The sequence below is a fragment of the Thamnophis elegans genome, chromosome 11 (assembly GCF_009769535.1).
Source record: "Thamnophis elegans isolate rThaEle1 chromosome 11, rThaEle1.pri, whole genome shotgun sequence".
NCBI lineage: Eukaryota > Metazoa > Chordata > Lepidosauria > Squamata > Colubridae > Thamnophis > Thamnophis elegans.
The window spans coordinates 71,094,964-71,235,617 of record NC_045551.1 but is presented as its reverse complement, the minus strand read 5'-3'; the positions used below and the strand labels follow the sequence as shown (position 1 = coordinate 71,235,617).

Here is a 140,654-nt window from a genome sequence, read left to right as displayed (position 1 = left end):
TAATATGACTGCATTCTAAGATGGATGCTTTTTAATCACTAAACATTCTGGATTTAAACTAAATCACTAAACATTCTGGATCGGTGGTGAGACCCCTCCTGAAGAAACCATCTCTGGACCCAGCCATTTTGAGCAACTATCGTCCAGTCTCCAACCTGCCCTTTGTTGGGAAGGTTGTTGAGAAAGTGGTGGCCTCTCAACTCCGACGGTCCTTGGATGAAACTGATTATCTGGATCCCTTTCAGTCGGGTTTCAGGCCTGGTTACAGCACGGAAACTGCTTTGGTCGCGCTGATCGATGATCTCTGGCGAGCCAGGGATAGGGGTCACCCCTCTATCCTAGTGCTCCTTGACCTCTCAGCGGCCTTCGATACCATCGACCATGGTATCCTTCTGCGACGGTTGCGAGAGGTGGGAGTGGGAGGCACCGTTCTCCGGTGGTTCTCCTCCTACCTCTCGGACAGGTCGCAGTCGGTGTTGGTTGGAAGGCAGAGGTCGACCCCTAGGCCCCTCAATTATGGGGTGCTGCAGGGTTCGGTCCTGTCCCCCCTCCTATTTAACATCTACATGAAGCCGCTGGGTGAGATCATACGCCGGCACGGGATTAAGTACCACCAATATGCGGACGATACGCAGTTGTATCTGTCCGCCCCGTGCCAGCGAAGCAGTAGAAGTGATGTGCCAGTGCCTGGAGGCTGTTAGGGTCTGGATGGGAGTAAACAAGTTGGCACTCAATCCCGACAAGACCGAGTGGCTACTGATGTTCCCTCCCAAAGATTGGCCAAGTATTCCATCTCTCAGGCTGGGGGATGAAATTATACGCCCTTCAGAGAGGGTTCGCAATTTGGGAGTCCTCCTGGATCCCCAGCTGACTTTAGAACACCATTTGTCGGCTGTGACCAGGGTTTTTTTTGCCCAGGTTCGCCTGGTGCACCAATTGCGACCCTACTTGGATCCGGAGGCCCTTCAGACAGTCACTCACGCCCTTGTGACCTCAAGACTGGATTACTGTAACGCGCTCTACATGGGGCTGCCCTTGAAGAGTGTTCGAAGACTCCAGCTGGTCCAGAACGCAGCCGCACGAGCGATCGTGGGTGCACCCAGGTACACCCACGTTACACCTATCCTCCACGAGCTGCACTGGTTACCCATTAGTCTACGGATCCGCTTCAAGGCGCTGGTCGTTACCTATAAAGCCCTTCATGGCATCGGACCTGGGTACCCGAGAGACCGCCTCCTGCCGATCACCTCCCATAGACCGATTAGATCACACAGGTTAGGTCTCCTCCGGATTCCATCTGCCAGCCAATGTCGACTGGCGACTCCCCGGGGGAGAGCCTTCTCTGTTGCAGCTCCAGCCCTCTGGAACGAGCTCCCCGTGGAGATCCGGACCCTTACTACCCTCCCGGCCTTCCGCAAAGCCACTAAGATCTGGCTGCTCCGGCAGGCTGGGGGGCTGTTGAAATAGCCAGCCCCACTGTAACTATGAATGTTGTGTATTTTAAATTGTTGTTTGTCTATTTATCCCCTTCCTTTGTTTATTGTAAGCCGCCCAGAGTCCTTCGGGAGTGGGCGGCATGCAAGACCAATAAAATACAAATTTAATGGTGACTCTGTTGTGAAAAAAACACATTTCATCTGTCTTCCGTATTAAAAAATGTTTAAGAATTCTACTGTTGGTGCAGTCCCCAGAAGGAGGAGGTGGTGCATAGCCAACCAGAGGTGCTCTTGGAAAAGCTAAGCATTTGGATGAGGGGGTCGGGGAACATTGGGGCTCTGCCCTAAAGGCTACTTAGGAAACTATCAGATAGGATTTGCAGGAGGCTCCAGTGGGTTAACGGTCAAAGGGAGAAGCTGAGGAAGGGCCCACCCAGATGGATCAAGCCAACTGGAAATGATGGCAGGAAGGCTGAACTTTCAGGCTGGCAAGATTCTGTTAGGGTCCCCTTAGAATAAAGTAGAACGAGTTCGTCTCATCCTGTTTTCTGTCTGGTTTATCTGGGAAGGCTAACCCAGGACTTGAACTCCTCCACAGAAGGAAAAGACTTTACTTTTTTGCGTAACTTCCATCAGTTAGCGCAAACGTGTTGAATTTATTTCCTGGAGAGTAGGAAAGGACTACTGCGTAGAATCGCTTTGGAAGCGGTTCCATGACTAATCCCTGTTCCTTATTAAATGAAAAATGCAAAAGGTGTTATATCTCGTCCTGGAAGGGCCAATGCCCTTCATGCAAATTTCAGAGCTGTGTATTTTCCCTCCCAAGTGTTGAAACAGATGTAATAACTTGCACAAGTTATTAAAGAAGAGTACATTTTGTGCGATTTTCACAGAGATGCTGCCAAACGCGGTTGTAGTTGTTGAGCTGATTTTTTTTTTTTTGTACTCTGCTTTTGACATTTCTTGAAGGAGATCTTCTATTTCACATCTTATTATCTCTTCAAAGGATTTAAAACCTAGCAATATTGTGGTGAAAGCTGACTGCACGCTGAAGATTCTAGATTTTGGGCTGGCCAGAACAGCCGGGACCAGCTTCATGATGACCCCTTACGTCGTGACGCGCTACTACCGAGCACCGGAAGTCATCCTTGGAATGGGATACAAAGAAAACGGTTAGGAGTCTCAGGTTTCGGTCCCCAGACAGCATCTTTTAAAATTCCATTCCTTGGGTTTCTCTCTCATCTTTTCACGTGCCTCATTTTATCTTTTATTCAGCTGTTAAAACCTAATCCATTATCAGAATGTGCCTTGTGTTTAGTCTCTGTTTCATGTTGGAAGCACCTTAGGAAATGTTACATTGATGGTGTTGGGACAACAGTGCTTATTTTCTTAATTTCTATGCTCTTCAAATGTGAAAAATAACTTCTAGTTCTATAAAGTGGCTGAAATTAAGCTTAACTATGCGCAAGAAGTCCTTGCTTAATGACAGCAGCTGGGCCTGCCGTGTCGGGGGCTAAGTGACGCGGTCTTAAAGTGCATGGTCACGTGATGGTGCCGCTTAGTGACTGTTGTGGTGCCATTGTTCGTTGCCATGGTGAAGCAGATCCTCTGACGGGCCGTCCCCGTGGCTCCTGCAGGCAGACGAGCAGCTCAGCTGCTGGCCCTGCCTGCCCACGTTGGGCAGCTGGAGAGGGTTTGGTCAGCACTACCGTTGACGCTGCCCATTTCGAAAGAAGGATGGAAGAAGAAGAAGAAGAGAACTCCTCTGTCCGTTGCTTTATCGGCCCATTACACGGGACAGGCGCACAGGATGAGGGGCCTTTTTATTTCGCCTGCTGCCTCTGAGCTTCCCCTGCTTTCGTAGCTAGAAAAAAATTACTTTTGACCCAGTGCCATTGCTGAAGGGTTGAAGGAACGAGGGGAAGATGTGTCTGTTTCTACTAGGGCTGATAAAAGGATATATATATATATTCATGGTGAAGTTATTAAAAACTTTGCTATTAGGGAGGTTTGCTTTGCTTCAAACTCTGAAGTGAATAATATTGTCAAGCCAGCCTCCCTCAAGAAAGAAACCACTTAACTCCATTTTGCAGAATTAAGAGTACTTTTACTGGTTATGAAAAGATGGCAGCTAAGGAAAGGAAGATCTGAGGCAAAAGCGCGCGAAATCATACATGTCAATATGCGAACCAACCCTCTTCCCCTGGTGACCCCATCCCACAGTCCAATCTGCAAATCCCTCAGGTGTCACGTGAGTTCCATCTTCAAAAAGCATCATCAGGTTGGTATGCAGGACAGCTGGCCTTGGCCACCTCGGTCACTATCTCCAGCATGCGCAGGTGATGGTGAGAACAAAACGCCCTTTTCACAATCTCTCCTGTACTTAAAACTTCCTTTCCCAAATACCAGCCCCTCCCCCCCCCCCGTTTCAATGGCAGCCGAAAATGGCAAATAGCGAAACAGAGGCTGACAAATACTTTAATGCTCCATCTATCCCATTCAAGTTGATATTTACACATATGTTTACTCATACAAATAATGTAAAAATTTAAATATACATTTTAGAAGAAGAACAAATTATAAATTATAATAATTTATAAATGTTGTTGTAATATCTGTGCAAATATATTTTATTTTAAATAAACCTACCTTACTCTGAGGTGTCCTCGGTGCTCTCTGAGCTCCTGTCGTTAAGAGTAATGAAACGTCTGCAAGAAAACCAGCCATCTCAGAGAGCACCAAGGACTCTTCATTTCAACCCTGAGCTCCAAATATTCTCCTTTATTGCTACCTTCCTTTCAAGATGGCTTCTAGAAGAGATTTAAACGCTACACGTGCAGAGGGGGAAAAGGCAGAGCATGGCTGAGGTATCAGTGCCAGGAGGCTCCTTACAGATGTTCCATCTGGCAGATACACATACACACAGGCGTTGGACTATGGAGTCTTGGCTGTTGCTTAACGATGAGAATAGCAGAGGCGGGCTGCTCCCAGTTCGGACGAGCCGGGAGTGGTGGCGGCAGCGGGAGGGTCCGCCCACCCTCCCGGACGCTCCTGCGCATGTGTAGAAGCGTTGTGAGCGCACATGCTCAAGCAAACTGGTAGTAAACCAGTTAGCAACCCACCCCTGGACAATAGTCAAATAGGTTGACTTATTGCCACTCTAGGTATCCAGCGGAGCCCTTTTGAATACTTCTGAGGGCTAGTAGGATAATTACTTTGCTAACCGTGCTTTCATAAACCATGGAGGAGACGTGCAGAAATATATTTGAAAAATACTTTGAAGTCCAAGTTGGTCACCTTCTCCATGACTAAGCGCTACCATTTTTACAGCCATTGCTTGATCTCTTGGCTGATTTTAATAACGCAGACTGCAGTGTTTTCCTTGATGAGCTCCATGAATTGGGGACCGAGTGCCCTTTGCCGGAGGGGAATTACAAAAGGTGGTATTGGAAGGGTTAAGGTCTCTCTGGCATTCTCTAATTGTTTGCTTTCATCTTGTTTGTCTGCAATTTTGTTCTTTTTACTCTACTGAAATGAATTTTGTTTTGATGAAATACAGTGTAGGAATACTTCTAATATAGGTAAGTAGGTTATAATATATTAGAACACTTTCCTGGTCCCCAAAGGATTTCTGCCCAAGGAATTGTATAGGTGCCGAGGGGGGTCTCGGTGGATTGCCCTATCCGTGCTCGAGCCCCCCCTGCTCCCTCGGCCGAAAGCCGAATAGTTTTCCTGTAGATGAACCTGGATCTCCCTGGCTCATCCCCAGAGGGCTAAGCCCAAAGGGCTAAGCAGGGAGGGATCTGGCTAGTGCTTGAAAGGGGGACGCCAGGGATTCCCAGGGATGGATTCTAGATTATAAAATGTTGGAGAAGGAATGGCAAACCCTCTTGGTTTTGTTGCCGAGAAAACTCTGTGACCCAGGAAGCTGCGCTTGACTGTGGCGCAATTGCTCACAGTCTTTCCACACACACAGAGACTGTTTGTGTGTAAACCAAGAGCGTTTCTGAACAGCCTTCTGACTGGGCCACCTGTATCACCACAGCCTGGGTAACGGTTGCTTAACCTCAGTGCAAGGAAAATAAAAGCAACATTTCCTTCCCTCCAGTTTCTAGGCCCATGGTGGCAGTGGCGCATGATGGCCTCCTCCCAGGAGGCTTTCTCACTTCCCGTTCCAGCTCTGGAGGTGGGGGGGGGCAGGGTCCCCTTGAGGTGCCAGCCTGACCCGGCCCAGCTTAGCTTCTGAGCCCAGACCCAGCCAGGTGTGCCACTGAGGGAGCCACCACCCTCGGCTTCCATAGCAAGGTTGGACCCCCAAAATACAGGACACTGATAGCGCAGAGCCTTCGAGGAGAGAGGGGCCAGCCTCTCTTTAAAAAACGATCACCTTTCCACACAAAACCTCAATTTTTGACCCTAATTTTAGTTTATTAATTTTTAAGTAGCTAATTATTGATTCTCATTGCTAATAAAATTTGTGCTTCTTCTCTATTAGCTTTCTTAAATAATTCAGTTTCTTAACTATCTTTTATTTGAGGTAGATTATAATGCAAGAATTCTGAAAGTTAGAATAATCTAAAAGAGACATGAAAGATGCAAAATGGGGCCAGCGCAAGAAGATGCCATCCCCCCCGCAGTCTCCCTCCCTCCCTCCCTCCCTCCCTTCCTGTTTTTGTCTTGGGACGGAAGGTGTGTTTGCTGTGGGAGTCCTACGTGTGTCCTAGAAATACATTCCCGCCATGATTCTCATGATTCCTTGTTCCCTTCCGTTGATGCTTTCTTTGCCGTAAGATGCAGTCATCTCCTGCTGCTTCTTTTGATTTCCAGTGACAGTTTGCTTTGCTTCTTCTTTTTGTGCTACAAACATAGTGGATTTATGGTCTGTTGGGTGCATTATGGGAGAAATGGTTTGCCACAAAATCCTCTTCCCAGGAAGGGACTGTATCCTTGTGCTTCTGCAGCGGGATGAATTTTTGGTCATTAATTTCTTCTGGTAGCTGTCTTCTCTCCTCCCTCTTTTATTTTTTCAATGTTACTTCTTGGGACGCAAGTCTGACACCGTGTTTGTTTCTTAAAGCCTTAATATGTATTTCTGATAAATATAAAAATGAGAAATTGCTTCTGTTAAGGCTGCATTTAGCAGTAGGAAATAGTCTCCACTGGGATAGTGGCACATTTTCATCCATTTACATTCCTCCTGCCTCCTCCCTCTCCGTTGTCCCTGGCCGTTTTGTTTGTGTGTTTCCTTCTCAAACTCCCCTTTTTCGTTGTTTCCTTCCACTCAGTTAATGTCATTGCGTTTTGATTTCAGTTGACATTTGGTCAGTGGGGTGCATCATGGGAGAAATGATCAAAGGTGGTGTTTTATTTCCTGGCACAGACCGTATCCTTCCTGCGGCCTTGAACAGAAATCTGAGCAGACAAATCTTCTCACACACCCAAGAGCATTAGATATTTTAATGGCCTGATAAGTTTTATTGGCAAATATTTTTCCATGCAATTTGGCATAGAAGAAAAATGGTCTTTTATTAAGAGTTCAGTCAGCCAAGAATACCTCGTTTGAGTGTGATCTTAAACTATATTTGGACTTACAAAGAAATCTGTTTTTGTCCCTCAACATAATTTTCATCTTCACTTCTTTGCATTCTAGCCAAACTTTCAAGTGTTTGGCTTTTTTTTTCTAATAATGTTGCTACCCAACATTTTGCTAATATTGTGTGTGAAAACAGTTTTGATTGTTCCTCTTACTAGTGGGGGGGAAGGGGGGGCGCAGATTCCTCCAAGTGTAGGTGCCTCAGATGTTCCCCCTGGATTTTATTCTTCTAGCAGCTATTTTAATCGTCATTTTTAATAGATTAATGTATTTTAATATTCACCTCTGAATGACGGTGTCACAAGTTAAATTATTACATCTCTAAGAGACTCTTCAGCTGAAACTGACATGTCCAAAAGTTAATACAGTTTGAAAGGACAGCATCAGATACACCATTTTACGAATTAGGATAGAGGCCACTAATCTTGGCCATAGGTGTGGTGGGAAGCGTATATGCTTCTTTCTCATTCAGCAAAGACCTTTGGCACAACGCACACACTTTGTACCACAAATCTTATGTCCCACTGTGGTGCAGCATATAGTGCAGTAAGGGACATATTCTTTCCTAAAACAATTCTTGGCTAAGGGAAAAGGACAAATTTTATAGAGAGATATTATAGATTAACGTCAGTAGAAATATCTTCCTGATAATTATTAAATGTTTTAAATGACAACTTTATAAAAAACATAGTTAAGTTGCATAAGGTATGGCAGGCAAATGGGGGGGGGAGGGGACCCCCCCCCCATCTTCAGTTGTTAGGTGGAGTTCCCCTGTACCAGGCATGAGCCACCCCAGCCCTCCCAGCCCTTCGTGAGGAACCGCCATGCTGCAAAAGCACTGTTGATTCACATGGATTCCCTCCTGCTTGGGTGAGGCAGAACATTTGTGTTGAAATCTTCCAAGTTCTCCAGCTGGCCCAAACCTCATCCCCAATTCTGGACCCCTTGTTTTAACTATTTAGTTAAACGAACCAGAAATGCGTGTCCTGAGTCTGCCGGCTCAGAATTTGCCAACATCATTAGGGTTATTATTATTATTATTTTTTAAAATGGCACACTTTCGATAAAGACACAACTTCTCATCACATATTTTCTGTTTGTTGTATTTAAAATTGGGAAGCCACTTTACAGTTGATATGTGTGAGAAATGGATGAGTTTCTTATTTTCCAATTGCAAATGCTTATTTTTGAGTTGCTCATATATGACTCTTCTACATTTCTGCATCCCAGACAAGAATTTACTCAGCTTTTGTCCGTGGGGGTCTGTTCTTGTAGACCAGCAAAACCAAAGAGTGGAATTGCTGTGGAACTCTCAAATTCTTTTTTCTTGTTCTTCTCAACACTTTTTTTTTTTGAGCAAATGGTAGTTTTAACGTAACCTTTGTTTGAACACCAAATACATAGATTTTCTTAGCTTCGTGATTTCAGATATCGATCAGTGGAATAAAGTTATTGAACAGCTAGGGACTCCCTGTCCCGAATTCATGAAGAAGCTGCAGCCAACAGTGAGGACGTATGTGGAGAACAGGCCTAAATATGCTGGCTATAGTTTTGAAAAACTCTTCCCAGATGTTCTCTTCCCAGTGGATTCTGACCACAATAAACTGAAAGGTAAGAGACCGTTAAATTTTTCTCCTGCAAATGTTGAACTGTCATCTTGGGAATAATAATAAAAGTAAAAGAAACACATTGGATTGCAGGCTCCTAGAGGTGGAATTTTTAGCATTGGGATCACATCTACCTGGTGAAATGTTCCCATTCTCCTATAAATAACTAGCTTCACCTGAAAATCTTTTATATGTGTTTTATATGACTATTCCAAGTCTTACCTTTGTTGTAGAATAGCAAAAGTTCTAAAGAAGGCAGATGAGTTTCTGGTTTATAAAAAAGAAAATTCTACTTTCCTCACATTCACACTATTTGACCAATATACCAGAAGGAAGGAAGTAAAACTGGTGGCCTGTGGCCCTTCGTTGAAGGAGATTTCTCTATTTTGTTGATGACATGGATGCCAAAATCTTTCCTGGCCCATCAAGTATTTTGCCTTTGGCCACCAACAGCCGCTGGGCACAGACTAGCCAGACAGCCAGACCCGCGTTTTCCCTTCCCCAAGACTTGTGAAGCGATTAGTGGCCTTCAGCTTTTCCATGCTGCTCCAGGCCATTCCAGGTTACTCCCACTTTCTCTTTGTGGAGCTAAATCTGCTCGGCCAAGAACCGGGCCTTGAGCTGGGCAGCGAAATGCCTCCGAGGGAGCCAGTGCAACCAAAGGCCTGAGGGGTGGGGTGGGGGGGTGGAGAGAAGGAGGGAGAGGTTGACCCACTTCCCTGCAAAGAGAATCGCCAGCACCACCGTGCCTTTTCTCTGCATGCCAACAACAAGGCCCGGCTTTTGGCAAGAAGGTGACTTCTCCTCCTGGGTAGAAGGAGCCCACTTGTGGCCAGGTCCTTTCTGGCCCTTGAGCGGTTTAAGGGAACTAGCAAATCCAATACCAAGCCTAAAGTGCCCCCCCCCCAGGGGGGGGGCAGAGAGTAGTTGTGAGGTTGAAGGGGGGGGGGGGAAATGTTACCTCCTGCTTGCCCTGAGCCCTGCCGTGTTATGTGTGCCTTGAACATGGCGTTTGACCCGTCAGAAGCGGCCCCTGATATATCCTGTGGCAGAGCTTGTGTAAATAGGTCCTCAAATCATACTTAATAGAAACTAGGCAGTGAAAATGTTTGTGGAATATCATTTATGGACAGTTCGTAGGTTGAATTCAGTCACAGAAAGAGAGTTACATTTTCTCTCCCTTCTCCTTTGAGTTCGAGAAACTAGTGCGATCCAGAATTAGATGTTCCGCGAGGTCTCTTGACCGCTCTGGGCTTTTCATGCTTCAGTTGATGTAGGGGTTGCGGCCACCAATAGCTGCTTCTTGGTCAGTGGAGGTAGAAGTTGACAGGACAAGAGAGGATGGTCTTATTTTGCCCAAGGAGGCAGAGCCAACAATCTACCATGTTAGAAAAAGGAGAAGCACCCCCCCTCCTCCCCCTCCTCCTCCTCCTCCTCCTCCTCCTGCCAGGGGTGTGAAGAGGGCAGTTTCTTGGGAATGGCTGCCACACAGGTAGCCCCACCCCAACCTCCAGTGCGCAGGCCGTCCCTGAGTGAAGGGGCATTTCTTGTTATTCCTTAGCAAGGAAAGAAGGAAGGGAGGGGCCCTCCGGCTCCCTTCTCGGCCTCTGAGTTCAGATGGACCAGCCTCCTTGGGGGGCCAGCAGGGAGAAGGCCGAGGCGAGGGAGGGAGAGTGGAGAGACAGGTCACCCTCTGGGTTCTCCAAAGGTCTCTTCCCTCAGGCCCAGAGGCCTCTGAATGCCACTGTGCCAACCCCTGCCAGGTAGGAGAGGAGGCCGGGGAGCCACTGGAGAGCGGAGGGCAGGCATGCTCCGTAGACCCTTATGGTTGGCCCCACACAGCCAGCCAGGGGTTCGGCCGACTGGGGTTGAAGTTTGCCTTCCCCCACTGAGTCCTGGGATGGAGAGAGGTGCGAAAGGGATTGGTGCAGGGTGCGAGTTCTTCCATCTCAAGCTGCCTTTTGCCAGAGGAGGCCCAGGTGGGGGTTCCAGATGTTTTGGGGTTGCCCCTGTGACTGTCAGGGCTCCCTTTGCTTCCTTTCCCCACTTCCAGGGCTTTGGTGCTTTGTGATTCTCCCCGGTTCCTTCTCCTCTCTTCTGCTGCCTCCTGGCCGACTTCTTTGGTCTCCCTACTGACACACATTTGGGGTGTTACGCGGCAGGTGCTTGTCCGCCTGAGCTCCACAGGAGAACCAGAGAGAACTTCCGCTCCTTCACTTTCTATTACTTTCTCTATTTTGTGGCCCCTCCGGGTCCTGCTCCCAAGGAAACCGTATTTCCTGCAGCTGCTCCAGTGCAGCCCTCTTGCTCCTTTGTGCCGCTGCCGTTGTTTGCAGTCAGCCTGTGCGAGGTCTTCCTGCGGCAGCTAAGCAGGGGGGCCCTGTGTTTCTTCAGCTCCTCCTTTGCAGATGCCGCTCTCCTCAATTTCCTCTTAAGGTCTTTGCCTCTCTGGCTCTTTCCTCAGCCCTTCCTCCTCCTCCTCCTCTTAGCCACTGCCCGGTCTTGCTGTGATCCCTTTGCCCGTTATTCCTTCTTCTTCTTCTTCTTCTTCGTGCCCTGGCTTTCTCTTCCTGAGCCTCTGTCCCAATCTCCCACGTTTGGTTTCCTTGTAGGCCATACGGTCTTTCCGGTACTCGGTCCACGTGGGTAGATGGCAAAGGGGGCCCCTCCGTGAAGCAGGTCGCCTGTTCAGCTGTCCAAGTGGCCTTAACTACCACAAACGTCTCTTCAGATTGTATCTTGAGTCTGTTATTTCCCCATGTTCCCCCCCCCCCCCCCACTGCCTCTTTTTTCGGCTAAATGCTTAATCCCTTTAACTGCTCCACCTAGGAGTTAATGTCCAGTCCCGCTTGGAACGTAGAAAAAGAGGGTTGAAGGGAACCTTGGGGGTCTTCTAGTACGACCCCCTTGCCCATGGCAGAGGACCCTAAAAAGCCATTCCTGACAAATGGCTGTCCGGGCTCTTCTGGAAAACCTCCGGGGCCCACAACCTCCAGCGTAGGTCTCTCCAATTTGTTCCAGTTTGCTGATAAGGTTTTTTCCAATTGCAAAACTGGACACAGTATTCCAAATGGGACCTGACCAAAGCAGAGTGGGGTAATTGCCCGAATAGGATGTTAATACATCCTAAAATTGCCTTTTTTAAAAGCAAAAAATCTTTTTTTTTTAGCAAAAAAAAAAAAGCATGTTTGCAACTAATTCATGCTTTCATCAAAATTAGAAAGACTGGAAAAATAAAACGATTTTTTTTATCAGTTGCCTATTCTAGTCTTACTGTTCAATTTTTAGAAGGTTAAAAAAAATGAACGATAAGTTCATAATGATAAATAAGTGTAAAGATAGTTAGACTGAAGAGAGCTCGAGCTCTTTCTACTTCTGCTACGGCAGCTTAGAAGTACGTTTGTCTCCCAGGTTCTCTCAAAAAGAAGAGAGAGGCTTCTTTTTAGAGTTTCCTGAAAGCCTTTTCCTTTTCCAATGAAGGCACTTTTTGCATCCACGTCCTCTTACGCCTAATGGCTTCTCCCTTGCCCATGATCCAGTTCTTGGGATCCACCTCCTGGAAGTCAGGACGGATCCATGAACCACAGCAGCTGCTTCCGGAAGCCTTGACTCCCCTTGGTCCTGCTTCCCTCCCTCCTCTGCCCAAGGCCTTCCCCCTGAGGCTCCCCTCCTTTTCGGCCTCCCCGACTTCCTCTAGCCGGGAGCCCAGCGCACACCTCCGGCTTTTTTTCACCCCGGAGAACCCCAGCTTCACAACACGGCCCCTCATTGAAAGGTCCCAGCAGAAAAGGCCGGGCTCCTGGCAAGAGCCTCGGAGAAGGAATTGGGCTTGGCCGGCTGCTGTTTGCGGGGGGGGAAACGTTTTGAAACCTCTTTCCTATCAGCTCCCTTTCTCCACTGATCAAGAAAGAGGACATGGGGTTCATGATGAGCAGACCCACAAAACCCTCCCCCTCCCCCTTTTGGGTGAGGGGCGTTTGGTTTCCCCCAGTGTCTTTGTGTGTGTGTGTGTGTGTGTAGGTTCTCTTGAAGCTAGCCAGCCGTAGGTCCTCTCAGCCTGAGCTTTGGTTTTGAGGACATAGTGTGATGGCCTATTATAGCTGAAATCCCGTCCTTTGGCCGAGGAGTTTCCTCCTCCTCCTCCTCCTCCTCCTCCTCCTCCTCCTCCTCCTCCCAGGGTGGAGCTGAGCTGTGTTGCTGCTGTTGGCCCTGCTTTCTTGAGGAGGAGAGGACTTAATTCTTTCCTGTCCTATCAGGTCCCCCCTTTGCTGACCAGAAGGATTCCTCCTGGTAAGTTCACATTTCAGTTTCCCCTTTTAATTTCATCAGCTCCAGGGTTCTGCTAAGAGATTACGGAGCTGAGAGGTAAATACTGTGGCTCTTGCGTCTTCAATAATGTCATTTTTTATTATTTTACAGTCTCATTATCAGAAGTTTGCAATCAATTTAGGACTATCTTCCCCCTTGACCTGGTCTTGGCCTTGTTCACCCCTGGAACCTCAGGGAGAGGTCCAGCTATGTGTGTGTGTGTGGGGGGGGAGATTCTGCCTGAACCTAATTGGGGGGTGGGGGGGGGGAGGGCGCTTACTTTGGTCCTCCTGGCCACGAGGCCGAAGGAAGAAGCAGCAGCAGCAGCTCCGCTTGTCCAGCTGCTTTGCCTCCAGCTGAGAGGAAGCCAGGCAGGGGGCTACTTCTGAGGCTGGGCACCCAGCAGGAGCAGAGTCTGTAGTTGCCAGGGGTCCCCCCCCCCAACCAACTTTGAAGAGGAAGGGGATTCCTCTTACCCCCCCCCCCCCTCTTCCCCTGGGCATCTCCAGGAGCTGAGGAAAGTCGCACTCCTTCTGTTCTCTCTGAAGGCCGCCTGGCCTCTTCTCTGTCTACCTCAGCCTTTAATCAGCCCCTCCTGAGAAATTGGACTGCAGCTCCTCCTGGCCAGCGTCATATGAGTTTGGGCTTTTTCCTATTTCATATATATTACTTTCTAAAATGTTTCCCTGTGTTCTGTATTAAACCTTGCAGCTAGTCAGGCAAGAGATTTACTGTCCAAAATGCTGGTGATCGATGCCTCAAAAAGAATTTCGGTGGATGAAGCCCTGCAGCACCCTTACATCAACGTCTGGTATGACCCCTCGGAAGCTGAAGCCGTAAGTCCGGCCCTTCGGACTCTGGGCCCTTCGGACTCTGGGGTGGAAGGGGGAGGCGGGGCGGGGGTGGGGGGCAGAGCTGCTCTTCAGGGCGGAAACTGGACCTTTGCTGCATAACGGGTGGGGGGGGTGGGGCTTAAAAGAGCCAAATGGTGTGTGTTTGCTTGCTAACCCCCACACCCACCCCACCCCCCCAAATCTTGGTCTTTTTAAAGGATTGCTGATTGAATGGCATAGAATTGCCCTGTGGGGCCCCTCACTTGAGGCTATTGAGCTGGGCTTACTGCATGCCTGTTCTTAAACTGGCTGCATCTGTTGTTTCGTTCAACTTCAGCTAAGTTGTTGTGCCTTTCTTCCGTTCCCAGCCTCCTCCAAAGATACCAGACAAGCAATTAGACGAAAGAGAGCACACAATAGAAGAATGGAAAGGTGAGATATAAATGTTTTCGCTGTTCAGCATTAGCCGAGTCAGATGCCAGTAGAGATGCAAGGAAGGAGGGTTAGGAGGAGTGCTGAATTGTGGCATTTCAAACATCCACCAACCAGGGACCTAGGCAGAGGCAGCAATGACCACTCTGTGTGTGTGTGTGTGTGTGTGTGTGTTTCACAGGTCTACTACCAGGTTGGGGAAAGGGGGGGGTAGCGCAATGGAGGTGGACAACCTGCTACCTGTCCTGTAACCTCATGGCTTTCAGTGGGAGGCCTTTCCACTCTGCGGCCGTCCACACCAGAAGGAACCCAGGTCTTGTTTCCCTGCTTTCTGGGTTGAGTGTCAGTTGAAAGAAAGACCGATAAGTCAGTCGTAATAATTTTTTCATGAATAGCCATAATAACCAGCCCCTTTTGAAAGTGACATGAAACCAGATCAGCTCCCCGTGTGGCGCATAGTGTCCCAAAGACTGGAGAATTGGGAGAACTGGGGGCAAACTCCAGGGCGGTTGGGTGGGGGATGAGAAATCGTGTGTTTGTGGACGGGAGGCCCCGAGGCGTTGGCTGCGTGGGCTTGGCCACGGCCTTTCTCAGTGAACGGGTTGGCCTCCTGAAAGGAAATTCCGTAACTACTCCATGGATTATCTGGGACTGAAACATTCATCTATACAATTGCAAAAGGCCTGCAAAAATATTAGCGTGTTCTGCATGTGCCAGCAAGCTTTGGTTCCCTATGTGCTGTTAGTCCCATTCATTTAAGTGGTTCCATGGTTCTTAAAGGAGAATGGAATGGCCTTGCTTGGCCTGTCTGATCCGTTCCTTTGTGGAGTTTCACCTTGCAGAAGGTGGCTCTCTTTTTTTACAGGTGAAATTGCTTCTCTAGATTGCTTGAGATACTTTACAGATAACACTACAACTGCTCATTTACAGAACTGATTTACAAAGAAGTTGTGGAGCTGGAGGAGAGGACCAAGAACGGAGTCATACGTGGGCAGCCATCTCCTTTAGGTTAGTTGCTACGGGTCTTCTTCGGTTAATGCCACCTGTGAGGAAAAAGGGTCGTTTTTATCCAGCCTTGGTTCACAAAGACCCTGTCTTGTCTGAATGTTGCGATTAGGCCTGCTTCTTATCCACGTAGGCAGTTAAATAGCGTTCTGCATGTGTGAATATCCATGTTTACCTTGGACATCAGAGTAATTGTATGCAATGGGAATGCAGACCATTTCTCTGCAAGAAGGTTGGCCATAATGTCTACATGTGGGAGAAAAAGCAACTCGGTGCAACTCTTTAGCTGGTAGGATCTGCTTGCATTTATTGGTCGTCAGAAACACTCCAGCTCTCTTTCCGTTTCCCAGGCTGGAAATGTTATTTTCGCTGAATTGTCAACAAGCTGGGAAATGTCCTAGTCTCTGGTCGTTACTGCCCATCTGGTGCGATTAGGCCAGGGCTGAGAGTCGCCCAAGTCACCCGGCTGGCTTTGTGGCTCAGGCAGAACTAGAACTCGTGCCCTGCTGGTCTCTCAGCTGGCACCGTTCAGCAGAACCTCAAACAAGCTCTCGGAGCTCTCAAGCTCCCTTTAGGGCAGGGCTGAACCGAAGTACGCAGTTGTCCTCCCTGGCCGTAGGAAGAAGGTTGCGGGTACCCAGGAAGCGGCCAGCGGAAGAGGAGCTGACCGGAGGAGCGGGGGATCTCTCTGCAACTGAAGTGGTGCTTTCTTTCTCATAGCACAGGTGTAGCAACCGCCAATGGCCCTCGGCATCCATCTTCATCCCCATCAGTCTGTGATGCATCTTCACTGTCCACTGACCGGACTCTGGCCTCCGACACGGACAGCAGCCTGGAAGCCTCCGCCAGTCCCTTAAGTTGCTGTAGATGACGACGAATGGATGTAGGAGGGAGGTGGCTACCAACAAAAATCAGTGGTATTATTTTGGGGTGTTTTTAAAAGTAATTGTGGGATTAATTTTCAGAGTGCTAATTTTAAAGTAAAATAGTAAATCACGATGCTATTCTGTAATTAATTGTACAGTATGGAACTTAATTTTTATTGTTTTAAAATTGCATGCTTTACTACTGTGATTTTTGACTTTATTTTTTCAGGATGCATTTATAAGATAGGTTTATTAAATGTAATATTGCTATTCAGTTTGTATCACAGCTTCTTTCAAGGTCTTTCAGATTTGTTTTTTTAGAGAATCTCTATCAGCAGAGCCATTTTTCAATCTTTTATTTCCAATTGTTGTTACTTGTGGGATTATAGGTTATGGAATAATGCCTGGATAAGATCTTTGAACAAAAATGGGTTTATCCAGGGAACGCTGCTGCCTAAGCCAGCTGTCTCCAAGGGAGGCTGTGTATCCATTTGCCCAAAGGGAGGTTACGGGGGTGGGGGGTGGGGTGAGGAGTGGGCACGCCAGCGATCCCAGGGGGTGAGGTGGGCTGAATGTTGCCATCGGCCTGCCTCTCACCTCCTTTGCACGAGGCCTTTTAAGATAATCCCCCGTTTACACCTGCAGTGTCTTCACTTCTCCACTCATCTGTTGCATTAAGATTAGTAGCACTTCTACAAACCAAAATGCCCCCCCCCCCCCCCAATGACAGCTTTCCTCTTGACCTGCAGCTGATACTTCTGGATCTGTGGTAAAAGTATTCAATAAGTGTACTGTGTACGCTCCGGAGGTGTGTGTCAGCCTGTGCAATACTTTGTGATGTTGGGTATTGGAACAGCCCAACAGGAGCCACAAAAGAAATGAGGACTGCACTAAGATCATGTTTTGGTTAATTTCCTTCCAAGAAAAAAAAAGTGTAGAAATGCTGACTATAATTAAAAATGGTTTTGCTTTCTGCTGAAATGAGTTTCAATACATATCTTTGAATATGTATTTAATTTTATTCCTCTGATTCAAATTCTGAGTTCATTGTGAATTTAAAATTGTGAATTTTAAAAAAATGCAGATTTTTGAGAATTAAGCTTGTACTTTCTGCATTGTGTAGATAGAAGTCATATCTGTTTGCTTTTATTTATTAAATTTGTATGCTGCCAGTTCCGCCCGACTCTTGGCTCAGGTTACAGTAACTTAAATGTCCACGATTTGCATAATTCTACAAACAGCAAAACATACTCAGCAAATGTGACACTGAAGGAGCCATGACAAACAATGACATTAAAACAGACACGCAGCGCAGGAAGGCAGGCCGAAAACAGCCTCTGTTCCTCAGCCCAGGGACAGTTGCTCTACATCCACAGAGCTCGGGGACAAGAGAGGCAAAACGGCGCTTGGCCTCCGAGGGCCGTGGGAATAATTCAGATTTTAATGTTTTCTGGGAACCTGTCCGCTCTGGGAGAGCAGCATAAGTGAGAGGCTGCATCCTTTGTTTGGGCCTTCTGGTGGTGGAAATGTTTTTTCCTGGCTCCAGCCGCCTTCCTTCCATTATCGTGGAAAGGTGTGGAGTCTCCCATTATATTTTTTTTTGCGGGGGGGGGGGGGGACGACTCAGTAAGAGAGAAATGGATCAGGTACCCAGAGCATAAATGGAATAATTCACATGCCTAATTTATCAGCCCCAGATACCACAATTCAAGAGGGATTCAGCCAAAGAGAGAAGAGTTCAGAAAAGGTTTATCTTCATTTCTGATTTTGCAGTGTTCACTAGGGACATGGTTTTAATCCTGAAAAACCAGTTTTCACTGTGTCTTTTGACCCCACAACTATTAGAAGATGGAGCAGGTAAGGGATTTTGAGTTTTCTTTTAAAATATTGCTATTCTTTTTCTACCTTTTCTGGAAGCCTGGCACCCTGATAAATTAGCTATCAATAGACACTTAGATATAAACAACATCTACATATTGTTTTCATTTTTCATTTTCATTTTCCCTTTATTTGTATGCCGCCCTTTTCCCTGGGGGGACTCAGGGCGGCTCACAGTTCAAAAAAAGGGGGGGGGGAAGACAAACAATTGTGCGCAATAGAAGTAGCCCTTAGACTCATATACCGCTTCACGGTGCTTTACAGCCTCCCTAAACAGTTTACAGCATCCGCATATTGCCCCCAACAATCTGGGTCCTCATTTTGCCGACCACGGAAGGATGGAAGGCAGGTAGCCTGCAGTACTGAACTCTAACCACTGTGCCACCACAGCTCCCATCCAGACCACGAGACAATCAACCAGCTAAACAGGGAACAAAAGGACAAAAACACCCCACCCCCCCACAACACTCCCCCCCCCACACACACAAACACCAGCAATCAGCACCCAGAGAGCATAGATTAACTCCAAGATTAACATTAGATCAGACCGGTGGTGGGTTCCGGATCCCGTTGCAACCGGAATGGGGCATGGCATCCACCACATGAACGCACACAGCACATGCATGTGTCCTTGCCTCTTGCGATGCCTCCGCAAGGCTCCAGCTGCTCACCGGAGCATTGCGCAGGCGCTAGGCGCTTCGTGCACAGAAGCGCTGAAGAGCTCAAATACAGGTAAGGGGCTCGGGTGGGCCCTCTGGAGCACCGTACGGTATCAGGTGCTCCGCGCAGGCACTGGTACGCCCGTACTGGGGTGTACCGCCTGCAACCCACCACTGGATCAGACCAACAATCAAGTAAACAATACTCCAATCAAGGGACTGCCCCCCCCCACAAAAGTCAACAGTACCAAGAACATCAATCAGAATAGAGCTGGAAGGGACCTTGGAGGTCTTCTAGTCCAACCCCCTGCTCAAACAGGAGACCCTGCACTCTTTCAGGCAGGTGGCTGTCCAGCCTTTTCTTAAAAACCTCCACTGATGAAGCTCCTACATCATCTGAAGGGAAGCTGTTCCTCCGGTTGATGATTCTCACTGTTACGAAGTTTCTCCTTAATTCCAGGCTGCTTCTTTCTTGATTAGTTTCCATCCATTGTTCCTTATCTCGCCTTCTGGTGCTTTGGAGAATAGGTTGACCCCCTCCTCCTCTTTGTGGCCGTCCCTCAAATACTGGAAGGCTGCTATCACGTCACCCCTATGCGATTTCTCCGCGGGTGGTTCATGAAGCCAATGAGGAAAGAAGACTCGGACACGAATTTCCTTCGGGACGAAACCGACCCAGAACGAAGTCTGGGGGCTTCTTTTATTGATCATACACAAGGGAGGGGTGGATTCACATAGCCAATGCGGACCAATCATGATTGTGCAAGCTTACAGTATATGGTAACTCATTTACTCTCATGTAGACTCGAAGAACACTCATAGTCAATAAACCTTTTATCATCATGCAAACATCCAATGCTTAATTAATGTTTGAGAGTTACAGTTGTAACCCCTGATTTAATCAACGCTTAGTTACAAGTCTGTGGTTGCTGATCTGCTTAGTGTTAAGGGTACTGATTTAATCAACGCTTGGAGTTGGACAGTTTGTCTTACTGATCTAATCATATGGCCAATTATTGCTTTTAGTTTACTGATTTAATCATATGGTTAATTATTGCTTCTGTTCTATACGTGTTACAGTATGGCAGATGCATACCTGCACGTATATCGCAACACCCCTAGTCCTCCTTTTCTCTGCACCGGCCACACCTATTTCCTGAAACCATTCTTCCTCTGAGATGGCCCCAGGGCAAGTCACTAGATCATCAATTGAGAGCAAACCCCTCCTCTTACTAACACTGATGGCGTTACCTAGTTTGTGTCATGAAACACCTGCAAGAAAACAGCCAAGAGCACCAAGGACCTCACAGATGTGTATCTGTTACACAATGCAAGACGAGCCTTGGAGAAGGTGACACCTTGGAGAACATCTGTCTGGTGGAAGGTAAGACCCAGTCGTCAGTATATGGAATGGCCACTCTGGCTAGGGAGAAGCCATCTAACTCACCTACACAGCACCATATGAGGTAAAGGTTTGTATGGTTCTACACTTGTTTTATTGCCACGTTGTTTCACTCTTTTAATCTTCTCCCACCCTGGGACACAGCTTGGGAGGATCTCATAATACCCTCTTCCCCTGAAAATAAGACCTCTTCGGATAATAAGCCCAATCGGGCTTTTTAGCGCATGCGCTAAAATAAGCCCTACCCTGAAAATAAGCCCCACCCCAAAATACTGCAACACAGCAGGAGCCGTGAGGTGACCGCGCTCTCCACCTCCTGCACCTCAAAAATAATAAGACCTCCCCAAAAATAAGGCCAAGCTCTTATTTTGTTAGGCAAAATAAGACCCTGTCTTATTTTGGGGGAAACGCGGTATCCCTTAAGCCAGGGGTCGGGATCCATTTCCCACAGAAAACACCGGGAGCTACAGAAACCTTCCCCTGCCTGCCTATTTCTTGAGCGGCCACAAAACTAGCATATGTACTTGAATTAAGCCTTCTGTTTTCTTCTGAAACTTTTCTTGGATTTAATCGTGGTTGGCCTAATGAGGGTTGAAAAGCTCAAATACACATGCCAGCAGGTGTTGCACATTGGCGGTTGTGGCTCGTATTTTGAGCAACAGGGAGCCGCAGCAGAGGGATGAAAGAGCCACGTGTGGCTCCAGAGCCGCGGGTTGCTAAGCAAACGAAGGAGCCATCCTGCAGTCCCCAGCAGGGCAGAGCCAGTCCCTGGACTGGCGAGGGCCTTGCGGCTCCCTCAGTGGTTCCTTGGGAAGCGACCCGTCTATCTGTCAAACCGGGGCTTCTTCCCACCGTCAAAGGAGTCCTGGAGGTCCTTGACCAGATTGGCCTGGCCAGGGAGGCGGAACAGCCCCTCCTCGGTCAGGCCACGCGCCCGGATGAAGTCCACACCTTGTTCCACCAGAAGGGGCACCAGGTGCTGCCCAAACCGTACCGGACTGCGTCTTCCAAGCACTGACCAAAAGCACCTGCCAAACAGGAAGCCATCATCATCATCACAGCCGCAGCTCTACCCATGGGAGGAGATCTGGGGACCGGGAGGGCCCTGAGTGCGAAACGCAGGAGAAACTGGGAGGCAGATGCATTTTGTACCTGAGTCCGTCTGCACCCGGCTCCTCTAGAGGCAGCTGAAGGCTCAGCCTTTCCCTGAGATTTGGGAAAGGACGAGCAGAGAAAGTTCCGGGTTCCAATTGCCGTTTATAGTTGTTTCATTTTGTTTCAGTAAATGTACGTCTCATTGTGTTTAGTGATTTTTGTATACAACCCAGAGTTGTCTGACCATATAAATGTTCTCATTAAACAATAAGCCAGTAAATATTATGTACTCATTACACGTCCTGCTTAGGACATACACAACCACCAAATAGGTGGAAAATAGGTGGAGAGGGCTGTTGTGATTATGGAATCACCATGATCGAGTTTGGAAACACGGTTTGCGTATCCCAGCATGGTTAAAGTGAGGAGGAGGAGGAGGAGGAGGCGGGGAATCCTGGACATTGTAGTAGGCCAGGATGAGGAAAGGGAGGCTCATTCGGACACAGGTCAAGGACTTTGGAGAGAGAGAGAGGGAAGGAATAAACGTCAGCTGTGCCACCCTCCCTGGGCTGGGTATCCCTCCCTGCTCAGACCAAGACCAGCCGGGTCTCGTATCTGCCTTCCCCACAAGCCCCCTCTGGACTCTCCCTCCCGCCCCCCACGCCCAATGTTCGGGGCGGAGGGAAAGAGCCCCCCCGGCCTGCTCTGACAAACTCTCCCAGGACACACACAAAAAAAAATCTCCCCTCCGGGAGGGCTCAATTCCCGACGCCTTTAGCAGAGCAGAAAGCAGGCCGGAGCCCGTCCAGGGCCGGTTGGAGGGCTCGGAAACCCTCGAACTCAGCACCTGCCTGGGTGGCCGTGGCGGGAGGGAGGGAGCCCGCCTCCCCTTAGCAGCGTCCGCTTGCAACCCCGGCCGCCCCTCAAGGAAGGGGAGGGGAACCCAACGCCGCCCACGACCTTTGAGGCCGCCCCAAGCCCCCCCCCCCCCACCGGTGCCGGGGGAGCTGGCCGCCTGAAGGAGAGCCGCCTTCAGCCCCCCCGAGAAGCCGGTTCTCGCGCATTTCCCCGCCCTGGTTTCTCCACAGGAGAGCCGCCGCCGCGGTGTGTGTGGGCATGGGGGGAACCTCCTGGCCGATGAAAGGAGCCCCCAAGGACCCCTGGGAGCAGAGGGCCGGCCGGGCCAACCAAGCGCCCCCTTCCCCCGGGACCAAAGGCGCGACGGCCGCGCCCAGAGGACACCCCCCACCCCCCCATTGGCCCGGGTCGGAGTCCAAGGCGCCCCGGAGAGAGCCGGCGGGCAAGCAGGAGCGGACCGGCCGCGTTGGGGAGAGCGGAGCGGGACCAGCCCTGCCCGGAAACCGCGGCGCCCCTCGCTCGGCCTCTGCGGGCGGGGCAGCAGCCGGAGTCGGGGCCGGGACAGGCGGCCAGGAGGCAGCAGCGGCCGAGCGGGAAGCCGGGCACGGGGCGCGCGGGGGCGGCGGCCGGAGCGGAAAAGCAGCAGCGGCCGCCTCCCTGGCTGCGGAGGCCGCCGGCCGCCCATCCCTCCTCGGCCCCGCTCGGCGCCCATTAGGAGCTGTAGCAGCTCAAGCAGCGGAAGCCTCTGGCGAGGCCCGCGGCGCGTCTCTCCCGGCCGCCACCTGCTCCTCCTGGCTGGCGGCGCAGGAGGCCCCTCTGGCTTCCAGGTCCCGGGCGTCGCTTTCGAGGCTTCGGCCTTGCCGGGGTTCCGCGCCCAGTTTCTTCCCGGGCCCCGCCGCCCGTCAGATGCCGGGTGCGGCGCAGAGGACGGAGCCTGTGCCGCCAGCGGGGCCCCGCGGAGCTCAGGACTGAAGTCCCGGGAGTTTCTTCGGCTGCAGGAGGAGGAGGAGGAGGAGGAGGAGGAGGCGCAGCGGAGCTTTTCCCCAGCAAATCTTCCCGGGGCTCTTCCGCAGCCGGCGCAGGGCGGGCGGCACCAACGGCAGCTGCGGACAGACTCGCAGAGGCCCCAGCCGAGAGGAGCCGAGCGGCGCCCTTCGGGCAACGGGACCACCGGCCGCGCCTTCAGTCCGGAGTCCGGATGAAAAGCCCGCAGCAGATTCAGGGATGCGCCGCCTCCCCACCGCGCGAGGCGGGAGAGCGAGGCCCCGAGCGGGCCAAGGCTCAACGGCAGCGGCTCAGAGGTGGGCAGGAGGGGCGCCACCAAGCAGCTGGCCCTGGGCACGGGAACCCCTGGCCCTCCCTGCCGCTTTCCTGAATGGCTTCCTGCAGCCCCCCCCCCCCCGGCCTGATCTGGCTCAGTTTCCCTTTGCCCAGCTTCTGGCTCTGTTCTGTTTTCTTCCTCTGCCTCCCAAGGGATGGAGGGACCGTCCTGCCTCTCCAACTTTCCAACCTTGGGGTAGAAATGAGGGGGAAGAAGAAGGGGCCTGTGCTAGCAGGGATTCTGATAAGTGAGGCTGCTTGGGGATTTCCAAAGGATGCAACTCTTAATTGTGGCTCATGCCGGGGTTTGCAAGCTAATTCCAGAAGTCAAGTGTATTCACCAATGCAGTTAATTAACCCTCTGCACACATTAGCTGGTTGCTGTAGCATTTAATGGCAAATCTACAACAGCCCTTCGTTACTGCAGCCGGCGGTCTTTCTCGTGTGCCCAAGGAAGGGCTGCTCGCCTCCCAATTATCCTTGTTGATGCTCCAGGTCTTAAGCTGTCAAGGAAGCAGCTGCTCACTGGAGTCCGTTAAGCTCAGGCAGGAGAATCATAGCAGCCAATGGCCGGCCAGCCAGAGGGTGAAGCTCTTTCCTTAATGGGAGTGAGAGCAGGAGGCTCTCGCAGAAGAAGCCACGGGCTTTCACAGCCCTTGCCAGAGTTAGGACAATAATCCTTCCGCCATTAGAGCAGGAAGGAGAAAGTCAATCGTTCTGGGGATTCCTTCACGTGAGGGGAACCAGCTCCGAGCACAGGCTCTGACCAGTGACACTCCACACCAGCCCAGCACTGTCTCTCGAGGACTCTGGTCCAAGGTCTGCTCATCCAGGCCCTGCCGTCTTCTTAGAGAAGCTGACATCAGGCCATGGTGCTCAGCATCCCACAGAAGCCGGGCAGTGGAGAGTTGTACCAGGAGTTGCCAGTCTGGGCGCAGAGGCCTACGGCGTTAATATTTTTGTACATTCTTGGAAAACTAAAATTATCCCCCTCTTTAAGCTAATTATAAATGTATAAGTTTATAAGTTTAATAACATTTATATGCCGCCCATAACATAATTATCCCCCTCTATAATTTACCCTGTAAATTACTATCCAGGGACACGTTTTGACCTGATGGATACATACACAGATGTCCTTTTATCCAGTTTGATGTACGCAGCATTACACAAGGCTCAGAAAAGGAGTAACAAATAGTCAGGTAAAGAAATAAAAGAAGGAGATTATAACAGGAAGCATTATAGGACTAAGTGAACAAAAGGCCATTTATCCACAGCTGTCTTCATTTCTTCCAAACAAACTTTTAATTTCCCAGAAAAGACCATATACTGCTCTGAGCTTCCTCCCTGAAGTGGGAGGCCTTAAAATTCCTCCACCCGTTATTTTCTTTAGTAAACATTAAGCAATACTTCCCTTACTTTAGCAGCTTCCAGCTCTCTGGACTTCAACTGCCAGAATTCTCATCAATGGCTCTGCTGGCTGTGGAATTCTGGGATTCAAAGTTCATTTAGCTAGAAATGGTTGGGATACTTCCACCATTGCACCAAGGCAACTACAGTTGCATTAAGGTCACAGGAGTTTATTTTTTCTCATTGCAATTTATCAATAACCTGCATTTCTTATCCATTTTCTCTGCCAAAATAGTTTTCTTTTTTGGTCTTTGATAGATTAATCTCAGATCCATGCTGCCTCTCGTGTCATATAACCTAACATTTGCTGAAGATGGTTTGGGTTCTTAGCAGATGCACGCACAAATACAGAGAAATCCGCACTCTCAACCAACATGCCCCTATCACACAGTCGGTAAAGATTCTTTGTCCCTTTATCTATAAATGCATGAAACAACCAACCAATGCCTGCTTTAGTGCTGAATTACATATTCCATTTATTCTTTGGTGTATTTTGTATCCCTCATCTATCAATGTTTCTGAGTTGAACAAGCGATATCCAGTTCCAAAACTACAAAACCCAACTGAGGCCCACTCGGTCCCTTTATTGAACATTTCTTCTACATCAACAAACTGACATTTGCTTCTCCTTACAGGGGAATTTTTCTTACCAACCCCACAAAACTTTCATCTTCATATCCTGCCCAGCCTGAAGCTCCACAGCTACTCACTCTGCTTTACTGTGATAATTTTAAAAGTAACTGACTCACAGAAATGTGATAAGAAACAAAATAAGAAAGTGGGGGGGGAAATGGATTAATTGAAAATATAAAAAACATTGCCTCTGGGGATTTTTCTTAAATGGTTGCTTTTCAATAAAAGTTTATTTGAAAGGGAGCATTTTGCTAAGAGGGGATGTTTAATGTCCCTACAGAGAAGGCCTTGCCCAGGCTCTCCATTTACTCTGAGCCTAACGGAGGTTAGGACTTCTGAGATTTCATTCGGAGGCTTCGTAGTTCCACCTTCTGCTCCCCCCCTAGAGCGGCCCTGTGGACTCTGAGGGCTGGCCAAGGATTCGAGGGGGAAATTTAAAGGTTAAGCTGAACCTTTTGGCAGAAGGATGAAATGGAAACTTGGTATTAAAGTTAAGCAATCCTTCTTGAAAGGTGGCTGAAATCAGGCTCCTTCCGAAATCTCCGTTCTGTATTACATTTCCCCATGCAGTCTTTTTTTTTTTTAAATGCAGAATAGCCAAGAGGCTCAATTGTTAGAAAATGTTTGTTGTAATGAGCCTGCCTGGCCACAAGATGTCAGGATTGTCAAACTGAAAACGTGCTTCATCAATAGCAATAGCAATAGCAATAGCAGTAGACTTATATACCGCTTCATAGGCCTTTCAGGCCTCTCTAAGCGGTTTACAGAGAGTCAGCATATTGCCCCCAACAATCTGGGTCCTCATTTTACCCACCTCAGAAGGATGGAAGGCTGAGTCAACCCTGAGCCGGTGAGATTTGAACCGCTGACCTGCTGATCTAGCAGTAGCCTGCAGTGCTGCATTTAACCACTGCGCCACCTTGGCTCATCAAGTGTGAGTTAAATTGTTGCAAGAAGTTAGTCGGTTGTTCTCTGCCCTGGCCAGAATGTTCTGCTTTTAGGGGGGGAAATGTAGTCGTGGAGCGCATTCACACGCTTCTTCCACGGTTCAGTAAACAAACCTTATAATCCCATCCTATTTTCACTTCTACAAAAAATCTGCCCACTCACATATTTGTGCAATGCAGGTAATATAAATGAGGAAGGGAATGGAGGACTTTCCCCCCCCCCCAGGAAGGCCCGATAGTCATTCAGCTGCCATTGTCAAAGGTACAAACAATTCAGTGTTACTTTTGCTCACCAACATCCTTTTCTTTCTTCCGTTCAATTGAGCCCAATATTTGGAGACTGACAGAAATGATCACCCTTGCCCCCTTCCTAGGGCTGAAAGAAAGTGACTGGCCCAAAGTCACCCAGCCGTCTTCATGTCCAACCCGAGAACAGAACCGAGGAGTCTCCCAGTTCCTAGCCCGATGCCTTAACCACTACACCAGGCGTGTCAAGGCCTGCGGGCCAGATCCGGCCCATGGGGTGCTTAGAGCTGGCCTGTGAGGCCACTCTGGAAGCAGCGAAGGGCCGGCCCTCCGCGGTGCCTCTGCCAGCAAAAACAGAGTCCCGCTTTCACTGGCAGAGATTTGCAGGAGCCCAAAACAGAGCTTGGAGGCTCGTTTTCACCGGCAGAGCAATCAGGCCACCACAGCCACGCCTGGCTCTGAGTGATGTCAAACTGGCTCACCCCAGCCTCCCCAGGTCAAACGCAACTCTGATGCGGCCCTCAATGAAGTCAGGTTTGACAGCCTGCACTGCACCAAACTACCTCTCAAAGTACTTTTAAAAAACCATAAAAATTGACAGCACCATAAATAGGGGCAACTTTATTTTGTTGGATTGAGTTTTGAAAAGGTTTTATGCGTATGCAGTAACATCCTTCATGGGAATCTTACATTTCTTGCAGGCCTAAAGTGACTTCAAAGGTCACCCAGCAATTGAGCCGGTTCTTCTTCCCTAGCCTATTCATGCCTAGCTGGGGATCTTGGGCAAGATACAGTTAATGCTGCCGATGAGAGCTTTGTAAAGCCGGTAGCCGAATCGGCCTGGCCTTTCCTTGCCTAGCAGAGTCTGCAAAACCTGGGCATAATCCTTCAAAGCACTTCATTACACCGGCCTTCAACTTGATGGCGCCACGAATCTCTTCCTTGAAATAGTTAGAAGCATCTGGGAAATTACCCATCTGATCGCCAAGGAAGGCAGGAGGTCTTCAGGACAAGCAGATGCCCGTGACTTGGGAAACCCAGGGTGAGTCACCGAGCCCCGGCCACACACCCACACGCCGACCGAGTGGAAGCCTGGAACGGAGTGACTCATGGTGAGCTGAGAGCCTCCGTGCCTGAATTAAATGGGGAAGACATTTTCCTAGGTCAACAGAGGAGAACTTTTCAATGGTGAAACTGGGGCCCCTTGAAGGCTTGAATGCCAGCAGCGGAATGGGAGCAAAGCTTGGAGGGATCTTTCAATATAACTGTCTCATCCTCCAGTTGCACCACAATTAGCGTCTTGCTCAAAATTTGGGCATTCCCACTATTGTTTACATTGATTCACACTCAGCTCACCATGGTCCTCAGCTCTTGAACATCGCTGTGGACTTCTTTCTTTTGCTCATGGGCCTGGCTTGCTAAAACTGCACAGCTGAAATATTGTGTAATGGCCACACTGTAAACATAACCTCCCATTTACCTGTAAGTCTTAGCAGGACTCTGTTGCACGAAGAGTGGCTCTTTTGCATCACATCCTCTCCTGCATGGCTCAGTCAGCTCCACCATCCAGGTGGAATTCATATCATCCAATTATTTTGAATCACCTGGTGCTGCTGCCGGAGGCTGCTTTTCCTGTGGAAGGGAATTGCCCTTGAGAAGGTGGGGAACTGGACTGCAGCCTCTCAGTGCCCCAAAATTCACACCCAAAGGGTGGCATTGGAAGACTGAATGGTGGCACAGTGCTTAGAATGCAGCATTGTAGGCAAACTCTGCCCACTGCCAGGAGTTCAATCCCAAAGGGACTCAAGGTTGACTCATCCTTCGAGGTTGCTAAAGTAAGGACCCAGATTGTTGGGGAAAACATGCTGACCTTGGTAAACCTCTCAGAGAATGCCGTGGAGCGCTATAGGGTGGCATATAAGTCTTAAGTGCTATTGCTATATTCTGAATATCCCACCCCAGGCCGTTCTGTAGGAAGGGCTGCAATTGGGAAGGATGTAACCATACACCATAATTTAGATTTCAATATATTTGTTCTCCCAGCATTTTAACAAACAGCTTAAAAAGGGATCAGATGGGGAAAGAGAGCAAACTAGAACAGGTGAAGGAAGTTAGAGCAGCTGATTGAAAACTACATATTAGTTTCTCAGCAAAGTAATCTTTTAGTGAGAAGGTGACGATAAAAGTCTATGGACAGAAGTGACCCCTCCTGGAGTTAGCAACTAACAGATTTGCTATTTGGGCGGCCTCCCCTTTCCTTTTCTTCTCCTTCTGCCTTTCCTTCAATGGGTAAGAAGAGTTATTTGCTTGACTCAGCTGGCGGCCCCATGATTGTTGCACGGACGGGTAAATAATTATTTAGATAAACATTCAGGCAGTGAATCCTTGCTATTGTGAATTTTAAGGCGATGGGCGGGTAGGAAACATGGCTGTGAAAAGCTCTGGTGCATTTCAAAAACGGAGAAGCTCTAAGAAACTCCCTGCCACAGTAAACAGACGGAGGAGCCACTTCTCAGTGAAAGAAAGAAAATCCCAGTCAGAAAGAGAGGACGGCTTCCTCCGAGAAAGCATCCCACCCATTCCATGGCCACGGGGCTCGGCTCCGGCATTCGTTTCGTGGGGAGGCCAGTTCCGCAGAGCCTGGCCAGATAACCCCCTCTCCTCCTCCTCCTCCTCGCCTTTTCTACCTCCAACCCAGCTCCGATCTATTTGTGCTTCTGAACTTCTGCTTTCGCAAGGAAATATGCTCGGCTGGCTAGTCAAATGAGTAAGAGAGGAAAGTTGTCAAAAACTGCTTTCCTTTTCTTGCTTGCTTGGAAATGCAACCAGCTCGGGACGAAACTTGCACAGGTAGGTCCAAATTTGCCATTTTTTCAGAAACTGCTTTCTCCGTAACGCTTGAAGAGTTGCTTCCAAATGAAACGTCTGGAAAGAAGCTGCCGTTGCTGTGTAGAACAAGATGGGTGGTTGTGTGCAGTTTTCTGGGAGGAGTTGAACTTGCTAGTTGTGTGGAATTGGAGAGGCCACAGGCGCTGTGTTTAGGTCGGTCTCCCTTCTGCTTGGTTAAAGCCTCTAAAGGGGGTGGGGGGAGTGTGTGGTTGTGCTGTGGGGAACATTTCTCTGAGGCGGGGGGCCATTAGTGAGAGAGTGTGGGGATGCAAGAGCCCTACTTCCAGATCCGGCCCCAGAGCTCTCTCCTGCACCCATGACTGTGCACATTTCTGGTCACCACAATCCAGAAAAGATGCCCTAGGAAGAGTGCGGAGAAGAGCGAGCAACAAAGCCAATAAGAAGTCTGGAGGCTAAACTGTATGGATAAATGGTTGTGGGAACTGGGTACGTCGAGTCTAATGAAGGGAAGGATTGGGGGGGGGGGGGGACGTGATAGCAGTCTTCCAGTACTTGAGGGCTGTAACAGAGAAGTCGGGGAGGGAGCGCAGTTTCAATTATTTTCCAAAGCAGCAGAAGTCAAAACAAGAAGCAATGGAGGGTAATTCATCAAGGAGAGACCCAGCCTAGAACTAAGGAGAAATTTCCTGACAACGAGAACAATTAACCAAGGGAATGACTTGCCTCCAGAAGTTGTAGGTGCAGATATTTAAATTTTAAGTTTATCTTGGCATCATCTTGGATTACGCAGTCTCCTTTAAAGCCTTGTTTGCTCCCCATTAAAATAGAAATATTAGAGGTTCCAAATGGCTCTTCATTTTGGAATTCTAGCATCCTCAGGCATGTTCCTAAAATGTTGTGGTGATTCAGCGTTACTTGCAGAAGATAACAAAAGTCAAACAGTCAAGTTACAAAGACAGAACAATTTGCCAGGGCAAATCAGGGTGCTGGAGTTTTAGCCTGTAGGAACTTGTGTGCATGGCAGAAAGTCTTGTACAGAGCACAGAGCCTGTCCTTAAAATGGGGTTTTGTTTCTTGGTTCTTGAGGTTTCCTTGCCCTCTATGGTGATGTTCATGGGATGTTGTTGTTACTGTTGTTACTGTTTTTTAACCGTCTTCTTGTTTTCACCTTAGTTAATGTTAATTTGACTTTGCACAGATTGGCTTGAGCAATTGCTGCCATGTCTGTAGTTCATTTTTATGCCCAAATTCCAAAGGTAAATCGGAGGCCATGTTTAGCCATTTATACCGACAATCTTTTCTTGCTGAGGCCAGAGTGGATCCGGTGATAATACATGAGGCAAGGGAGGGATGCAGCAAACGGTAGCAGCAGGAGGTCAGTTTGCAAGACCTTTAGAACATGCCTGCGATTAAAATATTAGACTTCAGCTGTGCTGATCTGCTATTCTGCTTCTTAGTTGTACTAAAATGTGTTAGGTGGAAACCATGATTTATCAAGCCATGATGGTATTCGTGGCCCATCTGATGATGTGTCTGGCACATGAAAGACCAGGTCTTGACTTGGAAAAAGAATATCTGGTGGAGAAGAAGCGAGGTCTTGTGTGTTTATGAAAACTCTGAGAAAGGGGAAGGGCCTACAGGACCCGCTCAGAAGGAAACTAGTCTCATCAAGTGGGTGGGTGCAGATACTCATGGAAACCAAGCAATTTGTTAGACATTAAGTTTTATATATCTCAAGGTTTTTCAGAAGTGCTTGGCCACTGGCTCCTTCCTAGAGCCAAGAGAAAGTGACTGGCCCAGATGGGACCAGAACACAAGGTCCTCTGGTTTCTAGTCTGATGCCTTAACACTTGCACCAAATAGGCTCTCGGTTGTTATACTGTATTTGGTTATTATCTTTATATCCCAGGCAAAGGAATGTTGTGGGAAACCATAACTGAAATTTTGGCCTTTGGAAGATGGCCACGGTGCAGCTGCTTCCCTACCCTGAGATGTCTATTTCCCATTCAGAAACTTTCAAACTTTAATGGTATTTGTATGCCGCCCACTCCCTAGGGACTCAATCCATTGCCAAATTTAGATAGCACCAAAGTGTGCTTTAATTATGAATGAAAGCACTATAATGTCTTAGCTATATGAAGACCATGTCAAGTGTTGATACTGCTTTATACTGAACTGGTGGTGGAGTGGTGAAGACACACTTGGAATGCTGCATCCAGTTTTGGTCACAATGATTTGAAAAAATGGTTGAGATTCTAGAAAGAGTGCAGAAAACAGCAGTATAGATGATGGGGCTTCCGGAGGCTAAACTGTACGATGAACAGTTGTGGAAATGAGGCATAGCTGACCCGTTGAAGAGAAGGATTAGGGGCGTCATGAGAGCTGCCTTCCAGGGCTTGAGGGGCCGTCCCAGGGAAGAGAGGTTGTTGGCCTGTTCTGCAAACTACCTGCTGGAAGCAAGCTGGAAGATCTTGAAAGGGAGGTGGAAACTTATCAAGGAGAGACCCAACCTAGAACTAAGGAGAAATTTTCTGATAATGAGAAGAATTAATCAGTGGAGCAGAAGTTGCCTCGGAAGATTGTGTGTGCTCCATGACTGGAGGTCTTCAAGGAGAGACTGATGGCCATTTATGCAGGATAGGATAGGGCAAGGGGCTGGACTAGAAGACCTCCAAGGTCCCCTCCAATTCTGTTATTCTATGCTTTTGCTCTATTTTCTTCCAGATCATTTTGACCAAAGCATGGAGCCTGTGCTAGAGCTACCAAAAGCATTGGCAGAGAAAGCGGACTCCCCAGATGAGCATGGAAGCCAGGATCCCACCCTTCCCAAAGGAGGCCATGGGGCAGCGGTCAGAGAGCGTAGCACAGAGCCTCCGTGCCAGCAGCTCTCCTTCCGAAGGGAGACCCTGGACCGGCATGTCTCGGAGTACATGGAGGTGGCTCTTTTCCTGAGTCCAGAAGAACAGCAGAGGCGATGGCTTCCCATCCTGGCCGCTTTTCTGAAGGTTAGTTGGATTTCACATTATTGGGTGTTTTCAACAGAAGGAGGCCCAGCTGATACCCATAGCAAAGAAGGAAAAAGAGGAGAGAAAGGAAGAGAGGAAAGGAAATGGCCTCGCTGAAAAGGTACCAGGGAAGGTGGGAAAGCCTTCTGCTTCCATTTGGAAAGAGCGGCTGCTTTTGTGAGGAAGCCTCCTTCTGTGGGGGGCTTAAGAGCAGCTGGAAGGGACCGGGGCCCTCAGGGGCAGCCCTGGAAGTCTTGGAGGCGTTTATCAGAGAGAGGAAACTGAAGCTGCTTGAAATGGTGGTGCAGAGTTTCTTTAATTCCACTCCACCCTCTTGTGATCTCTCATGCCATTATTTTTACTTCATTTATTTTAACAAAAGGCAACATTCAGGCTTCTTAAACAGAATATGCCTACGTGTAAAGGAACATAGATTTACTTCACCCGCGATTTGTGTCATGGAAGTGTCAACCTTTTGCTGAGGTGAAGCTGAAAACCACAGATTTTTAAGTCTGCTACATTTGATTATAAACTTTTTAAAATAGCAATAGCAATAGCAGTTAGACTTATCTACCTCTTCATAGGGCTTCCAGCCCTCTCTAAGCGGTTTACAGAGTCAGCATATATTGCCCCCACAGTCTGGGTCCTCATTTCACCCACCTCGGAAGGATGGAAGGCTGAGTCAACCTTGAGCCGGTGAGATTTGAACCGCTGAACTGCAGATAACAGTCAGCTGAAGTGGCCTGCAGTACTGCACCCTAACCACTGCGCCACCTCTATCTAAAAACCAATTGTTCCTGTTAGATTTATTTGGGGATAACGGTATGATTATGGCAACTGAGTTGTCGAGGAGCGTGCACACTCCGCTCCATAACACCACAGAGGCGTTTTTGGCATAAATGATCAGATGGAGCTGAACAGGGGTTATTCTTAGGGGTTCATTACAGAGCGCAGCAATGTTGCTTGGCTTTTAAATAGCAATGAAGGAGCCATTGGCCCCCCCATCTGCCTAAACCCTCCTTTGCTAGCAATCGCTGACTCACTTCCAGATTCTTCTTTCTACCAGCGCATTAAGCAAAGTTCCTTAAATTCAGCATGGACCCAAGAGAAGACTGCGCCTAAATGAACAGCACGCAAGTTCTTCATACTGCTATCATTTCAGAATATTCTCCTTTTGCCTGTTCTGATTTGTGACGATTTAGCTTTGGTGTTTTTCTCTTGCAGTCTGTTGCATTTTTAAACCGATGGCTCGTAACCCCAAAAACAACCTGTAAAAGTACAACTGACCAGAACAGCAATTGCACTGGGAGTCCGTGGCCTAGAAATTAACGAACTAAATAAGTGTTATTAGGGCATATTTGAATTAACACCCGGTGTACGTGGAGGAATGGGGCTGCGTGTCTCTCTTCTCCTCATGGTCCACCCGTCCAAAGCTCTTCGATGGACACGCTCCTTGTGAGCTGCAGATCCTCAAAGGTTGTCCTGATGGGTTGGGCCTCCTCTGCCTCCAAGTTAAGGAGGAGGCCCTGAGAGGTGGAAAGCAGCCACCGGGAGGATCCAGGTGCTGAGCCTGTCCTGAGTAGGGATGTCCAGTTCAAGAGGGCGGTTCGGATGACCCAGTTGGCTTCTATGGCTCCAGGAGAACCCACTCTGCTGGGAATGCAGGAGTTGTTAGAAAGCCATGGTAGTTTATCCTACATTCCTCAAAGAAGGACAAACGTGAATGTGAGAAGCTTCCAGCTAAGAACAAAAGTCAGGGGAAATTATCATTCTGGTAGGGAAAATTACCAAGTCAATGCATTGAATGTGCATTTTCTTCTTTACATGGAAAAAAAAAACATCTTTTTTTAGGCCTGGGAGCAGTCAGATGGCAGCATCTATTTTCCAAATATCCAGCTTTTAGCAAGCGAAACTTCCAGTTTTCTGGTGAAAGAAATCAAGACGAAAATGAATGGAAATCCAGCAGGTGAATCTCTTTATGTATCTAGCCTGCAGCCCGCTCCCTGCTTTCTGCTTTATCTTGTTGTTGAGAAGATCTGTGCCAACCACGTCCAGCAGACATTGAAAAGTCTTTATAGCTGTGTTTGGTTCAGGCCAGGTCAGGACACCAGTTCATTCCTTTACGGGGGGAACGTGAGGATACGGAATGGGAGAATTCTATAAAAATTGTAAGTAGCCACAGACTAATAGCTAAAACAGGGCAGGAAGATTAATCTTGTACTAGGTAAGACTGCAGGGAAAATTCCCAGAGTCAGCAAGGACCCAGGAAATTATGCTACTTTCCTAGAACGGCTGTAATTTAGAGGCTGCTTTATGCGGCAGCTATTTCGAGTGGGCTGAATGGATTTCTGAATGGCTTTGTGTTGTGAGCACACGGGCAGAGTAATGATGTTCTGCAGCCGTGTTGTTCTTCACGCTTGTCTGGCTTCCGTCCCCACTGGCACCTCTGCCATCCACTGACCCTCTTGCTCCTTTCTTGCACGGTGTGAATATCGGCTGCCACAAGAACAGAAGACGCTCGGCTGCTTGTGTGGCAATTTCTGCAGTGGAAGGGAGAGCTGGATTCTGCCGGTTACCTGCTGCTAAAGTCAATCTACTCACTTTCACTCTACACCTCGGTAAGAGAAAGGCCTCCCCTCTTCTTCATGCAGCTGGAAGCGCTGGCCCCAAGGCCGCCTGAACGCTCCATTCACTCCTCTGACTCAATCAAACTGAAGCCTTGATTGTGGTTATAGGTCAGCATAGGACGGGTGGTCAATGGAAAAGCACAGAATCTACATCACAGTCTAAAAGAGTTATGAAAAGTGGAACATATACCTGTATCTGTATCTGTATCTATATAATCCTTAGTATCTCTTTTTTTCCTTCAAAACTCACTTTTTCACTTCTCATCCAAGAAGCCTCTTCACCTCTGAAGAAGGGAACTATTGGCTTGGCATTGAATAATTTGAGCCCTGCAGATACCTGGGGGGGGGCACCTTTTGTCCTAAAGTAATTTAAGGATGTGTATTTTCAACCACACGGTCCCCGGGGGCTTTCCTCCTGCTGACAAAATAGAGGACTAACTCCACAGGTGCTTGAAAATCTTACCAAGGGAGACTCCTGGTCTTGGGGCAGCAGCCGTGGTTTCAGTTGTGCGGCAGCTGAGTGCCAGGTCTCCTTCCGTCCATTCCTGAGGTCTCCCTCAAGGCCAAGAGGTTCTCTGGAAGGACGGCTGCCGTGACGGATGCGTAGAGTAGGACACGGTTGAGTCTTCTGGATTATTGCTGGAGCGTTGAGGGGGGAGGCAATGCACAGGCTAGCAGGCGTCTCCACACCGGGAAGAAGTAGGCAGACACCAAACTTTAGAAAAAGTACCAAAGGGAAAATTGCAAGAGGAGGTCAATTAAAAAAAAACTCTGAACAATTATCTGTACCCCTTTTCCCACCAGTCTCATTTTCCCCCCCATGTTCTCTGGGCGGATTCTGAAACGAGCATCAAACATCGCATGTCTTTTCTTTGGGGCAGGAACAGGAACTCCGGTGGAATATAATCAAGTCTGGGCTGCCTGTGACGCTGCTGCAGTGCCTGCACCTCTTCTTCGTCTCTGCCGGTCTGGAAGCGGCTCCTTGGGGCAGGCGAGAGGAGGAGGAGGAGGAGGAGGAGGAGGAGGAGCAGGCCCTGCGGGAGACCCAGGAAATGCTGGTGCAGGTGGGTAGCGGCCCAGTCTAAAAACAGGCTGATTATTTGAATCAAATGGTGGTCTTATTGTTCTTGTTTACTTTCAGACAATGGTCAATATTTATGAAGAAAAGCAAGGAGTGGAGATGCTTCTCATGTCTAGTCATCTTAAATCTTTGATCATAGCAAGATCCTCCCGCTGGGATCAAGGCAGCCCCGCTTGGAAGCAGCCTGCAAGCCGAGTGCTACGGGCGATTTCAGAGGCCCTTTCCGAGACCACCATTTCATACCTGCAAGGTAACTGGCCCTGATTTGCCCTGGCCTCAATTCATGGGCCTCAGTCCCTCATCCTTGCTCATTTAAGGAGGGGTGTGTGTGTGTGTGTGTGTGTGTGTGTGTGTGTCTTGCCAGGACATCCCCGTTCTGGTTTTTCATAATTACAAAAGATTCTTTGTCTTCTAATGGAGCAGAATTGCATCCCCCTGTGGTGTTTTGCACAATGTGCTTTTCTTTCCTTAAATGCACAGATCCTGTTTTACCTGCAAAAGCCTGATAATTATTTCTAAATTTTCTGGGCAAAACATTTTCTGCGTCTCTTGCTTTGCAGCTGTTACTTTCATCCATGGAGGCAGCTCCTTGGCTGGGCTGCATTCCCTTGGAAGTTGCTTCAGTAATCTGCCGATCTTGTTCTCTGCTCTTTGAACTAATAACCCCCCCTTTTAAAACAAATTGTTTCATCAGCTGAAATGTGGCCATTTTGGGTGGTCGTTTTCTTTAAGGAAAGCCACAATGGCAGGTTCCCGGCCTCTCTTGCTGGCCTTTCATGCTGTGTGACCGGGAGGAGTTTCTTGAACCAGCTGCCACCGCAGGCGCTGGAACGGTTGAGATTATTTGGCATTGTTTCTCCTTTAGCCTCGGGCTGCTGTCCAACTTTTCATAGGGTTTCGATTAGATTAATCCAATTTGAGTAATCCATCAGGTTGCTGACCCTTTGACTAGATCCAGTAAGGCTCTAATTATATTCTTACACTTATCCTTTCTTGATTTAAACATTATTTTTTTCAAATTCAAAGGTTACATGTTATATTTTTGTATGCATGAAGCATAATGTAAATTAATCTTATGGTGCCAGAAGAATAAGTAGAAATTTCTGTAAAACAGGGTGAGGATGACTATAATCTTACATGTGGCGGCTACTTATTACATGCAATACTTTTCTATCTACAGATTGCATCAAAACCTCCATTCACAATTTGTCAGAGCTTGATGATTCCTCGCCTACTTGGGAAGTATGTGAATCCATCAATATTATCCTGCATTTTGTGAGGAATTCCTACCCGATTTCCCCAGCCTTGCTTTTGGAGTTTGAGAACAATGGTGGGCACCAGCTGCTGTTGAAATTTTTTTTAAGGCAAGTCAATTGATAGCATAGGGGCTGCCAAGATGTGGCGCTGACAGATTTCTCACCTTACAGTTTTATTTAGGGGGGAAATACTTTCAAGTACTTTTTAACATTCATGTATCCTTGTAAATGCACATTTCTTTCCAGTGATGGAATTGAGGTGTTAAACCATTCTGGAGAAAGACTACAATAACATGTGGCATCTAAAATGCCGATTATTCTGTTTTCTTGTATGGACTTTTTCCCTTTAAACTCTGGCCAATTGTTCTTCAGGGATAGGTTTTAATAACTTTATCTCACACTTCTTGCAAACATCAATCAAAGCTTGTGGCATTTTCTAGGCAGGTTTGTCATGTTCAGGACAGAACAAAAGAGCACATGACTTGCAGCATCAATAGATCAGCAACTGTAGGCTCATCCTTGCTAAAGCTGAGCATCCCATGGGGCTTCCCCGCCCCCTCCCAGTGAACTGCCCTGAGGCAGCACCAGGACTCCCTTCCCCATCAGTGGCCCCGGGAAACCAGAGGATGCCAGCAGAATCCCTTGGAGAGGGAAACCCTTCGCCCCTCCCAAAAACCCCTTCAGGAGGACACCAACCCTTTCGCAAAGCCCAGCAGCCGCCTGACCAACCACGCTCTAAGGAGAAAGAGGTATTCCTTCTTCTAGGGCTTCACAGATGACAAGAAGTGATAGTATCGCTTTGCACCACACTAGTGAGGTCACACTTGAATACAGTTGTGTCCAGTTCTGGTCCCCATGATTGGATGATCAGAAAGAGTGCAGAGAACAGCAACAAAGAGGATTAGGGGCAGAGGGGGTATTCAGTCGGTTCAGACCGGTTCAGGCGAACTGGTAGCGGAAATTTTAACTAGTTCAGAGAACTGGGAAATACCACCTCTGGCCCCGCCCCTGCCCACCTGGTCTCCCGGTCGCTGCTTGCCCCACCCGCTCACCCCACCCGCTCACCCCACCCTACCCACCTGCCCTACCCTGCCACTCTTCATCTTGCCTACTCGCCCACCGTTGCTGCCTGCCTTCCACTGTGGCACTGTCAACTCCTGGGCAGGCCTAGGCCGCCTCAAGTCCTGGTTGACTCGACTTCCGGCCTGGTATACCTGCCTCCACCGCTGCCACTGCAAGCCCCAGTCAGTGCTGGCTCCTGGGCCGGCCTAGGCTGCCACCTCAGGGTGGACACAGTGAGGCTCAGCTGCCTTTCAGACCCGGCTCTGGCCATCCTTCCACCCGGATGTCACCCACCTGCTCTCTCTCCACCTCGAGTTACAGGACGCACAAGTCGCTGGCTCAGGCCTTCCCGGGGCCTCTGCCCGCATGCCGCCCGCTCGCCCTCTGCCTCGGGTCGGGGAATGTGCCAAGCCCTGGCTCTGTCCTTCCCGGGGCCTTCGCCCGCATGCCACCTGCTCGCCCTCCGCCTCGCTCACCTTCCGAAGGACAGCCTTGGTGGGGAGGGAGATGGCGAGGCTCAGCCGCCTTTCTTGAGAAGCCTCCAGCCGCTCGTCATTTGTGGCATGAGAAGCCTGTAGCCCTTGGTCGTTTTCAGCACAAGAAGCCTCCAGCCTCCACGGCCACCTTGGTTCTCGCTGGCGAAGAGGTGGCAGCTGGAGGCTTCTTGTGCTGAAAAAGAAGCAGTGGCTGCTCCAGAGGCTTCAGGGAACCACCCGAAGCCTCCGGAGGGCCTCCATGGGGGGAGCGGGAGGGGGGCTCCTATAAAGCCTCTGGAGCCTGGGGAGGGCAAAAAAATGGCTTTTAAAAAAGGCTGAACTCAGAGCTGAACCCAGCTGACAGGGCAACGGCTCGCGTGCCCTGACAAATGGCTTCACGTGCCACCTGTGTCACGCGTGCCATAGGTTCGCCATCCCGGCTATAGGGCCTCCTGCCCTGAGCAGAGGGTTGGACTAGAAGACCTCTGAGGTCCTGACCAATTTGGTCATTGTATGATTTTTATGTTCCATGATTGCGTGTAAAATGATTCCTCCGCCAATTAAGTCTTCCAGTTGTGTTTCCAGATACGAAGGGCCACTGGGCAAAAAAGAAAATGCCAGCATCAAAGAAACACTGGACTTAGTGACACAATTGGCACTTTGTGGGGAAACTGAGCTGCGTGTTTCATGCAATATAGTGTATCCACAACTGCCACAGTTTAATGACAAACTTCCACAACTTAATGAGAAACTGCCCCTTTCTTCTGGTAAGTAACTCAGGTACGAGTGAGTTAGGATAAATGGCATACAAATATAATAAATTATGTCATATAGAAGATTTTAATATAGCCTAATAAATGGAAGGGAAGTGGGAAACTGCCAATAATGTGAAATGCCACGTATTGTTATGCTTACTGACCATACACATGACTGTTCAAGAATTGCGACATAATTTTGTTTCAAGAGAATTAATATTTTATATTGCGTTTACATTTTCTGGTTTCATTGTTCCTTATAAAATGGATAGTAAAAGCTGAATCCTTAGCGATAGACTTGAGCAGAGATCTTTTTATTATTAAAAAGTAATAATAAATAAAAATGATTACTCTGCCGAGTGTTTATAAAAGTAAAAAATGGGACATAAATTAGATAAAACAATAAATATCCTTTATCTCTGTCACCAGTACTATCACATACAAACATACTTCTAACTAAAGATTTCCAAATTCAATTGGATTCTTCTTTTTAAAAAAAATCACACAATTAAATAACAGCTGTTAGAATATGTTGTATTTATTGAAGTTGTAAGAGCTGTGGTGGTGCAGTGGTGAGAATCCAGCATTGCAGGGTAAGTCTGCCCACTGCCAGCAGTTTGATCATGAACAAGTCAAGGTTGACCCAGACTTCCAATCTTCCGAGGGGGGTTAAATGAGGACCCATATTGTTGGGGGCAACAGACTGACTCTGTAAACCATTGAGAGAGAGCTGTAAAGCACGATGGGACAGTGTGTGTGTGTCTTTATTGCTCTTGCTCATAGTAAAGTGCAAAAGTACTTTCCTTCATGCTGCGTTTAAAGAGAATATGGGTGGAAGGGAAAATGGCCGGACGGTGTCCAAGAGACGCACCGTGAGGCCCCCTTGGAAAAGAGACGCAGGATTCACCTGAGGAAGATTAAGAATGGCCATCAGGAGGGCCTCAAGGAAAGCAGACAATCCCTTCTTTCTGCTCTAGAGACCTAAGACCAACAGCTGCAATATAATGCATTTTCCTAGACTTAGCAGAAGGGAGGGAGCAACAATACTTTGAAAACTGTCACATAAATTGTTGATAGGATTATTGTTTCCACAGGAAAAAGAATAAGGAACCTGAAGGCTTTCCAAGTACTAGAACTGCTTTTCCAGAAATCCAGCAACCCGAATCTCTGCCAGTACATTCTGCTTGCCCTGAAATCCCTCTGGACGTGGGACCCCATGAATTTCTTCCTACTGGAGTGGTCTCTGCAGCCCATCTGCCAGTTTGTGGGGGTCATCCCCCTCAAGCCCTTCCGGGTCCAGGCCCAGTTCTTCCAGCTGGTGGAGTCCGTGGTGAAGGACCTGTCTTATCTCCCCCACGAGATCCTGAAGAAGATCCAGTGCCTGATCAATGAAAACGCCCGTCCCTCGTGCACCTCGCTTGCCTTGGGCTGCCTCCACAGCATCACGCAGAGGGAGCCCCTCTTGACAGACATCTTCAGGGATTCCGGACTTTTGGGAATGCTGCTTGTTCAGTTGCGCAAAGAAGCCAAAAGACTGATAAAGAAAGGTACCCTCTATATTCAATAAGTACACTAAATCTTTTCCAAACTGCGAATGGATTGCCAGCAGTTCCACCCCTTTCTCTGGTTGCCTGTCAGAGCCCCGTCTGAAATTTACCTTTGTGTTGATCCGAAATTTGGCTGCCACTCACACCTAGACAATCCGTCCTGTAGGATGCGCTGCTGCTTCCTCCTGCTGGACCTTCTTTTATTGCCAGCAGAGGTTGGACACCCTTCCCGCTTTCTAGGGGAATGAAACATTTGCTCAGAGAAACGCTTGCTTCCTCCGCCTTTCCCTCCATCATTCGTGATACGTCAGCAGCTTTCTCCCAGGGGCTAATCTGAGACGTTACTCGCCCAGGGCTTCATTGGACCCTTCTCCCCCCCCCCACCGCTTTCCCCCTATTTTTCTTGTTTTCCCTCAACCTCCCCTCCTCCCTCCTTTACAGGTTCCATTTTAACTTCAACACAACACACCCCAATCTCCTTAACCAAATCCCGACGTTTCTTCTTTCTCGTACTGCTTGTCTTCCAAATCTGTTGCGCCTCCTCACCTCCTGAGGCGGCAGGAGGTCCAAGTGAGCGCTGTCCTTCTGAGACTGTATTTTCCTGTTTGTGGAAAGGACAGCCATCCATGCCCAACGCTACTCACGAGGAAGTCGGTCTGGTTTCTTGTCATGCAGGAAGCACTCAAGCGAGCCCTCAGGTGTCGGAAGGGGAGGATCTCCTCAAATGGACTCTGAAGATGGCAGCCGCTCTGGTGGAGGGATCCGTCAGGAACACAGGTAAAGGAGAGGAGAACCCAGTTTCACTGGCCACAACTTCATCCGTCGCTTCTTCTGTCGAGCCTGAAGCCAGTGGATAGTCCAGTCACCTGGTAGATATTTCCTTTCCTAGTCTTGCCACGGCTACCTGGTCTGTGGAAGATTCAGGAAACTCTCCATGAAAATAAGAACCGGCCCTGGGAAAGAAAGAGAGGCAACCTTTTCCCCTTTTCTAAAGACAACGTCCTAACCTGCGCAGGGACTTAGGGACCTGGCTATGGATTCAGGGAAATCTTACAATTTTAGAGAAGCTTTAAGACGATTGCAAATTAATGTGTGCAACATAAAGCATGCTAATGTTGGGTTAGGCTAATTCAACAGAGGAAATGCAATTACTTTTCCTTTTCATGGAATCTTAAAGACGGCCCGGATAACAGAGGGCTATTTCTGTCTCCATTTGCGTCTTTCCCTTCATTTTTCAACATTTTCCTATCTTTCTTAATCAGAAAAAAAAACTTGAAAGGGGTGGGCAGAACTGAAAACGTTTTCATGGCCATTAGAATGGTCGTGACAGGCACCTTCAGAGATGCGTCCCCATCTTTCAGTGGAAAGAATCCATAGAGTGAGACAGGAAGGGAGAGATGGGCTGCAGAGAACGATGAGCCTTAGGACTCAGACCTAAATACTCTGGAATTATTTACAGGATGCATTTACAGCAGCATAAGGCAATCTGCACAGCGGCAACAGCCACGGTGCCTTACTCCAAGGAGGAAATACTTAGAGCAAAAGATTGAGAAGGAGACTGCACCAATTTTGGCATATATTAACAACACCGATTTTTCAGGGTGGGGGAATAAATATATTAATATTTCACTTAAGCCATGGGCTTTACTCCTTTCATACAACGTTGCATTCATTGTACTCCTCAATAAAATGTAATTATTCTAGTAACTGCTCTATGAACCTGGCCATATATTACAAAATAATCTATGAAATTATTATCATTAAGTGGCCATCCTTCTGCTTGGAACATAGCTTAATAGCAGGCTGTACGTGTGATTTCTCAGTGATTCTCAGGGACTACGGCATGGTGCCCTACATCAAGATCTATGTGGATAGTGAGGTGTACCGAAGTGATGCCGTGAACATCCTGGAGCAGGTGTCCATCGTCAACCCTGAGGAGTACATGAGCTCCGTTGTTGGGGCTCTCTGCTCCTCTACTCAGGGTGAACTACACTTCAAGCTGGATCTACTTAAAGTAAGGAATAGTAAACGCCAGATCTATCTTATCTGAAAAAGATGAGGGCTTGGGCTATGTTCCTCCACTAGGCCACGAATCATAGGGAATATAGTTACTTTGCCTCGTAGGGAAATAATTTATTGAAATGTGTCAGCAGTCCCTAAAACTGACCTCTAACTGAAGACTGAAAATACTATTGGCATGAGGAAGAATTACTCGGTCATAAGTCCTGCCCAAGAGTGGAAGTGATATGTCCGCCTTCCTTGGAAGTCTTCCCAAAGAGGGTGGGCGGGCACCCATTGTAAAATCTTTAGTAGCTCCTGCAGGGACCAGGGGTTTGTACTAAGAGAGTTCTCCTGCTTCTTCCGACTTTGTGAATGATGTATATCTGTGTTTCTGGCTATTGCTGCCCCTGAAGATATGGCCCAATATTGGACACATTTCTTGGCCTCTAAAAAGTTTCCTGCTGCTGCAATTGTCAATAACTACCCAAAGAAGGTCAATGGTCCATTAAAGGGATCAGGGGGGAAGACTGTTAAGGGTGATTATCCTTTTCAGTGGGCTCGTGAACAGCCAAGGTTTGGATACAGTCCTCAAGGACCCCAGTCTGGTGCTTTTATGAGGCCAAGAAGGCTTAAAAATAAGATGGGAATGATTGGAGTAGAGAGAGCAGATTTAGCTGGTGTGGCTATTTTTATTTCCACCTATCATTATCCGGAGGCCTCCAGATGTGAGGTGGCAGAGAAGAGGCTGCTCTCGGGGAGATGGCCTCCTTGTCCAATTTCCACAGGAGCCATTTGGCCATTGTGAAGAACAGGATGATCGTAAAGAGGCCCTTTGATTTATGACTTGCCATGCCTGGTCTTTGGCAGGATACGCTTAAATCTAAGTCAGAAGCGGTAGAAAGACAGGAGCAGCTGGCAACTGATTAGTAGAATCTCAGATTTTTCATATAATACACTATATTGCCATACTGCACTAAAAACAATATGTAGAGATGGTTGTTCATAATAACAATTTGACTAGATAGTGAAAAGGGTGAGTGTGTCAGGCAAAATGCAAAACAGAATTAATTAACCAAGTACACAGTAAACAATTTAAAGTTAGATTTAACTTCCCATGTTTGGGATAAGAGCCATGGTGGCACAGTGATTAAAATGCAATATTACAGGCTAATTCTGCCCACAGCCAGGAGTTCGATCCTCACCGGCTCAAGGTTGACTTTCATCCTTCCTAAGTGCATTTATTCTCCTGTTCGTTTGTCCTATATATGTTGCAGGACAGGTTTTGCATGGTATTTCGTAGACTCCTTGGTTTTCTAGCTGGATTTTGTCTTTGGGGTTTCTTAAGATGTTGGCTATTTTTTGGTCAGTGTTGAAGGCTGTCAAGACAAATAAAAATCAGCAAAATTCTCCACAAACACAATATCAAGACAGCCTTCAACACTGACCAAAAAAATAGCCAACATCTTAAGAAACGCCAAAGACAAAATCCAGCTAGAAAACCAAGGAGTCTACGAAATACCATGCAAAATCTGTCCTGCCACATACATAGGACAAACGAACAGGCGAATAAATGCACACAACGCAGAACACAAGAACACAGTAAGAAAAAAAGAAAAAAAAAGAAAAAACTTCCTCCCTTTTCCAGCACCTTAAAGCTGCAGGACATGAAATTATTTTGAAGGAACCAGGTTAATCTCCAAAACAGAACACTTCAACAATTATGGAAGCTATCAAAATAGAGAAATACCCCCACAACATGAATAATAGCAATAGCAATAGCAGTTAGACTTATATAGCGCTTCATAGGGCTTTCAGCCCTCTCTAAGCGGTTTACAGAGTCAGCATATCACCCCCAACAACAATCCGGGTCCTCATTTCACCCACCTCGGAAGGATGGAAGGCTGAGTCAACCCTGAGCCGGTGAGATTTGAACAGCCGAACTGCAGATAACAGTCAGCTGAAGTGGCCTGCAGTACTGCACCCTAACCACTGCGCCACCTCGGATAGATAGATAGATAGATAGATAGATGATAGATAGATAGATAGATAGATAGATAGATAGATAGATGATAGATAGATAGATAGATAGATAGATAGATAGATAGATAGATAGATAGATAGATAGATGGAGCAATAGCAATAGCAATAGCAGTAGACTTATATACCGCTTCATAGGGCTTTCAGCCCTCTCTAAGCGGTTTACAGAGTCAGCATATCACCCCCAACAACAATCCGGGTCCTCATTTCACCCACCTCGGAAGGATGGAAGGCTGAGTCAACCCTGAGCCGGTGAGATTTGAACAGCCGAACTGCAGATAACAGTCAGCTGAAGTGGCCTGCAGTACTGCACCCTAACCACTGCACCACCTCGGATAGATAGATAGATAGATAGATAGATAGATAGATAGATGATAGATAGATAGATAGATAGATAGATGATAGATAGATAGATAGATAGATAGATGATAGATAGATAGATAGATAGATAGATAGATAGATAGATAGATAGATAGATAGATAGATGGAGCAATAGCAATAGCAATAGCAGTAGACTTATATACCGCTTCATAGGGCTTTCAGCCCTCTCTAAGCGGTTTACAGAGAGTCAGCATATTGCCCCCAACAATCTGGGTCCTCATTTCACCCACCTCGGAAGGATGGAAGGCTGAGTCAACCTTGAGCCGAACTGCTGAACTAGCAGTCAGCTGAAGTGGCCTGCAGTACTGCACTCTACCCACTGCGCCACCTCGGCTTCCCTAAAACGTGAGAATACCTCCCGCCTACCAGACATCTGGAAACCAGCCCTAGGCAACAAATGAGCCCCACCCACCACCCAGGCCGTTACAACATGAAACAACAATGGACACACAACCAGCACCAATCAGCACCAATCTACCAATCATGATACAACCACACAACCAATCATTCCACTTACTGAAACAAAGCCAGCACTCCGCACACGGCAGCTCTGATCACACTTTAAGCCCAAAACCCTGAAGATGGCAAGTGAGATCTCGCTGAAATGTTTCCAAGACAATCTCAATCTTACATGGGAAAAGACCCAAATACAGCAAGACCAGCATACCTACACCTTTGAAAATCTACGAAAACAAATATATCCATATATACATGTATATGTGTATATGTATACGTATACATGTATGCATGCATGTATGTATATGTATATGTATATGTATATGTATATGTATATGTATATGTATATAATTATATAAAGCCAATAGCACCTGTTGAAAGGAATTTTTCAAGAGTCCAATCATCCAGCAGGTTGGTGAAAGTAATTTACCTTAACCTAGAGACTGATGCTACGGTGATACCTACTGGTGGGGAAATGATTTGGACACCCTAGGGCAAGTCTATTTTCCTGAGTAAATGTGAAAAGAGGCAGTTTCTATACAGAATCTCTTATTGTTGAATTATTAGTTCTGGGAGGGATTCAACCTCCAGAATCTTTGCTCAGAATAATTTGAATCCCATTGATGAACCCTTTTCTTGTGTGCTCCTGATTCTTTATTTACATTTTTCATTTTCCATAGAAGGCTGCAGAGGAAAAAATTAAAGCTATGGCCTCCGTATTAGAGAGAGTGGAAGGATTAACACCCCCACCCACCTCACACCCGGATCCTCTCTGAACCCACCACAGCTACAGCTAATCTAGCATTCTTCTTATCGCTAAGTTTGCTGCTTGCCTGAAATGATATAAAAACTAATGCAGCTTTGATGCCTAATTCTGACAAATTATAACTATATTAATACATAATACGAGAGAATGAATTTACTATCTATAGCCTTTGGGATCATGATTACATTATGTTCAAATTCAGATTGATTTGCTAATTTATATTTAGCTGTTAAACCCCAAGTGCGAGTGCCGGAGAGTTCCAGAGCGGCAGGCGGTGGGCAATTATGAGGAATAACGAAGAAAGCCATGCAGAAATAAATTTGGTTAGCTGTAACCTAGTTAGGGGTTTCCACTCCAGGCAGGCCTGTTACAGATTAAAGCCAGAAGAATAGACAATTAAATTGTAACAGAGTTAGAGCCAGAAGAAATGTGATTATGACTGACCTCTCCAGATTGTGTCAAAGCCATTCTGATACATCAAGGTCCACTTTATTAGGTTTACGCCTCTTCAGGAGTTACTGCCTGGTGTGATACATTAGCATGCAAACTGAATGGCAGTTAACTAAGTTTCCTCCTTGTGTCTCTGGCACACGCCCTCCCCTCTTTCAGAGGATGAAGAAGGTAGGTGTAGCGGGGGGGGGGGGGGAGAAGAGGCAGAATCGAGAAGTTTGCATAGGATGAAATTTTGAAATCATATATCTTTAAAAAATTAAAATCCCTTATACAGGAAACACATAGCTCATATCCTCCTAAGTTCACAAAAGACAATTTTCTTTTCTTTTTTTCAATCAAATTTTTATTTTTTATATTCTTTATACATACCACTGCACAAATGATGTGGTATCTGGCTATCATACATTTCAGTACACATAAACATAATCTTATTACTCCTAAATATTACATTTCATTTCCATTATTTCATATTATTTATACATGCCTTTTGTTATCACCCTTCATTTCTAAACCTTCTTTCTGTCCCTTTGTATATCTTAATGCATTAATATATAATTGCTGTTATTCCCCTCTATTTTCTATCCCTATTTTAACTTTCCACCCTTCATATCGCTATAATATTCAAAGATGTGTTTTTCACCTATTTTGTTGTTCATATTTCCTTAATTAAATCAGAATTTTATCCTTCATTCTTCCATTATTCAATATCTCCATATACAGTTTTAGTACCAATCACAATCATTTATAAATTTAAAGTACTTCTATTCATGATCTTTCCAATTATTCAATTCTACTATTAGTTTGTGTGTGTATTCCATTTAGGTTACCCTCATGTCTTATATTGTATCTGTATTTAGTCAATCTCTTTTAGCCCACTGTCCAGAGTTCATAAATTCAAAAAGCAAAACTTCCTAGTCACAATTTTAAATGTCTTATCAATAGTCAGTCCAATCAATTTAAATTCACCAGGAGATTACCCACGCCTCTTCAATTTACTTTATATGTTCAATAATATTCAATGATGTTCAGGGACTCTCAACTGAAGTCCTTAGTTAATAATCAAATCCTTAGTGGTCTGGGAGTAGATCCATGTCCAACAAATATTTTCAGCCTTTTTAAATAGTTATTTCCAAGCTTGCATATTTCCCTTTGCATCAGTAGATGGCACTCTCACTGCTGTCTGCTTCAGCCTCTCTGCAATGTTATTGACAGTTCCAATTTCAATTATTTTAAATTATAAATCTGATAATTGGGCAATATTTGTAAAAAGGAATTTGGGACTTTAATTCCAGCATTTTAAAATACTCTCAATATCACATCTTTTAACTTTGAGAACTAAGTTTATATTTATCATTTAAAAAACATTTTTCTTTCTTTCTTCAATTCTCCGTTTTTTTTCCCTATATGCCCATTTACCGCTTCAACAAATAGCTTTAAATATGCTTCCCCCTTGGATTTCTGGGGTCAACTTCCAATAAAAAATATTTTCTCACCCGGATCCCACTCCATTCACTTTTTCCACTCCAGCAGAGCCTTGGGTATTCCGGCTGTCCCCTGCTTCGTGGCGGCCATATTGGCTGCCGCTGCTCCTCATCTTTGGATGAGGGGGCTTTCCAAGTCAGGGAGGAGAGATGCGGCTCTCCTCTACCTGCCAGGTGATCCCCCTTTGCTTCACCACCCCTTCAGGGTGGCTATGGCCCAAATTTGGACCCTTTGATGAGGAGAGGTCGGAGCCGACCACGGAGCTCGTAGATCAGGCTTCCGAAGGTGCCAGAAGTACAACCGGAAGCTCTAAATTCACAAAAGAAAATTTTCTGATGAAGTAAACTGTAGTTCACAAAAGATTATGCCTTTTAATAAAACACCTTACTCTGAAAATGTGTTACCAGATGCCTTTTGGTGAAAGGATAATTCATTTTGTCTATGATATGATAGCCGTAGCTTATGGTCTGACAATGTATGGACCAAAAGTCCTGGCTATAATGACTCAAGCCATTACCCCCATGCAATTAGACTACTACAATGCATTCAATATGGGGCTGCCTTTGAAGCTTGCCTACAGGCCATTGTTAGTTCAAAATACAACAGTCTATTTTGCTTGATTGGTCCTAGCCTCTACAATCGTAAAATTCCTATTTTAAAGCCCAAGATTGGAGCTAAGGCTTATGAATTGGTGGCCGATAGGTTTTCAGGTGCAATTCAAAGTGCTTGTTGTTATGTATAGAATCCCATGCAAATTAATACTTACCGTATGTAGCTGTTCCTATGCTAGCCAGAGCCAGCCTGCCTGAGGGACCCTTCAGGGAGAAGCTGCTTCTAACCTCCAGGAACTGAGACCAGAAAGTCTTGTTTTTCTGTCATGCTTCCCATATCATTAACAAAAGGGTAGGCTGAACCCTTCTGTGGAGACTTTCTGGAAACAATCAATTTGGAGGACTTCAGTCAAGACCAGTTTTCTCTGGAGTTGGCTGCTGTTCTTTGCAAACCTTGTATACACGGTGATAAGTTCTTCTTTCCTTTTTCTCCCATGCCAGTCTCTGCTGAAGACCCTGGTGAACCCCAAGGGTCGCTCCGCCTTCAGAACCAGCAGTGGCTTCAACGGGCTGTTTTCCCTCCTGGCTGACATGGAAGGTTCCCTGCAGGACTCGCCTTCGGGTGCCTGGGCCTCCTTCGGTCAGAGCCACATACTAGGACTGATCCTGCGCATTCTCCAGACAATGGCAGCCGCTCTGTACCTGGACCCTGCCAATAAGGGCTTCTTCCAGGAGAACGGTCTCTTTGAGAGGATGGCGGAGGACCTTGGCACGCTTGGCTGCTTTTCAGCACAAAGGTGGGGACAAATTCCTACGCAGATCAACAAACCACGATCCTTTGTTGAGCTTTCAAATACAGCTGCTTGCTCACCTGAGCTTTTCCCAACTCGGCTAAAAAGCTGCATCAGGATATTCAGCTTCCTTGATTCCATGGCCAGGATGAACCCCTTCGGCCTCAAGAGCTGCTTGGAGGAAACAGATCCTCCTCCCACATTGGGTGTTCGGAATGGGACAGAAAATCAGCAAGAAGATTCTCCGGGGAATCTTTGGGACCATAGAAAGTCTAACGAAGTAGCTGCCGTCCAGCTGCCAGAACCCCAGAACAGGTAGGCCGTTGATGGTTGCAATATATAGAAAGTTGAAAGCACTAATTTGGACGTTCTAATTATCCTATTTCTTACACGTCTTGGGGCCTGTATTTTCATAAGCGTACACATTTATAGATGACTCCAGTGTAGGTTTACCGAGAATACAAGCTCAAATGATGTAATGTTAATTGCAGACCTAAGTATACCCTGTGTTAGTCACATGGAAGGGGCACAATTATTTCAAGTGCAAAAAAGGAGGTTATTGACATTTTTTCTTTGCTATCACTTGCCATCAGCAGCTCCTCTTCTAAAGTATTTTCCTGTTTCCTTTAGAGAAAAGTGGTTTGAAGAACATCCTGGATAGGGCAAAAGGGTAGCCTGCAGTTGGATTTAGTTTCTGAACGCCATGGAAGTCCATTCCAGTTCATGCATATTTGGAAAATATAAATATAAATGAAGCTCTGATCAAACTGACTGGCATTACTTCATAGCTTTCTGGATCTTTCTGCTTTCAAATAATCCTTAATTAAAAGTGAAATTATACATGGATATGAGTCTAAATTAGTGTTCCTCACTTTGGCAAGATGTATGGATTTCACCTGCCAGAGTGTCCCCCAGCCGGTGGGACATCCACACATGATAAAGTTGCTAAGGTGGAGATTCCCTGAACTCTCGGCCCCTCTCAGCCCCATGATGTAGGTGAGGCCAAAAAGGGTAGAAACCTCCCCCCAATCATTCCTGGAAGCCTGCCCAACTTTCTACTAATTAAAATTAAAATGGGTTTATTAAGGGCGTTTCTTGTGCATGCTTAAGTCTCCAGAGTGTGCAGTCTTTTCTTGAAACACCCCCCCCCCTTTTTTTTTTAGATTCAGCTGCATATGTTATCTAGATATATGGGAAGTCTTTGATTGCATAGATGGACTGTTTGTTAACAAAATTATAGATATTTAAAGTTGGATCTAAATTGCAAAATATGATATTTAGCAGCCTATAACAAGTCAAATAAGGACAAACAATTTATCATAAGGAGAGGCACCAAACAGTAATATTTCTTTTTCTCTTTGCTGTTTTTCTATCACCTTGGGAGGAGCCATAATTCATTCACAAAATTATGAAAAAAGGAGGCAGTTAAAGTTTCCACTCATTAATTTTGTTATAAGGCAGTTTCAAATAAGCAGACACTTCTCAAATGTTGGGAAAACTGAATGCCTTCTTTGGTAACCTGGATGAAATGAGTCCTACTCAGACACAATGAAATGCCAGCCAATCCTTACAGAATACTACAGAATTAGGGTCCCCCCCCCACTGCTTCAGAAAGGAAGAACTGAAGCACAGGACACGCTCCTTCCCTTTTTCTCCTGAGGGAAAACAGCAATATAGCAGTGGACTTATATACCGCTTCATAGGCCTTTCAGCCCTCTCTAAGCGGTTCACAGAGTCAGCATATCGCCCCCAACAATCTGGGTCCTCATTTTACCCACCTCGGAAGGATGGAAGGCTGAGTCAACCCTGAGCCGGTGAGATTTGAACCGCTGAACTGCTGATCTAGCAGTAGCCTGCAGTGCTGCATTTAACCACTGCGCCACCTTGGCTTGATGGAACTCCGTTGTGGAGCTTTGCCTTCCCTGGGGGCGGCTGGGAGGGGCCATCTTCTTCTGGGGTACCCTTGGCCACCAAGAAGGTTGCAAATTCTCCTCCCCTCCCAGTTTCCAGAAGAATTTGCTTCCCCGTTTTTATGCAAAAATGGATGAGAAGGACTGTGACCTGGTTCCTACTCTTTTGTCTTGAGGCACACAAATGTACAGAAATGCCGTAGGTGTCATCTTCTCTTTTCTCTGAAGGCCACAAAGTGAGGACCCAGTGATTGTGTGTCCCGGAGCCCTGTGTGTCATGGTGACACTGATTGGCAAACTCTACAATGAAGCTTACCCTGAGGTAAGTCGACAGGTGAGGGAGACTCAACTTCACACAGGTGAGATTATATAGCCTAGCCTAGCATTAGCTCATTACTCCTTTCAAAATACCCTGTTTCCCTGAAAACAAGATCTCCTCGGATAATAAGCCCAGTCAGGCTTTTGAGCGCATGCGCTAAAACAAGCCCACCCTGAAAATGTTGCAACGCGTCAGCAGCCATGAGGTGACCACGATTGCCACCTCCTGCACCTCAGAAATAGCAGGCCTCCCCGAAAATAAGGCCACGCGCTTATTTCGGGGGTCAAAAGAAAATAAGAACCTGTCTTATTTCCGGGGAAACACGGTAAATAGTATTATGCAAAAGAGAAAAGTAATAAAAGAAAATGAAAGGGAAAAAAAAGAAAGAAAATTTATTCTACACCCCTCCGATTTACAGCGCCCTCTTTCATCTGTATTCATATCCACTTGATACTTAAAAAAAGCCACCCAACTGCAAAAAAAGAAGAAGAAGAAGGAATCAAATATCAGCATCCTCATCTGCACCCTAAGTTATATGCCAAGTACACCTTGCAAGGCACTCCCAAGTATGGAGGCTGCTGGTGAGGGGAGAGTCGCCCCATAAGAGCAGCCGTGGTGGGGTGGATGGACCGATGGGCATGTTTGCCCCCAGACCTCATCCTGGCGCAGAGTTGTGGGCTCATTTGCCGATTTGTAATTGCATCTCCTGTGCCCCCGTCAGACTCCGGGAGGGATGTGTAGGGAAATCAATCTGGGGAAACGAGACTAGTTTCCTGTCACCATTAATTTTTTTCACTAAAACCCTTTTTTCCTGGAATGAGCATCTCTGAAAACGGCACATTTTATTCAAAACAAGGCAATCTCATTATTGGCAGGACTGCTGTCATAATACGAACAATCAATTCCTTGTACTCCATTATGGCTCTATTGAATTTGTGAGGGCAATGCGGATTTACTGAGCCAAGATCTTCACGGTGTCATTCTTCCCCTTAACCTTGCTTTTTTGCTGAAGCAAAATTATTATTATTATTATTATTATTAGAAAGAGCAATATTTAAGATACAAAAAGCATTACGGTCTACTTAGAAAATCTAGAGGACTCTTTCTCAATTGCTGGTGAATTAGAGGCCCCAGTTCATGAAAATCCCTTGCAACCCCGACTGAAGGGAACCGGAAATGGCCCTGGATGGGTCGGTCCTTTGGGTAACTTTCGCTCATTCACTCAGGCAGGTCTGAGCTGGCTTGGGGGTGGCCATCCATCAAAAGCCCATCACAGGTGGCAGAGAAACCGGCATGGCAGACCTTGAGATATCTTTCCCATTTCCTTGGTTCTCAAGCAGGACCGTGGCTAAAAGATGAACGGACATGTGCTGCGGCTGCTGATCTTCGGCTGAGCAGAGAGAAATGAGGCCGGCCATCGCCTTGTCTTGGGTTATAGGAGAGCATTGTAGTATGTGTGCCGGACATCCCAGAATGCCAGTGTTTTATTTTTCAGATTTATAATTTTAACAAACAGATTTACCCAAACTACTCCATTTTTATAGGTCTACACTACTTGACACAATTTTTATTTCATTTTGGAGACAGCACACTACAGTGAACATAAACATCCCTGAACATAATCTCCTGTTGTCTGATCACATTTGTTATCTTAGCCTTTTTCCAATAGCCATTTCATTTAAATTTTGAATTTATTTCCTGCCTGTTGTATTTTACAAACATTTATATCGTATACAAAATGCCCTATTTCTAATTTCTGATTGTGAACATGTGTGCTAATATCAACCAAAAATTAAATGTTCAGCAGCCCACCTTGCAACTCTAGAATTCTCCAGTAAAATTAGTGTGCAATGGAGATAACACATGAAGAGGCAGCTAATTTCAATAATATCTAATATGGAGCAATGAATGAGCCTTTGGCGATTTTATATTATTTGTAAACCTTTTTATTAACTGTATGTTGTAGCTGGCCAACCCTGGGTTCCTACATCATTTCTTAAATGTTTGTTTAGAAAGCCAAGCTCTGATTTCTGCAATGACCCAGGACGACTCTGTGTCCATTATGGCTGCCTGTTACTGGTTGCCCTGGCGTTGGCAGCAGCCCACTCATGCCTGTTCTTCTTGCCCTCCTCCTGCCTCGCCTTCTTCTTTCAGTTGTCCCTGGAAATCCAATTCGCGGTGGCTGACCATATTCAATCCTTGATGGGCTTGGAGAAGAACCGCCAAGTGGCTTGTACAGCTGGCCTGCTGGGCTGCCTCGTCAGCTCCTGCCCAGAAGTTCTGCATGATGCAAGCAGCCCCCTCCACGCGCCTCTGATCCGGCTCTTTGAGAAGCTGGCCTCCCAGTCCATCCAGCCCGAGGTCTTAAGGTGATGTGTCGGTCTATCGCAACCGGTACCTGTTGGGCCACCTGGGGCTTCAGGGATTAGTGACTATTGTTTTTGAGTGCAGAAGGAGGTGGGGAGCGTGGTCACCTCATGGCTGCTGCTGCTGCTGTGTTGCAATATTTTTGGGGAGGGCTTATTTTAGCACATGCTCTCAAAGCCTGAGTGGGCTTATTATTCGGGGAGGTCTTATTTTCAGGGAAACAGGATATTTGTATCTTGCCTCTATTATTTTTATAAATAACTCAAGGTAGTAAACATATCCAACACCTCTCGTACAGTAGTTGCTGTTTCTTATTTTATTTTTCTTCATTGTGAAGTACAGTATTGGTAACATGCTGCAGAGATGCAGCCGGTAAGACTCTGAAACTCCGCTAAAACTTGTGGCAGCATCTTTCAAGACTCCTGTCCTCAAGAACTGCTGGCCAATGCCTCCGTCAGCCTTGGGTTTGGGGAACACACAATGAAGACTTTGAGGCAATTCTAGGACCTTCATCCCCCATCTTTCGCACCCACACCCACCTCTGCCATGCGCCTCCTGCATAGAGGCCTCATGCAGGCGTTCCTTTTCTTTTGCCGTGGGTCATTTGTCCTTTGCTTCATCTCTTTTAGACAATTCCTGTGCCCACGGATGATGCCCCTTCCCGTTGCTACCCCACCCCTCCTAAGCCTCCCCCCGGCATCCCTCAGTGACGGAGAGGAACTGGACAGGGCCCAGAAGATGGTGGATCTGCAGTCCAAATCCTGTGAGAAACAGCTAAAAGGTCTGTTTAGTCTACAAAAAGATGAGCGGGGAGGCATGTGGGAATCGTTTTCAAATATGTGAGGAATTCTCAGAGGGAAGAGGAGACGGACGTATTCTCTGTTGCTTGAGAGGAAAAAGTCAACACAGGCAGATCTCGCTTAACACCCATCTGTTCAGCAACCATTTGAAATTATGAGGGTGCTGAAGGAAGCATCCCACTCACAACTCTGGAATGCCTTCTTGGCCTTTTTCGCGTTACTTCTCTTCTTTATACTGCGTCTCTCTCAAAGTTCCCAGTTTGGAACCTGCCGTAGCATCACTAACTTGGTATGTTTCTTGTATTAGGTTCTGGAACAGCTGCACGGAATGACAGCACAAAGCAAAGTCTGTTGGGCTCTGATCCCCCCGAATGCTCTGCAATGGCCCTCCAAACGGCCATGAGCCTCATTTCCTTGACAACCCCGCGCAGCCTCCATCTGCACAGCGCCTGCCTGGCCCCTTCCTTTGTGGAGTTCGACATGTCTCTCGATGGATACGGGTAATACAGGATCGACTTCTGCTTCCCATTGCAACATTCCTCATCTCAGCCTCCAGGTCCTCTGCCTTTGGTTCCATGGAGTGGATAGTTCAATTTGTGGATAGTTCAAAAATCAATCAATCAATCATGTTATTTAGATGCCTAATGTTTTGTCATCTGAACGAATATCACCCATTTAAATGGGGCGAATTAGATAACAGGTGTCGTTCAGAGCAACTTTAGGAACAGAAATTTCTCATTTCCCCTTTTCGTTATTGTTCATAGTTCTATAATGTGTTATGGGAAATATGCAAAGAAATATTGTTAAGTCATTGAGGAGATCCTTATATATCTAGTGCTGTTTACATACATGAACATTCATTCATGTCCTTCTTACTGTGTTTTGAGCCAACATTGTATTTTTGAGTCTGGTCTGGGGAGGCCCCCTCCCCAAAAGGATGCAATTAAGATGGATTGAATAGGGATAGGATAAAGAGTAATTTGACCTTATTTTAATTTTTGAACACTTAAATTTAAATACAGTTAATATTATTTCCCCCACATACATATTTAAGGGGAGAACTACATATTTTGCTGGCAACATTTGGAGGACATTGGGGGCCCATTAAGGTGGAGGGCGAGTTGATTTGATTTTGATTTGATTTTAGCTTTATTTGTATGCCGCCCTTTTCCCTGAGGGGACTCAGGGCGGCTCACAATTCAGGGGGAGGGAAGTACAAAACAAGTTATACACATAAAGACAATACATAGTTAAAAAGCACAACAGTCATACTATTCGGGTGGGGTTGAAGTCTCTAGCCCCAGGCCTGTCGGGACAGCCAGGTTTTAAGGGCTACGCGGAAGGTCTGGAGGGTGGTGAGGGTACGAATCTCCACGGGGAGATCGTTCCATAGGGTCGGAGCAGCCACCGAGAAGGCTCTCCTCCGGGTAGTTGCCAGTCGGCATTGACTGGCTGATGGAATTCGGAGGAGGCCTAGTCTATGGGATCTTATTGGCCTAGTGGAAGTAATTGGCAGTAGGCGGTCTCTCAAGTTATATTTAACCTCAGGGATGAAATGGTACCAAATGGATGTCAAATTATATAGCCATTTGAATTTCATTTAAAGGTTGGAAACAATATTTTTTGTGGCCCTTAGGGTTACAGTACTGAATAACTATTACTAAACAGCAAGGAAGTCAGTCTACTTGTATCACTTCCTCGTCTGTTCTGATGCAATTATGCAACTTTTAATGCACATTTTGCTATAAAGGGGAACAGGGACCATGGAATTGCAGAATTCAGAGAAGTACAAAATAAGTCTTGTGTCAATCTTTGAATGGTCAGACTAGCTAAACAAAATATTTTAGGTTTGTTTCCTAATATGATAGGGAACATATTGGTTAGTGCAGTTGCTGTTTATTTGGGGTGAGTAGCAATTCAGCTATTCTTCAGTGGCTGAATAATGGGTATGCTCCCATTTAGAGGCGTTCTCTTCTGAATGAGTGGAGGAGAAGCATATCAGTGGAGTCGGTGGAGCTACCCAACCTGGAAGACCTTTTCTCATCCCAAAGTGTGTGTTTGTGTGTGTCCGTGTGTGTCCAGCCTGGCTATATCCAAAACATATTGTGGGCATGGTGGGATTCAAATAATTTAACAACCTGTTCTCTGCCCTAATGACAAGTGTGGTAGGCGTGGTTGAGTAGTCATGTGACTGGCTGGTCATGTGACTGGGTGGGTGTGGCCAACTTGACATCACTCACGTTGAGGGCTGCTTCATCTCTCCTGGCCTCTCGTGACCGTGGAGATGCTGCAACGGTTGTAAGTGTAAAAAACAGTCCTTTAATTCCTTGCGGAATTAAAATAGTAAAAATGCAATGATAACTATCAGCAGCCAACTCTTGCTCATCAAGTGAAGCCCTTTAGCAGAGAGGTCATTTAAGTTCTCCGGAAAGTGGGTCGGCACATTGGGGCTACAAAATACTGCGCTAAAGAGACAAATTAACAAACTATAAAGGGGACCCAGGTTTAAGCCTCCCTAGCTGGTCAAGGTCACAATAAAATTAGTACATGCCACAGATATCTAAATAAACTTCAAGCCTGGTGCCATGTTACTAAGTCTTATTATCATAAGAAAAAACTAAAACGAATTGGAGGCTCCATACCCCTACCTCCTTTTCTTTTTTTTCAAATCTTTTCAATCTCAGTGAGCAATCATAGCAATAGCAGTAGCAGTTAGACTTATATACCGCTTCATAGGGCTTTGCAGCCCTCTCTAAGCGGTTTACAGAGTCAGCATATCGCCCCCACAATCTGGGTCCTCATTTCACCCACCTCGGAAGGATGGAAGGCTGAGTCAACCCTGAGCCGGTGAGATTTGAACCGCCGAACTGCAGATAGCAGTCAGCTGAAGTGGCCTGCAGTACTGCACTCTACCCACTGCGCCACCTTGGCTCTTAGTCATGTGCCTTGGCCACTCCAAAGTAATGCAAAAGCACCAAAGATGCTTTTTCAAGAGGCAACTGGACTTTCTGGAAACCAAGCATTTCTTCAAAATGCTGACCATTGCATCCCGCCTGGAAGAACCCCAACAGGGGAGTATTTCCTCCCAAGGGCAGCGTAAAAAGCTTAAAACAACCCTTGCCCTTTAAGAAAGTCAACCCCCTAATAAAGCAAAGCAAAGTACCAGCAAAGAAAAAATCGCTCAGGCAACAGTAAGTCTGGGCATACTGCCAAGAACTTTTAGCTGTTACAATGTAATAAGGGTTAACTGGAGAGGCAGTTTCTGTAAGCAGGGCAATAAAGATTAGGCTAGAAACAACTCCGGAATGTCTCCTTCCTGCCTTCCTTACAGGATTAGCCCTGTAAAGTGGGGGGGAAAAAAACCAAGAGATTTTTTCCAGCCACCAGTTCTCCAAACTGTTCAGAAAGTGAATAAACGATTCTCCTGAATAGGTGCAACCCGGTTGAATACCACCACTGATTGTGGGGCTGCCATAACCCCACCAAACCCTGGGTGAGCTTTAGCATGCACCAAGTCTGCCCACATCCAGGCAGGAGGGTACAACCCCACCCACCCACCCCCATCCCTGTGGGATCCTCTCCCAGCTGCAGGTTCCAGGGTCTGCTGTTCACCTTTCGCACATCACTTTTGGCAAGTGCTGTGGATGTGTGCTTGCCTTCTCCTGACTGCCGTTGTTGCCAAATCTGGTCCAGAGCCAGCTCCAAGCTTGGTAGGTTTGGTCAGCATTTCAAGGGTTGGCCACATGCATGGAAGGGACCCCCCCCCCCTCTGGACCATGGGGGCTCTTCTTTCTTGTGGATATCTTTGTGAGCAAAGGCTGAGAGGGCTTCGAAGCTGCAGAGCAACACAGGATCTTTGCTTTGGGTAAAAACTGTGTGTGTGTGTGAGAGAGAGAGATTGTCTGGGGTGTTTCATTTAAAGTTTCACACAGCACCATTATCTGTGAAACTGTAAAGTGATGCCACTCTTCAAAAGATGTATCTATTGAATAATCGCAAAACGGAAGGGGATGATTCAGGAGTAATTGGGAGAGAGATTTTGCTTGTAAGTTTGTAACCATTTATCTCTATTTCTATTCCTTTAAAAAGAAATAGGTGTCTTACTGTTTTTATTTTCTTCCGTTTGCAGCTGTTTGTTTATTCCAAGTATGGCCACCATTCTAGGCCAAAGCACTGAACACTCTGTCTTGGGAGGAACCGGAAAAGGTAGATTTTTAAAATACTGTCTTCAAAATGTTGGCTATAATGCAATGGAGAGCAATGTGTACATGACTCAGACGTTGGAAGGCTTGAGGCCTGTTATAATCAGATTGTGTATGTATAGATTAATAGGTGGGCATATTTGTATCTATGTACGTACGTACACACACACACACAAACATACATACATACACATACATGAGTGTTTATAAAGTCTATGCCTCTCTGGGTATGTAAGTTGTTCAGTGATTCCTCTTGAGATCATCCCGGAGAAGAAAGGATGGGATCAGCAATAACCTTTGAAGATAATTCCCTCTTGTGTCAGGCCTGCAGCCATTTTAGGATCTTTGGCCTGCCACACTATTATTTTACTCTGCTGTTTTCATTAGTGGGGTAATTGGGAGGCGGACTAGTAAGGAGTAGAATTGTAGAATGTGTTGTTGTCAAAATAAAACATTCTAGCAGCCCAAGGCCATTCTTTGTCTCTGCACCTCTGCACCTGATCGGAAGTGGGTGGGTGGAAATGCCAGCGTGGCAGAGGAAGATTGGACCGTGTGATGAGCTTGTGGGTGTGGGGTCTTGAACTTTCAACTGGGTGGTAAACCTAGGAAGCTTTCAGATTCAGGTTTCCCACAGATGTACCAACACGTCTCTCTTATTAAATGGGAACTTTGAGGAAAGCTCTGACTTGGACCCTGGTTTAATTCTGGATGATATTTGGAACGCTGACATCTTCGTCAAGAAAGGCCGGGCCTAAAGGCTTCCCTGATTCATTGGAGAGAGTATTTTTGATTCAAGACTTTGAAATGCTTAATTTTTGTTGAGTAAACTGGTTGTCTCCATCATACACCCTGCTCTTCCTGTGGGAGTCGTCCGTTTTGTGAACCTACTCTTTCTAAGGGGCTTTGTGTCACTGTGTCTTGTGCCACCTGGCTTGGGCAGCCTCTCTCCGTTGCTCTTGGCAGTCTCTGGCTTATCCCTTTCTCTTCCCTCTCAGGCATCAGGCGGTTCCCCCCACCAGATGGCCTCACTTTTTCCTCCTGGTTTCTGATCAATAAGATGAGTTCTGCTCGTGATTACCACCCGCTACGTTTCCTTACCTTGATGCGCCACATGGCGAGAACGGAAGAAGTCTTTGCTTGCTTTGCAGTGAGGTTTTCTCCCGTAGAAGGTTGTCTAACCATCTCGACTGAGGAAGTGGCATTCGAAGATTTAGGTAAGGGTCTCAGGGCCAGAGGGAAAGCAGGTTGACCAAGGCCTGACATGTAGAAAACTTAAAACCCTCAAGCCCCGGGGTTCTTGGAAGGTTCAAACCAACCTCTGAATTTGTGCCCAGAAAACAGTTCTTCAACATGGGCCTACATGCACCAGGCACATGCTTTTCAAGCTCTGGGTGGTTCTCTAATCGAGATATGGCCAAGCAAATACTTGAAACTTCAGCTAGAGCTGAAGGGTTAGAGAGCTTCTTTCCAAATGCATTTCTGGAGTGCGTGATGCTCATCCTCCAGGGACTGAATGAACCATTCCCGGTCATTGCTCAGATTGCCGTAATGACCTTTCTCTGTCTCTCCCTCCCTCCCCCCCCCTTCTCGGCCTCGTTGAGCCCTTTTGCAAGGTCCAGTTGTCCAGTTACAACTGTCTCTAAACCGTCAGAGCATACAATTGACTGGCTTTAAGTCTCCCAGGGCCTTTGGAATGAGTCCGGTTGCAAGGCTGACATCTGCCTCCTATCCTTTTAAGGCAGCAGCAGCAGCAGCATCTGAGCAGCTGTGTAAAGAGCTCCACGCAGGCGCTGCTTTCATGCCTCTCCATCAAAGCCCTTGTAGGACTTGAATCCAAAGCACTAGGAAGCCCTGGTATAAAACACGCTTATTCAAATCCCCTAATTATCTTGGAACTGAAAAAACGAAAGGATCACCTGCCCTCATCATGTCCCAATTTCCTCTGAATCCAAACTCGTATCTATATAGAAGTCTTGTCAGTGGCTGTTCTTACTTGGCAAGACATTGCCTGTGATGCGGCCGTGTGTGTGTGTGTGTGTGTGTGTGTGTGTGTGTGTGCTTGTGCTTGTGCTTGTGCTTTGGGGCTGTCCTTGGTTGATGTCCGAAAAGTAGCCCTCCGGTGTTCAAAAGGATTTTTTCCCCAGAAACTCTGTAACCATCTTGCCCCAAACATTTCCCCCTGATCTCGTGGTAGAACGTTTCCCTTTGGTTTCACTATAATGTGGCAAATTATTCCCTTTTTTGTGATAATAGACACGATGGTACCTGAAGATGAGACCTCTCTCCTGTGCCAAGTTCGGTTCAGATGTGCTCCGCTGCTGGTGCCCGGACAGTGGCATCACCTTGCTGTGACGGTGGCAAAAGAAACGAAGCAGATCTGCACCGTTTCGGCCTATCTGAACGGCAGCCTGGTGGGCTCTGCGAAGGTGGGACGTCTGCAGAATGCAGCTCTTCCTTCCTTTGGACTCAGTATGTGGGATTCCTTTGTCTGAAGCTCCGCTACGTGGCAGAGCCCAGGGCTGAAAAAAGAAGGCTTAGCTAATTACTTTTCACGCCACAATATTTCTTTTCGGCTTGTCTTGTCTTGGAGGAGAGGGCGATTCAAGAAAATTGTGATACGCTGCAATATTCCAGTAAAAAAACCTCTAAAATATATAAAACTAGATGCTTGAGGAGAAGGGTCAACATCTATGCATACATTTCAGTACACAGTTAGTTCAATCAGAATAGAGCTGGAAGGGACCTTAGAGGTCTTCTAGTCCAACCCCCTGCTCAAGCAGGAAACCCTATACCATTTCAGACAAGTGGCTGTCCAGTCTCTTCTTAACCTCCAGTGATAAAGCCCGTACTACTTCTGAAGGCAACTTCTGTTCGACTGGTGGATGGTTCTCACTGTCAGGAAGTTTCTCCTCCGTTCTAGGTTGGGTCCCTCCTTGGTTTCTCCTTGGTTTCCATCCGTGGCTTCTTGTCCTGTCTTCTTCTGTGTCCAGGCTCCTTTTCCAGGGAGAGAGCACCACGAGGACCTCAGCCATTCCTTTTCCTTCTCCTACAGATGCAGTACATCCGGGCACTGCCAGGGAGCTTCACTTCTATGGACCCTTCTTCTTTCATCGATGTCTTTGGCTTTGTGGCTACACCGCTGATGTGGAGAAAGAGGTCTTCCTTGTCTTGGCGCCAAGGCCCCATGTTCTTATTTGAAGAAGTTCTCTCCATGGAAACTTTGCAGCTTATGGGAAAACTTGGTCCGAGATACTATAGCAATTTCCAGGCTGTGGAACTTAGAGGTAGGACTTGTAACTGCAGGGACTTGGCCAAAAGGTCCTTGTGTGATTGAGAACTCACTAGCTCTGGTTATGTGGCTACTCCGGAGGTGGCATTCAGCCAGTTCTGACAGGCTCTGGAGAATCGGTAGCAAAGACTTTGAGAGTGGGGAGGGAATGCGGATTCTGCCGTATCCTTTCCCTTCCACGCCCACAAAGCCCCAGAACCGGCAGTAAAAAAAATTGAATCTACCACTGGACTGTTCCTATAGTCAATTTGTATTTCAACTTGTGTTGGATTCAGTCGTGGGAAGTTAGAGAAAGCAGATCCAGCTGTGGATTTATTTTGACATGATATACAGAAGGACAGTAACTCCAACAGGGTAGACGTTAGCTCCGTGGAATTCTCAAAGCATCCAGAAAACAAGACTGTGAGACAGAAATGTTAAGTGAAATAAAAATAGACTATCCTGGAAGAAAAAAATAGGTTTAATTAAGTCTGGGCAATAGGCCAGCCATTGACCTGCCAACTAAAATCCCTTCCCCCGCCCCCAAAGGATTTGCAACCATTAATATGGAATGGTTGAAATCAGTCCAAATAAATGTGGACACCCGTTTTTGAGGAAATACAATTTTGCTTCAGAGCATCCCCTGACTTGTTAAGTGTGGGGGGAGGACAAGCAAATCAAGGAGTTTGTTGATTTTGGGAACCGGAGGTTGATTAGCTGAGAATTTCTGGCTCCCTCTGACCCCTGGCATTGTCTCTCTGTCTGCTTCCTCCTCCTTCAGGAGAAGGGTCCCATGGCCACCTGCCAAAGGTGGCTCCTTTGGTGGCACCAGAGAAGATTTCCTTTGGGCTCAACACCAGATGCTCATTTTACACAACAGTTAAAGGCATAAAAGACAGCTGTGGTGAAGTGGACGGGCGTCTGGTCGCTAAAGAGGTAGGTCCTTTGCTTCATTGGGTGCACAGAAAAACGAGAGGTGTCCTGTTCTTCAGAGAGACCTTGTTGATGCTGATGAGACTTGGATGCCTTCACTGAGTATGAGAGACACGGTTTATCCTATCAGCAGCCTTAAGGAGAGTCTGAATGTTGAGGGACTACAAACCAGGAATGTGGAGTTAAACTTCTTCCCAGGTTCTCACTAGACAATGTTCTAAAATGTTAGCCACCCCTTTTCTAACCGTTTTGCAGTCCCGGCTCTCTGCTCCAGGAGGCAGATGACAGGAAGGGAAAAAGTAAAGACCGACAGTTTATTATTGCACGCACTTTTAGGCCATTTCAATCCTGTGACTCAAAGCAAGGAAGGGTCAATGTTATTTTCCTCCCAACGATACAGAAGTCATTTGCCATTTGCCTCTCTTACCCTGTTTTTTTTAACTTTCGGGTTTAGCTGACGTTCCCACTGGTTTGGCCTCAAATTATTTTGATTGCAATTCACAGAAAGTCAGCCAGATCTTGTCACTTGCTAAGATAGATAAGAAGAGGGGGGAGAGGGGTGTTAATTTTTTTGGGGGGGGAAAGAGTGTTTCCCTAGAGATGACATATTTAGATTAAACGGTGCTTTATTAGTACAGCACAAGGTTAATCTAAACCTTGGTCTGAAGAACGGAGACTCACCCAGGCCTTTTGGGGGCTATCCCAGTGGAGGTTTTTCCCCCAGTTGGAGATATTGGTGCCCAATGTCATAAAATTGGTATTTTCTGTGAGAAATCCACACTTCTTCCCTCCCACTGACAAGTGGCCATTACAAAAATCAGCTCTATCCCACCAACCGCAGCTTTAGTGGCGCATCCGTCTCTAAGGCTCTTGACGAATGCAGCCTCCCCCACCTCCTTTGAGCTCAGAGCTGGACACTTTGTGAGGGCAGCTCTGCTGGAAAGCAGAATAGATTGCAAACATATTAATCACATAGCCTAATATTTGAAATGTTTAAGAAAGAAACATGCTTTTTTTTTCTTTAGCTGAAGCTGTCCTCCCGTGATAATATAACACCTGTTTTCATGGCTCAAAATACTGCTGCAAAACTCCCTGGATGCTTAAGAACAATTGGTGCCATTGTGGTGGGCCAGCATGGTAAGCCAAAATGCATCCCGAATTTATAATTCATAATAATATATAATTTATAATAACATGTAAAGTGTCAACCATCCAGAGGCACTTTGGTGAGATGGGCAGGGTAGAAATGCAATGAATGGATAGATAAATAAAATCTGTAAAATGAAAGAACAGAAATATAACAGAAATGCAGAGTTGCATCCTATAGAAAAATTGCATACATGTTAAGCTTCTTAACATGTATTCAGTCTCATGCCTAACCCTAACCCTAACCCTCATTCCACCACCCAGCCTCCAAAATGACAGAGGAGAAGTCTTTGCCATCAGGAAAGGATGCCTCTGTTCTGTCCCAAGCCTCTACGATATATATGGACGCAGACTTGGCTGTCTGCCACAACTAAGGAGGGAGATAAGCAACCCCTTGGCTGGGAGCCCAGTCCATGAAGTTTGTTGTAGCCCGGAGGTGACCAGAGCATGTGCCAGAATCCCCTGTGGACTACTGGACAGGACTATTTGTGATGCCAGGATCAGGTGTCAGGGAGGCCCGCAAGTCACTGTCTCTGAGCGTGGCTCTGAATTGGTGTACGCCAGACCCAAGTTCTCCCTTGGATCGGGCTTGGGGCGTTTCCCAACAAAATATTCTGGGGCTGGGGGGTAGGTCCAGTAACGGATGCCCCTCGTCTCTTCTTGGGGCAAAAGGCTGCCATCTGTCCAGGTTCCCCACAATAAAAACACAACCCCCTGAGCTCCATCTGTTTTTCTCCGTTATCGACAAGCGGGGTTTGGCTGCAGCTAATTCCACGGGCTCCTCCCGTGGAGTTGGAGTCTCACACATGGCCGGAACCACCCTGTTCTCCTGGGATGTGCGGCGACTTCTCCGCCTCTGAAACCGAGCATCAATCCGGAGATACAGATGGACTAGTGTGTTGAAATTCGGTGGCCTATCCACATATACCAGCTCAACCTGCAATTCCTCCGGCAACCCATCCTGAAATATATCCATGTGGGCTGCCTCATTCAAAGCCGAATCCTGGCTAAGTAGCCTAAACTCGCTGATGTATTCCTGCAAGGAACGCTGGTCCTGCTTCAGAGTCTTCAGACATCGGGTAGCCGTCTCCGTCTTAATGGGGTCCTCATACATTGACCTGAGGTGGTCACAGAACCCACTGAAGTCATCCAGCAAAGGGCTAGCCTGGACCAGTAGTGGGGTAGCCCAACGAGCTGCAGAGCCGGAGAGAAGGCTAATCATAAACCCCACTTTATCTCGGTCAGTGGGGAAACCTCTGCTTTCAAGCTGATAAACAGCTGGCATTGTCCCAAAAAAGCCGGAAACAAGGCTTGGTTGCCATCGAATTTATCAGGCACTGCAACCGGACATTTCCTCTGAGATGATGGTGGAGCAGTGTGAACTTGGAGCTGAGCCACCTGGGCAACCAGCACAGCTACCTGTTGCGGGGGCTGCACGTTTTCTGCATGAAGTTGCTCCATTTTAAATTATATTTAAATCTGTTTTAGAGGGCAGGAAATAAACTGTTCTGTCCCAAACCTCTACAATATATACGGACATCTGCCACAACTAAGGAGGGAGATAAGCAATCCCTTGGCTGGGAGCCCAGAAAGCTATCTCTATGAAACAAGGCTTGAACTCACGAAATTCTCCCAATCTTTCTCTGTGGCTGGATCAGTAAATTGTTGTTTCCTGCAAAAGTCCCCTCCCGTCGCCCCACCTATAAGCTCTCTGGGAGGGGCCAATCAGTAGCCACCTGTTCCTATTCCTTCTGTGACCCTTTTTCCAAAGCTGCTCCCTCCTCCTCGCATCCCTATGCATGGGTACGTCAGGGACAGCCTCCCTCTGTTCTTCCTCACTGCTCCCTGACTCAGACGCCACCTGGTGGCCAACAGGCCTCTCTAGTCCCTGCTCTGACTCCGAACACCCCCCAGAGTCTTCCTCAGCCTCCAGGGCAGTCCCATAGTGTTCATCACCGTCAGATTCCACCAACAGCTCAGCCGGCCGCTGTTGGGCCACAACAGCCTCTTCTGTGGTCAGGGATCTCTAGATTGCTGGCTGGCCAGGAAAGTTAAGATTGTCCTGATCTTGAGGGAGGCATTCAGAAAAAGAAAAAAAAGCAGCAGCAGCAGCAGCTGTTTTGTGGGTGAGAGCAATATTTGCAAATGTCGTTCCCTTAATATAACCCACCTGGGCAATTCTGTGATCCACTAGGTTTTTTTTTGTTGTTCTCTGCACCGGATCTTGTGAGGAAGGGTTGCCTCTGCTCCGGAAAGAGCTGTGAAGGGATCATTGCCTTTGGGACAGCATTTTGTCAGGCTAGGTGTTTGCTGGTGATTAAATAGTCAGATTCATATTAGGATTTTACGCATGGGGGGAAAAGCCCGCGAAGTAGAAACAATTGTCCTAAAAAGCACAAAGCCTGGGTTTCTTGGTAAATGCAGGGCAAAAATTACATCTCCCTTTAGCAACTAATCTTTCTAGTAGTAAGCTTTTGAGGTCTGATTTGCATTACTGGTGTAAAACGTTTACTAGACTTATGTAAGTCTGCATGTGGCATGAGAAAATATTTGATTTTCTAAATTATTACTATACTTATTATTTTCTGTTATTTCTACATATCTCTACAAAGTTTTTGGCTGCTCATTTTATTCTGGGCAGGCTTTCGGAGACAATTCCTGTCAGCCTTTTCTCTTCCTCTGTCCAGGGACCCATGTCTTCCAGTCCTGTCCGGCTGTGGTCAGCCTGAGCTACCTTGGCGGCCCTTCTCTTCTGCTGGCTCTGCTGGCCAGGGCTCAGGATGACCACGCGGTTTATGCGGCCGTCAAGGTCTTGCAGACCGTCATGAGCTGCAGCGCAGTGAATGAACGCCTGATGGGGGATGAAGGCGATGGGTATCAGGTGAGACAGGAGGGCCTCTCTTTTCCCGCAGCTTTTAGAATTGGAGCTTACGTGGTTTTTCCAAACTTCTGATTCTCAGGCAGGCGGTGCTTGTGCATTGATTCAGAAATGCAGTACTTGAACAGCAAGTGTGTCTGGCCTCCTGATTTGTGGCTTGCACTGAAATTCATTACAAAAAAGTTGATTGTGACGTTCTTTCAATATTTTCATACTCAAAATTAATATGAATGATTGTCCTATTGTTGGAGGAGGAGATAAGGCGTTTTCCCCAGTCGCCTTCAAAAGTTTTGGAGCTTGGAATTTTGAGTCCTTCTAATGAAAGAAACCTTCCCCTCCCACTAGCAGTCTTGGTGGAAAGAATTCCCTTTCTTTGCCTTATTGTAATCAGAAAGCCCAAATCTTTTAGTTCCTCCAGTGGACGAGCAAGTCAGACCGAGAAGTCAGAAGGCCAATTAGTCTCATTTCCTGGGACGGATGGATTTCCCCAAGTCTTCGTTTGGTGGCTGCAGCTCTTTTCTTAAGGAGAAAGTGGACAAGAGTTCTTGTCCTTTTGATCTTTGAAAAATGGGAATGCTGAGAGAATTCTGAACGAGGTTAAAGTTTCATTACTTTCCATGTATTGTGACTACCTTCACTCTTCATAATGCGGCAGGTTTTCCATAAAATTAATTGTCTATATTCTGCAATAAAATGGATTTTAATAGTTGGCTATTGATGGCTTATCCAGTGATAGAAATAAAATACTGTGGAATAAGCCTCTCTTTGTTGTGGCTTTGGGCGATATTATTTTACAGATTCTGGCATATCTGTTGAAGAAAAAGGCCCACCTATTAAACAGCAGAATTCTGCATCTCGTCCTTTCCATTGGTGGCACCATGGAAGCTGGCTTAGAACAGCCGACAATCAAAAACCTGGAGATCTTCCAACATATTGTCTGCAATTTTGAGGTGACGATGCTATTGTTTGTTTATTTCTTTGTTTGTTTGTTGGCAGCAAGGTATGAGTAACTTGTGGCTTATGTGTTGCTTTTAGCCCCTGGAGAATACAATCTTCCTAAAATTTTACTTCCAAAATTTGATGACACACTCTCAATAAATGTAGAGAAAATTCCCCAATCTTTTTGGCAGTAAAAAAAAATATTGTGAGCCTGCTTACTTTTGAGGCATCATTAATTAAAATTACTCTATGCCGTGGCAATCAGCCTCTCAAAATACATATTGGAAGGGAAAAAAACCCTTACTTCTGTCATGCAGAGATGTCTCCTTCCTAGAGAGGTAAGGGAAGAAGAGAGGAGTAGGAGAGATGGCAAGGAGGGGGGAAGGGGAGGAGAGAAATGAGGAGTGGAAAGGGGGGAGAGGAGAAGGAGAGGGGAAGGGAAAGTAGAGTAGGGAAGGATGACAGAGGGAAGAAAGGAGGAAGGGACAGGGAGGAGAGAGGGAGAAGAAAGTGACGGATAAGGACAAATATGGTGTATGGAGAGCAGAAGAACCAATAATTGTGATTTGGGACTTGATGGTAAGATGAATTGATGTAAACATTTAATAATACAAAACAATGCTGGCAATGTGGATTATATCTTATGAAAATATAAAAAACTTTACTAAACAAAAGGGATGTTTCTTTTCTGGAACCCCATTAGGTATATATGAGACAGTGGAACCTGAGCCAGTAATTCAGATCACATTATTGTATGTTATTTGTTAGATTTCTGCATCATGCATGTCATCGAGGCGACTCTCATGGAATGATCCTCTCTATAAAGAAAGCCCCTGACACAAAATATTGCCAGGAGTTCTAGATTTCCCCACAACCTGCCAGTTTCCCTTGTCAAAAGAATCCTTCATGCGGAGCCGCCTTTAGGTAGACACGACGGAGCTGCGACATTTTGGAGAACTAGAAGGCAGAAAGAGATGCCCATTGCCTGTTTCCTACAATCTCCTCGGCATGCAGACCAAATGGCCTCTCTCTGTTGCTTTGCTTGCCTCTGGCTTTCAGCTGTGGTGCTCTGCCTCGGGAAACCTGGACCTCCCTCTCTTTAAGCATCTCACGGAAGTCCTCCAGTCCTCCAGGTACAGAGAGGTCTTCTCAGTGGGCCAGCAATTGCACGTATCCTGGGCTCACCCGGCAGCCGTGCCGTGGACTGAAACTCTAATTATGGGGTCTATACATCCACGGGAATGCCTTTCCCTTTAAAAAAAAAAGAACCCACCAGACTTTACTGCATACTTTCACATTTATCCCCCTGCAGGTGCTTATAGAGGCACCATGCAGTGTCCGGAGAGCCCAAAATGGCCTTCCTGCCTTGTAAATGTAAAAGCCTGAATATTCGTGAATTTCTTTTTGGCTGAAAAACTCTCCGGGATTCTGATAGTGATTTTTGTCAAAGCAGCGCTTACTCCCTGTGCTGTGCAGCTCCAGGCATCACTTATTTCTTTGATTTGAACTCTCTTTGCTGGCCAACCCACAAGAGAAGAAGAGGCCGGCTGATGCAGAGCGGAAGGGGACCTGCCTGAGAATCTGATCCGGTGGCTGGCATCTTGAGAGCTGCCAAGACAACGTCAGAACCCCAGGCAGAAATATAAATAATGTTGTGGCTATACTTTCCTCAGGAAAAGGAAAAAATCTTTAAAAAAAACGTTTCTTTGTGTTTTGCAGAGGAAAGAATTCCCCCGTGAACCCCGTCCGGCAGGCGCAGATGGTGCCCAAGCTTTTTCTTCTCCTTGGGGATCCCGGGATCCCGGCCTCTCGCGTCCGCCGGATCTGTCTCCTCCTCCACCATTCACTCCGGGGCCACTTCAGCATCCAGGATCTCTGCTGGTATTTCCACCCAGCTCCTGCAGCCCATCCGTGACTAGCACCCCTCTGTCCCTCGGGCTTAAGCAGAAAGACTTTTCCTCACCGCACAGTTTGCTTTTTTCCAGCCACAAAACAAAGACTACGCCCCCCCCCCCCCAATATCCACCTTCACCGGCTCAATCAGCGGCAGGGAGAAAGGGCAGAGGGGCAGTTCATCCATGCTGGGTCAACCCCAGAGGGACCGGGACAGGAGGGAGGGGGCGGCTGCAATGCCTCTGCTCACCCCTCGGTTCCCTTCTCAGCATCCTTCTCCTTTCCACCAGAGTGTTAGCAACTTTAAAAAATGGGGACATCAATTCCTGCCTGCGCATTTCTAGGGGCTGAAGTTGGTGAGGATAGGAAGCCCTGCTTTGTGACATCAGAGGAGGCTTAGCTTCTCTTTATGACAAACCTCTTATTTTGGACTCATGAGTTGCCCCGTCTTCCTTCTTTGTGAGGATGCAGGAAAACATCGGTAGCAGCAATATTTATTCTTCCTGTGAGCCACCTGTAAAATGTTATTTTGGGGTTCCTCCTAGGAGTGATTTGAAGGTCTTCCTGTCTGCAATTTGATCTAATCGGTTTATGTTTTCTTGTTCAGGATTGGCTTATTCTTGGTTTACACTTTATCTCCTGCATCTATTGATGAAAATGAGACCTTCTCCAATAATATTCCAGAACCATTTGGACAAGGTATGAAACAGAATTGTGTGTTGCTAAAAAAAATGGAATATTTTTATTTACCCGTGTAATATAAAAATAAGGCACATAATGGCTTGCATCTTTGACATCTGGAGGTGGACAAGTGGTAAAACATGCATTGCAGTACAGACTCAAATCCTGAAGTATTTGCATGGGGCATCACAATTTCATTGCATCCTGCCTTGTTCTCAAGCAGTCTGCTTGTTTCAATATCCAAACCTTAGTTAATGGATTGTCTAGTTTATTTTGCCATGGACTGTTTGGGTTACATGTCAAGAAATAGCATGTGATATAATAGTACCGTAGCCCTGATGTCTCACCTTTGTTCTTCTTGGCGTCTGTAGCTGCTCATTGCTAATATTCTGCCTCTCAAAACCAAACTCTAGTCCTCTAACCCCTGAAAAGAAGATATAAGTTGGGCTGAGAGAATAGAGCATTAAGGCACCATCCGTGCAGCAGGAAATTAAGGACTTGCTGGTGCTCGTCTCATAAGAAATGGGAGCGGGTTATGAATTGATGCCACTCTGTGCTTCCCTCGTCACCCATTTTGGAGCTTCCCCTGAAGGGAAACCGCAAGAAGAAAGAAGAAGAAGAAGGAGGAGGAGGAGGAGGAGGAGGAGGAGGAGGAGGGAGAAAGGAAGAGCGCAAAAATGCCTCTCTGTCCAAACTCCTGTCTGCTCTTCCTGTTTACTTGCTTGGAGTTTTAAAAAAATCCTCCTTGGAACCAATACATAGAAATACATAGAAAAACTTCCCAAAGCCGCTTGTTTCTATTATTCGCTGCTATGCTCGTGGCTAAGAGTGTAAAGTGTCTGCGTACCGAAAGAAACATTTAACTCCATTTTGCAGGAATGGAAAGAAGAGAGAAAGTTCTGCTGCCACGAGAACCATTCTGCTGCCTGCTTTGCCCTGGAGAGCCGCTCTTTAAGCTGCCTGCCACGGGGAGGGGCCGGGCGCTCGGAGGGAGGGAGGGAGGGAGAGAGGCGGCCCCATTATTCCTGCCCGGAGAGAGAGGGCAGCGATGCTTCACCTGAGAGGAAACCCCCGGTGGCAAAGCAGCCTCCTAGGGCAGGAAGGCAACCCATCTCAAAGGCAGGCTGCGTTGCCTTTGCCTCCTGCACGAAATCTGTTCGCAAAGAAAAGGCTTCCCTTTGGCTAAAAAGGACATTCCATTTGAAGGTGGACTATAAACTCCAGAGTAAAGCCTGACTACAGAGTGTCCATCCCTCCTACGAGGCCACCTGTTAGCCGTACAAGATAAACTAAAACAAGGGATAGTCTCATATTTGAAGAGTTCCTTACTACCTGTCCACGTGAATGATCTGCTCAAGCTCCCTTCGTTTTGTATCGTGCATTTATTAGCAGTGAAGGATGTTCATATGCAGAGTTTCACACGCATTCTTTGGATGGTCTGATTTCTAGGCTTAACTCAGGCACCTGGGAAAATGGTCTGGCTTCGAAATCAGTTGCTGAGCATGCTGCTGGATGTACTAGAACCAGACAAACCTCATTCGTCCTCTGTGTAAGTAAGAACGTCTGTGCGTCTGTGTGTACACAATCTTCTTTACAGCGGTTAAAAGTACAATGACAAAGGTACTTCTTATTCTGAAGTCAGAACATAATACTTTTTCTTTCTATCATCTCTCCTGTCCACTAATCAAAACTATAAATCACTTTATTTAAAATAATTCACTATTTAATCAGCAGAAAATGACACAGATACTGAAGTAGGGAAAGTTAAGGGGAGAATGGGAGAACAATCTCTTGCTCCGTTTTCTCTCTTGAATGCTTTCTGCTCTACTTTCTGTAATAAAGATAAACAAACAGAAAAGGGAGGGAGAGAGAGAGAGAGAGAGAGAGAGGGAGAGAGAGGAGAAGGGGAGAGAGAGAGAGAGTTTGGATTTTATGACAGATCCAAATAGGATTATTATGAATTGCCCAGAGGTGTTAGAATTGGCATAATTTTTTAAACACACACACACAAAGGGCGGGACATTGGATTCCGTCTCCCAGCAGGATCCCTGAAGCTGCAAGGGAGGCTTCCCTTCTGGGCAATGGGAGCCAAATCAGGGATCCTTCCACTGCCGCTGCTGCCTCCGAGGGGGCCTCGGCTGGGGAGGCAGAGCAGGCGGAGTGATGAAGGCTGGGTCTTCCTCCTGGCAGGTCCCTCTCCAACCTTGATCCATCCTTGGGGAGGCCTCCTTTGCTTCAGAGATGCGCGAACCTCAAAATCCATTTCCACCTTGAGCTGCTTTTACTTAATCAGAAGAACCTATTTCTATGGGAACAAGGTTAAGACTAGGCTGTAACTGAATCTTTGGTAGGTTTGGGATAGGTAAGAGATTTCAAAAGCACAACAGTAGCTCAGGAGCCAGCAATTTTTTTCAGTTTCTGTTGTTCTAGTAAGTCCGCCACGTAGTACAGTTACAACAAATAACGTTTAAGTGTTGTGTCTTTCAATCCGGTGTTTCCCTCCCAGGATCCAAGAAGAAATGTTCCAGGCCTTGGGCCCTGACTGGTTCCTGATGTTTATGCAAAGCCACGTGCATAGAACCACAATTGTGCTGGCAGCCAAACTGCTCTTCCATTTCCTGCACAACCACACGAACCTGCAGGAGTTCAGAGAGGGGATGATGGCAGGCCTGTGGCTGAAAAACAGCTTAGAGGGGCTGAATATTTTGACCGGTAGGCCCTCTGGTCGGCTTGCAATGGGATGCTGAGGCCAGCTGTGGATCACAACTAATTATTTCAATAAATCTATCACCTCTCTCTCTCCCCCCCCTCCCCTCCCCTCCCCTCCTCCATCTCTATCTATCCTCTGTTTGCCTCTATTTGATTTCTATAGAATGTATTAATTATTTTAAAATGTTTTTGCTTTTGTTAAAAATAGCCCTGGCCAAATTTGAAGGAAATCCAGCCTGGGTGGCCAAGGGGTTGGGGGTTGTGTACTAATATCACCTTCACCGCCTCCTCTTTGGGCCTGTCACACTTTGGGTTTCAGCTCTTTAACTGCTCAGTCCAAAAGAGAGACCCAGCCTTTTGGCGTCTTGTTTGCTGGCCAATACAATTTAATTTTGGTTATTTGGTTGATAAACCAAACTGAACCAGATCCTGGAGGATCTAGTCTCCCTGCTCCCCCCCCCCCCGACCTCTAGAAGCAGCCCCCATCGACGGCTGTGTTGTGTAGCCTTTCCTTGGGTAAATAAGATGACAGTCTGGTCCCTTCTTCTTCTTTTGTAAGTCAGGAGGTTGGCAGGCAGTTCAGAGAGAGCCTTAAGAGAAAGTTTCTTCTTCTTTGTTGTAGACAATTTGAAGAGTTCTCCCCAGTCGTTTGAATATCAGCCGTATCCGCTCTCGGGATTAATGGAGCTAAAGATGTTCCTGAGCAGCTCAGCCCACATCCCTGAGATTCCCCTCCTCCTCTCAGGGCTTCTCCTGGACACACCGGGCTCTAAGCCACCTGATGACACCCAAGTAAGCCACTGCATTGACAGGGAAAAGGGTTTGTAGAAGCTGAAATAGCAAAGCCAAAGGACAGAAACTTTCACTGTGAATAAACCCTACAAATAGGAAATATTCAAAGGCAACAGAACAGGAAATGTCAATATTCAACAGAGGAATCTTCCTTAAGCTGCCGAGACTTCGTGGCATAGAGGGCAGCCTCGATTATTCCCGGCCTAGATTATCCCCAGTGTAGCCCCTTTCCTGGGAATCAAATCTCAGCTGAAGCTCATTTTTGGGAAGGGTTTCAAAATTCCCATTCTATATTGTCACAATTATTCTGTGTATTGTTTACATCTCATGCCCATCAGCCAGGGATGGGTTCCTGTACCGGTTGCTCCCGGCTCGCTGCGCACGTGCTTTGCGCGTAAACTGCTCTCTTCGCTCATACGTGCCTGCCACCCATTGCTTGCGCATGCACAGTGGACTAAAAATTGTTCTGCGCAGGTGCAGAAACATGCCAGCAACAGCAGAGGAGACTGGGGAACCAGTTTGGGGGCGTGGCCAGCCTGGGTCGCTGCCAGTTCTGCGTCCCAGGCCAAAATACCAGTACCAGTTCGGCCAAACTGGGAGCAACCCACCTCTGCCATCAGCTATCAAAACTTTATTTGAAAGAGGAGCAGCTCATACAGCTTAAAAGGGTCACCATATAAACCATTACGTTAATCTTTTGATACAGCCCCACAGTCACCTAAAAACAAATCTGAAATATTTCTGTCTGCATATATTTTTCTTAACTATCCTGACATTGTTGCTTTAGTTTTGGATATTTTGAATATTTGAATACTAATTTTATTGTGCTGGTTAATCACCACTATAAAGTATGATATTAGGAGGAATTTCCTGTCCATGGCGAGAGATATTAACCCGTAGAATTAATTGCCACGTGAGGGAATAAGGTCCCCTTCCCCAAAGCAGGGCTGGATGGCCCCCTGCCCTTAGGGTTGACAAAGGAAAGTTTTATTAAGGTCTGTGCTACTATGCCACGCAATCCACCTCTCACAGCTAGAGTTATTGATTAAACTGCACAAAATCTGTCTCTGTCTCTCTCTCTCTCTGTATACACATTCAGGTATATCTTGTGCGATTCTTTGAGATGACGATGTGCGTATACAAATTCTTGCAAAATAAGCATAACAGAAAAATGCTGATATAAATAGTCCTACTCACATTTTGCTTTCTTTGATTTTATTTTTCAAAAAATGTATTAATGAATACTTTTCACTAACAGAAAGAACCTAAAGGAACAACACATTGAGAAGTGTTTTTTATTCAGGCTATCCACATCAAAGGAGTTTTTCTCAAATGTTTGTTGTGATATGAAGTTCTGCTCCTGATTCACTTCTTTCAGTGTCATAGGAATTGGCATCTCCATCTCTTGATTCAGGTTCCCTCCTTTGCCCATATTTTGGATAGAATTTAGAAGCAAAAATCACGTTGTAACCCGAGGACGCTTTTGCAGGTTCCTCTTTTTCAGAATTCTAGGCTTCCGGGCTGAAAGCCCTATGAAGCGGTATATAAGTCTAACTGCTATTGCTATTGATTGTTTCAAGAGGAGCCGCTCGCACAGTCTGCCATGTTGTTATTTAGCGGTGTGGGGAAGCTCATCCTTTGGGGCACTTTCTGCTGTTTCACGAGACGTTCATTTTCTAGGCAGGTCTGGGTGCGATGTTGGAGTGGCTGCTGGGTCACCGTCAGACAGAGAGAGTAGCCAAAGATGGCTTATGTGCGGAGGCCGCCGTTCTGTTGCTGGGGATGGTCTCGTCCCTCACCAGTCAGGTGAGTCGTGTCCTGGGGATGTCGCAGGCTGAAGCCCCACAGCTGCTCGGGAGCAACTGGAGGCTGATTGCTCTCTATCTACACACACCTGAGCTGAGGCTGTTTTGAAAATGTAGAACAAAGGAAAAAGGGTTAAAGGATGTGCCAGTAGGCAGGGAACCTGGTCAGCAGGGTCCCTCTCCGACTTGAGCTTCTGCCATGCAGAATCTATTTGGATGGGGGCACATTTGTTTAGGATGCCCTGTTTCTCCACTGGGTTTCAGTTCATTTATTTTATTTAACCAATCTTCTTCGCTGCCCTTCTTGCCAGAGGTGATCCTTGACATTGAATAAAATGCAGTATAGACGTTGAAATAATAAAGATCACAAATTTAAAATTTTGAATTAAAACTAAACTAAACAGGATGGAGAGGGAGGGAGCAAAGCATGCAAGGAGGAGGAAAAACACCCCCAAAACAGGATGGAAATAAGGGATGAGAAAAGGAAGTCAGATTGCCCCCAAAAGGGAGAAAGAAATAACAATCAAATTAGATTTCAGTTCAGTGGCAGGAAGCCTTTCCCAAGTTCTTCAAAAGTCTCCAAGCTTTTCTTTCTCTGCTTTTATTTCTACATTCCACTCATTTATTTCCTCTTCTCTCAATCAAAGTAAAACCTAAATAATTGAATGGCTGTTTGATAAAAGTTCATATTTTGCGTCCCCCTTTAGATTCCCGCAGAGGGAGAGGATTCCTGGCAAACCGGCTTCATACAGAATATCCTCCACTTCGTCCACCTGGTGTACCAGAGATACCCCCAGGATCCCCTCTGGTCCAGCTCCCCCTTCCTCCAAGCCCTGGCCTTGGCTGCCTTCCCCTCAGGGCCACCCCAGGTAGGAAGGGCTGCTCTGCTGACCGGCCGATTCCATTCTGTTCTGTTCAATAGGCGGGTTCAGCAAGCAGCCAGCACCATAGAAGTCAAGATAATTGGGGTGATGGGACAAACCACAAGTTGGTGTAGTGACGGACAAGGTCTTGAGGAATTGGAATACTTGATTTTTTTTTAATTGGATAAAACTACGATCCAGACAATATTATTCCTCTTACGGCTGAATCTGAAATTTGGCGTTCAGGGATGATATTCAAATCATGCCAGACAATTAGATGACAGAAAACAAATTGATGCATAATCCCGATTGAACCGAAGTCTTCAGTCGGTCAAAAGGGAAATGAAAGAACTGCTGTCTTGAGAATCAGATTGAAGGCAAAGATAGACTATAAAATTAATCAATAAATGATTCCTACTTTCAACTGTGCCTGGTCTAACTCTGCACCTAAGCCTGGGCTGTACTTTTTAGGCAGCATATAAATGATCTAGGCATTATAAGGCTATTTCTAATATATGGGGAAAGGGCCATTTTTTACCAGCTCCATGTTGTCCTTCTAACCTGCCTCTCTTCCTGGCTCAGGGAAGAAAGTTGCCCACACATTTGTCTCTCGCCCTACAAGCAGCCCTTAATCTAAACCCCTGGGTGGGAAATGCCAGGAAGTCACCCTACAAGCAACAGGGGCTCAGGATTTCTAAAAGAGAAGCAGATTCTTGGAATAATAGTTTGTAGCTGCAACCTGAAAAGTATAAAACCATCTCAGAAATCAGGAAATCAGATGATGATGGTGGTGGTGATGATGATGATGATATACTTTATTCATTAAACATGAAACTCAGTCAACTGAACATTCAAAAAGGCATCTCAAATACTATTGATGGTTGATACAGGTTGCGCCAGCGTTAGGGTTAGGAACCTGCAATTTGTTGATGTATCTTAAAAAATTCTTTGACATGGTGCCAAGTGCCCCGATGACAATGGGCATCACTGTTACATGTTTCATCCATAATCGGGTAGTTTCGATGGCCAGGTTGTGGTATTTCGTGATTTTTTTCCAGTATTTTTTCTTCAACTCTGACATCTCCTTGTACCACAATGTCAATAAATAGTACGTTTCGGTTTTCGACAACCATTATATCTGGTGTGTTGTGTTCCAAATGAGGATCCACCTGTATTCGAAAGTCCCACAAGATCTTCACCTTCTCATTTTCGATAACTTTTTCCCCTTTATGTCCCCATGACGTTCTGGATACAGGTAAATCATATTGTTTACATAATGACCAGTGGATTAATTTAGCAACTCGGTCACGTCTAGCTTTGTAATCAGTTTGTGCGATTTTGCTGCATTCACATATTAATGTGAAACAGTTTTGACTTTGTCATTGCAAAGTCGGCAGTTTGGATTGTTGGTGGATTTTTGTATCTTTGCTTTCATGGCATTAGTGTGTAGTGCTTGTTCTTGAGTAGCGAGCGTTAAACCTTTCATTTCTTTCTTGATAGTTCCCATCTTAAGCCATGTCCACGTCAAGCTGTCATCATCTTTTCCTTCAATGTTTTTCAAGTGTTGTCCATGCAAAGCTTTGGTTTTCCATCTACTTAATCTGTCATACAGCTGTTTTCCCTTATGTTCTGCCTTTGTTTCTGTTGTTTTTATAATGTTCTCCATTTTCGCAGCCTGCAGCAATTTTTCTGTACTTTGGTTGTTGTTGTTGTTATGTTATTCAAACGATGGGTTAGGAAGTGTGGAGGACGAAACAGGAAAACGTCATCGATGCTGGCCACTGCGCTCAGTAACGACTCCTCCCTTGCTCCGGCAATTGCTCTCCACGCAGCCATCCGGCGATGGGAACAAAAGCTGGGAAGGTCCTAATGTGCTCTTTGAGCCTGGAAAAGCGATTCTGAGCGAGTCCAAAGTGCTAGCTGGGGAAGGGGCATCTGGATTTCCCCGCAAAGGACGAGCTCGCTTGCAAAGTGGGGCTCTGGGATACTCTTGTTGACAAAACCCATCTTTGTCTCTTTCCCACCAGAAATGGTTTCAAAGGGCTTTTAGTTTATGGCATCCTTTATTTCTGCCATTGCTCATTTTCTGCATGCAATTTCATCTAACATCACGACTGCTGTTTTATTACATTTTAGCAATCTGTCTTATTTGTGGTTTTATGTTGATTTTCCAGTTGTTGATCTGTTTTTTCCGTATGGGGGATAAAATGTAAGTGTGGAAATACAGCACAACCTGCCTGTGTCCCATGCTGCGGTTGCTGACGTTCCCCTGTTTTTCCAAGATGGCGGAAGGGGAGGGAAGTCCCACCCCCACAGCACCGCTCTCGCCTCCTCCCAGGCCAGTAACCCTGCCGGTCTTTGTGGTTCTGGGTTTCAGCCTCCAGCCAGGAAGGACGTCTGGGACTTGGTTCAGCTTCTCCTGATGGGAATGATGCTGCTGGACTGGAGGGACAAAAGTTGGCACCCCCTGGAGCTCATGCTTGAGGTCTGATGCATTTCTCTGCCCCTTCAGTTGTGGGGTGAGACGGAGGGAGGAGAGCCGGAAGCTCCAGGATTTTCCCCTGACTTGCCACTGGCGCATCCTTCCTGCCCCTCGTTATTTGCATCGTCACTTGGGGAAACTCTGCCAGTGGGAACGTTTGATAAAGCAGAGGGGAAGCGGATGCTTTCGCTCACCTTTTGCTGTGCGTCCCAGGCGTCCCAGAGTTTTTGCAAAGGCTTTGCAATGTCCTTGGGGGTTTTACCATATACAAGCATGGCTCCCTGTGCCAGGCTACAGCCTGGATGGTGAACTATAGAGTATTGCCACCGACCTTTCATTGAGGGAAAGGCCCTGGAAACTGCTGCCTCATTCTTACTCTCCCCTTCTTTTAAAACGTTCTCTGAAAACCTTTCCGCTCTGACGTAACCTTCCTAAGAACACCGGGGGGGGGGGAGGGGGGGGGCTGTTGCTGTTTGCTAATAACCATCGCCAGTGGGATGGTCCCTGCGGACTCCATCGTTTATCTCTCACCGCAACACAGGCCTCTCCAGAGAATGCTGCTGTTGAGCAGAAGATGCGCTTCCAGACAGAGCTATTGCTTTCCATTATGGAGATTGTCTACAACCTTGGCCAAAATTACAAGGAAACCTCCACTTTAACAACAGGTGAGCGTCACCTGCACTTCAGCCCTCTTCTACCTCAATCTACCTGACACGCACCGAACCTACCGTGAGGTCCCTGCAGGTGTGGCTGAGCTACAGATTCCAGCATTCGTGTTTGTTTTGCAGACAGCCGTCCTGAGGGTTGGAAGTGGCAATGGGTTCTAAGGCTCGGCTGTCTGTGATGCCCCCCCCCCTGCCCCCTGTCTGGATTCCTGCCTTGAGCAGTGGGTGGGTCAGGGTTCAAAGGGTCGTCCCCCCCCCCTCCCCTTTGAACCTTGCGGGTTGTGTGTTCTTGACCATTTGTGCCTTTGACAAAGTCCAGTGGAGCTTAGACAGAAGGAGGCTGTTGATGATACCTTGCTTACTCATAAATAACATAACTTCCTAATCCAAACATTATTTTTAGAAATAAAAGTTTCTTCACTGAAGGCGTACATTTTTCTAATAGTTTAGACTGCTTGGTTGCCGAGTATAAGGACTAATGTTTACATTTTTTTTTTAAATTTTCTTTATTTATTAGATTTGGCAGTACAGTATATTTATTAGTAAATACAGTAAAGTAACAGTAAATATAAAACACAAGGTAACGTTTTTTTTCTTTCTTAGTTTGTGTTTTATTTTGTTTGGGGTGGTCTCTTTTCTATATTTTTTTTAAAATTGAAGATTGTTCCAATAATTTTAGAAAAACAAAAATTAAGGAGAGGCCACGTAATGTTTTACCAGGAAAAAAAATCTGCAGAGATTTCCTTGTTTGCATTTTAGAAGTTCAACCTTCTCTTCCCCCTTGCAGGAAATGGGGATACCAGGAACATTTTGGAGTCTGACAGGCCTCATTTCCTAGGAAATGTTGGCTATTTTACTCGGAAGCTGGTAAGCAAACTTCACGAGGGGGTGCTGGTCACAGAGCCCAGGAAGACCATCCTTTTCATCGCAGAGCAAGTGCAACTGGTGAGGGCTCCTCCCCCCCCTCCCTCCCCCAGGTGCCATTCTCAGCCGTTTCTGGATAGCAGCAGACGCACCAAGTGATGCCGCTGTAAGCTTATTAGGGATGGTTTCCACCCCAGGGACGCTACTTCTGTGGCAGCAAATAATTACCCTAAATTCCCTTCAAAATTTAATTTCCATTATGAGGGGACTGACAGCTTGAATGCTCACACATGTTCATGCTTGTTGGAGAAGGAAAGTAGTTGGATTAGAGAAAATTTTGCACAAGGCAAATGGGCATTTAAGAATCATTATTGCATATGCATTTCAGGACACATTCTCACGTGCCACAGATTAAAAACAACAGAGAAAAAAATAAACATTTTCATTTATATTTGCATGTGGCTGAATGTCTGTAAGAACAAGCAAAGACAAATTCCTTGAAAAACAGAGGAATAGAGTTCCTCATTCTGCAACATTTTGTTGCAAATCTGGTTGCATAATTGCTTTTAAGTGTCTTAGATTAGGATTATTTTTAAATTTGTCATATTTTCGTGGACATTTTAGGTCATATCCCTAAACACGGTGCATTCTGAGCCTCTTGACTGTTTTTTAACAGGTAACAAGAAAGCTTTTTCTCCACAAAGAGTCAATTATGAGCAACTTGTACAACTGTTTGAACCACGCCATCTTGTACTATTTATCAAATTCTTCTTCTGGGCCCCAAAGTCTCCTGGAAGTTTTGCAGACCCTTCAGATGCGATGGGATGTCATCTTTGCAGTGCACAATTCTAGCCTGGATTTCATCGCAAGCCTTTTGTATTGCCTGTTGCAACTGAAATCTATCAGGTACGGTGGTGTTTCCTTACTCTGGCAGAACTCTTAGTCAAGGGAACCGAAATTTACAGAAACTTATTTTCAGAGAAAATATGTCTCCTCGGGGACAGGCATTTCAACGGCACCCGTTGAATTGTGTCACCATGGTCAATGTAGATTTGATCTTGAAGAAACTCCAAGGGTTTAATCTAGAACAGAGGAAGAAATGTGCTGGATATGTCCCTGAGATACAATGACTTCCATAAGGACCGGTTTGTTTCTAGTCATGTTTTGGAGAGATGCCTCTCACCTTTCAAGCTTCTTTCAAACCTGGGGAAGCCTTTTGTGACGTTCCTGAATTGGGAGGGGGTATTCCAACGTCACGCGTATGGAACTGAGAAGTCCCCATCACGAGAGAGTAAACTTTCAGTAAATCTGTGATTATTCTTGGTAAATAAATAGTGTCACCTACTTACTGTCGGACCACAAGTGTGGCCCATTTCTTGACTCCAACTCTGCCTCCTGCTTTATTCTGGTTTTGGTTCTTGGATAGTTTACTGGGCCAGTTTGCCATTTCCTTGCAAAGTCTTAACAACTCTATTTGGTCCTGGGCAGGAGAGTTTTATCAGACGTTTGCATCCTCCTGTGGCATCAGGAGGAAAGCCAAAAAGATGAAATAACACACATGGCAACGAAGAACTCTGGCTAGCTAGGAAAAAGGCCATTTTGCCTTCCGGAAGAACCCAGAAGCTGTTTCCATTTAGATTTGGGAAGCTTCCTCAGCTTGGAAATGACTGCATCAGTCCCTCACCGATGGAACAATAGGGCCACGTCTAGTTTAAAGAAAAGGATGAAGATAAAAGGGAAAATGGACCCATAAACGGAATCCATCCTAGGGACATAGAGGCCGGCACTTCTTTTACCTTGAAATGCTGTGTTAATCCCCAAAGTAATCCCCAAAGAGCAGATATTGGAGCAGTTTGTCTTTTAGTTGTTCTTCTTGGTTATTAGAGTTCTTAAAAATAACCACGTATTTTAAAAAGTTCTTTAAAAATAAATATATTAGGATTAAGTTGCATTAAATCATCCACAGCCCACTTTTTTGCTCAGATGGTGGTCTTAACGAACCTGCCTATATTTTAGCCAGAGGTTTCTTTGTTATTTTCTGTGTTACAGCTATCATGAAAATGGTGAGGCAAAATGGATGCCGGCTTCGGGTTATTCTCTTGGCCCGAGGAAGGAGGAGGAGGGAATCGATGATCTTTCTGCCCTGAAGGATGGTAAGCATGACATGATGGATGTGGAAAAGTGGGTGGAGAAGAGAAGAAAAGGAGAAGGCTGTTGTGGATGTCCTGCTTTGCTCTCAAAATCTACCCACTTCCAAGGGTCTACAGAACGAGACCAAGAGCTGGCAGAGAAAGGACAGAGTTTCATCTGGGTCTTCTAGGCTAAAGGAAATACGCAGTGCTGAATTAATGGCTTCCAAGCAACAGAAACTACACCCGGCCAATGCAGCCCACACGGATTGTGACTTTTCTACTAAGGAACTAAGCTCAACACTCACCCACTGTAGTCTCTTTAAAACATGGGTGCATTTTGCAATGTCGATATAGAAACCTTGTCACCCAAATTGTTTACAAATTATTGCCTGGAAACTAAAAAAAGCAATTTTACATGAGATACATGGAGAGAGATGGGTCATTTATTATTTTAGACATGTCTGTTGCTCTGGCTTCTACATACCTTCTGCACAGGCAGCATCAAAATCTGGAGGGCTGCAAGTGATTCTGCTTTAAGGATAGGCGTGTCCACGTAACAGATCAGACTTGCCTTCAATCCGGAAGCGATGCACGATGGCCCTTTTCTTGATCTCATACTTTCACACCAAAACATACTTGCCTTTTATTTCATTCCAGTTCAGCAAGAGATCCAGAGGGCAGCTGAGGAAATCTGGCTCCGACTTCTTTCTAGGAGAAGAAGGGATTTGGAGGATGCGTACAAAACCTCTTTATTTAAAGAGGAAGGCGATGGAGAAGAGAGAATGAAGATGGAGGACGTAGCTCCTCTTTGGGAAGAGGCCATGAGGAAGACCTGGCAGGCCTTTCTAGGTCTCTGCTCTTGAAGTCTTTAAGGGAAGGGGCCTTTGGGGCGATGGGTCCACTCAGGAACCATCGTTAAGCACGATACATGCTACCAAGGGAGCGGTTGACAGGCCCCATCGTGATCTAGGCTACTTCATCCATCCGGTGGGCTGTAACCGGTGGTGGCAGGTGGGGTTCGGAGATGTCCAAAACACCACAGAGCTGGATGCAGGGGAGACCTCGCTAGGCAGCAGGAAGAGTCTTTTCAGTTTGCTCTTTGGAAAAACAAACGTCCAGGGCAGAGGAAAACGCAGCTGGCTGGGATGCCAGCTTTGCCCTGGGCCTTGCCAAGCCTGGGCTCCTCGGGGGGTAACGTTGAAGCCACTGGGATGGCATCAGTGGTCAGGAAGAGGGGTTGGGTGGCACCTGAAGTGGTACAACAAAACCTTAACTGTGCTTGTTGCTCCTTCCCTTTCTGTGGTTCCAGCGTCGGGGAAAAAAGCCTCCCAGAGCAGAATCCTCATCAGTGTGTCCAGCAGGACGAGTCCTTTGAGTGAGAGCCTGAAACAGGTGATGCACAAAACTGGCATAAACTGCCTTTCCAAATCCTCATGGGAGCCCTCAAAGGAAGCACACGGGCAAAGAACGCAGGGGGACACCGTGCGCTTCCCGACTTGTAGTCCTGCTCTATTTGCTGACATGCAACGTGTGGCCCAAATGAAGCCCCCCCCCCCCCCTCCGGGAAGAAAGTGCCGAGGGCAGCGAAGGCTCTGTGGAGAAACTCAAGGCCGGCTTCGTAGTTGCTTTGCTGTTGGCTGAGAAAGTGACTCAGCCTAAGTAACCTCCTTCCAGGTGTGATGGGAACGCACGTTCCTATTCAACGCTGGCACCCTCTATTTGCCTTCGGGTCTGTTTAATTATTTCTTAAAATTAATTTTGATTATTACAGCTGATTACACATCAGTGAGCAAAGTAATTGATATTTGTTAATGTATCCCAAGGAACATTTTGTACAACTTGTATTTGCCGTTGAAGGTTAAAGACAATTATTGGTTTTTCCCTAAATGTGCCCACATCATTAGTTCTTGTAGTAGGAAAGGATGCCATCTGGAAAAGGCCGCGTAGACGCATTATTCAGGCACAAGTGCATGAAATTGAGGTTTCTGCATCTTCTGTCTTCCTCTTCTAAAAAGAAAAGGCTTGTAATTAAAGGAGAAGCCGGATTACAGGGGAACATTACTCATTTTGTGTTGTTTTCGGTAATGTCAGCAACCGACGCTTCGAGATCTGATAGACACTTCCCTGTAGTGTGACGTGCAACTGAGCCTCCGACTCTTGTCTCTCTTTTTGCTCCAGGCAATTGTATTTTTTTTCCCCCTCGTGCTTTTCAAGAAAATGAGTTGTACAACAGGCTAAATGACTGATAGGAGATCTCTGGGACTTCCAGAGCCACAAACAGACAGAAGGACACATTCTTTATAGCAACTCTGGTGCACCAGAGGGTTTTTTTTTTCCTGTGCACCTTGGAAAGGAAAGAAATCCACAGTGAGGATGAGTTATATTTCCCTTCCCTCCTAGATTCATTTTCCCACTAGGCCTTCTCCCTAAAGGACAAGGGCAATGATGATAAGCAAGGCAGGAACAGAGGGGAGGGCAGGAGGAAGACCTGCCCCCTTTCGGAGCCTTAGCAGATCAGCCCTGGCCAAGGCGTCCTTTAGGAAATGAACTTGGTGGGCTGCCCGGGGTCTTTGGGGAGCTTTGCCACCTGCTGCTTTGCTTCCCCAAACTCGGCCCCTATGGAGGCAGCAGGGAGAGGAGGCGGGTGATGGAGGTCCAGGCGGACAGAGGTCAGAGGCTGACCTCCAGGGCTAGGAACGGTACAGGAGCCGAGCGGGAAGGCAGGGCCGCTCCCACAAAATCCAGGGCCAGGTTTATCGCCTTCTCATCTTTCTCTTAATCTCAGCAAGTATCGTTGATGCTGCCAGAAACATCCCCAGTTAGAGATTTGGTCCCTGTGTGTTAGGCTTCCCCTGCTGGAACGGATCTCAGGGGACCAAGATAGAGGGAAGTCGGTCATAGTAGCCGCAAGATCATGTTTTAAAAAAAGAGATATACCGGTAACCCTTTATTATTAAAACAAATATATGAGTCTTTTAATTAGATGATATTTGACAATATCTGACCCTGAAGAATGAACTGAGGTTGAGCAGATGTTGCCTCACATCTGGCTTTCCAACTGGAGTGGTTGGAGGGGGCCTCGTCCTCAGAGAAGTTGGTCTCCTGCCCCAAATGTCTCCTTCTGGTTCCAGCTGGAGGTTTTCCTTTTGGCTCTGCCTCTTTCGGCCCAAAAGACGTGACTTTGCCCTGATCTTTCTAGATCTTCCCTCCCTTTGGACCGAAAGCTTCCCTGAAGGGTTTCCTCTCAGAATAAAGGCCTCTCCACTGACAGATCTGAGTCGGAGCTTCTCTCCCCCTTTTCATAAAGCTTCTTCCTTCACTAGTACAACCAGTGGTTAGGAACCCTTGAGCAGACTAAGCACGTGCTTAGGGCACCGGGCCCAGGGGGGCACCACACAGTTGAGAAAGGGGGGAAAAAAACCCAATGAAGATTTGTTCAGTGTGTACAAAGGGTGGGCAGGTGGGGGGCACCAAGATTTGTCAGTGCTTAGGGCCCCAGTGAGCCTTAATCCGCCACTGAGCACAACCCTCAACATGGAGCATTTTCTTACAACTCAAACGTTCAGCTTTTCTCCCTTCTGGCAAACAGAAACATGGACTCCAAAGAGCAAAATGTCCACATTTACCTTTAAAAACAAACCGTGTTTATTTTCCCAAACAGAAAAGGGGAAATAGCTGTTTTTACAATCCAAGCAGAAATTCTTGTACGTAGAGCTAATAATTTTCTGTTGACTTGCAAAGACTTTTAACCATTTCTTCTGCATACATGTTTTTAGGTGTCTGCCTTAATTAGTGCTGTAATTAGGGAAAGGTTGTAATTAGTGAAAGGCTGCCTGAGTGTCATAGTTGGGCAAGTTCCCTTTGCCCACCCAAGTAGATCAAAGGAAGTTGAGGCAACACAACTCACACAGTCACATCTACCTGCAACTCATTTACTTGGCTTCTTTTGGCTTGGCCAAAATATGGTGTCCGTGATCCGTTTTGTACTGAGTTTTGAAGGAAGCACATAATGCTCCCGTGACAGGTGTGTTGTGCCCTCCTAGAGGTATTTGGTGAAAGTCAATTGTTCTGAGCTCACAAGAATTTCCAGTGGCTGCTTGAGGAGGCTGTCCGTCCAGATGTGAGTTTTGCCTGCCCTCCTTTTCCCAGCCGGTGCTTCCCCAGTATGTGGAGGGCACAGTGTCAGTATCCTCTTCAAATCTCTTGCCATGATGCCCTGTGTATTATTTCGACCAAACAAGCAAATTTATAATTAATTATATTTCTGCTAATCATTTGTGTAGCATCTTTATCTTCATAATAGAAAGATAATTAACACCACTGATTATCTAATTAAATTCATTAAGCATCTACCGACAGTGCTCTATGAAGCTGACATTATGTTCCATTGTCAACAAAAGCTTTGATTTCTTAGGAAGTAATTAAAATGTAAATTAGCATGCCATTAAATACACGGGGGGACTTTTGAATCTGATATTCATTTCAGAACTGCTCATGGCAACCCATTTTTTCTTTCAGTGCAAACAGGCAATTTGCTTTTAATGACATATATTAACTTTCCCCCCACTGCAACATGAATGTCTTCCTTTGATATCTGGCGTAGTTCACAGCCGGAGTAGAAGGGACACTTCTTTGAAACTGCCGATTTGCTGGTAAATCTGGGTGATTTCTGTCCATGCAGGAAGAGCTTTTCTGTCCGCACGAGCTCAGATCAGAGCCCAGAATGCCACCAATAACGCTAAGGGTATCATGGCCTTTTCATTTCTTCATCAAGAGGAGAACATTCGTTCCTTCTGCTGCAAATCGTGGGAGCCAAAGAAGCCTGCCAGTTGCTTTACTATATCCTGGCACGGATCTTGAAATTTGCCACTGCTGAGGAACAAATTATTCCTACTTTTTTTACATTCTATTCTTGCTGAAATATGCTAATACGCTAATGCTGCCTTCTTGCATTTGGGTCCCTGCTGCCCCCTTTCAGCCCCATCTTCTACCAGTCTTAGCTCCTCTTTCTCTGGTTCCGCCTCTTTCCCGATTCTACTTAACCGTCAACTGGTGGAAGGGCACCCCCTGCAGAAGTCGGGGGTGCTCCATCACTGGAGGTTTGCAAAAAGAGATCAGACAGCCATTTCTATGAAATACTATCCGGTCTCACGCTTGAGCAGAGCTTCAAGTCCTCCAAGGTCCCTTCCAACTCTGCTATTCTGTTATCGTTCTTTCTTTCTTTCTTTCTTCCTTTCTTTCTTTCTTTCTATTCATTCTTTCATTCATTTTTCATTTTCTACCTTCTGGTCTTCTTTATTTCCCCTCCCCCTTCTTTGATCTTTCTTCTTTTCTATCTGTGCCTTCACTCTCTTGGAAGCACAGCCCCGCCCCGCCCCCTCCCCTTATTAAATGACCGGTTCTCCCAGACTGCCAAGGGTGGGGCCTTCAAAAGTTTGGTCCAAGATTGCAAGATTCTCACCTCAAGACTCCTTAGCACAATTTTAAAACTCATTTAAGATTTACTCATCAAATGTAAAGCACAAATGTTTTGTTACAGACATCAATTTATTAATAATTTTTGTTTTAAATCAGGATTTTACTTCATATTTAGAAAAATGCAGGAGAACTGGCCAAGAACTCTATGCAGTTTTATGCAAGGATCATGTTGAGGTAAGAAACGAAAAAGTCACCTTGGCAGGGAAAACAAAACGTGGTTGGACGCATCAAAGAAACGTGGTTGATTACATTGATGGCATTTATACCTGCAACCATCAGGAGACTCTGAGAAATTTACATTAGTAAAAATGGAGAAGGAAAGAAAACGTTAAGATTGAGAAAAGAACTCATTCACTACCTGAATTTGCTTCTAATAGGGGATTTGATATTTATCTGCTTAAAATAGAGTGAAGTGATGGAGTTATTGCTCTCCAAGTAATTACAGGAAATAGTAATTCCTCACAGAGAGAGCTAAGAGGATTTGACTCACTCGGGGTCCCATTCTGCCCAGGTGAAGTTTTGTAGAGCAAAGTGCTAAATGCAGTCATCTCTACTGCCTTCAATTTGTTTAGTTCCGACTGGATTTAAATAAAACCAAGGGCAGTTTATGGTAATCCTTCAAAAGGAATGGGCCTCCCTCGGTCCCAAAGGAGAGGTCAGTCCCTGCCTTCTCACCGAAGGAATCCCGCCACAGGGTCCCTGGTGAAGCTGCTGGGCCAGAGGGAGGAAAAGTGAGGTCCAAGCCCATCCTGAGCTACAGGGGGATTGTGAGTTTCCCCCTCAGCCCAACCTGCCTCTTGTGGAGAAAAAGGGCACTCGGGGCACCCCCTGCGGCTTCTGCAGGTAACCGAGTACTTGCACAGTGCTCTGATCAGTGCTTTCCGTTCCTTTCCAAGGCAGAGGCGCAACATCTGGGTAGGAGCAGGAGCAGGGGAGGAGACTTTGCTGCCAGTGACTCTCTCTCTCTTTCCTGCAGAGGGCGCTGTGCCTACGCTTGAAGTCTGCCAAAGCCTGGACTGAGCTGGAGGACCGGCTTTTTAGGGAGGGGGGCCCGTGGGGGTCTGCGGTAGCTTCTCCTGTCACAAGGTGGGTCCGGGATGCCTACGAAGGTCCTGCTCGGATGAGGAAGAGGATCCAGTTCAAAACCGCCCACCGTGCAGCGGAGCTGTTGCAGGACAAGGTAAAACCTGATTTCGGGGCAGGAGATCCGGTTTCCTGTCGCCAGGACAGAGGAAAAGAGGCTGCTCTGTGTCACGAAGGAGCCCCCAAAGTCTCTTGTTTAGTCTCCTGAGCTGCAGGCTGGGAGCTTTGCTGCCTGTTGATGCTGATGCTGAGATGATGCGAGGGGAAGCGGCTCCTGCCGTTCTTGCTTTGCAACACAAAGGCCGAGGAGAACCAGGTAGAGTTTTAGGCCCAGAGGGGCACAAGAGAGACCCTGGGATGCAGAGCAGTTGCAGGCAAGAGAGAGGGCAGGAAGCAGAATTCCCTGCCGCTGGCTGAGATGAGGTTGCAGTGACTCAGACACCTGCATGAAGGAAATAAGCTGATGGGATGGTGCAGTGGTTAGAGTGCAGCATTGCAGGCTAACTCTGCCCACAGCTAGGAGTTCAATCCTGACTGGCTCCAGGTTGACTCAGCCTTCCATCCTTCTGAGGTGGGTAAAATGAGGGGCGAGAGGCTGACTCCCTAAATCACTCGGAGAGGGGCTGTAAAGCCCCGTGAAGTGGGATATAACTCTACAGAGTAAGTGCTGTTGGCTGCTGGCTCCAGGTGCTTCCGAGTCGTTCCCGGGGCAGAAGCAGCCCGGCTCCATCCCCAGGTGCCACGTCTCCTCCTTCTGTGCCCTGCAGCTCAAACCGTTCCTTTTTCCAGGCCCAGCAGACACAGAAGAAGGCCGCATCTGCTCCGGCTTATGTGGGAAATCCAGGTAATGTTGCCCGATGAGGGGCTGGGGGCGAAAGAGGAGGGGCTGGCCTGGCCACAAGGACCAGCCGGGCAGCCTGGCAGTCTGTACTGAACCCAATATTTCCAAACCCCCCCTCCCCTCCCCGCCTGCTGACATGTTTTGTAAGAGCGGGCAGCAAACCCTTTATTTTTGAAAAGCACTTTTATTTTTATACGGCAGAGTCCCCAAGCTACGTGATAAAAACAAAGGCGATGGTTTCAGTTCAGGAGCGTCTAATATGGGACGTTCTGCACCATTTATGCCTCTTCCTTGAATGCAGGTGAGCGGCCAACCCCGACTAGAGAAGGGGAAGCAGGTCGGGATCAGCTGACCTTTTTTCCTGCCCTGGGTGAACATCTCCACTCGGAGGAATTCGTGGAATTTGTCTGCGTGGAAAGGAAAATTGTCCTCCAGGAATTAGTCCAAGACGAAAAGGTAGAAGCAGAAGCCGCACAGCCGGTCTGTCCGGGGCACCTGCGCAGGGCTCCCTCCAGGCCCAAAATCCAGCCGCTTCCGTGTTCCCCTGTTGCAAAGTGAGGGGCCAGGCGGGAGGGCCCCGTCCCCTCCCCCCCTCCCTGCCCATCCCAGTCAGGAGGGAAACGGTTCATCAGGAAAGCAGCCTTACTTCCCCCACACAAGGCAGGCCGTTTCTGCGGCCCGTTTTAACGATTAATTAACTTTGCAACTGACTCCGCTGTGGAAGAAAAGCAGGGACATTATTTTAGTATGAATAAGGCTCTGTGAAAGAAGGAAGCCGTTTAGAAACGAGTATTGCTCAGTCAACGAGTCTTAATTTTTTATTGGTAAAGTATTGAGCACTGGAGGCAAAGTTAAGACGGCTGCTGGGCCGTTCAGCTGCATTGCCATCTTCCCCGTTTAGGTTACCTGCCGGCTGTCCGTGGTGGTGGTGGACGGACACGCAGCGTCGGAAGGGGCACTTCTCCTTGGCCGCGACCACTTCTACGTCTGCAAGCACTTCGCCCTGTCCCACCTGGGGGAGGTTTATTGCACCAGCCATTGCTTGTCCTGGTGAGCGGTTCTCTACCTGAGCGGCACCTGGGGCTGGCCGGCCTATTCCTGGCTACTGCGGAAACAGGCCCCGGTCCTTCCCAATTTGTCATGGGAGGGGGCAGAGGAAAGAGCCCAAGCAGAGAGAAGAGTCCCCAGTTCAGGCAGAGCCGTAACACGTGAGGAGGAGGAGGTTCCTTATTCTCTGAAGGCCCGACATACGTTCACCTGCACAGTCTGGGGGGATATTTCTACCACCAAAAGGTGCCAGATTTTGCAATCCCAATTACGGAGGGAGGGAGGGAGGGAGATTCCCCCCTCCTCCTTTTACTTCTGCTTGATTCGTTGCAATTCACCAGGACCTGAGCTCCTAGGTCTCTCCTCTTGCTACCATGGTTCCTGGAGAGAGATGGGGGGAAAGGAGATGCTGACCTCCCCCAGGTGCCTCCAGGTCCCAAAGGGGACAGGCTGGCGGAGGCCTCGGGGAAGGGGCTCTTCCTTAGGAGGGCAAAGGGGCCAAATGGCTTCCTGCCTACAGGCAATTGCTGGTGGCTTTTTTCTGGCTCAGGCTGAGGTGGCCTGGAACAAGTTCTCCTCCGTAGGTTTGGGGGCAAGGCAGACGAGGACAACTTAGGCCCTCCTTGTTTGCCACTAGTGGAGTCCAGTTAATGATGCCGTGGTTTGCCTAATGCACATTTCCCATGGTTGCTCCTAGCATCAGAGAGCCATTCATTTACAACTTGTGCCACGCAACGGAGGCCGCGCCTGTGGAGCCCACGTGTTCCTGCCATTCCTACAGGGACATTAGGGAGATCCGGCCGATGCGTTTCCTTCTGCAGGTAGGAACCACCTGTCTGCCTTTGGGCTTCCCTTTGAGTAGGGGATGATCTAATGAAGGTACACAAAGTTTTGGGTGGATGTTCAACAGGTTGGAATGAAAGAAACTGTCAACTATTATATAAATGCACAAACTGTTAAATGCTTCCTTGGGTGGCGAAATTCTGAAACACCTGAATGGATTCCATAGCTGTCTTTGAGTTGATGTGCTCTGAATCTTCAACTTGATTGGGGACAGACCAAGAATAATAGCACCAATAAACCAGTGAAGTGTAAACATTTTTTAAAAAACCCAAATTTGTATCCTGTCCGGGTTTTGCCAGGATAAAGGAAGTGGTTTCTGATTCTGACAGTTCCTCCAAGCTCGATTCTTCCTGTCAGTGAGATGTTTGAAGCAATAGCAGAACTGGAATCACGTGGAGGAGCAACAGAAACGACTGTTCTTTGAGCAGAAACCTTACAAGGTTTTCAACATCGGGATAATCGATTGACTGCCTGAGCGGGGGGGGGGGGGGGGAGGGGGATGTGGTTCTGAGGGGTTCTGAGCCAGGAACTCTTTGGCCTTTGGGTGGTGGTGCCTGCCAGAGGCCATGCTCCAAAAGGCAGTGCCCAAGCCCAGGAAACGGTACTTTCAGCCGGTCAAGAGAAACGTCCTCTCTAGTCGTATCCTTAAAGGTAAAGATCGGGGGGAATTTTTGAAGATGCCTGGAGGACAAGCTTTATGTAACTGTCTGATCTGCACCCCCGACAATGAATGCTGGGACAGCAGCACGGGGATCCCGAGATCCCTGGATCTAGTCCGGTTGGCTTGATGATTGCCGTTGAAGTCGCTTAAGAGAAAGAAGCGTTTTCGCCTTCCTCTTGCAAGCTGATCGTTTGGTTTGTCTTCACAGGAGATAGCCCTGGAGATCTTCTTAAACAATGGCTACTCCATTTTCCTTGTATTCCACAACAACGACAGGGAAAAGTTCTTAACAAGGTACCTTTTGCAGAAGCTACGAACACGCTTTGCTTCCTGCCTGGTCACCAGAGGTTTTCTCCAAGAGTTCGCTAGAAATCTTGCTTTCCCCATAGACGGTGTTCGCCTCACTGCTTTTGCGCTGTGTGAGAAATGTTCATTCTGCGCAACAGACAACCGAATGTCCCAGGTTGCCTCGTCCCCACCGGCCTTTGCTCTTTTGTGCATCATTGTTAAACATTCTACAAAGGCCCATCGGTTCATCTCCTTGTTCTAGCTGTATTAATATAACAGGTAGATTTGTAGGCCTGCATTTCTCTCTCATCTGCAGACTATTAAGACAGACAATCACTAGGCCCAAACCCATTCTGGGAGTGAGCCTAGCAACTCAGCTTCCTGCCTTTGCCAGGCGAAATCTGGCAGATGAATGGCTCTTTCTGGCCTCCTTAGAGCGATGATAAACATTAAAACAGCCGTGAGATATGAAAAATCAGGTGGACCTAAGAAATAAATAACTCTTGGAGAAAAGACCAATTACGTGATCGTTTCCTAATGGTTTCCAACCCAATGGAATCCTGGGAAGAAAGGATTTAAGAAGGTTGAGACCTGTTTATCAACAGATGCACTTTCTGTAGACTAAGTATAATGGGACCAAATTCAATTTAAAAAAGGGCCAGATGGTGCTGTAAAAAAAGTCCTGGGGTAAATAACCCCCCCCCCACACACACACACACTCTGTGCACCCCTGGCCAGGCTGGGCAAGAGAGGGGCCCTTCGGAAGGCCGAGGAGGCTGGCCATTGCTCCATTCAAACCCCCTCCCCTCCCCAGGTCTCTCCTGGTCACATGACCCAAAGTGGGTCCTGGGCAGCCTTGGAGGGTCTCCCAGATAAGCAGCCCCACAGATGCACCCAGGTGCCACCTAGGCAGCATAAGAGGTAGACAGCTCCTGGGTGCGGCTGATGAACGATGGAGTGGGGTCGATCCCCAAGGACGCCTCCTGCTGGCTTTCCCTACCTTCTTTACTAGGGGTGGGGGCTGCATATTTGTGTGCTCTTTCAGAAATAGCATCCCCCAAAGTGCAGCGGGGAAATTCAGTTTTTTTTTACTACCATTTCTGTGGGCGTGGCTTGGTGGGCATGGCAGGGGAAGGATACTCCCCCTTTCCTCCCGATCAGCTGGGACTCCTCGGGAGGCAGAGAATGGATGGGGGCGGGGCCAGCCAGAGGTGGTATTTGCTGGTTCTCCGAACTACTCAAAATTTCCGCTACCGGTTCTCGAGAACCTGTTGGAACCTGCTGGGTTTCACCTCTGCCAAAGTGACTTCAATCCTATCAGCTTTCAGAATTAATTGTCTAAAGCTCTCACCTTTCAGAGGAATAAAGTTAACTGTTTTTCCCCCTCAGATTTTGTTCAGTGAGATCAAAAGGAGTTGCAGACGAATCTACTAATATAAGGTATTTTTGCATGTCCTGATATATAAGAAAATGAATTAATTAAATGTGGTGGTCTTTTGTATTAGCACTTGCCTGACATTTACCTCAGAAATACCGGATTCCAACTTTGGGGGGCAGACGCTTCTTTCTCTTGCCATCATTTTTACTGCATTTGCGTGGATCACGTGATCATTAAGCAAATCTGGTTTCCCCAACTGACGTTGCTTGTTGGAAGCCAGCTGAAAGGCCACAAATTGTGATCACGTGGTTGCAAGACACAACCATTGCAAATGTCAGCCAGTTGCCAAGTGCCTGAATTGCCATCCCAGGACGTGTGTGAGTGTGTTTGTGTGTATGTGTGTCAACAATTATAACTTCAAGGGCAGGTTGTAAGTCCACTTTTTCCAAGGCCGTCATACCTTTGGAGCATGATTAAATAAACAGTCGTAAGCCGAGGACTACCTGTACAGGTATAAAGTAAACTGATTTGCATTCTCTGGTGCTAGCCTGCTCTTCAGATTTTGTTCCTCCGTGACCATTTATTATTGGGAGATATTAAAGTAATACCTAAATAACAAACGAGGGGATATCCAGTTCTTGGGGGAACCGGTGGAATGCAGAGCGCGTGGAAGCGTCTGAAGAAGGGAACAGAAGGTATTTCTTTCCAAACAGAGAAGATTTCTGGCCTATTGTCATTCAGAGACTCTGCTGCAGAAGACTGAGAACATTAATAATGGTTTCTATTGGAGATGATTACATTTCTCCTTTTTTATTTTTTTATTTTTAATAAGTGCTAAACGCAGTATTACAGTAACAAAAACATATGGGTATTCCAAGAAGAAAGTTCAGTGAAGAGAATTACCACATTTGCAATGTTGTTTGTTTCTTAAACCAGCCCTTGATGGCCCCAGAGACTTCAGGATCCTTTACTACACGCTGAATCCAGATCCTTTCCCTCCATACGTCATTGGAGCTTTAGGCTCTCAATTTCAGCTATTTTGGGTGCCTTTGACCCTCGGCAGCATCTGAGCAAATCCCTGTAGTTTTCATGGCAACGTTTTGGGAGGCCATGTGCTCTTGCCTTCTTCCTCCTACGGCTGAGCAGGAGGGTCTGGTCCAAGGAGACCCCGCTGGCACGGGCCTCTCGCTCTCCTAGCCTGTAACAACTGCACCCAACTGGGTCCCTGGCTTCAGCTAGTAAGAACAGCTAATTCAGGCTCTTTTGCTTGGAAACCTGAGCTTTAGAAGCATTTTTGGATTCAAAGTGTGTGGTTTACTTAAGATTTTTCTCCCTTCCTCTAATCTAATCTCAGGAACGTAGTCGGCATTTGCTTTTGGGAAAGCATGCACTCATCACAGCACAGAGACGTTCGTGGCTCCTTGAGTGATGGTTACATTCCAATTTTTGCCCTGTGTTCAGCGTCTCTTCTTTTGCCCCAGAAACCCCATGCCGAAGCAGCATCCCTGGTCTGTGGGAAGGAGTGCCTCATGTATTTTGGAACTCCCTGGCTGCTCCTTTGAGAGGATATTCTGTGGGGACATGCTCTCTGCAAAAGCCTCTTTTATAGAAGACCATCAAATGCCCTGCATAAATGTGACTCAGAGCCACGCATGTCCATATCAATAACCCATGATGCACTTTTGACTAGTTCTCACGTGCGCATGAGACAGCAGGCAAGGACTAAATGCCAGACAACTGAATGGTGGGCACATTGTCGCTTTCAGAGGAGAATTTTGTTGCTACCCAATAAACCCTAGTCAGGGCTTCCTAACCTTCTCTATACACCGCACCTCTAGAACGCTTCTGATATATTATTGAACCCCTTAAAAAATAAATAATTATATGCATATAATTACACAGGTGCACTATAATTTTGAAATTCTAAACCCAAGTTTTTGCACTCCCTGGAATATCGCCTCACACCCCCGGTTGGGACCCCCTGCCCAGGGCCTCTGTGAAGTGGCTCAACAGGAGTAGGAATCAGGGATGACTTGGGTGGGAATATGGTAGAACCGAGGCAAAAGGGGCTGAAACGTTTTCAAGCCCAGGACAACAGGATAACACTTGGAAGCAGCTGTAGCGGACGTCCCGTGAATTCGCTGAACTGCAAGGAGGAGAAACAGCACAACTAGATTTTTGATCTCCTGTCGTGATGGCCAATCTCAAAATGTAGCTTCAGCCTTCTCTCGTGGAGTTGCTTTCCTGGTCTGGTGTACCTAGGGGGATTGGCAAGAGGGACTGCCCAGAATAGTGGCAGCGTAACCCAAGAACCCTGGCAACTGCTCACACAGCAAATGTGCCAAGTATCTCCAGAACCATAAAAGTTTAAGAGTCGCGTTCATGTGGCTCAAATAGGGGAAGGGCATCTCTGATCCATCTTTATGACCTGAATGCTCTCTTAGCCCCAAGGCTGTCAACCTCTTTTATATTCTGCTTGCATTGATGCATCTTCTGAGTTTCTGGATGTTTTGTGTCCTGGCCAACGTCGTGTTTAAATGCTAGAGAAGGAACTCATTTGGAAATTCTCAATGTACTAATTCATCTGACACTGTAAGATGCAGAGAAACTGCAAAACTCCATTATGGGTTGAGCTCAGGCATAAAATAGGACAATTTAAACAGTAATTTCCATATGCAATTACCAAGGTTGCCAGCATTAACTCTTACAAGCACAAGGCAAGAAAAGGCCTTCAGTGATTGATGTGATGCTAAAGGTTCACAATCAAAAGGTTACCGAAATATTCTGTCAAGTAAAATTCAAAATGGAGTCAGAGGTTTTTCCTTAGACCAAATATCTAAAGAATTTTGAAAGGAGCCAAAATAATTGCAATTGTTGTTCATGTGTTGAGGTGCAAGAGGTGATCTGTGGGCAAAAGAGAGACGTGCTGGAGAAGGTAGCCTGGTTGCTCCCTAATGATCCTTGGGCCCTGACTGGATCGAGCCAGGAGCAAGAATTGCCAGAGGAATGAATTTCAGCCCTCTGTGGTTCTGCTAGCTCCGGCCCTCTGGCTCTTAAGTATTGGTAGTGCTGGAAAGGTTTGGGACCTAGGGGACATCCTCGCCCCTTCTTCCCAAGCTCCGTCTGGAACTGGAAAGGGAAACAAGCCTAGGTCTAAGATGCAGAGTTGGCCCTTCCCTTTGGTGTTGGCAGCATCCCGCCTGCAACCATCTTGGGAACTTCTCTGCAAACCAGGAGAGAGGAGGAGGAGGAGGAGGTCTCCAGCACTGGGCTGCCTTGGGATGCCTCCTGTGTCTGCTGCCCAAGGGCTCAGCCCACCTCTCTTGGATCAGAAGGGGGGAGAGGTCTGGGGTACCTATTGGAAGGTCATGAGGTGTGCTCCCAGGGGCTCCCAGGGGCCTCCAGGGGCAGCTGGAGGGAAGGTGGGGAGAGCAGATTTTAGAGCCTGGTCTCTTGCTGTGGGGAGGCGTGGTGGATTGACAGGTGTCTGTGAGAGTCACGGAGGTCTATGTGACCCAGAGCTGTTTTATTAGTTGGACGGTTCCTAAGGAAGGGAGGCCACACACTCTGCACTGCCGAGTGGTTCGGCTGCAGATGGGCCTGCCGGGCTCCTCACCTCCACTCAGCCTGGTTCTCCTTTGCCAGGGAGTTGGGGGTCATGAGGTTGGAGAAGTTTGGCTTCCTGAGGGAGGCAGGCACCGTGTTCTTCAGCTTGTTGAGCTTGTCCCTCTCTTCTTGGCATTTCCTCAGGCAGGGTGGGCAAAGGTCTTTCTCTTCTACCAGATAGAGCGTCTCAAGGCGTTTGATGTTATCAATAAAGATTTCCTCTTCGGTGGGGCCAGGAAAGGGGTTCCTCTTGGAGTTTAGCTTCTTCAGTTTAGGGAGCTTGGCGATGCTGTTTGGGAGCAGCGTCAGCAGATTATCGAACACCCCGACTTCCTGGAGCTCCTTCAGGGCTCCCAGGGTGGTTGGGAGGTTGTCGATGTGGTTGAGGCCGAGGTTAAGGTTCCGCAGGTTCTTCAGCTGGTTGAGCTCCATGGGCAAACTGCGGGCGGTGAGCTTGTTGTTGGAGAGGTTCAGGAAAATGAGGTTCTGGAGGTTCCCTATGGTTTCTGGCAGCTTATCGATCTGGTTGCTGTGCAGGTCCAGCCAGCGCAGGTTCTGGAATTTATCGATCGCCTCCGGGATCTTCTTAATCATGTTCCTGCTGAGGTCCAGCTCATCGATGTCCTCCAGTTTCAGGATACACCTGGGGAACGTCGTGATGCCCATCTTGCTCAGGTCAAGGCGGCGCTTCCCGTCAAAGGTGATCTTTATGCAGGTCTTGGCAACCTTCAAGGTGACCTTCTTCCCCTTGGGGGGCTTTGCTCCTCCCTTGGCCATCCCCCTAACTGAAAGGGCAGCAGCTCAGGGGGCATGAAAAGGCGCTCCGTCGAAGTCAGCGGGTGGTGATGCGTGATGTTGAACTCTAAAAGCACACAAAGACATGCAGGCACAGAGTTAACTAGGAAGGGCGGCTCTTTATACCCCCACACCCCCCGGTCTGCCGTTCTGCAGGGCTGCTGAGACCAGTTGCAACGGGGGGGGGGGACATCGGAGGGGGCCCTGCCAAGCTGATCAGACGAGAATAGAGAGGCACCTGTTTTCTCCACCCGTCTGCGGGGAGCTGCTAAAATGGGTTGAACATCAAGATGCTGAAACCTGGTCTTTGATATTGCTCCTCGTATAATACTTTTTCTATCAATACACCTTCTGCCCTCCGTGCCCATTGCTTTGCTCAGAACTAGGCAAGGCTAGGGAAGCACGTGTGTGTGTGTGTGTGTGTGTGTGTGTGTTTCAGTTGCTGCTAATCAGAAAGTGTTTACCCTTTCAAAGCTGGGATTGTCCTGGAATTAGAATATCATCCTAAGGAATCTTAAAGGAAAGGAAAGTTGCAGAGCCCCCAGCAGAGCCCGTGGTTTTTACTGTTCTTGCTTGGGACTGTTGGGACATGAATTGACAACCTCAGGGAGGTAAGATTCATAGTTCATAAGGCTCGTCCAGGGGCTACCGCAAAGGAAGACCGTTTGTTCCTAACAATATAGGAATGGAAATAATAATTAGTAATAGTAATAATCAAATAATTAGTTTTCAGTGACACTAATTTACACATGATAGACTCTGACACACTTTAATATCAGGTGTTTTCATGCTTAATCTCTGTGGTTAAAGCAGCAAGTAGAACTGCTCTGTGCCATAAACCCATGGATTATAGCCAGCCAAGAAAAGGATTTTTTAAAAAAATAGTAGCAAAAAAGAGCTAGCCAGTTTGGTATATTTATACAAAACCTTTGAGGAAAGCATGACATGCTCCTTTCGTTAAGACAAATTCAGTGGGAGTGCCTGCATTTTCCACAGAAAGGAAAAGTCCTGGCTCAGGCTTCATTTTATATTCCTCCTGTATACACCGCAGTGGTCCAGGGCTGATTTTTGCTCCCCGTAGCACAGCGAGGAGGCGCATCCAGAAGCAAAGGATTTATAGGGGAAGCAGAAACCTGCATCACAGATTATGGATCTACCACTTGGGGAGACAGAAACCTCAAGGTTTTCAAGGATTCTTTTTTAGAAATAATATTACTATTAGAATAACAGCAGGTGTGGGTCCCCCGAGAGGAGAAGGAGGAGGAGGAGGAGGAGGAGGGTGGGGCACTTGGACTACGACTGGCTCGGCTGATTCCTTGCCAGGGCTCTCCCTGGCAGTGGCAGCTGCATCAGCAGCACCTACCTGGCCCTCCGGGGTCCCCCAGCCTGCCCCGATATTTGTCCCTGGGGAGGGCAAGGGAAGGAAGCATTTGTGAGGTCGTCGGTCAGTGCTGGCAAACCTCACAGCCGCCTCACAATGCATCCCCTCTGCCTCCCCTTGACTGAGCTGTCCTGTTTTGGGTGATCCCCCCAATGAAGGAGTCAGGAAAAGGAGGAGGGATGCCCTAATCCTAACCCCCCCCCCCATGGCCCCCTCACTCTGGACTCCCCCAGCCTCCCGCATGAGGATGACCCGGGCTGGTTGCTGGGATTTGTGACATCCTGCTTTGCGACTGCATTGCTTAGCCATCCCAATTGCTGCCATAAGGCAAGGACTCCTCGTGTGCCCTCCTCCCCTTGCTTGCTCCCATGACAGCTGCCATCCCTCCTCCTTCCTCCTCCTCCCGAGGCTGCTCTCTCTGCCTTCACCCACTGAAGGCCAGGATGCCTTCCGCTCGCTCGCCCGGCCCTCAGCCCGGCTCCTGGAGGCGGCCAGGGCAGAGCAGTTTTCAGGAAGCAGCCCTCCCCGCCCCTCCCCGCCCCTCCGCCCGGGACAGAAGGCCAGGAAGGGCAGGGATGGCTGCCGGCTGCTCTGCAAGAGCCGAGGAGGTTCTGGTTGGCTTAGCCCCAACTGATCCCGCTGCATTTAATTGTGAAGAGTCAAATCACTGTTTTGATAAATGATTGTTTGTAAAAGAACATAGATGTGTTTAGAACACACTTCTCCATTAGAAGGCTTTCGTTACAAGCGCTCCGGGCTTTTCGGCTGCTCATTAATCATGTACGAATCCGGGGACATCCAGGGAGATCAGAGGGAAGCGAGGGCTCCCAGTTGCTCTCAATAACCCATTGGAACAATACACATTGGGCAGGCTGTGTGTGTGTGTGTGTGTCTGGGCCAGGTCCCTCCGTTCCCCCCCCCCAATTTCTCCAGAGGAAGGAAAGGGGGGGTGAGGCCATTCGTGGGTCACCTTCTGGCCAGGGGAGGCTCTTCCTGACTTTCCTGAGGAGCAAAGTGGTTCACAAGTATTAGGAAATCTTTTTACAAGCGCCCCACTTCCTCTGAAATCTGCTATGGTCTTTTAATCGCTCACTTTTTAATCGGAATTAATAAAATGAGCGAAGGGAGTAAGAATTAGCCCGCCTCCCGCCTCAGGGCTGCTTAGTCCGTTTGGGCCGGTGTAGATTGAGAGGGAACCACCGCCGGGAGGAGGGACGGAGGCGCCCTGAGGCTAGCGGGGGTGGGGGGGGGAAAGCCAAGATGCTTTCTGAAAGGAAGATTTCTGAACTGGGCAATGGAGTCTTTGGAGTTTCTCCTTCGTAGACTTGGTGTCTTCCTTTGAATGCTAGGATCCCTCAGCCGGCCTGCAGCGTGCGGGGACTTTCCCCCAAAGTCCCATGTGGGCTGTCAGAGCCGAAGCCCCAGAGGACTCTCGTCTCCCGCACAGCTGCCAGCTTTTCCCTTCCTCTTCATCAGGTTTGAACCCGAGTGGCCAGAAAGGCTCCCGAGCGGCTTTCCCCCTAGGGGGGCACAGCTGTGAGCAAAGCCTCCACGCCTCGGGACAGCCAGGAAGGATGGGAGCCCATTGAGAGCCCCTGTCTGACCCCAGAGTGATATAAACCTCCCGCCGTCCCTTGCGGGATTCCTGCGTCTGATTGACTGCGATGTAGCAGCTGAGAAACTTTACTTATAGCTTCCTAATAACCGGCCGCTTTAAATGAAATGGAGCCTGCAGCTCCCAATCAGGACTTGTAAATTCTACTGTACACAGGAAATCAACAAGAAAACGAGTATTTTTTAAAAAACAGAAACTAATTGAACGCCAGCTGAGTTACTCCTGTTGGGCCTGGCCCCACTTTTTCTTGGCAAACCCATTTTCCCAGGAATCTTCTCCAATGAATGGGGACTTTAATGGAGATAAATCTTTGAACTGCATGGAAAACTCTCATCTGATTTTGCTGGCCCACCAATTCTGAAACCAAAAAGACAATTTTAAACAACTGGCAACCTGCTTGCTTCAAGAGAGAGAGAGAGACTTACCCGGTTCCTGTGATATTGTAGTCAGCTGTTGTGATGCCGCCTGTGAAACTTGGTATCTAAGCGACAGGAAATTCCAGGCCCTTGGAGATCACACAACAGGGGCCTCGTTTCCAACGCCAGCTCCACCTGCCGGGCCTGGGAAGGCAGCCCGGGCCTATCCAGAGCCCTGGCGCTGCAGCCATTCCAGGGTGGCCCACAGGAAGCTCCGCCACAGCTGTGATCATCGCGCTGCAGTGACGCAGCAGAGGAAGGTGCCTCCTCCGGTGTGGGATGCGTGGCAGCAAGCGTGGTCCTTTGCCTCCCATGCAAGCAGAGAGCCACAGGAGGGCCACTGGCTCAGGGCAGGGAAGCCAATGAAATCGCTTCCACCCGTGGCTACCCTGCAGGGACCCCTCCCGGTGAGCTCCCCGTGGCATCTCGTAGGCCTGTTTGATGACACCTCATGCTGCCGACTCTCATTGACCGGGAGATGTAAAATCCTTTCCACGCATTCCATTGCCAAGCCCACCCACCCACCCCCCACTTTCCCCCCATTTGCACTGCATAGATTTGCAGGAAGTCCTCCCTTAATGACCACAATTAGGACTGGCCGTTCTGCTGCTAAGAGACCCGGTCCGTAAGCGTGACATCACGTGACTGCAATGGACTTACAGTCTTGACAGAGGAGAAGGTCTCTAGCTCAGGGCTGAACCGAGGGGCTGGTTTTCTTGCAGACCTCTCAGGACCCAACTAGGCCACATCATCAGTGCTGGTAGAGAGTGGGGCTTAAACTGACCAGGTTTGCATCCAGATTTCAGACCCAAACTGAATCAGGCCTTCTTTGAATCTCAGATCTCCAATCAAATCAAGGTCGATTTGCACAAATCGGTTTTTGGTCCCATTAGAAAAGGAAATGTGAGTGATGCAATGTTAATTATTATTATTTTTTGCAGAAAACAGTCAGAGGAGAAAAAGTCCTTCCTGTTGAAGTGGCAGGTAAAATCTTTTCGTGGTTCCACTGAAATCGATCAATCCATCCATCACTTGAAGCTGTTTCCCCCCCTCCTCCCCCCCCATGAAATTTAGCCAAAGGGATATTCCCAAAATAGCAATAGCAATATATAGCAGTTGGACTTATATACCGCTTCATAGGTCTTTCAGCCCTCTCTAAGCAGTTTACAGAGAGTCAGCATATTGCCCCCAACAATCTGGGTCCTCATTTTACCCACCTCGGAAGGATAGAAGGCTGAGTCAACCCGGAGCCGGTGAGATTTGAACCGCTGAACTGCTGATCTAGCAGTAGCCTGCAGTGCTGCATTTAACCACTGCGCCACCTCGGCTCCTAATCTTTGTCCCAAACCAAAGGATGGGATCCTGTATCAAGGCCACATTCGGAGGTGTTGCAGGCGTCCCAAGTCCAAATGTTGGTTTGATCTTGAATGCAGGAAGACAAAAAGGCACGGGGGGGGGGGGGGCGCTGCCTTGTTCTTCCACAAACCTTGTGCCAGCAGAAATACAACATAAAGCCTTCGTTAGAAATGAAGAGATGAACAGCCTGAGAGAGAATTCATAGCAAATCATATCAGCTGTTAGGTTGAAAAATTCTGCCGATTTTTGGCACTGGATTAGAAGAGGCTTTGTTGTTACACAATGGACCCACAGTCGACTGTGGGATTTTAGCAGGCGTTTGGGAGAAATATTTGAGTTCCATCTTTGCAGCAGCTTCTGGAAATGAGCTGCTAATCGAACCTATTACCAGAACGACCCCCTCTCGCATCCTCAGAGGTAGCTCAGCCTCTTTCCCAACTGGGATCAGGAGAACTGCAGAATTGCAAGGCCCTCTTCTTACAGCCCTCTTCCACCCTGTGGACTATATGCCTGTAAGACTGAGGCTTCTGACCATCCTACTTAGAGAGGGAGAGAGGGAGGGGGAGAGTAAAAGCCTCCCCCCCCCCACTTTATACCTGACTTATAGATCCCGAGTTATGATAATGGAAGGAAAAGGATCAAGCCAGGAGTTTGGGGCCTTGGCCTCCCAAGAGAGAGGAGGGAGGCTATCCCGCCTGCGTCCTTCTACGCTTAGCCATGGGGTGCCTTTCCCTTCCATTCATCGGGGCTGGTGGGGCCCTCCAGAGCAGGAAGGGGGAGGAGGGAGTTTCCTCTTCTTCCCAAACCTGACTGCAGGCATCCAAAATGAGAGAAACTAGCTGAAAGTAGCCCCCGTCCTGGAGAAATGTATTTAGGAAACGGGGTAAGGGATGCATCCGTTTTATGGGAGCTGCCCAGCCACTGAACCCCTCCTCCTCCTCCTCCTCCTCCTTTTCATGGCCTGGCAGAGGAGAGAGATCAGCAACTTTGAGTACCTCATGTACCTGAATTCTCTGGCGGGACGGACCCACAGCGACCTCATGCAGTACCCGGTGTTCCCGTGGGTCCTTGCAGACTACCAGTCCCAGGTGAGCCGTTTCTCTGCGGGGCTGAACTGGAGCTTTCCTGGAAGAGGAAGTTTGATAGGGTGGGAGGGAAGTCCGTAGAAAGTGGGTCAGGTCAGCCGCTGGGATTCTTGCCCCAGGTGGTGGCTCACTCGAGGGATGCGCCCTTTGTCTTCCAGACTCTGGACCTGACCAATCCAGGCACCTTCCGCGACCTCTCCAAGCCCATGGGGGCACAGACGGAGGGCAGGAAAGAGAAATTCATCCAGCGCTTCAAAGAAGTGGAGAAGACCGAAGGTACCGATCTCATTATCAGTATGGTGTACCCCAAATCCCCCCCCCCCCGGGCTAAGTCTTTTTGGCAAGAAAGTCTAGAACAAAAGTGGAAGCGGCACGAAGGTCGTCCTCACAAGACCAAGGGGAGAATTCGGGGCTGGGTCGAATGGGGGTGGGGGGTGGGGGACGCCTGAGCAAGCAAAGCCCACTAGAACTGACCTGTCCAGCACCTCCCCGAGTCCTCCTGTAGCCCTGATCAGGGGCCTGCTTTGCTTGAAGGTGGGCGTGAAAAGTTGCTTGATTAGACATGTTGTTACACATTTCAGGGATTGTTTGATTTTGAAGAAATCAAAACAAATGGATTTATCCAGAAATGCAGTCCATAAACGGCGGATTTTTCCTGTTTGTAGGTAACCTCTCAGCTCAGAGTCACTACTTCACCCATTACTCCTCCGCCATGATTGTGGCTTCCTACCTGGTCCGCCTGGAGCCCTTCACGGAAACCTTCCGATCTTTGCAGGTGGGCTGAACCTGGGTGGGGCCTACCAAAGATGGGTGACAGCAGCCTTGGCGAAGGCTCTGGTCAGATCGGGAGCTTTTGAGCTGCGCGGGGCCCTCCCTCGGGACTCCGCCCGGAACCGTTTCCGGCAGTGAACGGAGCAAACCTAAAGAAATCTTGTGGAAGAGTTATGCCCGAGGGTTGCCTAGTAAGTCAGTGGAGAACCCAGCAGCACAGCAAGAGAGGGATTCCCGTAACAGTTATTCAGTCTTCACCATTAACCCTTAATTTCTCTGTCCCACTGTTGCCTACCAGGGAAAATACGGCACAAAACATGAAACAGCCTATAATGTCCCGTGAAGCAACTGAACAGGGATTAGATTTAAATTCAGCCTCCGTGCAGTTCAGGAGCTTGAAAAAGGTCAGTCTGGGCTCTTTCAAAAGACGTCCATCCTTTGGAAAACACAGGAGGCTCTGTGGGAGCCACGGGCCCAATTTTCATTGCCGAAATAACCATGGAGCAGAAGGAGTGGCCGGGGGTGGGGGGAGGTTGGTGCGGAAATGTTCCTGCAGCTTCCTAAAGGGCTCGGCAGGAACTGGGCAGCCCCCCCCCCCCAATCCCTCACCACGTCATCAACCAGATGATGGCATCGGGAAAGGGAATCAAAAGGCAAAGAACTACGGAGAATTTACGAAGGAAGCTTAGCTGCTTCAGCAACAGGGGGGGAGGGATGAGGAGGGGCCATCATGAGGGTCAGCCCGGCAGAAACAAAGGACCCGGGACCCTTTGTCCCTCATGGGGGGGGGGGGGAGGAGAGCCGAGCCCCCCCCCCCTTTGATCGGGGCCTCTGAAGGAGCCAAGGTCAAGGTGAGGCAAACCCTTGCGCCAATTTCAATTGATAATCGTTACTGGCGTGGTCCTCTGGCTGCCTTTCATTTCTGTACAGTTAAGAGGGTTAAAAAGGTTTAAAAGCGTAAATGCTTTTAAAACTAAATAAATAAAAGGGATAGTTCACTCCAGCACTATAAATGCAAGAAAAGAATCCTTGGAAAAAACCCAGGGAGGTTTAAACTAATAGCAGAAATATGAAAGTATTTTATGAATGAGGCGCTCCTGCTGAATAGACTTCCCTACACTCCAAGCGTGGAGCCGGAGCCCATCGGAGGAGCCCACGGGGTGCAGGCAGAAGGCAGAAGGCAGGACGGAAGGCCTGAAAGGAACGGGCGACCTTCAGCTGCAGATCCCTCCGAGTCATAGAGACAGACTTGACTCACGAAGGGACATTATACAATAGCATCAGCTACAGAAAAAGCCTTCGGTTCCTATTATTGTTATAGAAAAAAGTAGAAACAAATCTTTTAAGACTTTAAAAAACCGTGACAGGCAGAAAGGAAACAGAACCGGATTGCAGGCGAGGTGGGAGTGGCAGGTGAAGCCAACAGGAAGGTTGTTCCTGCGTTGTGGCTGGAGAATATTCCGGGCTTCATCATAATCCACAGTGAAGGGCTGAATCCCTGGAAGGAGCTTCGTCCAGCTGTGCTCATGGAAACAGGCCGGGCTTCCCCTTTAGCGAGCAGTCGGGCCCTCGGCCTGCTCCGGGCTCTGCAGGTTCGGAGAAGACCTGGAGCTCCCAGGCGGTGCACCCAGGGCCCCAGAGAGGGGCTGGGGGAGGGGGTTGTTCCCGCGTGGGCTAAAAGCCTTGCTAGCCACCCCCCCCACCCCACCCCTCCTTGCCAAGAGAAAGAAAGCTCACTAATTCCAATACAAATGTATGCAAATACAGTTATTAATATAAGAAATACTGCAAATCAGTTATTGCTTTCTTTATAAATAATACAGTTTTAGAGATATTACTTTCTCCAAAATGCATTAGACAGCTGCAAAAAATTACATTTTTCTGGATGGTAATATCTTTAACCGGATTTGAGGCGCTAACAACATTTTCTATGTAGATATTATTTTTATTTAATACAGATAACCTTTTTATTACCAATCACATTGTCTCTCTAGAGATTGTCATCAGCTCTCATAAAAACGGGAAAAGCAGATGAAAACGTGTCAGTCTCATATTCTGGCCGCAATGTCGTATATATGCAGATCAAAGCTAGAGGGCTCCGGGGGGCTTCCGGAGGGAGGGGGGGGAGGGAGACTCGTTAGCTGGCGCTTTCTGCAGAGTTGACTTGTCTTTGGAGTCGCTGCAGTTCTGGCTGGAAAGTGGCCCCGGGATGATCCCAGCAACAATGACTTTGCAACACCCCCGCTGGCGTGCTCACCGTGCCTGGCCCTTGCACAACCCCACAAGGCGGAGCAGAGAGTAGTGCAGCCAGGGAGAAGGAGGCTGGTCCTTACTTTGGGGGATAACTCCCCCTGCGGCTTTCCAGAGGAGCGCACTGGGGACGTGATTTGCTTCACTTTGGAGGGAGCGCCGTTAATGCGCTGATGAGACTGTGAGTTCCCAGAAATCCTTAAGCGAACGGCAGCCGGTGCAACAACCTTCTGCCTGAACCAAGTTAAAGGTGGCCCAGCTCTGCGAATTGGGAAGCCCCCCCTCCCTCCCTCCCTCCCCCCTCCCTCCCTGCAATTGTTTACAGATTGCAAATAATGAAACAATAAATATGGAAGGTGCGACAATCTGAACCAGCTTCCAGTCAATCCTTGGTATCTTTCTTCTGGGAAAAATGGCGTGTAAATGTTTCCTCTGCCCAGCTAAGATTCCTCCTTGCCAAACTTTTCTCCTCTTGAAATGTTACTGCAACCAGCTCCCTCTGCCTGTTCCGGTGCCGCTTTGAGGTCCGGGGATTTTGAAATCCACTCTGCAGCCCCTTCCCTTCCTTTCCTGGAAAGCATTTCCTGCTTCAGGAGTTCTTGAAACATCCAGACTCTTTTCGGCTTCAGTTTCAGGGCTGAGGAAATATTAGCTTTCAGGTTATGTTGAAACTTAGGGAAGCCACACTGGCTTCCACCTGTACAATATTTTCTGTGCACTTTAGCACCACCACACACTCTCCGGAAGCACAACAGAAATGCCGTCACGATTAATGGCTAGCAAGGAGTTCGTTTCTCAGGCGCTTCACTCCTTGTCCTCCAAAGGTGCCTTGCATGGCGATTTCCAAACCTTCCAGAACATTTTCAAAGCGTTTTGTCATAATCACAGCTTGCCATTCTGGTGGATGCTGATTCCCTTTAGGCTGTGGCCTGAGGCTCTGGGTGGTGGCATGGCTTCACTCCTCCTCCTCCTCCTCCTCCTCCTCCACAGGGAGGGGACCTGGACGTTGCAGACCGCATGTTCCACAGCGTGAGGAGCACCTGGGAGTCGGCCTCAAGAGACAACATGACGGATGTCCGGGAACTGATACCTGAATTCTTTTATCTCCCTGAATTTTTAACAAACCACAACCACATTGACTTTGGTGAGTGCGCGTACGCTGGGCTGGGTTTCCTTTCAGGAAGAACCATGGCTTCTCCACAGCCTCAGAGTGATGATGGGGATGGATTTACCCGTTGAGTGAAAGAATCAAAATTAAAGCATTCCAGAGCAGAGATGGGTTGCCAATTTTTCTACTACCGGTTCAGGGTTGTTCCCGTGCGTGGCACTTCTGCTCCTGCAGAGAAGCGTCTGGGTGGGTGCGCAGAGCCTCCCGGTGCTGCTACATTTAACCACTGAGCCGAGGTGGCGCAGTGGTTAAATGCAGCACTGCAAGCTACTTCAGCTGACTGCAGTTCTGCAGTTCGGCTGTTCAAATCTCACCGGCTCAGGGTTGACTCAGCCTTCCATCCTTCCGAGGTGGGTGAAATGAGAACCCGGATTGTTGTTGGGGGCGATATGCTGACTCTGTAAACCGCTTAGAGAGGGCTGAAAGCCCTATGAAGCGGTACATAAGCCTAACTGCTATTGCTACTATCGGTTCCCCCGATCTGGGCCAAACTGGGAGCAACCCACCTCTGTTCTAGATGAACCTGTGCTCAACCGTGCAAATAATGTTGGTATTTTGAGCTGGTTGGATGTCCCATTAAAACGACTCCTTTTTTATCTTTATGAGAAAGGGGCTCCCGCCTCAACACCCCTCTCTTCTAACACCCCTCCCCCCCGGAGGTCTTTCCCCATGACTAAATCTGGTTCTCCTCATCGAGAGATTCTGTCTAGAGAAAAACTGGGGAGGTCACAGTGGTTCCCAACTCAGCAGCTGAACCCACTTGAACCCCGGATGTTTTGGACTTTGGAGGGTCACCAAGGACCTTGGCCCACCACTGTTGCCTTCCAGATGTTTTATTTGTTGCCAGCAGCTTCTCCCACCAAATCCCAGCTGTGCTCTGATGAGGGCTTCGTAAGCTTAGTCTATACACCCTTACTTCTATTTGATCTCGGGCGGAGGAAAGCTTCTCTGTGTCAGTTCTCTTCCCTTCTTCCGTCCCTTGCAGGGTGCTTGCAGGATGGGACGCGGCTGAATGACGTGGATTTGCCACCCTGGGCAGGAGGAAATCCTCACCGGTTCATTCGGCTGCACAGGCAGGTCTGTACGAAAAGGCCGTTTGGAAGGCTGCCAGTGCTGGGCCCAGGACCACACTAACATTCTCAAAATGTTTCTCTTAGTCTAAAATAAAGATAAGGAGAAATCTCTGAAAAGAGATAGCCGTGATTCAGAGCCCTTACTGCAGCAGAAATTACACACACAAGTCCATTGGGGATCCCCAGGCCTGAAGATTTCCTGGAGGGCCCCCGCCTAGCCCCCCCCCCACCCCCTTGCCAGAGGGGACAGGGTGCCTCCCCGCCCCCGGACGACCGAATGGCTTCGCTTGGGTTTCAGGCCCTGGAGAGCGACTTCGTCAGCAGCCGCCTCCACCACTGGATCGACCTCATCTTCGGCTCCAAGCAGCAGGGCCCAGCGGCCGTGAAGGCCGTGAACACCTTCCACCCCTACTTCTACAGCGACCAGGCCCAGATGGGCAGCATTGAGGACCCTCTCGTCAAGAGCACCGTCCTGGGGTTCGTCAGCAATTTCGGACAGATGCCAAAGCAGGTAGGAGGCAACCAATGGCCCAGGTGCCACCATGGAGGGCGTAGAGCTAGCAAGGAACGGGGTTGCTTTGATCCCACGTTGAGGCGCGTTGCTGTTAAGGGATTTCTTGGGAAAGTAACCCAGTTGCCAAAAGAAAGTTGGGTTGAGAAAGTTTGTTTCCTCTGAAGCAACATGGAACCTCTCCTTATTAATCTCATATTAATTCATCCAACGATGGTTGGAGGACTCTAGAAGAGGATCCCATCTTTGTGCTAACTTTTCTGATAACCTCTCTAACACCATTTTAATAGGTTTTGTTTTGTTTCGATAATTTGGAAATCATAGATCAGCTTTTCTTCACCTAATCAGCAATCAAGGTTATTAAGTGCTATTGCTTAATTGCGTAGCTCACTCTTTGAATCTTTTCTCCTGCCAAGTTCTTGAAGGGCTTTCCGTGTGAATGTTTCCATCTCGCTCTCTAAATCTCTCTACCTAAGGAGGAGGAGGAGGAATCCCCGTGGGGAGAAATCTCCGGGCATGGAGGGTGGGCAGAGCAAGAGGGGTCATGGAAGCAGGCAGGAATCTCCTTCCTCACACAACGATGAACCCTCCAGCAAATGCCTCTACCATCACTCAACAACAGGACACAAATAAACGTTATAACATCAATACATGTAATGGGTTCGAGTGTTCCGTCAAGTTCCTACCGCAAGCCGAAGCCCTGACTGTGTACCCAGATGCAGAGGAGGGGGAGACCGGCTTCTGTAAGAAGCGGCTTTCAAGGGAGACACGGGGGCTTTGGCCGACTCCCCAGTCTCCAAGGAGTCCTTCAGGGCCCAAAGTCCTTCCCTCGGGTCTCATCCGGCCACCTGGGCTGCTTCTGTGGGTTTCAGAAACGGCCTCCTACGCAGAGGGACTTTCTCTTGCGGTGAAATCCTCTGCGCCGCTTCTCGGGCGCTCCCTGGCCCTGAAGAGCCCCTGCTCTCCCTCAGGGACCCCTTAAGGGGGGGATCTGGCTGAGAACTAAGGCCGTCTGTGGAGACGAAGGGAACTCCTTCGGTCCTGGGGAGCGGAAGGGGCTTCATCCTTCTAGCCTGTGTTACCATTAAAGACCGATTCGTTCTGGATAACGTTGGCAAGGAGGATGGCTGACGACCCAGAAAGCCAAGAATACATTAATAGCCCCCAAGCCCTTAGCCCCAAATTATCTGCCGAGGAGTCAGTTCTCTCTCCTTTGCCCTCTAAAGCCCTGGCATCAGGAGCATTTTGCTTTGGCCAAAGGCAAAGACAGAGCTGCTGAGTGCCAATGCATGGCGCTCCCCCCCCCACCCTCCCCCCGAAGCTCAGCCGAGCAGAAGTAAAGGTGGTGGGGAAGCAGCCGGGGGGAGGGGGGGTCCGTGCCAGGCTATTCTCAGGCCAAATCCCGAGTCCTTCTCTGCTCTGTGCTTGACCAGCACCTGCTGGGGCTCTTTCTGTTCTTTAATTGTCCTCTTGAGCCCTGCCTTGGCTCTCCTCCCCACTGGCCTCTCGGAAGGAAAGCAAGGATCATCCCCCCCCACCCACCCCCGTTCTCATCAGCAAGGGAAGCTTGGTGTCCGTGTGTCACCCCCGTCTCCCCAGGGACACAATATAATTTTACCTTTTTAGGCGTTTAGAGTCATTTTTTTCAGAGGGTTTTGGTTGCTACCGTAACTTCTTTGCATGGAGAAGTAAAAGGTAATTTGTAAGAAAACAAATATTTTAAATACATGCCGTGGCGTCCCTGGTGCCTGTGTGTATGTGACGTTACAGGATTCATTGATTTGCTGTAATTTGTTTCTTTATGGTTCTTTTCCATTCTCAGCTTTTTACGAAACCACATCCCTCCAGAAATGCTGCCAGCCTGAGGAAACCCTCACTGGGGAAGAGCAGCTTCCTCTTGGCTTCTCCGGCGCTCTCGGTCAGTCACCTGCATCACTTGAAAGAGTCGTCCGTCGTCATTCCCAGAGGTATGGGCTGGCTAAACAGTGCAGAGAGAAGACCACGAGGCCTCGTCCGGGACCCCCTTTTGGGCGGGACCCCCTTCTAAGCCTTGGCAACTCTAAGAGGGGAAGTGGGGGAGAAAGAGAATTCAGAGACCTTGGGTGGGGAACAAATTCAAGTAGCAAATATTTCCCCCCCCCCCCCTCTTTGAAAGGTCTTCTGGAGTTGTTTTCTTTCTTTCCTGCAGAGGCCCCACAAGGGCCTGTGGGTCACATCGTGTGTACAGAAAAGGGGATTTTGGCTGTGGAGAAGAAAAGTATTTTGCTTCCTCCACTATGGAATCAAACCTTTTGCTGGGGATTCAGTGACTTCACCTGCTGCCTGGCTGATGCTGGATCCGAGAAGGTAATCATGAAGGATAGATTGTCACCTGTTGGGCCACCCAGCGATGGATGGGCAGATCCCTCCGTGGGTGCATTTCACCCTTTGCCCGTGTTCCCTTTCCTCTTTGGCCAGAGGGAGCAGGCCTTCTGTGCCCCCCCACCCCACACACCCCCAGAGGGAAAGGTCTGGAGAACTTAGCAAATGCACCAAATGCACATACATACATACATACATACATACATACATACATATATATATATATATATATATATATATATATATATATAGGAAAGCCCGTCGTTTACTTTCTGCAGCAGCCTTTCTCCTCGTGTGCAAAACAAAGATGAACAATGTAGTTTTAAAAAGTTACAGCCACCCTTTGAGGGGTGGGATTGTGTGGGACGAAGGGCAGAGCAAGCTTTTTCTCCTTTTCTCCTTGGCTTCTCCTGCTGGAGAGTCCTGTCTGTCTCTCTCCTGACTATATTAACATCTACATAATAAAAATATGTATTTGACCCCATTCGGTTTGAGCTTCCCATAAAATTTTGGGGTGCCGCACTCTCTCTCCTCCCATGTTATTTCTTCTCCCCCTTCCTGAACTAGATCTTGGATGATAGGAAAGGCTGTTGCTGATCATTCTCCGACTTCTTTGCCCTCTGAAATGTAACATTAGAGGAAGTGAGAAATTTCCTGAAAGGACATTTGTTAGAATTTGTCAGATGTCACAGTAATTAAAGTTTCCAGTGAGCTTCGATTTCACACTTCTTTGAAAGACCTGCTGTTTCCCTTTGGAAGGATTCGGCAGCATCGTCTTTATTGTTTCAACCTGAAAGGGGGGGGTCTCTGCCTGTCTCTGCCCCCCCCCAGCGCCCTCCCCTCCTCCCGTTGGCTCCTTCCGAGCGAGGCTCCAGGGCCTCCGGGGAGCCAGGACTGCCTTTGCCTTGCAAGCTACTCCCGCCCACCAGAGCCCAGAGAGGGGGCCAGTCGGGGAGGGAGACCGGCCACTGTGTGTGGAGGGTCCTCCTGTGGGCCAGGGACCAGGAGAGCAGGAAGCCACCCTGGCTGCCTGAAAAGAGAAACGATGGCGTGAAATGCTGAAATGAAGACAAGTTACAATAAGTGAAAAATCTCCTCCCCTCTTTCAGCAGAGTGGAGCAGATGGGAGGGGTGCATTTCTCAGGTTAATAAGCAACATGAAACGTTCTGAGTATATTTTGGAAGGAATATATATACTCATTATTATGAATTCCCTAGTATTTTGATATTATAAATTGATTGTTAGACTTTCACTAATGTTTGTGACTTGGACGAAGAACCTGGCATCAGTGGAGTTTGCAGGAGGAAGGCACAGACTTTATATTCAAAAACAATTGATAGACCGCATTTTACAGAAAGACTGGCAAAAAAATCCCAGTATTAAACTGTCTTTTCAGAATTTGTATTTGCTTTTCAACTTTTTGTATTACTTTTTTTAAAGCCTATTTTATTAAAACACACAAAAGTGTGTTTTAACTCTTAAACCCTTAGCTCAATTAAAATTCCACATAAGTGTGTATACGTGTATGCGTGCATGTAAGTGTTGTATCCACCTCACTCCGCCTCTCCCCTTGCCTTCCTCTCCGCTTCCCTCCTGCCTTGGGTGCTCCGTGGTCCCCGCAGAAGATCACCGTCCTGGAGGCTCCGGCTGAGTGGGGTGACTGCCTCTGCGCTGTGTCTCCCACACCCAGCAGGCTCATCACGTCCGGAAGCAGCTGTGTTGTCTGTGTCTGGGACCTCTGCAGGACCCCAGCGGGAGCCACGGCCTTACGCCTGAAACAGGTGGGTCGCCCCAATTCCTCTTCTGAAATCGAATGGCGCTGCTGGGGCAACAGTTTGGGGCAACACCTGCAGAAGGTTAGCAGGAATCAGAGGTCGACTTCTTTCCCCTCCGAGTCCTCTGAATTTCTCTTTCTCATCCCCCCACCCACCCCCAGGTATGCATATCCAAAAACAGCCATTCAAATTTTTCTTTGCTATATTCCATTAAGGGCTTAAATTCTTCTTGCTTAGCAAGAATGAAAAGGAAGAAAAATTGGTGGAGAAAAGAGAAAAATTAGCAGGATTAGCTCTGATCTAGGAACAGGGTTTACTTAACTATTAGTCCCCATGAGGAAAAGATAAAAGAACTACCAGTACTTTACCCAATTAATGAATCAGCTCCTTTTGAGGGTCAGAATGCAAGAAATAGAACGATTAGTTGAAGGTTAACATTAAGCAATCTTAATGTGTGGCATAAATGCAGCCAGTAGATGTTTTGCCGCCTTTATTAGTTTTGGTATCTTCTGCACACAAAGCATCATGAATTGATGTGGTCCGTTATGACGATGATGATGCTGAGGTAACAAAGACTCAGCTTACTGGAGTGGCCGTTATGAAGGCAGCTGCGTGAAGTAGGTTTCGGGCTTTGTACCTGTTAAGTTGCTTTAGGAAAGAAGATTAGGCACCATTGTGGAAGAAAGCCAAACAGGTAGCATATAAAATGATTTATATATAAAATGAAATCTGTAGATGCCAGATAGATAGTTAGACAGCTGACAGATAGACAGATAGCTAAATAGATGGATGGATGGATGGATGGATGGATGGATGGATGGATGGATAGATAGATAGATAGATAGATAGATAGATAGATAGATAGAAGCAGCTGGATGAATTTACATACTTTGGTAAGAAGTGGGAAATGGAGGGATTTTAAGATATATAAATTCTAATAGGAAGAGGGTACGTGGTCTGTAATATTGATCTGTTGCAAGGATCTAATGTTTCTTAAAATTATGAAAAATGCTGCCTGTGGGAGCTCTTTGTCATTGACGGGGAAAGTTGAGAATGTCAGCAGAAACAATTATTTGCGTGGAGGAGGCAGTGGGAAGGTGCGCTTCAGAGGTGCGTATAGTAAAAAGAGAAGGGGAGAAACATTAACAGGTGGTGAATGTGGATCGAATGGAGGATTCGTGTGTACTGAAGTATTTAGGTCATATAGAGAGATTGAATGACCCAACTACTAAAAGAAGGACGAATTGGTTCAGTGGACTTGATAAAATATGTACAAGAAGAAGCGGTAAAAATAATAAATGGTAGAATATGACTGGTTTGTTAAAGCAGAAAGATGTGGAGTGGGGTAGTTAATATAAACTGTATTTGGTTAGATTACCTTTTGCCTTTCTTTTGCTTATCTTCGTGTAATATCACTCATTCTGAAAGGAAAGAGCATGGTGGGTGCATGTACATGCATGTTTTATTGCTTGTACTAATTGTATTTGATCACCCTGAGATCTATTGATCTGAAGAATGAACTTTGAAATAAATGCCTATAACCTTCATGGATATCTGGCCATTAAGAGCCTTTTCTTTCACGAAACTATCTAATCCCCCCTTTGATGCCCTTGAACGGCTGTGCCGGACTGCAGCTCCTGAGCTCATTTGTTGAGTTGCCAAGATCCCACGGCGATGGCACGGCCACGGGGGAGAGGGAAGAGGGCAGGCGAGGAGGCCCCAACCACAGCAGCCGCCCAAGAGAGGGAGGGAAGCTTCCTGGCATCCCTCCGGCCCCTCCGGTCCATCAGGCTAGGAGCCTCCTTGCTGGCAGAGGGGCCAAGAGGGTAGGGCTGGCTGGCTCGGCCCGGCTGTCCTTCAACTGGGGGAACCGCTTCGCAGGTGGCCTGGAGCAGAGGCCCCTGCTGCGCTTCCGGAAGGCTCTCCAGCGGCCGTTCAGGTGCCCCTAGCCGGCCTTCAGCAGTGGCCAGAGAGGATTTCCTTGGACTTTCTACACCTACCCGTCAGTGCCGAGGTTGCCCCTCGCTGGATGAAGGATGGGGCCAGAACTAAGGAGGGGGGGTGGGTGGGTGTTCTTGTGCATCAGGGGGGAGTTCTTGACTTCATCCACCTGACTTCCACGGCTGCTCCGCTCCCTTTCACCTGACTCTGGGGGGGGGGGGGCTTTCAGTTGCATTTGGGCTTCTCAGCAGGGCACCTGGAAGCCCCCGGGATCTTGCAGACCCTTTCGTGGCTCTTCTCAGACCTCTTGGCTTTCTTTAGAAGTGTTTGTACACGATTAAAACACGGGGGGCTCGCTTGCCCTACAGCAGAGGGTCCTACATGATCTTGGCCACCTTGAAATGAGCCCCAGAGAGAAAGGATGGCCGCTGGCAGAGGGTCCACCCCCAGACAGGGCCCCGTGAAGCTCCCCAGCCTTTCTTCCCTCGAGCCGCCCCCAGCCCCTCCTCCAGCAGTGCGAACGGCTTTGGCTTCCGGGATCAGAATGTTTTCACCCCTCTCTTCCAAGGGACCCTACAGAGTGCAAATGGGGCCAAGGTCTTCTCCCTCCAGGGAGGATTTCTTTTCCCTGGGCATCTGCTTAGTCGGCCTCTGTTTTCCTGCCCTTTGACTTCACTGGCTGCCCCAAGGGTTACCGAAGGCCTGGGGGGGAACGGAGGAAACAGGCGCCATTTGTTGTATCTTGACCACCCGGTTCCATCTTCCAAAGTTGCCCAGCGTGGCTGCCCTTCTCGGCCTCTTCCCTTTCTGAGACGTAGAGACCAAAGGTGAGCGGGAATGGCGACTGTAGCCACCGCCCAGCCAGAAGCAGGCAGGCAGCAATCCTGTTCCTCACCCTTGACTGACGTGACTAGAGAAACCGGCTAAAGTCCTGGAGCAGCTTCGTCATTCTGCTATTTCCTTCCTTTTCTTTTTAAACTGTGTGGCTCTAACATTCCCCAGGACCAGTTTGGTTGCGAGGCTCAGGGCAATCCTCCTTCTCTGCCTCTGGAGCTTTTATTTCAGGCCCTTTGGGCGTTGTGTCGCCTTCCTGCCAGGGCCTCCCCGAAGGAGGAGACGGTGCCTAGGGCTGCCTTCTGCCCCTTCCCAAGTGGCTCTCCTCCCGCTCAGCCCCCCCCCCCCCCCGCGGGCACCGGGGAGCAGGTGGGGAGGGGTCCTGCAGGCCTAAGGTTGCCCTGGGACTCACTGCCACTCCCCTCTGGTGTGTGTGTTGTGCTCATTGCTTGCTTTGCTCCCCAGCCTCTGTACGGACACACGCAGCCGGTGACCTGCCTGGCCGCCTCTACGGCTTACAGCCTCCTGGTGAGTGGCTCTGCGGACGGATCCTGCCTCTTCTGGGACCTGAACCGGTTGACGTGCCTCACCCGGCTTCCTGCGCAGGAGGCAGGCCTCTCAGCGGTTGCCATCAATGATTCAACGGTGAGGCCTTCATTTATCATCCTTCTTCTGACAAATCCATGAACATTTCATGATGACTTAATGGGTGCGCTTCTCCGTGAGAAACCATCCCGAGGCGCGACAGATTGATTTTTTTCTTTTTACAGAGGTTTTTAATAGGATCCTGAATGTTGAAAGAGGGCACTAAAAGCAATTTCTGAGTCAGAGGAGGAGGAGGAGGAGGAGGAGGAGGAGGAGGGCGGCTGCTATCTCTGAGATCTTTCAGCTTCCAAGAGTTTGTGTTCTGGTTGTGTTTGGTTTCATGCAATCCTCCAGATGCCTCTGTTAGATCCCAGTTGGTGAAACAGCAAAAGCTTCTCCCCTCCCCTCCCCCCCAACCCCACCCAGGGTTATCTGGCGCTGTCTGCATCATGCAGGTTCATCTTGGGTGACTAAAGTCGTCACCCAGCTTGCTAGTTTCTGGAAAGCAGCAGACGCCCCGCGAAGAAATGTGTAAGTTGAGGCAGGGAAACATACTTGCAGGGAAATGATGAGGGTGGACGAAAGAGCAGGTGAAGATCAAGGCAGAAGAAGAGGAAGAGGATGAGCAGAAAGGGGAAGAACTGGGCCACTTTTCCCTCCTTCCATCCATCCGCCCATCCACTGGACCTCTCACTCCCTATCAACAATGACTGGGACCGACCGTGGAGAAAGGAGCCAAGCCAGCCCAAATGCTGCTGCCCAGACCCAGCTCCCATCCCCACAGCCTGCCCCAAAGAACCTCCTGCTCAACGGCATCGAAGGCCGCTAAGAGGCCCAGGACAGTGAGGGTGGATGCGCTGCCCCCCCCCCCTCCTGCTCTTGCCAGGTGCCACCAGGGCTGTTTCTCTGCCATCCATGGGCCCAAATCCTGTCCGGAAGGGACCCGGGGCTTCATCCAGGACCCCCTGAAGCAGCCAGGCACCCACTTTGCCCACCATCCTCCCTGAAAAGGGAAGATGGGCGAGACTGGGCAGACCTTGTCCAATCGCTCCATTCCTTTTGAGTTTTTCTCGGGTGCCCCTCCCTCCTCCGCGTCCCCTGTCTGGGCTCTTCCTGCCTGGGTCCATGCTGGTTGTCTGACTCCACTTGCGTGACAGAAAGGCCTGAACTGGGCATGGGATGGTTTTGCAGGGCGAGGTGGCTTCGTGCGCTGGAGCGACCCTGGGCCTCTGGACGGTCAACGGGCAGCCCCTGGGCAAAGGAAAGGCCCCCTTAAGACCCGGAGGAAGGCTCTCCTGCTGCTGCTTCTTTGACGTGAAGGACTGGGATGCGCAGAGCCTCATTGTCACGGGGGATACGGACGGCTGCGTGCAGGTAGGACCCTCCAAGACGGAGAACCCACCCACCCTCTCCAGGAACTCCCTCTTCTGTCCCAGGAGTGGAGATTAGTCCGCCTGTGGGGCCGCAGCAGGGGCCGGTTCTCAGAAGGTTTTGACACGGAGGTGCCCGCCTTCTTCCCTGGTGCTCTTCTCTTCTTTAGGCAGGCAGGCAGGCGGGTGGCTGGGTGTTCAGAAGCAGAGGCCGGACTGGAGACGCTGACTCCATGGGGAAATAGTTGGCGAAGAATGGATGAAACGGCCTCCCCCGTCACGTCCCACCTCTTCTCCCCAGTGGGGGAACAGCACTGGCAACAGCCCTTAGCCTTACATACCGCCTCACAGTGCTTTTACAGCCCCCTCCAAGCAGTCTACAGACTCAGCCTCTTGCCCCCAACAATCTGGGGCCTCATTTGACCCACCTCGGAAGGGCGGAAGGCTGAGTCGACCTTGAGCCTGGTGGGATTTGGTCTGTTAAATTGCAGGCAGCCGGTAGGCAGCAGAAGTGGCCTGCAGTACTACACTCTAACCACTGTGCCACCCAGGCTCAAGGTGGGGAAAGTGGTCCCAGCCACCCACCGCTGTGTTTGTCAGGGGAGCCAATCGCCCGGGTCCAATCGTTGGGGGGGGGGCCTCGTTCTCCCATTGCCAGAGGGGGGGGCTCTCTATAGAGCCTGGGGCTGAAAAGGCCGTTGAGGGGTCCCCTCCAGCGTTTAGTAAAACCACTCGCCAGAATACAATATTTTACACTTGAAACTCCAGCCAACGGCATGTTTTCAGCCTGCTTTGCATTTCCTTCTACTAACTCACTGAATTCGTTTAAACCCGAGAAGGCATTTGAAGGGTTGGACTGATCAGGAAGGAGATTTTAAAGACAGGAGGCAGAGGCCCCTGCCTGACCCCCCCCCCCTTTCCACCTCCGGCTGGGGTCCAGTGGGGGGGGGGGGGGTTCTTTTGCTGAACTGTGACTTTAAAATACACGCCTGAAGGCAGCGAGGGAGATCTTCCTCCAAGGGGGGGGGGGGTTGGAGGTGTGTGAGGACCAGTTGTAAAGGACCTTTTTCAGTGCTGTTCAAAGGGTGGCTAAGCAAAATGGCTCTAAGCCGGAGGAGGATTTCCCGGGGGGGGGGGGTACTTAACCCTTCCCCTCCTTCCTCCTCCCTTTCTCCCGCCTGAGGCCAGAAGCCCCGAGGCCTCCCGGCTGAAACAAGCCCCAAACTCTTGTCTGAAAACCAGAGTAATCTATTGGGGTTTATGGGATCCACTTGGTCGAGTCCCCCCCCCCACTTCCCCCTCCCCTCACGGACCCTTCTGACTGGCTGTCCTGGACGTTCCAGGTCTGGAAGCCTGAAGCCGCCTCGCCTGGGAGCCCCGGAGAGCAGCCGCTGGGAGAGGCCGAGGCTGGGAAGCGGCAGGGCCAGCAGGAAGGTAACAAGCGCACCAACCAGGCTTGGGAAGCATAGGAGGAGAGGGCTGCCGGGCTGCAAGCGGCCAGCAGGGGGCTCCCTCTGCAAAGTTTTAGCCCACTCCCTCCTCGGCTGTGGCTGCTGCCAAGGGAAAGTCGTCCAATTGGCTTCCCTCCTGGGATGAAGGCGGCAGCCTTGACCCCCCCCTCCCCCCCCCTCAGACGCCCGGCCAAGAGAGCAACAGCTGGCTGGATTTGGGGGTCTGCACATATTCCACCCGCAGCCGTCTGCCTATTTGGGAGAGTTTTGTACACCTACCAGCAGGCCTTTCCCCTCCCTTTGCAAGGCAAATGTACAGGCGACCCCTGCATGAGGCCAATTGGAGATTATTCCTTTTATGGCCCACCTGTGCGATTGCCAAGAGCTGCCACCGACCTGATGACACGCAGCCCTCGATTCATGGACCGTTCCTCCTCTTTATGCTTACGGCACACGGCCGGCCCTTGTTTACAAGAGAGCCTCATTTCCTCAGTTGTATGTGACCTCCAGAAGGCCAGCCCGGTGGAGAGGGGGAGCTGCATCGGCTGGGGCTCTGCCTTGCATCCCTCTGGAGGCCATCTGTCCTTCCTGGGACGCCAGTCCAAAGATGCCCCCCCCCCCCGTGCCTCTTTGGATAGCCAGCGGAGCCTCAATCCCAGCAGCCTCCCTTCCCTGAAAACCAATGGGCTCTTGGGGTCTCTTCAGCCGCAGCAACAGCCAGAGATTCCTCTGTTTGCTTGGTAACCCTGGAAAGAATAATTCATCCAAAACAGGAGCCCTGAAAACAAAGCTGAAGTCACTGTGGTTATTTGCACCGCATTCCTGGCATTTGACGACTGATTGTAGGAGGAGGAGATTGAGCCACGTGGACTTGAGGCCACTTGTTTCAACCGGGCGATGCTGGGCTGCCTTCCACCCTGACAGCCAGGGATTCTGGGAGCTCTCGTGAAGCCCTGGAAGAGGAATTCTGCTGCTGAAGTAGGCAGGCAATTTAGAAAGCAATAACACACAAATCCAATTGAGCCACAATTGATAGAACCACCAGGCTCAGCACAGGCCACTATCCTCGGGCGGGACACTCAGGTGGGAGCGGCGGCCCTTCTGGTGGCCGGGGACGGAATGGATCTCTTCTCCGGGGAACAAATTCTAAACAGCCGCATCATCCCCCGCGCTCCTTCTCCCCTCTGCCGCCCTTTGACGTTCCCTCTCTCTCCTCCCACAGGCGGCCGACGGGAGGAAGCGGCCTTGGTCCTCCGGCGGGAGCTGCTGCTTCGCCCGAGCCCCCCCGAGGGAGCCCCCCGGCCCGCCTCGCCCATCACAGCTCTGGCAGCTTCCAGGTAAGCCTTCCGACTGCGCTACCTGCTAAGCTCACTAGGGGGCGCGCGAGCTACACCCTCTGCAACTCCGCCGGCTCGGAAGCTGCGCCTCTTCCCCATAGTCTCCCGGTGCAGTTTTTGTTAATAACTTAAGAAAGGACACGGGATGGGCAGCCCCCCCCCCCCACCCTCAGGGTCCTGCCTCTTGCAGCAAGAAGACCCCACCCTGACTGGGATGCCTTCAAACTTTGAGGTGACATTTGAGCTGAAAAGCAAAGGGAGGGTTTTAGCAGCAGTAGAAAAAAGAGGGTTGAACTTTCCAATGCAGTCAGTCGGCAGGCAAGCCCACCGCCCACATTTCATTCATTTGCTCAGTCAATGTATCTGGCCACCCATCTCACCAAAAGTGACCTAGCGGTCGAGGGCATCTGAGCCTCAATCTGCTGAGAGGGCTTGGCAGGGCACTCTTTGCCCAAATCTTTCTTCTTTTTTGGGGGGGGGGGGGAGTGTTGCCCAAATCTCTCCTGTGAGTGGCCTTCTCAAAAGAAGGGCAGAGATTGGGAGCCAGGGCAGAGGAGGGAAACCAGGGTCCTTCCGTCTTCCCAGCAGCCTTAGGATTAACGGACTGGGGATCCCCAGGGATCTGGAGGGGACTGAGAAATCTGCTTTGGAAGCAGTGATCTCTGCAACGTTAAGGAAAATCATGTTTAGCTGGAGATATTGTGAGTTTGGTTTTTTATTTTAATTTTATGTGTCTGCTTAAGCCTAAAATTTTGTCGGTATTTATTTTCTCCGTTTATAATTTTTCATTATCTTTTCCCAATCTAGCCTAGATTTATGCTGATTAACCATGCAAGTGCTAAACAGACCCGGCCTTATTTAACTTTTCCAAAATCATTCAGGTCTCCAAAGTAATGCGTAAAGTATTAGTTGACCCGAAGGGAACCACTTTAGAACACAACCACATCCTATTCTACAGTTTCCATTCAAATTATTTGAACCTCCTAGTTTCTCCTTAGAAAGACGTGTAAGTAAACTATTGTCATAAAACAAAACGAAAGGCAAACTGGTGCCTTGGAAGTCCTTGATCATCAGGGTGAAAAAGGCTAAATATGTTTCAGTCTTTGAAAGAAACACAAATGATGTGTGATATTATGAGGCCCCATAAAAACACCAGCATACAAACACAATACTCTCACATGAAGTTGGGAGTCCCCCATCTCTACAAAAAGGATACCACCTCTCAGCTGCATCTCTGATTAGCCAAATAAGCGTTTTCCAGCCGGACTGGATGAGAGTCAGGGTATAAAATAAGTATGGAAGAAGAGAGGGTCACCTTGAGGAGGGGAGAGATTACAATCTAAAGGTTATTTCTCTTAGTATTTCCTCCAAAGCTGTTCCAGGGATTTTCAGACATGGATCTGACTTTAAAATGCCATGGATAGCATCCCCCCCCTGTCCCCCCCCCCCCGGTAATAATTATTTTGGGCAGAAGAAGCATTGGGTGTGATTGCAGTGCTCTCAACCATATTACTCCTCCTTCTGTCTCTAGGAATTATTCCAAGCTTCTGGCTGGCAATGAAGAGGGGAAGGTCTGCTCTTGGTCAATTGAGGAGTAGAAGGAAGAAGTACGATGTAAAGGTAAATCTCAGCAAAATCTCCTCCCGACAGAGCGGAAGGCAAAGGGGATGGGAGCAAAGGGGATGGGAGGGGTCCGTCTCGCCTTAGTTGTGGGGACCTGAAATGATTAACTGAGGTGGGGCAGATGGGAGAAATTTTCAGGAATATTTGGCCCCCAAGTCTCTCCTCCATTGCATTGCAAGGCCGGGATAGCAAATTCCCACGGGCTGTTTAGGAAGCGCCCAGAGCGGGATCTGTGGGGAGATGAGGAAGAGGCAGCTAAGATGAAAATTCTACCTTGGAAAGCCTCATTCTGCCATCACCAGCACCAAGGAACAAATTAATATATGACAATGTTTAGCACACCTTCAACTGGTGTTACCTAAATATTATCAAATAATGCGTTATTTATTATTAATATTTTGGCTTTCCTGAAACTTTAGCAATGGAGGATTAAGCTTCACAGGATTCACCCCAATATCTGAATTTCTGGCAGTTTCTTTTGTCCCTCCCACTTTTTTTTTTAAATGCCACCAAGGACCAATGGTGACCATCAGTGGTTGTCCATCAGCCGGTCTGAGTTGATTCGCTTCTCCTGGGCCAGAAGCAGAATCCGGACTGAATGGTGCCAGAATTGCTCCGGGGAAAGAGGGGGCGGGGAACCCACCCTCGGGGGCTCTGGGGTCGTACTTTGGTCCTGGCGTTTCCATTTCTCTGCCAGCCAAAGCCAGTTCAGCCCCCAGGGACAGCTGGGCTCGGTGCGGGGCGTTTCCTGGGGACGTTCTGGGCAGAGGCTGGGGGGGGGGGGGGGCTGCGCTTTTTGCTAAGGAAAATGAACTTCGCTCGCAGGGTCGGATCTGAGCTGCCGGTAGATGAATAAATGACCTTGTCAGCAAAGGAGGTTGGACGAGAACGAGCCCTTCCCGTATTCCTCCGCGTGGAAAATCAAAGGCGGCTCCTTCTGCACAGGCACCTCAGAGGCAGAGAGAAGGAACCAGGCTGTGGCCCCCGCCTGACGCGGCCGCCCGATAGGCATCAGCAGAGGGTTTCCCGTCTTGTTTTAGTCTCTGGCACTAGTCCAGATTCCGGCCGTGGCCGTGAGACCTCTCCCTCTCGGCAGTCATCCTGCAGACGGGGGTCTGGCTTGACCCTCAGCCTCCCATCAAGGCTTCTGCATCAGAGGTCACCAGAGGCCGCGTCCCCCCTTTCTCCTGGCTCCCCAGCTGCCTTCTTGCATTAGCTCAGTTCTGCCACTGGCCCAAGGCCAGGCCTTCTCGAGGGATCTCCCTGGAGCCCTGCTGAGACAGCCGTGTCCCTGGGGTCCCCCTCAACCCCACCTCCCCGTGGAGAAGGAGGAGGAGGCCCACAGCTGCCCATTGGTCCCTGCTTTCCTGGCTTTCCTTCTTCTGGATGGCGGCAAGGGCTGAACAGCCGGCCAGCCACCGGTGCCTGCATCCTTCAACCACTGCAGGAGGGTCCTTTAGCCTCTCCCACTGGGGCTCTCAGTCACGTGGTGGTGGCGGCGGCGGCCTGAGTAGAATACAGAGTGGCTACTTTGCGCCTCCTCCTGTACAAACCCCTCTGCGTGTCATGGCCTGAGCTGTGATAAGTGGGAGTCAGGCTGGTGGAAATCTACCGGAGGCTGCCTAATTGTCCCAAACACAACGGTTCACTAGAGTGGAAAATAGTTTCCATCTATCTAAGTGAAGAAGATAATGACCTTTTAAATAACAGGAGCAATTTTATCTCAATACCGCAATTACTGTGAACTCTCGAAATGCCAAAGTGCTGGGCACTTTCAAAATAACTTAATTTAGACATTTATAGCTCTTAGACACTGCTAGTTTCTTATCTAACCTAATTACGGGTTGTTCAGGAAATGGCAGAGCATGCCAATTAATGTTATTTTTTATAGAGATAGATAGAAGGCTCCCTTCGGCTCCCTCCTTCCTCGGGCCTCCTGCCGTCCTCCTCTGCCAGCTGTTTTTCCAGCCCCTCCCCTAAGGGGGCAGCCAAGCTGATTAAAAGACACGGACAGATCCCCCCCAAACAGGCCTTGGTGTCTGCGAGAAGACAGACGTCTTCTGCCCATTGGCCCTCTTGGCAACCAGATTCTCTGCCAAATGGTGGAGCACCAGGGGCAGGAGCCGACCACGGCCACATCCTACCGGTGAACTAGGCTCTGAAAAGGAGAGCGGAGAGGAAGGGGCCACAGCTAGGATAGCAATTTTCCCCATTGCGGTTGAAAGTGAAATGATACGGAGAAACACCCCTCTGGCTCAGGGTGTAAGAAGGGGGCCCACGTCCACCTGTGGGGTGCCTGGTGGGGGAGCGGAACTGGGGCTCCGCTCTTTGCACAGAAAAGGCTGCGTGGGTGTTCTTGCCACCTCCGGGTTCAAGAGGATCCCTTCTGCCTTGGCCAGGAAGACTGGAGCTCCTTACAGCAGCTGGAGAATGCAGGAAACGCCCCCCCCCCCCAAATTAGGAAACAGGGTCGCCAGACTGGGTGCAACCTTCCTCTCCACTTTCACGCCTGATATTGGGAGTGCTGGTTGCTCAGTCAGCAGCCCAAATCAGCCCTAATTGTTCTGCTGTTGGAGGTGAAATGAGAATCAGAGGAGAAAACGAGGCCTTGGTGCCTGGGAAGCAACGTTGCCATATTCACCACCATTTTAATTCCCGCTTTCCTTGTCTCCTCAACAGCTGGATCCTCTTGAATCCCAGGTGCTGATGGGAGCAGATTAGAGCTTGCGTGGTGTTAGAGATTGCGTTGACTAACCATCTTCCTGCCTGAGCCGACATGCTGACCTGATGTCAGGCTTCCCGTTCTGGGGAATCTCCCGCTCTGGAGCGGTTCTCTGAATTCATGGCTTCCGTAGCTATGAGCTCAGCTCCAGCCACCTTCGACTCACACGTTGTGCCCTATTCGTACTGATTTGGTCTTTCGCTTTGCCACTCGTGCTGTGTGAAGGGGGGGGTGTGTGTGCCTTGTTTCACCTGTTTACCCTGGACAATCTATTTATGGATTGGGTTGAAAGACTTTCTGTGCCTGCCGAACTCCTTACAGGTGTCGTTGGCCCTTCTGAGAATGTGGGGCAGAACGGATTCCTCGTGTTTTTAGCAAATGACAAGAAACGTTTCTTCGAATGCGGCTCCCGTGGCCTCTTGCGTGATTTAAGAAGCCATCCAGCCCATGTTAACAGCTGCCGACTGGTCTTCCACTATCCTAGGTGTAGAGAAGCCAGTGAAGATGGTGGTGCAGCAACACAACAAGTAACATTTGGATAAAATTGATTATCTCCAATCTTTCTGCTAATTTTGCCCAGACACGGCTTTGACCCCACGATGAATGGCCTTTCCCTAGAAGGAGATAGCAGAGGTGAGATTTCTGGCCTTCCGATTAGCCTTCCTTGCTTGCTGGAGAAGGGGCAGCTTAACAGCTCCTCCTCCCTGGGATGGGGCTTCTCTTAGCTGAGGCACAGCCTTATGCCTCCCTCTGGTTTAACTTCTGTGGGACCTTCTGCTGGGGAGGCAACCTACACGGAGCGGGTTGCCTCAGTCCAGAGGTGATCCTGGAGGCCTTTCCTGTGAGCCCAGGATTTGGTGTCCCCAAAGCCTCGAGGCATCTTCAAGCGGCTCGGCTGGGGCCGCCTGTAGAAGGAGGATCCGGCAACTCAGCTCCCCCTCAGTCCCTGAAGACTCAGGCGCTTCGGAATGGATTTTACTGGCCAAATGTTATATAAAATGCAACGGCCTCCTGAATGCTGAGAAGTTCTCTGCCTCCCCTTCTCCCTCGGGTTGGCCTTCACACGCACAAAAATACCCGGCCTTTTTTCCATTATTTTTATAGCTGTTTTTATCCATAATAAATGGTTAGGATCAACAATCTGAGAGGATGGGTCCAATTTATTATTAGGTTTCTTGCCGAATCCTATCCTTGCTCTTGCGGTACGGACTATTATACTACGAATAGTATAATTATATGTATTTCGAATGTGTATAATTCACCCTTTAGATATATAATGTAGAAAAACTATATCAAGATCAATACCTAAAATATAAACTCCACATTTAACTGGGCGAATTCGGAATCTCATGTTTCATAAGATACTAGCTTGCTGTGAGTTAACAGAGGCGACCCTGAGGAGGCTATTATTACAGTTATCTAATAAATGAATAAAATACTCTTACATCGACCTCAAAATGGCTCCCACGCCTAATGAACCTATTAGACAGTTTCACAACAGAGCAGGTTTTATGCCAGGAATCCTCCTCTCTCCCACAGTGCGCACGGACGCACGCACGCACACACGTAACTGCTCCTACTGATGTGACTGAGAATGTTTGCAGATGGTGGTAAAATTTAATGTGGAAGAAGAGGCCATATTTAGCAGCAAAAGGTGTCCAAGGCTGAACTCTCTAAATGGCGGGACACACACAACATTGACAATAAGGGCCTGGCTGGGAGCGGCCGAATGGAGCTGCCCATCTCAGCACTCCTACTCCTCCTCTGCTCTTTCCCAATGGCAGAAACCGCATAACTCAGCAACTTCACCGGTGGCTGAGCTGTCCCAGAGGAGCCTCTCCCCGCCCCTCATCCGAATCTATTTAAGGCTATTTAACAATACAGCTGCCCAGCCTTCTTGCTGGGACGTGGGGGTCAGAATGCCTGGAGGGTCAGGAATTCCTCTGGCCGGAGCCAGGAGAGCTGGTCCCACTTAGTGACAGAACCAGTCGTCCCAGAGCTTGGCCGGAAGTGGGAGAGGGGCCATCTGCCCAGTCTGGGCTTTCATGGAGCCCGGGAACAAGATGGGGGTGGGGGCTCTGAACCGGGGGGGGGAGCTAGAGCTGCCCTCATCTGACACCTGACTTGGCCCTTGTCCCCCTCCTCAGCTAAGGAGCCTCCACTGCCCTCCCCAAGTCAAAGCACGGCTCCCCTCCCCGGGGCCCTGATGGGGCCCTCCTGGCCGACAGCCCAGAGGGGCCGGGCTGAAGTCAGGCACGAGATTGGTTGAATCCTCCGTTTCTGTTCCCTCACACTTCAGCATGTGATTGGCTGATGGGAAAAACATCCACCAATGGGTGGCTGAAGTCTGCTGATGACAAAACAATTTGACACCACCACCACCACCACCCCGTCCAAACCTTTCTTGTGTCCCCCCCACCTTCTTTGATGGAGGAAGGGGCCTGGTGCGAGGCAAAGGCGGAGTCTGGGCTTTTCAGAGCATTTCTCCAAAGGACAAAATGTCCCTTTCCAACAAGGCCAAGTTGTGATGCTCAAAGAAACCTGGATAATGTAGCTTTTCTATGCAAGAGTCCTAGCATTAGTGGAAATAACCATTTGGCCTTATTCCGTTATCTTTCTGAACTCTGATATATTATCAAATTGTTGAGTTGATTATGCTGTCTTCTGCTGGGCAATGACCACCCTGAAGATTTGATTGCTGGAGGGCCCAATTATCCTACACATAAACCAACACACAGACACACACAGACACACACAGACACACAGCAACAGTGTTTTGTCTTCCTGCAGCTCCACCTAATCCTAGCCCATCACCCATAACTTATCTCCCCCCACTTTTCCTAGGGCAGAATGCATTTCAAAGCAAAATCTGGGCCATAACCTCTTGCCCTGGTTCTTTGCAAAGAATCTGCCTGAAGACAGCAAGGAAAGAAAATATTGTTAATTGAATTGTTGAAGTTGGATCATTGTTTTCTGACCCTTACAATTAGTAAATAGAGTACACTGGCATCAGGTACACCATACCAATAGTTGGGTCCTCCTCAACTTACAAAAAAACCTTCCTAAAAGTGACAGAAAATCTAAGGGTTGTGGACATGTAGGTAACACTTGTAAACAGCGATTTGCAAGCTGAAAGTTGAGCAAGAGAAAGTGGCATCTGGGAGGATGGGGCCCACGATTTGGTCAAGGTCTGCAAGAGTTAGGCTTTCCCAATATAAAATTAAATATTCTGTTAGGTCATAGAGTTCCAGCAAGCTTGATGTTAAATCTGCAAAACATGTAATTATACTACTGAAAATTTTGTGAACCAAAGAAACTTCTCTGAAAGCATTCCTAAATTACTCTGAGACCAGCTTTTAATTCTTTGCTTGGATGGGTCCAGCTTAGAGAGTACCATGTAAGCTGCTGGCCTTTTAAATGTCACTAATATCAGAGATCATATGTTCTTTTTCTACATCTTTACCTGTATTTGTTATTTTCTGTTTTAAGTAACAAACGTGATTACTACTTTCATACTTGTTGGGATTAGGCAAAACAATGACTATTTTGGAAGGATAAATGTACACAGCAATAGGATGGATGAACTCAAGTTGCTTTAGAAGACGGGAAGGAAAGAAGGAAGATGTGCCAACCATCCATTCATCCATGATTTGCAAGATTGAATTTCATGTGTATGTGTGCAAAATATACATGCCAATAGTGAAATTATATATTTTGACAGGAAGGAAAAGAACATCCTTTTGTGGAATTAAACTTTCTGTGATACATACTTACAGGTTCCCCATTTTTATAATTTGGGTTCTGCATGGATTGTTAATAAGTTAACTTTTAGGGCACTTCTAGACAGCCAGGGTTTCCCCTCTACACCTCCACCCCGCTGATTCCATTTTGAAATCTGTCTGACATTGATCAGATAAAGTGCTCCTGACATTGATCTCTGCTGATTGACCATTTCCAACAGGAGGATGTGACCCCCATGGGCATCTTCGCATGTTGGGAGTCGACAGAGAACCAGGACAGAGACATTTGCATGTTCGTTCTTTTGCCAATAGCTGAGCACGCAGTTGTGTCATACAAGTCAGCTTTGTGGCTTCTTGTCTTTTCAAACTCATCTCCAACATGCCTCATTTCCCCCTCCTGACAAATGTTCACAAATAAATTCACTTGAACAATTCTGCTGCTTCTTTTTAAGTTGACATCTTGTCCTTTTTGAGCAGAAAAACTTCTATTTTCCTTTTAATTTGAATAGAGTGCAACTAAAGGAGGCCGTTCTGTATTCTTAGCATTCCTTCGGCTCCTTCAGTTTCTGCTTAGCTTCATCAGCTCCAAAGTGTTTCCCTTTCACCACGTTACTCCTGTTGCCTTGTTTGGTTTTCCCTGCTGGGTCTGCAATTTAACATTTGTTTTCCTGGACCTCCCACCCTCAGGTCCTTGTCCCCTGGCTTCTTCTGACTTGGAATTTGACTTCAATGTCCATTTCTTTGAAGTCCAAGAAAACCAAAGTCCAGCACTGGGTCATCACTCCCCCCCACCCTTTGCTCCATGAAGCCGGTTGAGTTTTCCAAACAAATCACTGTGCAAGGCTGGAAGAATAAATATGGGCAGAATCTGACCTGAGAAATGGACTGTTGTTAAGAGCCGTTTGCCGACATTTGCTCTGCTGTCAACAAAGGGGAAAGGAGAAGACTTTGGAATTATTTAGTTGAATTTCTGGTCGTTGTTTTATTTGTGATACTTCCCAGGATATTTTTTCTCTCTTTCTCCTTTCAGTTAGTTTGATATAGTCATTATTATCATAAAAGTTCTTAAAGTTGTGTTGAACCATACATCAGATATTTGGAAATGTGGGTCTATCGTGCAGGGTCCGTTGTTTAAAAACTGATTCTGTCAACCCTACTTTAAAGTCCCATTGAAAATACACCTTCGCTTCCCACGTAGAAGAAGCCTGTTTAGATCAACGCAGAGAGAAAATGGGCTCTTCTCTTTCTGACAACCAAAGCAATTGTGTGGTGTGTTTTTTTCAAAGTCCCATGGGCTGCAGAGTGCCAAAGGCACTGACAGAAGAGGTTGATGGAGAGTGAAGGCCGGTTTTGGAAGCCCTGGGAAGCCAACTAGGATGTTCCACACCAGCTGCTAGGAGACTCTGTCCAAAGGCCGAAGAAAACCAGGAGGGGCCCTGACAGCCATGCCTCTGCCTCTGCCTCTGAGTTGGCGGGAAAGGAGGGCTGCTTTTATCGGGATGTGAGCAGGACCACGGATGGCAGCGGGGGGAGGAGAGCCCCCATTTATATGCACAGATGACAGAATCCCTGAGTTGGAAGGTCCCCAAGTGCCGCTGCCTGCGTACTGCAGGACTCTGCTACAATTTTATGCTATAAAGCTAAGAAATCAGCCTTTTTTAATGGAAACATTTATTTGTTCAAAAATACATCTTCATGGTCTTAATAACATGGAAAAGGAAGCAATGTACATTTCTTCCATGCATAGAGTTTTTTTAAAAAAATCCTGGGTCTGTAAAATTGCCCTGTTTTGTCGTCACATTCATCTTCCACTTAGAGCTGTTTCCCAGACAATAAAATATTCCATATTCCCACGATGGAAGTTCCGATGGAAAGGCACAGTTTAACCTCCCAGTTTTCTATTAATTCTTATTCCTCCAGTTTTTCAAAAGAGCCAAGGTGGCGCAGTGGTTAAATGCAGCACTGCAGGCTACTGCTAGATCAGCAGGTCAGCGGTTCAAATCTCACCGGCTCAGGGTTGACTCAGCCTTCCATCCTTCCGAGGTGGGTAAAATGAGGACCCAGATTGTTGGGGGCGATATGCTGACTCTCTGTAAACCGCTTAGAGAGGGCTGAAAGCCCTATGAAGCGGTATATAAGTCTAACTGCTAAGTCTACTGCTATTATGCCAATCATCCAAAGGAAAGATGTGATGTTTTTTCCTGTTGGTTCCTGAGAATGTTTTTATTCACCTAAAAAGAGTCCCCTGAAATCTTTCAAAACAAGCCGTTTCCGCAGCCTTCGGAGTCCCATTCCCACCCGCCATCCCCGCAGGCCCCGTCCCGGCTGCATCATTTACACGTCGTGGTGGTCGTTATCCTGGAAGAGGATCTGGGCGTAGACGGTGGTGGTGGGCGCAGCGCCTTTGGCCTCCTGGTGAGGCTTCAGCAGCTCCAGCTCAGCGTAGGTCAGGTTCTCCTCTCGGCCCTTCAGCTGCAAAAGAAAAGGGCCGCCTGAATCCACCGTCCGAGGAGGCACCGGCTGCCCTTCAACGTGGCCCAGGGGGGCAAGAAGGAAACAAGGCCAGACCAGAAGAACGTAAGCCCAAAATGCCCCCCACCCACCCACCCACCGAACAGGCTTTCTCCACCACAAGTGGAACCAGCTACTAAAACACGGGAATGGAAGGCTGGGTGTGTGCAGGGGAGGGAAGGGTTTCCCCCTTTGCTCCTGGGAGTCTCTCCTTGCAGTCCGAAGCGCTTGGCGCAGGGGGGGGGGGCACCGGCTGCCTCTACGGGAAAGAGGCCCCGAGTGGAAGAAACGGCCCCAGAAGGCGCCCAGGCAGCCTCTGAAGTCCAGCTCTGGGGCCTGGAGCCGGTTAGCCAATTTAGCCCTTCGCCCTGGGAGGCATTTCTGCTTCCCATCAAATAAAGCCGGCCTTTAGTTATAATTCTCATTCAAATTCCGGCCGAACCGTGATGGATTCTGAAATGGCCCTGCGACACCCAGCTCATGTAAATTTTAGAGCTAAGATTTATGAAATTACATCGTCCAGGTGTATTATTATGTTATCTGGAAATTGCATTGTTTTCTTGGGTAGATTATATCTTTATTCCTCCTTTATTCTATTAAGTTTGGATATGAAAAATAACCCTCGATTCCTCCAATACGGGTCACTGGGCAGCCCTGGCTGATGTGTTACTTTCATACATTTTTATGATGTTCCTATAGTAAACATAATTTAATAAAGCCAAAACACACTAAATAAATAATTGCATCTAGAAAAGCAATAAAAGCAAATAAAATTAGTACTTTCATAAGTGGAAAAGGTACTTCAATTACTGCTACAAGCAACGGCACACCATAAAATGTGTAGAATAATTTCCCTTATGCATATTTCCAGTATGTAATAATTTGATTGAAAATATGAAGAAAGACACAGGAGGTTCAGAATCGTTGTGCACATACAGTTCTCAACTACGTATAATAACCGAACGTAGAAGATACGGGATTTTCCAAAGGCCGTTAACCAAGGAGAAGTCTCAGGCTGGGCCCCGTCCCGCTTCCTGGGCTACCATGGACAAGTTCAAACAGCTTAAAAAGGAGCTACGCATATCAACCGTAAGGAAATCCTACATGCCTCCTGCGTGCTCCTAAGCCCGCAACACTGAACGTCTCCGGTTGCAAGGCATTCCGCCTATTCAGCTAAAACAAAATAGTTTTGGCCCAAGATAATATTGCTGACTTAACTCAAGGCACTGGGGGAGTGAAGAATTTAAGAAGAAAAGTCTTAAAATAAGACAGCAATACAGTAAAAAGTAAACATCATGGACACCGCTGTCAAATAGCGCCATGATTGACAACCGATGCTGTCGCTGTGCTTGCTTCCCCCCCTGGCATTACAAAGCACATCTGCAGCTGGAAAGACCCCATCTAGGGATGCAAAGAAGCACAGCTGAACTCATATCTCCAGCCCTTCCTCTTCCTCTCATTACACTTCGCACTAGCAACAGCCACCAAGACCTTTTGGTATTTTGCAGTAGGGTTATTAATGAAAATCTGCATATTAAAGTATGGACAGGAATGAAAAGGAGAGACAGAAGGGAAGCTAAGAGGTATCATCGCTCCCCCAGGCGGCCTTTGGGCTTCGGGCACCAGGAACCGCTCCCGCCGCTTCCAAGGCAGGTCAGCACCCGGAAGGACAAGTTTTAGGCCACTGGGTGAGGTCACCGAATGGAGTTCTCACGAGGGCCTCTAGGGAAGTTCATGGAGGAACAAGAGTTCAATCCTTTCTTTCCACAATAGTCCCAAACATGATTTAATAGAATTGAAAGAGAAGGATCTCTATTGGTTGGACTTTCTTTCTTTCTTTCTTTCTTTCTTTTCTCCTTTTATCTCTTTTTTCTTTCTCCCTTTATCTTTTTCTTTCCCTTTCTTTTTCTTTCTTTCTTTTTCTCCTTCTTTCCTTCCTTCCCTTCCATCTAACCTCTCTATAATTTCATTTTGGAGATGGCTTTTTTACCTTACATTCTGACAGAAAAATACATTTTGAAAGATCCTCATGACTGCAGTCCCCATTCTCTTAAACAATCAAATGATGACCTCAATTTTGTAATTTCTCAGTGTCTCTAATTGATAATAACAGAAAGTTGGGGGCCGGGCTGCTGCATTTCAGCTGGAATTCAGGGAGAGAAACTGCAATTTTATATTATGCAAAACAAGACTATCCCAAAGAATTCTTGAGAATAAAAGTTCATCTATGAAGGAGTAACCTTCACTGGTACAATGAAGGGATGGAAGGTCTTGTGCTGATTCTCTCTCCGAGAGTCCCAAGGAGGGGTTCACTTGGGAACCACCCTCTGGAGCTCAACAGGTGGGAGCCATTTTTCCATCTCTCCTCTCGAGAATTTGCTCCTGGAAAACTCACTGCAACAATGGAAAGAAATGGGATCCTTCCTTTCCCATGAGGACACACGCAGCCCCTCTCCCGCTAGAAGAGCCACAGGACCGGCCGGGAGACGAGGGAAACTTCCCAAGGTTTCCCAGGGAAAGGGAGGCAGAAGCTTCGGGGAAGTTCTTAACACCACAAGGAGGGCCCAGGAGGGCCCCACAGCAGCAGCAGCAGAGGGGGGGGGGGCGAGTCGTGACCAGGGGCCACGTGTGTACAAGCAATTGCTTTCTGAATGCTCGGAGCAACACTGATCACAAAAAGTGGAGAACCTTGACATCACCAAAATTATAGAAACCAAGAAAAAAGACCTATAAATAAGAAATTTTAAATATTTAAAACTTATGGTAACATACGTTTAAAAGGAGCCCGAAGCACAAAAGGAGTCCAATAGGAATCTGTATGTCCCAAGTGGACGGGGGCATTTTGTCTCCATGGTGAAACCCTCCCAGACGCACCAGTGGCTGGAGAGGAACCCTATCAGGTCAGCCGACAAGGCAGCCTCTAGATCGGAGATCTTAGTTTGCCCTAATGAGTGTGAGCATACTTGGAGTAAAACGGGCCTTTGGTCGTGGTGAAAGGGCAAAAGGGTCGATTGGTGCAGTCTTTCGTGTTGCATGGATACACCGGGACTAAGGAGCTGGTAAACTAGTCTACTCTTCCCTTCTCTTACGGAAAAATCATTTTTCCTGCAGCTCTGAAAAGGGGGGAAGTCTCCCCCACTTAGCCAGAAGTCACTTGATCCCTTCAGGAGACTAGCTCAGTGGTTGGGATGGCTATTAGATCTCCGATGGCTGCTAAGCTTCTCTGCCTGGGTAAGGAAATACCCAAGGACCGACCTCTGAAAGGATGACCCAGTGGGTGACAGGTTGCCTTCTTTTATTGAAAGAGCCACTCGTGCCCTTTGCATCCACCCAACAGGATGCTATGAAAATGAAAGTGATGTTGATGATGCTGGTATACGAGAAAGCAATAAAATGTGCACAGTGCATGGCCTTAAACTTTTTAGAAGAAAAATGGATGAACAAGGAGCAATTCAGTTCTGCAGAAGCTTCCGCGGACACCAAGAGAGTCAAAGAAAGGATGCCTAGTATGCAGACACCCCCTCGACCCTCCCGAGAGGAAAGAAAGAAGAAAGGAAAGGGAAAGGAGGGGAAGGGAAGGAAGGATAAGAGGGAACCACATTCACACATTAGATAAGCAACAGAAAGTAAGGACAAATCTCTGCAGTGCTACTCACCAAGGTGACCTTCCTTTGTGGTTTCAGGAGTTTAGGCTTTGAGAAGGCCTGGGATGTTGGTGCTGTAAAAATAAGGAGAGATCATTTGCCTCTTGCTGCAATAGGGATACAGGTAAGAGTGAAATGCACAAAAACGGACACCTGCCACTCATTCAGCCCCCCCCCCCCTGCAGCTGCCAGAGTGCCCCTCCATGTGCCTTCTGCACCTCCCAAGGTGCCTCTGGATCTCATGGGCTTCCTTGGCAGCCCAGGGCCTGTTTTCTCCAGCCGTGGCTGTGGCTTTGGTGTCTTCTGGGGAAGGTAAATTCAACTGGGCGAAATGGAAGGGCTGCATCCCAAACAGCTGCTGGTCGTCCGTTCAGGGCAATTTGGAAGTCATAGATAAATGAGGAATAAAAGTTCTGGGAGATGGAAAAGAGAACAGGGCAGCCCAGAAGAATGCAGCCCCTTAAACTCCAATGAGAGAATACAATGTAAGCGTTGGAAGGGACCTCGGGAGGCCATCCAGCCCAACCTCCTGCCAAGGCAGGATTCCTCTTTGCCAGCATGCATGGCAAATGCCCAAGGGGCCAGCGCAGGAGGGAGCCTCCCTTTGGGAAACCCCGTCAGTCCCCCAGGGTCAAAGGGACCTCACGGATACCTTTGGCAGGAACTGCTGGGGGTGCCTCGGCCGCCTTCACCCCTTTCCTCCGGGTGGGGGGGGGCCCTGGAGACCCGGCTGCCTTGCTGGGACTTCCTGCCTCCTGCAAGCTGGAAGGTGAGAGGGAGGGAGGGAGAGAGGGAGGGAGGGAGGGGGTGGTGAGTGCCAGGAGGACTGATGATGTTCAGGTTCTCTTCTATTTGCTGTCTTACCAATTCATTTGATCTACTTAATTCATTTATTTATTTATGCCTCCAAGCAAATAAAATGGAGAGCATATGTTTGCAAGGGGGAGAGTAATCAAAATCGTTATAACTGGGATAAGAAAAACATAGCCTGGAAGAGGATAATCAGCATAAGAATAATCCGCATTCCCTCCAACCCTCTGGAGCGATTTTCCAGCCTTTCCCCCACAGACAGGAGGAGGTTGGTCCTGCTAGGGATCCACAGAGCACAAGGAGCCTCCTCAACCACCAGGCCTGACCTGAGGGAGGCCAAATGATGATTCGTCCTCACCAAACATAATAAAGGAGGGGAAACTGTGCCGCGTGCCCAGGAGAGCCCATTCAGGCCACTGTTGGCACGTCAACAAGGGCAAATAGCAACAACCATGTTCAGTTATGAAGACTCGCCCTCCCACTAAGTTTTTGTTTTTTAATGTTGTACACTGCCTGGAGTAACGGTATCTGAGTTGGGTGGCTATATAAATTTGTTTAATAACAAATGAATATTTCAACAATGAGGACATTGAAGAGCCTAAGGAAATGGGTTAAACGGGGACACAGGTGGCCCTTGTTCCACAACAATGGATGGCTGTCATTCCTCCTGCATGGATTTTATGGCATTGATTAAAAGACACTCAAAATAATTTCCAAGACTTAAAATATATTTTTCTCCAGCTGGGAGGACAACTAAAGTCAATGACAGTTTTGTAGGAAAATTAAAGGTGGTAGCTCTCAAAAACAAGCTGCTTCCCTACCTCTTCTGAGGAGATTTCACCAAGCTACGTTTCCCTGCGAAAAGAATACAGAAATAAGAAAAACTGAAATTAAGAAACATGTTGCTGTGTGTAGTAATTTTCACTTGCATGTGATTTCTGGAGGAGTGATGATCACTTTGTTTTCTTTCGTTCGTTTAAAACATGGAAGGACAGCATCTAAATTTTCTATGCAGAACTTAGGAAGCTCTCTGTTTATACACAATTTTGTATATTACAAACAATTTATCAAATTTAGATACCATCCATCTCACTATCTGAGCCACGGTGATGCAGTGGTTAGAGTGCAGTACTGCAGGCTACTTCTGCTGACTGCTGGCTGACTGCAATTTGGCAGTTCAAATCTCAGCCTTCCGAGGTGGGTAAAATGAGGAGCTAGATTGTTGGGGGCAACTTGCTGACTCTGTAAACTTCTCATAGAGGGCTGTAAAAGCACTGTGAAGCGGTTTATAAGTCTAAGTGCTATTGCTAGTGCTAAGTGACTCTGGATAGTTTACAAAGGTCAGTTTGAAATAAGCAAAGTCAAAGATCTCTTGATCATTTAATATTAGATACAATATTTTGAGAGTAATCAAAGAGAAATTTACAGAACATTTAAAGATAGAAATTGAATAAACAAATAAACTAAAATGCAGAACTAGTAAATTCAGTGGCAATAAATTACAGATGAATTACAGAAATCTTTTATCTTGACAATGGACTCACCGCTGGCTCGTTTCTTGTTGCTCAAGATCTGGCAGAGGATGACCAGAGTGAAAAGGAGGATACTCAGGATCCCTGCCGAGCACATCAGGACCGCATAGGCAGAGGGGTCTGGAGAGGCCAGGAGAGGAAAGGCGAGTCAGCTGGGAGACCTCCACCCACTCCATCCCAAAAGGTGTGGAGGTTCAGTGGTGGGGCCCATGTCTACTCCCAAGTGCCCAGGGCTGGGTCACTCTCGGCCCACCCCAATTTCTGCGGTGGCTTATGCAAAATGTGGAGCCAGATGACCAATTCAATGGTCTGTATCTTTCCATACATGCATAATCCGTTAATATTTTACATTGCTGATTTTTAACGGGTCCTGATCTTTGATTGCAAAAAATGTTACTCTATTTATCTGACTTCGTCTGGTTGGTTTCTTTTGTTTACCCGTCAATTCCAGGGAAAAATAATTCTCTGATCCAAATGCTGCAGGTAAATCAGTGTATTAAGCTGAGATCAGAATGAGGAAAGTCGTAATCTCTTGATATAAGCTGCAGTTTTTACAGTTTTGTAATTTATTGGAGGTGAAGATTCTTGTGTCTTTGTGTCTGTATTGTAGCTTTGATCTCTCTCTTCTGAAAGTCCACTTAGTCCATTTAACTTTTTTTTAAAAATCTCTTTATATTTAAACATTTTAAAGATGTGTTCCCTTACCAATACCTTGTCTTTTTATTTTTAAACTTTTAAAAGTAAATGTGTTTCACTTTATCAGTTGATTTTTTTCATTTTTTCTTGTCTCACAAAAATACTGGTTTTGCTTTTTAGACAAGCAGTTTTCATATCCACGTTATCTTTAATGGCCTTTTGGGGTGTTAATGGCCAGAGAAGGCCCAGAGGAAAAGGATCTTTTCCAAACTGAGTGATACAACATCTGAATTTCCTGGAAGTAACCTATAATCTTCCTGATAAGAAGTTTTGTTTTTAATTAATCAGAGGGCTACGCTAAATATACAATTGCGGTAATTGA

General features: G+C 47.9%; 4 protein-coding genes across 11 annotated transcripts in view; 2 read left to right on the top strand and 2 right to left on the bottom strand.

Annotated features, from left to right (window-relative positions):
- The window catches only part of MAPK8 (mitogen-activated protein kinase 8), a 22,222-nt gene extending 4,966 nt beyond the window's left edge, over nucleotides 1-17,256 (top strand). Inside the window, exons 7-13 of one of the 3 annotated variants that reach the window (XM_032227046.1) lie at nucleotides 2,443-2,608; nucleotides 6,306-6,377; nucleotides 8,458-8,640; nucleotides 13,656-13,780; nucleotides 14,146-14,209; nucleotides 15,140-15,217; nucleotides 15,940-17,256. In XM_032227046.1, coding sequence (XP_032082937.1) covers nucleotides 2,443-2,608; nucleotides 6,306-6,377; nucleotides 8,458-8,640; nucleotides 13,656-13,780; nucleotides 14,146-14,209; nucleotides 15,140-15,217; nucleotides 15,940-16,085 — 834 coding nt within the window. In that variant the 3' untranslated portion in view covers nucleotides 16,086-17,256. Of the gene's footprint in view, nucleotides 1-2,442; nucleotides 2,609-6,305; nucleotides 6,378-6,747; nucleotides 6,820-8,457; nucleotides 8,641-13,655; nucleotides 13,781-14,145; nucleotides 14,210-15,139; nucleotides 15,218-15,934 lie in introns of all 3 variants that reach the window. The other 2 variants (XM_032227045.1, XM_032227047.1) reach the window with 2 other exon arrangements.
- A 5,283-nt stretch (nucleotides 17,257-22,539) lies between these two features.
- Nucleotides 22,540-130,312, top strand: WDFY4 (WDFY family member 4). 5 transcript variants are annotated; one of them, XM_032226543.1, is made up of 65 exons: nucleotides 23,190-23,273; nucleotides 24,961-25,096; nucleotides 27,230-27,570; nucleotides 32,103-32,383; nucleotides 34,235-34,349; nucleotides 34,895-35,001; nucleotides 35,892-36,074; nucleotides 36,152-36,341; nucleotides 37,272-37,455; nucleotides 39,471-39,652; nucleotides 40,735-41,187; nucleotides 41,863-41,964; nucleotides 43,011-43,201; nucleotides 49,816-50,420; nucleotides 52,244-52,337; nucleotides 54,489-54,703; nucleotides 55,331-55,482; nucleotides 55,809-56,001; nucleotides 59,631-59,707; nucleotides 60,699-60,917; nucleotides 61,957-62,129; nucleotides 62,756-62,987; nucleotides 63,753-63,907; nucleotides 64,930-65,041; nucleotides 67,738-67,931; nucleotides 68,726-68,878; nucleotides 69,927-70,000; nucleotides 70,587-70,748; nucleotides 71,368-71,459; nucleotides 72,891-72,990; nucleotides 73,948-74,153; nucleotides 74,773-74,942; nucleotides 76,623-76,748; nucleotides 77,455-77,616; nucleotides 79,988-80,095; nucleotides 80,634-80,757; nucleotides 81,545-81,702; nucleotides 82,298-82,527; nucleotides 83,671-83,774; nucleotides 84,411-84,602; nucleotides 85,063-85,145; nucleotides 89,328-89,405; nucleotides 90,208-90,411; nucleotides 91,104-91,158; nucleotides 91,457-91,611; nucleotides 92,057-92,205; nucleotides 92,900-93,023; nucleotides 93,915-94,000; nucleotides 95,384-95,434; nucleotides 104,127-104,169; nucleotides 105,510-105,629; nucleotides 105,785-105,902; nucleotides 106,292-106,401; nucleotides 109,638-109,791; nucleotides 110,801-110,892; nucleotides 111,187-111,399; nucleotides 113,222-113,366; nucleotides 113,588-113,745; nucleotides 115,384-115,542; nucleotides 118,777-118,956; nucleotides 120,088-120,270; nucleotides 121,610-121,700; nucleotides 122,940-123,054; nucleotides 124,586-124,674; nucleotides 127,357-130,312. In XM_032226543.1, exons 3-64 carry the CDS (start codon nucleotides 27,546-27,548, stop codon nucleotides 124,650-124,652), a joined length of 9,528 nt encoding a protein of 3,175 aa, XP_032082434.1. In that variant the 5' UTR covers nucleotides 23,190-23,273; nucleotides 24,961-25,096; nucleotides 27,230-27,545; the 3' UTR covers nucleotides 124,653-124,674; nucleotides 127,357-130,312. The 5 variants fall into 5 exon arrangements, with proteins under 5 accessions (XP_032082431.1, XP_032082430.1, XP_032082434.1 ...); XM_032226541.1 differs by having other exon boundaries at nucleotides 27,230-29,378; XM_032226542.1 differs by lacking the exon at nucleotides 24,961-25,096 and having other exon boundaries at nucleotides 23,234-23,273; nucleotides 27,230-29,378.
- Nucleotides 98,839-100,663, bottom strand: LRRC18 (leucine rich repeat containing 18). The gene has a single exon (XM_032226544.1). It carries the CDS (start codon nucleotides 99,753-99,755, stop codon nucleotides 98,985-98,987), a length of 771 nt encoding a protein of 256 aa, XP_032082435.1. The 5' UTR covers nucleotides 99,756-100,663; the 3' UTR covers nucleotides 98,839-98,984.
- Nucleotides 130,313-133,242: 2,930 nt separating the features above from the next.
- VSTM4 (V-set and transmembrane domain containing 4) overlaps nucleotides 133,243-140,654 on the bottom strand; it is an 18,229-nt gene continuing 10,817 nt past the window's right edge. Inside the window, exons 4-8 of one of the 2 annotated variants that reach the window (XM_032226149.1) lie at nucleotides 139,649-139,756; nucleotides 138,926-138,959; nucleotides 137,947-138,056; nucleotides 137,307-137,368; nucleotides 133,243-133,611 (exon numbers count right to left, since the gene is read on the bottom strand). In XM_032226149.1, coding sequence (XP_032082040.1) covers nucleotides 133,474-133,611; nucleotides 137,307-137,368; nucleotides 137,947-138,056; nucleotides 138,926-138,959; nucleotides 139,649-139,756 — 452 coding nt within the window. In that variant the 3' untranslated portion in view covers nucleotides 133,243-133,473. Of the gene's footprint in view, nucleotides 133,612-137,306; nucleotides 137,369-137,393; nucleotides 137,708-137,946; nucleotides 138,057-138,925; nucleotides 138,960-139,648; nucleotides 139,757-140,654 lie in introns of those variants that run through there. The other variant, XM_032226150.1, reaches the window with a different exon arrangement.

What these genes read in the sequence shown, in the direction of transcription:
- LRRC18 (XM_032226544.1), bottom strand. Translation starts at nt 99,755, where the DNA reads ATGGCCAAGGGAGGAGCAAAGCCCCCCAAGGGGAAGAAGGTCACCTTG.
- WDFY4 (XM_032226540.1), top strand. Translation starts at nt 23,171, where the DNA reads ATGAAAAGCCCGCAGCAGATTCAGGGATGCGCCGCCTCCCCACCGCGC. An exon ending in CTGCCAGAACCCCAGAACAG is followed by an intron (nt 50,421 to 52,243) that starts GTAGGCCGTTGA and finishes TTTTCTCTGAAG; the next exon opens with GCCACAAAGTGAGGACCCAG. An exon ending in CCTTCCTGTTGAAGTGGCAG is followed by an intron (nt 104,170 to 105,509) that starts GTAAAATCTTTT and finishes ATGGCCTGGCAG; the next exon opens with AGGAGAGAGATCAGCAACTT.